This window comes from Cervus elaphus, chromosome 7 (assembly GCF_910594005.1).
Source record: "Cervus elaphus chromosome 7, mCerEla1.1, whole genome shotgun sequence".
NCBI classification, from domain to species: Eukaryota; Metazoa; Chordata; class Mammalia; order Artiodactyla; family Cervidae; genus Cervus; species Cervus elaphus.
In genome coordinates, this window is record NC_057821.1 from 11803225 (window position 1) to 11921952 (window position 118728).

Below are 118728 nucleotides of genomic sequence, written 5' to 3' on the forward strand. Positions count from 1 at the left end.
GCTGCCCAGTTTTCGCCACCCCTGGGTGCTTGCCTTGGTGTTGCCTCGCAGTTGGATGAGATTGTTTTTACCAGAAAATCCTGTTTTGTTCACTGATCAAGTTGGTTGCTAGTACTTGAGCAAAGTATGAGAGAGAAAATTGAAATACTATGTGCTGAGCACATACATGTATGGTGCTTTTCCTCATTATCAACTCTTGATGTTGGGGTTACCTCATTTACTCAAGAAGCTCAGAGAGGGAGAGTGGTCTCTCAACAGATTTGGGGCTCCCTTTGTGTGTGTATATATATATACACACATATATAAAATATATATAAGGTATATAATATATAATTACATATATATATATAATATATTTTATAGTGATCCTTCACTATCCTGAAGTGAAATCTATTTTCTGTGTTCACTATTTAAAAAAGAAGATGAAGCCTTAACTATAATATAAAAAGGAGCAGTTTATAAAATAGAATGTATTTGTGTATGTTGGGTATGACTGCCAGAAGACATAAGAAATAAGTCAGATGCTTGAACCCACTTGAAGCCATTCCATACTTGCCCTGTAAGAAGAGTGAAGGCACATGTAGAAATCAGAATGAAAGCTACAGCCAGGGAGTAATGAGACCATACTTAACTTGAACATGATAGGAGAGAGGGAGAAATAATTGAAGTGTAGGGGTAGCATGTCAAAAAAAATACAACAGGTCACTGAATTGGAGAAGTGAGATAGTACAGTATTCTCACAAATGAGTTGGGCCTTAAAACTATAGTGTCAGAAAATAAACACACAATGGGACTTTGCTGGTGGTCCAGTGGTTAAGACTCATGCTTCCACTGCAGGGGAACCCTGGTCATATCCTGCAGGCCACATGGCCAAAAAAAAATACATGGGGCAAGGCGAGTGGAATAAATAATACAGGACTGTCCCATTGAGTTATGAGGATTTAAGAATTAACACATGAAATGTGATCAACCAGTTCCTGTCACTTTTAAACATAAAGTATTAGGTAGTATATAGGGTCACAAGGAGTCGGACATGACAGTGACTGAACGACAACAATCCTTTGGTAGAAAGGGAATAACAATTAGGAAAAAGTAGTCCTGATTGCACAAGGTAAAGTACAATTCTAGTTCGGTTCAGTTGCTCAGTCATGTCCAACTCTTTGCAACCCCATGAACCGCAGCACGCCAGGCCTCCGTGTCCCTCACCAACTCCCAAAGTCCACCCAAACCCTTGTCCATTGAGTCGATGATGCCATCCAGCCATCTCATCCTCCTGCTCTTCTGCCCTCAATCTTTCCCAGCATCGGGGTCTTTTCCAATGAGTCAGCTCTTCACATCAGGTGGCCAAAGTACTGGAGTTTCAGCTTCAACATCAGTCTTTCCAATGAACACCCAGGACTGATGTCTTTCAGGATGGACTGGTTGGATCTCCTTGCAGTTCTAGACAATGTCTGTATTCCATTTAATCATTTTCTTTAATGGCTTTATGCAGACACTTAATACTTTCTACCTGTGCTTGGTTCAGACCTGTGGGCATGGGCAGTTCTTTGTATGCCAGACATGGAGTGTGTCTGTCCTCTTTCCCCTGATGTCAGTGATGCTCCCTGGCCAGTGTGACAACTATAAAAAGGAAAAGAAGAGCTTCAGTTTCCCCGGCACCCACTAGGAGGCAGTACTGCCCTGCTGAGAATACTGGGCCAAATTTGCCTGAGGTCACACACTTGTTGAGTAGAATTGTGTCTCCGTTGACTCCAAAGTGTCTTTTTCCACTAGAATAATAACAATAAAGATAGTAATAAAGACAATAGCGATAATAACTAGTATTCCTTGAGCTCTTGCCAGCATCTTGCTAAATGTTTTACATATACATATTACTAGCTCACTTAAACCTCACCACTTGAGGGCAGTTTCTCATCTTGCAGATGAAGAAATCAAGACTTAACGTCCAAGACCCATGTTAAGTGTTTCATGTAGAAGAGGTTGTACTTGAGCTAAGTATTGAAGAATGGGATTAGGATAGAAAGCTGGCTGTATAAAGAAAAAAGCCATGTGCATAAAAGCAAAGGCAGGAAACTTCAAGGTTTTATTGTGGACTGACAACTTCTTAGAGCCTGTGAATTTATTCAGGGTTTAGAATTGGAGATTAGTAAAAAGTGAGAACTACAGGAAAACTTAAGAGTTCAGGGACTGGTGGTTTTCAAACTTGAAAACTAGTCAAACCTTTTTCTGGAATGAAATTGTATATTATAACTATAAAATACACAAGAATTTAAATGATTTGTAAGTTCTGGTAGATAAATTCAGTTACAAAGATAGGAAAAAAAATGTTTTGATGAATGCAGTCTTAAATTGACCTCAGAACCAAGTTTTTCCTGTTTTGGTTGTACAGAGAAGTAAGTATTTTTTTAACAACTCATTTTGCAATTCCAGAAGTGACAGGATGGAAAGTCTACCTCACAACAACCTAGAAACAGGTTCACTTTAGCATGTTAGTAAGTTTTATGTTCTTAAAAAACTTAAACAAAATCATTAGACATACAAACATATTTAAACATGATCAAATGTCTGGGAGACTCCTGAGGCACCATGTGAGCGTTCTTATGCTGCCCACACTTTTACCCTGTGGAGCCTGAGGTAAAGGCACAGGGGAGTGAGTTGTTGAGACTCATGGAGCCCAGCTCGGGCCGTCTCTGGGTGCTCAGCCTCCTGAGTCCCGGCCCAGTTCTCCTGAGAGACTGACATCTGGTGTGGCAGCATGCCACTGCCCTGGCTGTACAACCCCTCACCTGCGAAGGCCCTGGCTGCTTGCCCATCTCCCTGGCAGATAAAGCCTCAGACGGAGGGCAAACAATACCCGGCTCCAGGAGTCAGCGCAGGTCTGATCACCCAGCGGTTTGTGCCTGTGCCACATCCCTTCCCTCTCTGTGGCCAGATCCGGACTCTTGAGCAACAGGCAGACACCTGTGAGCTTGACAAAGGTGTCGGCTCTTTTAAGGAGGGTTTTCCAGGCCACAAAGGGACTTGTCTTCCCTGTCCCCGTGGGCAGCTCAGAGCCTTGCCCCATCGACCTCAGTTCCAGTATCAGGGTGGGGCAGCGTCATGGGGTGTGGTCCGTGTTACCAGGGTGCAGACATGTTGGCGACATGGTGGCTCTGAAGCATGGGAGAATTGGTGGGCTACTGACTCCCAGGATTTCAAAAATACCATTTATCATCATTTGTCCTCTTTTTTTTTGGGAAAGCATGATAAACCACTATTAGGAGGTATTGTTTTAATCATAACATTATTCATATTAGCGTTTTTGTTTAGAGAATGCATTCTTTTGCTACTGAAGAGAAAAATACCATGAGCAAGCAATATGTTTATACAGAAACAAATGTTTTAAAAGTAAGTTCACACACTCAAACCTTTGGCTGGACACAGGCTGTTATCGAATAATAAATTAACCTGACCTTGACTCAGGCAGGTCCTCCAGAAGCAGGTTCATAGAGTATCGCTCTGCTGGGAACGGCTTCTCCGAGGCTTTGTGGTCACATCGCAGGAGAGGGAGAAGGTTCTGCTTTCTCTAGAGTTGCAGTGCTGACCTTGACCATACTGTCCTGTATTTGTGGCCCCTTGTGATAGTGAAGCTTTTGACGACTCTGGGAACTCGAGTCTCCACAGCTGAGCAGTGGGAGCCAGAACTGCTTCCCTTCCCGGCTTGTTGGGACAAAACCTGAGGTAACTCGTGTAAAGCTTCAACAACTCTGCTTGGCACAGAGGGAGCGCTGAAAGTTGCCAAGCTCAGCGTTTTTCACATGAGCTCTACTCCATCCTCTTTAATTACTCGCTTTTAATTCAAAGGTAATCCACGATATGGCAGACAGCACATAAACAAGAAAGTGACCCAATAGCTTTGGATTTTCATAAGTTTTTTTTCTGTCCTATTTTCTTTATTCTGTATGCTTGGAGTGGAAAGAGTCTTCATTTATTTGTGTTTCAGTTCAGTCGCTCAGTTGTGTCCAACTCCGTGACCCCATGGACTGCAGCACACCAGGCCTCCCTGTCCATCACTAACTCCCGGAGTTTACTCAAACTCACGTCCATCGAGTCGGTGATGCCATCCAACCTTTTCATCTCCTGTTGTCTTCTCCTCCCACCTTCAGTCTTTCCCAGCATCAGGGTCTTTTCCAATGAGTCAGTTCTTTGCATCAGGTGGCCAAAGTATTGGGACTTTCAGCTTCAACATCAGTATATCCAATGAATATTCAAGACTGAAAGCCTTTAAGATTGACTGGTTGGATCTCCTTGCAGTCCAAGGGACTCTGAAGAGTCTTCTCCAACATCATTTGTGTTTAGGGGGTGTTAGAGAGGTGATATCATGGCCCCACTTTGCAAATGAGGAAACTGAAACCAGAAAGAGGAAGTACCTTTCCCAAGGTCACGCAGACAGTAGGAAGGTTAAGCCAGGTTTGAACCCCACAGCCTGTGAGTCCAAGCCCAGTACCCGTGTCAGGACCAAGAGGGACCTCAGAGGTGACCTGCATTGAGGTGCCCACCCGTGAGTTTCAGACACCTGCCCCTGAACCCCCATGTTTACAGGGAGCCTGCACCCATAATGTATTTCCCTCATGATGACTTTGAGATACTTAAAACCATTCCCCACTGAAGATAAATTCCTGTTTTGCAGCCTGTTCAGTGCTGGAATCCTGGAAGTGGGCAGGTTGTGAGTAAACAACTCACTCAGGGTTTTTAGGTTCCTCCGTTTTGCTTTCCCAGGGATACTGGGTTGGTACTGTCCTTAGCTCTGCAAGCACATAAGTACTCTCCTGGGCTTTTCCCTCCCTCCCCCCCTTTTTTTAAATTAATTTTTTAAACCTTATAGCTGTGCAGTACAGCATGTAGGATCTTTGTTCCCTGAACAGCTATCAAACCTGCATCCCCTGCATTGAAAACATGGAGTCTTAACCCTCGCTTTTATTTTTTTTTTATTTTATTTTTTTTTAATTTTTTTTTTTTTAACCCTCGCTTTTAAAAGGGTGCTTTTTTACTCTGTGTTTGCTTTCTTCTGGTCTTTCCTGTTTGCTAGCTGTCTTGGAGTTCCCAGCAAATATTTCCATTGTTTTCTAAAAGAAACCAACTGCAGTGTTTTAATGCCTAAGGTAATACAAATATGCACTGTTTGTTTCAGTGGTTAAAATTATGCATTGAGTAGGAGGTCAAGTGGATTGTGGGCAAATTGTTCCCTAAAATCTATCTGTAATTTTGAAGAATTCCAAAAAGATAAAGACATCAGTTCAGGAACCTTAATTGTGTGGTGGTTGTAAGTGATCACATGTGAGGTAGGCCCTGCCCTGTGCTAGTCCAGGTGGCACACAGACCTATCTCCTGCGCCAACTGAGGGCAGAGACGGGATCTTCACCTCCTTGGTTTGCCGTTTGTAGGGGGGGGACAGTTGGGCAGCAGGTGGCATGTACCTCACGTGGCAGCCTGTGCCTTCCCACTGCACCTGGTAAACAAATGGCCCCCATTGTCCTTCCAGCTGGACTCAGCTCATGCCCCCGCTTCAGGCAGAGGCAGCTTTTTTTTTTGTTTTTTTCAGAGGCAGCTCTTAATCAGATCCAAGTTTGCTACACTGGGACCAAATGGTCTGCAAGGTCTTTTCCAGCACTTATATTCTAGGACTTGTCAAGTCCAAAAAAGGAATACAATTTTTTTTTTTTGGTAAGGATGGCAGGTCCAGGCAGTTGTTTTCTTGGAGGGTAAAGGAAAAATGTTAAATGTGCATACAGTGGGTGAGAATTCATCCAAGGCTGCATCAGGCTTTTAAAAAAAAATTTGTATTAATTTGGCTGCATTGGGTACACGGCGTGCAGGTCTTTGCTGCCGTGCTACAGAGCTTTGGCTCTGTAGCACTTGGGCTCTGTAGCCTGTAGCACACAGGCTTGGTTGTCCCACAGCAGGCGGATGGATTCTCAACCACTGGACCACCAGGGAAATCCTGGCATCAGGATTTTTTAACAGGAACTTTCTGTCATACAGTGGTCAGGCAGGTGTTCGTATTTGATTAAGATCGGAACAGTCTCTCAAAACAGCCCTCACACAGCTTTGTTAACAGTTGCTATTCCCACTGCACAGATGTGGACACTGAGGTTTAGAGAAGGAACATTTCCTCACTCCGGGAGGACTGGAGCCAGGACTAGAACCAAGGCCTGACTCCTTAGGCCCTGGCTCTTCCAGCACATCTCAGCTGTGTGTGTCTGCTATTAACGGACGCCACTGTGGTTCACATTGATTCAGAGACTGCGTGGATACCCACAAAACCCTGGAGGAAGCAGTTTCTCTGTCAGACAGGGCCGGTGGGTGTAAAGCAAAAGGGTGCCAGTGAGGAATGAAGACTGCCAGGGCCACAAGTGTCTGCGCAGTGGGCCCTGGGTCACCTCTTGTCACTCAGATTGGTGTCAAGAAGGTTTTGCACAATGTCTCCAGGTTGCACATTGAAGTCCTAAGGCTTTCTCGTGGGAAGACCATAGCATTCAGCACCGGGAGACCTAGATTTGGCTCCTAGTAATACTGTTATGTAAGCCTGGGCATGTTACTTGGCTCCTTGAGCCTTGGTCTTGTCATCTGTAAAATAGGATCATAGGGCTGTTATAAAGTTTAAAACAAAAAAAACCCCAATAATCATTAATGCTTAGTAGGTGCCCAGCACTGTTCACCTAATTTAATTAATTTAATCTTCACAGCAACCCTCAGAGAGTTAGGTATTATTACTTACTATCTTCAGGTTAAAAAACAGACACAGTTAAGTAACCTGCCCGGTATTACATGGCAGCATCGGGGGAAGCTGGAACTGGAACCTAGGCTGTCTGGCTTCAGGGTAAGAATTCCAGGGCTGGTGACTCCTAGACAGCACCTTTCTGAGTGTCAAAGACCATTCAAGGTAGATGGGTCCTTCCAAGGGCCTTAGTTTAAGGGCTATTTAACAGATGAGGAATCCACAGGTCAGAGGGTAAAAGACCTGCAGGGGGTCTCAGTAAGTCTGGCAGAGCTGAGGTGAGGATTCAGGCCTCTGGGCAGCCTTGCCCATGACCCACAATCCTGAGGTTATGCTCGAGGAAGCACAAATCAGTGAAAAAGTGCAGTCACTTCCATGATCACTAATACAGAGAGTCTCAGTGTAAGGCCCTTCCACTCTGGGACACGTTGTGTCTATTAACCCTCCCCCCAAACACTTTAAATAGCACTGTCAGGAAAAGGGTAATGAAAGAGTAGGGCAGTAGTAGGCAGCGCTGTGCGGTAACACACACCTACAGAACCCTGCACTTAGAATACGTACAAATAAAAGGATATACTAGAATGGCTGCCTGCGCTGCAGGGGGATGGGAGTGGCCCGCAGGGTGAAGGGAAATAACATAAAACAAGAGAGAACAAGTCAGGCATATAGTGATGACTGAGCCGTCATCTAGGGAGCAAGACTGACTCATCCCACTGCACCAGAGGGCCAAAAATAAAACTGAGTAAAATAAAGAGATGAGATGAAATCACTCCGCCTGAAACACATTGGCTCTGGGCTCAAGGAGGAGAAGGGGGGCACACCTCCTGGGCTGCTGCCTCACCAAAGGCAGAGAGGCCTGGAAGTGTCCCTCAGTGGAGTGAGCGAGGTGAGAGCCGGTCACACGGGCGTCTGTGAGCTCAAGCCTGGCACGCACTGGTCTGTGGGGCACACCCTCCCATTGCTGTGCCAGCTGACTGTGCCCTTGAAGACTGGGTGGAGGAAGAGGGCATCTTGGTTTACTCGGCTTGCCTGTCTGCAGACGGGGGACAGTTGGGTGTAGACCTCCCCTAACAGCCCACCTGATGCTGGAGCCTCCCAGGGAAGTGGGTCTCCCCGGGGCACAGAGCCCACAGTTCTGGGCTCGGGTCCCAAGGGGGCAGCACGGGGAAGAAAGCTGGTTCTCCACTCCATCCAGAGGACATCCAGATTTGCCTGCGGGCACAGAAAGAGTGGGCGACCGTGGCCCTCAGAGCAAGGGTGACTCGTTTATGAAACATGAAACGAGGCAGAAGCCTGGAGCTCCAGGGGCTGGACAAAGGGCTTTAAGGAGAGCCAGGCAGGATTTTCTAGAAAGTAGTTCTCATCCCATTAGCCATCACAGAGGTGAGTGACTGTGTGTGTGAATGTCATCACCGCTTCTGTCTGTCTGTGAATGTGTATGTCGAGTGTGTGTGTGAGACTAGTGTAATTCTGAGTGTGTGAGGGTGACTATGAGTGTGGGGATGGGGAAGAGGGAAGCAGCAGGCTCAGGTGTTGCCAAAGAGTCTAGGAGGAAACTATAAAACTGGGCGATGTCCTCTTATGAGGAAGCACTTCTCCTGGGTCCACAGGGGCAGAGTGCAAAGTTCACGCAGATAGTAGTGACTGGGAGGCATGAAGCGTGGGTGGGTGGTGGTGCAGAGGTGGCACTCTCAAGGGGTAGGAAGGGCACACACTAAAGTCCACTTAGCTCTAGACTCAGAGAATGGGCCCAGGCTCCAACCAGCCTGGCTATTCTCAAGTGGTTACAGGTGGGACAGTTAATGCTTCCGGGCTCCAGTTTCACCACCTGTAGAATGGCAGAAGTGATTTGGCCTACCTTCCTGGCTGTGTGTGAGGATTGAGAGAGAACTGTGGGACGTCCCTGGCTGCACAGTGGACACGACCACCTGCGGTGAAGGGGCTACAGGACCCCTGGTTGGGGGAGGTTTCACGTGCCTTGGAGCAGCTAAGCCCAGGCGCCACGAGTACCGAGCACCATGTGCCCCAACCAACGGAGCCCTGGTGCATGGAGTCTGTGCTCTGCAACAGGAGAGGCCAGGGCAGTGAGACGCCCTGGACACCGCAAATAGAAGCCCCTGCTCTCCGCGACTGGAGAGAGCCCGTGTACCACAACGAAGACCCACTGCAACCAAAAATAAATATAAATAAACTAATTTAAAAAAAGAGCTATGTGTGTAATGCACTGAGAAGAAGGCCTAATGTGTGGTAAGTGTGCATCTGCTGGTTGTGGAGAACACATGATCATGCTATCCAGGGAGGCCCGTGGACAGTCCGGCCCGGACATGCTGCTAGTCGAGTCAACCTCCTGTTCTCTCCCCGCCCCCAGCCTCAGAGGAGGACCTTCTGATGGCACTGTGATCCTTCTCAGGGAGTGGGGAGAGTGCCCTGTCTCTGGGCAGGGGGGGACAAGCTTGCCTGGCGGGGGCTGTTAGGCCTGCGACCTTCTAGATGCAACTCCCGCTCAGACACCACACACTCCAGGAGGTTTAGAATATCAACTGATGCAAATTCCTGCTCAAGTTTTGCCCTTGTTTTTTCTTTTCATTAAGGACTGGGTGGGGAGCGTTTGGTGTCATCAGGGATTACTTTGAAAGTACCTCCTCACTTTGGGAGCTGGCTTGAGTCAACTGGTCACCATGGAATTTCTTTTTTTAGTGCACAAACAGCCGAGTTAAGGCAGCTGTTGCCCCATCCGGGGTGGAAAGCGGGCTGTTGATGTGAAGCCGCCTGGCTCATGTTTCTCGGGCAAACAGATGCCATGTCTCTCAACTCGCCAATTAGGAAGCCTAGAAACTGTGGTTTGGAGACCACGTGTCCAGTTATGTGTAGTTATTCAGGTAATTTTACCTGGGAAGCCCTCTCTGAATGTCAAAGCCACAAGATGAGTGACATATATAGTCGCTGGTTGGTGGGGAGGGGCGCCACTTCTTAGGGCCCACCCCAGGAGGTGGTGAACATTAAGTGCCAAGTCAGTGAGGAAACTCTGTTTTGGAGCCAAAGCGTTAAAAAAAAAAAAAAATCCCGGCCACAAACCACTGAGGCTTTTACTGAGAGCTTGTTTTGTGCAGGTTCTGAGCCTGGGGAAGGCCTCTGGGCGGGAGGGGGCAGGGAGGAGGCTGGCAATTCAAAATAGCAGGAGGAATAACCCTGGATGGGGTGTGGCCTTTCAAGAGGCGGGAATGGCATGAGCAAAGGCATGGAGGTAGGAATGTATAAAATGTGTTACAGGGAAGAGTTAGGTTAGAACAGAGTTTACAACAGAAAATAAATGAACACACATTGTCTACTACGTGCTCGACCCTGTTCGAGTCAGCAGGATGAAGCTGGTGAACAAAACAAAAACCCCTCCTCTGTGGATATTGTGCATAGCCAAGATAATAATAGCTCACATTCATTGAGTGCTTGCTACATACCTTGCACTTGTTTAAGTGCTTTATATTTATTTACTCATTTAATCCTCAAAACATCCACATAGGTAGGTATGGTTATTATCTCTAGTCTGCAGATGAGGAAATGTTGGCACCAAGAGTGGAGGCAGATTCAGACTCAGAGCCCCTGCTCTGACAGTGACATTCCTCTACTCCACCCCCCTCAGTGAGAAATGGGGGGAGGTCAGGGTGCCAGGTAACATGGGCTGGTCTGGATGGTGGTGAATGCTGGGCAGGGAAAGTGGGTATCCAAGTGCCTTTGGAGGATTACTCTGGGGGCGGTGAAAGTGAGAGTTGCTCAGTCATGTCCAACTCTTTGCAACCCCATGGACTATACAGTCCATAGAATTCTCTAGACCAGAATACTGGAGTGGGTAGCCTTTTCCTTCTCCAGGGGATCTTCCCCACCCAGGGATCGAACCCAGGTCTCCCACATTGCAGGTGGAGTTTTTACCAGCCGAGCCACAGGGGAAGCTGTGGGCGTGTGTGTGGAGTCAAATGGGGAGAAGCACATGGCTGCAAGGACTTGGGGTTTGGGGGCGGGCAGTGAACCCCTCTAACCTCCTTACTGGCTGGAGGGAGAAGAGTGAAGACAGAAGAATCAGTAGATAGGGCTCGGGACATTCCTTAGGTCATAGCTTATCTGGAATTAATGAACTTGGTAGAATTATTCTCTCCTCATCAAAGAGGACTGACTGCCTTTTTATTGTGGATTATTCTTTGTATTATCAGTAACTGCATTTCACAAAGCGTGAGGGGGCCTCTCTGGTGGGTCAAGTCCTGAGCCCAAAACACGGGGGCTTGAAAGGTCTCCCAGACTTGGCCAGAAGACGTGATGATTTGTGTCAGGTCCAGCCTTGGTCTTTCTCTCCAAACTCCATTACTCAAACCCAGCGTTCGGGTAAGTTGCAGACCCGCTCCTATTCTCCCTCACCCCCTGTCCCCCACCCCTGTGCCCACCCTGCAGGCCCCTTCATATTTCTTCATCAGAAATCCTAATGGCAGCCCCTCCTGGTGGCCAGTCGGCCGGTCTCCGTGCATGGCTGGAGCCTTGCTTTTGTGCTCGGTACCACTGCTTTTGCCTCCCTGCCTGCCAACCTCTGTCATGCCTGCTTCAGACTTGCAGAAGCACAAGCCAGATCCCTGTTTCAACCTTTTCCAGTTTCCATCCATGTTTCCTGAACGGATATAAAGTCTCACTTGGGTTTAGGTAAGAGCGGCCAACTTTATTTTGGCTGCCACCGCCCGGCTGCTGCTGCCGGCGCAGCCTCCTGGAGGCCCCCTCCCTGCACCTGCACGCACGCCCTCTGGGCTGCGCGGTTTTGCCAAGCCCCGCCCCTGCTGGGTTTGCCTGTCCCCCAGAATCCCAGAAGAGCTTGGATTCTCACGCATCCATGCCTCTGCTGCGTCCTTCAGCCCTGCCCCTCTCCCTCCCACCGTAACTCTGCTCTGACCCTCCACAGCTCATGCAGGTACCCCACTCTGGGGCAGAGGGGCGTCCAGGGGTCGGGTACGCCTGTGAGTCGGCCACGATGTGAAGAGCACATTTCAAGATTGCCCTTTAAGAAGGTCCTCAGCCAGTCAGAGCCCTTGAGGGCTGGGGATTCCCGCCTGGGAATTTTTCCAACACTCTGCCAGCTGTTTCTTCTCTTTCAGTAGTTTTATTATTTTTCTTTCTGTTCTGACTCCGTTCGCCTTCAGAGTGGCAGCTCAAGCAGAATGGCGGTGGAGGGTGGGGACCTGGCATTTGCTGAGGTAGGAGCTACGACCACGGTCGGCTACGCCAAGGGAGGGGATGGGATGAAGGGGGAAACGGGAGCGGCACACAGGAAGTGAGGCCAGCAGCAGAGTGGCCTCTAGCTTTTCTGGTGATCTTCACGTCACTCGGCTCTGGGCATAGGGCCTCGACTCCTCCTGGCTCCTGTCAAAGTAGCCTCCTGGCTACTTGGAGGGTGACACATTAACCCAGTAACACCGATTCACTTGTCAGATGTGCTGGCTGTTGCCTAAGAGACCAGAGACCAAGGAGAAGGGCACAGGGAAGGATCAGTTGTGAAGGAGGGCTTGGGAAGTGTTGGGCGCAGGGAGCCCACGTTTGGGGAGGTCCCGTGACACCTCTGAGCAGGAGGGAGGTGCCAGACACCCTAGGGATTTGGGTGGGAGGGATGAACTCCTACCTAGGAGAACTTTTCCACTACAAAATTAGGCTCCAGGAGGGTGGGTTGTGTGAGTAGAGTCCCTTGGTGAGATCACTTCCCTAGGGAGATGTTAGTATCACAGCATTTGCCTGTGTTTCTGGGCCTCCACACTGGGTCCCCCTGGAAAGCTTCTTGCTGGGGACAGCCACTGGCCTCCAGCTGCAGATAAGGATTAGTAAACTCAGGTGTGTATCACAGAAAAGCAAAATAAGTGGCTCAAACCTGAGAATATTTTTCCCTCACGTTCAAATGTGGAGACAGTCTTGAGCATTTTAAAAGCAAGACTTAAAAAAAAAAAAAAAAACTTAAATAAATAAAAGCAAGACTTAAAGGAATAGAGCCCTCCAGGTACCCCCTCACCTTCTGGACTCCGCTTCCTCAGGCAGCTCAGTCTGTGCACATCGTGATAAATGTGCCCTGCACGGACTTCCTTCCCTCCCCATCTCAGAGCCCCACGTGATTCCTGGGCTCGCCTCCCAAATTCTTATCTGGGGCTCTATATCTGAGGGTCCCCCAAGCAAGATGCTAGTATCAGTGAGCATTTATTGCATTTTAGGCAAAAAACCCCATTCTAGGAATGAAGCTGTGACTTGCCCTAGGGCACCCACATTAGAGCCAAGACTAAAAAAAAAAAAAAAATCAGATCATTTTGTGATATCATCTTGGGATGGAGTCCTAGACTTCCCCAAGTCAGAGAATGCACGTTTTTGGACTTTTGATCTGTTCTGCCAAATGGCCCCTGAGTCAAGTCAAGCCTCCCGCCCCTCCCTACTGGCAGTGTAGAAGCCCACAGGCTTCTCAAGTTCTCACTGCCAAGGGCTCTTAGCTATTTTCAACTCAGCCCCTGTGAGGCCATTCCTCCAAAATATGTATTTAAAAAAAAAAAAATTCAGAAAGCATTAATACCAACTAGCCTGTTAGCCTTATACTAGCAGATGTACAATATGTGTCTGTTGAGTTGAACTGCAGAGATGGCACCAAGTGGGCACGCGCCTACCCGGGGCAGAACAGTCTTGCTGGGAGTGCAGCTTTTGCCCGTCTTTGCTCCCTGGAGCCAGGTGGGCAGAGGTACAGGCACCTGAGGGCCACAGTGTGGCCAGGCCTGGGGAGGGAACCTTTACACAACTTTGCTCTCTTCCACCACATTCCTTTTCTTTGCAGAAATGCTGCTGAGTGGGGTGTGGCTGCACCCTCAGCCCCCTATCTCTTCCCGAGACGTCTGAATATACTGAGGGTGGCAGGAATGTAGCCGGGACTCACTGGAATTCGTCTCTCACCAGCCTGTGAACTACTGTTTCAGATGTCCTCCGTGAGCAGGGAACCCTACCTGTGGCTCCCGGATGTAGGCTGTTCTGGTCTGACCACTTTGTAATAAAGCTCTCCTACAGGGCTTTATAGTATCCAAGACACTGACATCAAGGAACTCCTTTGATCCTTCTGCAACTTGTAAAGTGGGATGAGCCAGAGTATCATTATCTGCATTTTACAGATGGGGAAACTTGAGGCTCTGATTAAAATGAGGGTTCAGTGTCACATTGCTGCAAGTCAAGATTTCTGTCGCCTTATTGGGAATTCCCTGGTGGCCCAATGGTTAGAACTCAGCACTTTGACTGCTGTGGGCCCAGGTTCAATCCTTGGTCGGGGAAGAAAGATGCTGCAAGCTGTGTGACATGGCTCCACCCACCCATCCTCCAAAAAAAAAAATAAATAAATAAAAAGAATTCTGTAGCTTTGCCTACTAATTATCATACTGGATCGGAAAACTGGGGTGAGGCTTGGCAGTCTGTGGTTTAACATGCCCTCCAGGTAATTCTGATGCATTCTCAAATTTGAGAATTGCTGTCCTAATACATTCTTTCAGCTCGGTGGATTTTAATCCTGACTGCACGGTGGAATCACTTGAGAGCTGTAATGCTCAGTGCTGGGCCAGACCAGAATCTCTGACCAGCACTGAGGTGGGGCTCAGGCGTCAGTATTTTTAGAAACTTCCCATGTGTATTTCACTGCCTTTGACATGCACCAGGAAAGGAAGCCCTGGAAGGCTCCACAGTTTACCGGAAGGTTCTAAAGTAGAACAGGGCAGCCTATTCTAGAGAATCCAAGAGGGCATGAAGGAAGACTTGGAGTCTAGGAATGAGAGCCTCTGGGGACTCAACCCCTTTTTCTTGAGATGTATCCATGCAGACCCAAGAAGCCTGCAGCCCTGGTGGGGCCCTGAGCACCCTGTTTGTCTTGGCGTTATCCCAGGCAGTCAGCTGTCTGTGGAGCTGCAGCTGTTTTGTTTGTGTGGTTTAACTGTTGGCCCAGTTTTTCCAGGGCTGATTAGACATCCCTGTGAGCAGTATATCCCTCTCTCGTCCATAGGATTCCTGGAAAGGGGTTGAAGCAGCTATCTCCCCTTAGAATTCAGGCAAAGCAGGAGTTTGTGGTGCTGGCTCCTGCTGTATTACTCTGGGCCTCAGTTTCAAGGATCTGAAAAGCGTATCAGTCAGGGTCGTCAGGAGCCAGAAACCACACCAGTCATTTCAACAGAGAGAATCTAATATAAAACATGATTAAAGTACCTAAAGAATTGAAAAAGGCAAAGAGAGAATGTCGAAGTATCAGTGAGTCACAACCACAGGAAGCAGTGGGGGGCTGGAGAAACAAAGGGAAAAGCTTGCAGCTGTTAAAACTCAGAAGCTGGGAGGATGGCGGGCCTTGCAACCGAAACCCAGACCTTTGGTGAGGGGGTGTCAGCTGGGGGACCTGGTGTCCCTGAGGGCAAACCTGGAGGCTGGGTCTGTGAGTACTGGTGGAAAAAAGCAAATTGGAATTAGCTGTTACTCTTGGAATGAACTGCTACTAACAGGGGGAAAAAGCACTGCTAGGTAGGGAAATATTGAGGCAGCTAGGTTTCTGATTGTCTAACTTCTCTCTACCCTTGAAGGCCCTCCAATTCTTATCTCAGGCTCACTCTCTCCCATCTCTTCAGTTTTCTTTTTTTAGGACATTGCTGGTTCAATCAATGTCTTTACTGAACACCTATTATGCCCCAGGCCCTAGGGTTTGGGTGACATATAGTAACAGCACCCACATTCACTGGGGCATTTACCTGCCTGACCCTGCTGTAAGCATCTCACATGTGTTAACTCACTTACCATTACCCTCACTTTACAGATGCGGAAACCGAGGTACAGAGACATTTAGTAACTTGCCTAAGGTTATTATTTAGCTAGTAAGTGGCAGACTGTGAGTATGAACCCAGTCACAGTGGCTCTTCACCAAATCACCTCAGTACCTCTAGTCCTAGAGAGACGGACATATAAACAGTTGATTTCAGGACAACATAGGGAATGCTATGTGGTGAGGGCCTCACAGGTAACTCATTTCATCCCCTCATTCAGCAAATCTTTAGATGGAAGTGCAATGATGAGCAAGAACAGACTTTCTACCTACTCTTGGGAAACTTCAAGTGGAGACATAGAGATTAACAACATTTTAACACCCAAAGAAGTTAGGTCCAATACACAGGATCCCTTGGCTTTGAAAACTGTCATCACAGAGGTTTGTCATAAATGTGGGAAATGAGAAGAAAGCTGTTTCCTGGAGGAGGTGATGGTTGGGCTGGGGCAAATGAGTGAGTTAATCAAATGAAGAAGAGATTTCCAGGCAGAGGGAACGGTGTGTATAAAGGACGTGCTGAGCGTGAGCACTGGAAGTCCTGCCCTGATCTCTGGCCAGCTGACCTTGGCAGCCCTTCCAGGCATGTGGCCCACCTGTTTGGAGCACTGTGGCTAAGTCTTCCGTGACCAGGCTGGAGGCTGGCCACCCTCTGCTAGTGCAGATTCCAGCCTCCCTCAGCTCCAAGTGATAGGCTGGCCTCAGGGGCCTCCTAGGGGAGGTCTGACAAAGGCCCAAAAGTAGAAGCTGATGTAGTGGCTGATAGGGACAGTGTTGTCAGATAGGGAGCGGGGCAACCCCCAGTGATTCTTTGGAGAAATAGTGAAGGGCAGGTGGTGCTAGTGGTAAAGAACCTGCCTGACAATGCAGGAGAGGTAAGAGACGCGTTTGATCCCTGGGTGGAGAAGATCCCCTGGAGGGGGACCTGGCAACCCACTCCAGTATTCTTGCCTGGAGAATTTCATGGACAGAGGAGCCTGGACAGTCTATAGCGTTGCAAAGATGGACATAACTGAAGCAACTTAGCATACAAGCACTATATAAATGAACTTTGTAAAAAGAAGCCTCAGAGCAACTGGGGCACAAAAGGGCAGTGGTCACCAGAGCCTCAACTCAGGCCAGTTAACTCCTCCTCCTCGACTGGGTCAGAAGGCAGTGATTAAACCTATTTTACAGGACAGGAAAAGGGAAAGGCAAGGCTGGGAGGAAAGCTGCTCTTTGGGGTGACTGCTAGGCCTGATCCTTTCTGGAGGCAGCTGAGCCTCTGGAAAATGAGATTCTGAGGAGCTAGGTAGAGGTTTTGTGAGGATTCAGAGAACCTCTGGGATGAGTGGGGAAGACCCTGGCTTCCTAACAGATCAGGAAAGGGGGAGAGACAGAGAAGGCAGAAAGGGAACTGCCTCCTCCTAGGTTTCCCAGTGCCTCCTCTCTGCCCTGCTTACAGAAAACAAAGTGCTTTTGGCTGACTCTGGATGGGTTCCATTGAAGCAATTAGAGCAACCACCGTCAATGCTTCAAGGGGGGCACTCTCCTCCCCAGTCCAGCCACTGACACAGCAAGGCTGACGGCCCAGCTGGGGGCCCCCATGGTGAAATCTGTTGGGATCTGCATGTCTGAGGTCCCCAAGCCCCCACCCCTACCCCCAGAGCTTTAGGAAGCTCTGAAAATGCGCCCAAAGCCTTCCAGATTTCCATGGGCCCAGCCTAATCAAGCATTGAAGCCTGTGTCATCCTCATCACTGGAAACTTTTGATGAGGAGGGACATCACTGAATAGGCCCCTCTGATTCCCAAAGGGAAAGCAAGCCCCTCCCTTCCTGAACACCACCCCCACCCCCTACTCCACCCTATGCCTGCCTGAGACCTTTCAGCAGAACCACCCAACCAGAGGCACTGAACAAAGACAGAATTCTCTGAAGCTCCCTTTGGGAGAGGATGAGAGTGTGTGCACAAATCCCTGCTGCGCCCTGTTAGGTAGGGGGCCCTGCGGGATGCCACCGCCCACCTGCCATGCTGCCTAGGCCCTGGGGCTCCTGGGGGACAGGGGAACCATCTGATGGGATGACGTGGGCCAGGACCCAAGGCTGTGGGCAGAGACTCAGTGGCTGATGGAGGGGCAGCCACCATTGATTTATGGGGGTCCAGAGACTCTTTGCTTTAACACCCCTTGATGCCATCTTTCCCACCAACCTGCCATACTGTTTGGTGGCAGAGGGGGTTCTTTCTCTCTCCTCTCCTTAGTTCCCATCAGGTCTGGGGGTGTGCTGGAACCAGCTCAGACAGGCTTGCAAGAGCCAGTTACTAAATATTCAGGAGTTCCGTGAGCTGGTTGTTAAAAATCAAATGATATGATTCAGTGTTTCTCAACTGTTTGTTCATAGCCTCCTAAGGGCTTTTTTAGACATTTTCCCCTTAACCTCCTACCACTCTCCCTGTAAAATTTTTTTTTTTTTTTCCTGTAAAATTTTAATATCACAGATACATTGCATATCTGTTTATGCACTGGATGTATTTTTGTGCTTTATATATAAAGACAGGAAGACTGTTTTTCATCCCCTGCCAAGAACCAATTTTCACCCCTGTTGACAATACATGATATAAATTCATAATTATTTTAAAAAGTAAAATATGCTCAAAATTCATCTCTTCCTAGTTAGCTTACTACCATTTTTTTTTTTTTCCAGCTCTTGTGAGATTGTTGATATATCTGTTTTTCCCCTGGAGAGTTGGTTGTTTAATATTTACCAGCCAACACCGGGCAAATACTTTATTGGAATATAGTTGCTTTACAATATTGTGTGTTTCTGCTGTACGGCAAAGTGAATCAGCTATATGTATACACATATCTCCTCTTTTTTGGTTTTCCTTCCCGTTTAGGCCACCACAGAGCACTGACTTCCCTGTGTTACACAGTAGGTTCTCAATAGGTAATCTATTTTATATATAGTAGTGTGTATATGTCAATCCCAACATCCCAGTTCATCCCACCCCCCCTGCCTCCCACTTGGTATCTGTATGTTTGTTCTTTATGTCTCTATTTCTGCTTTGCAAATAAGTTCATCTGTATCATTTTTCTAGATTCCACATATAAGCAATATTATACAATTTTTTTTTTTCTGGCTTAGTTCACTCTGTATAACAGTTTCTAGGTCCGTTGAAGTCTCTGCAAATGGCACAGTTTTGCTCCTTTTATGGCTCAGTAATATTCTATTTTATATACACACCAAATCTTCTTTATCCATTCCTCTGTTGGTGGACATTTAGGTTGCTTCCATGTCCTGGCTGTTGTAAATAGTGCTGCAGTGAACACTGGGGTGGGTGTATCTTTTGGAATTATGGTTTTCTTCAGGTATATGCCCAGGAGTGGAATTGCTGGATCATATAGTAGTTCTATTTAGTTTTTTTAAAAAGGAATCTCAAAAAAATAAAATAAAAAGGAATCTCCATACTGTTCTCCATAGTGGCTGTATCAATTTACTTTTCCCCCAACAGTGCAAGAGGGTTCCCTTTTTTCCACATCCTCTCCAGCGTTTATTGTTTCTAGATTTTTTTGATGATGGCCATTCTGACTGGCATGAAGTGATATCTCATTGTAGTTTTGATTTGTATTTCTCTAATTTTTAGTGATGTTGAGTATATTTTCATGTGTTTGTTGACCATCTGCATGTCTTCCTTGGAGAAATGACTATTTAGGTTTTCCACACCTTTTTTTTTTTTTTGATTGGGTTGTTTGGGCAAATAAGAAAGAGAGGTTTGTCTAGCAAAATCCTCATTTGAAGATGCATGGAAGAACATGGAGAATTCCAGTGGAGGCAGGGAGAAGAGGAAAGAGGAGCCTGGAGAGGGAAAAGACCCTCTGATGCTGAGTCAGTGTTGGCTGAAGGATGTCTCTCCAATGAAAAGTCTAAAAAGGGGAAAAATTGTGTGTGTTGTCAGGGGCAGGAATGTGTGTATATGTAATACACATCCTCATGCTCTAGAAGTGTGTGTGATTAGCAATTTGCTTGCTTTTTCCTTTGATGTCGTGTATACCTTTACACACCACCACTGGAGGTCAGGGGCATAAAGCTGAGACCCCTTACCCACTGTTTCTTTTCTTCCGTGTTTCATATCTAAACACCTGAATCTCTATTCTGAATGGCATACTGGGCCCTACGCAGAGAACAGAGAAACTGCCAATGTTGTTTGGCCTTGAGTAGAGGGAGAAGAGAAGCCTTCCACGTGAAGACACACAAGGTGGAAGCATTGCATCACTCCCTCCTTTCCCGGTCCCATTTCCTCAGTGAAATGGGAAGTGTGGACTGAGTTCTCAGGAGGACCTTCCATTTCTCACTGTCCTTGTCTGGAACCATCTCCTCTTCCTCCCATCTGGACAAAGCTATGAGGTCCTGCCCAGGCACTGCCTCCTCCTTCTCTGCTGTCACTCATCTCCCGTCTGCCTGCAGGACAGCTTTTTAAAACTCCGCCCAGCGCCATCTTCTCCCACTGAAGTCTGAAGTCTAGACTATGTGAGAGCGTACAGCATGAACTCAAATGCTGTGCCATTGTCCGCTGGAGGACTCTAAGCCATTGCCAACCGCTCCCAGGACTAGCCTCCATGTCTTCAAAACAGGAATAAGGCCTCTAGTGCCCACTGTGGGGTGAAGATGCATGAGCTAATGTGCTGTGCACGTAGGTCCTTGTTATGGACTGAACAGCCCCTGCTCCAAATTCATATGCTGAAGCCCTATCCCCCAATACCTTAGAGTCCAATCTAACTGGTATCTTCATAGGAAGAGACTAGGGCACATAGATACCGGGGGGTGCATGTGCGGAGGCAGGACCATGTGAAGAGGTTGCAAGAAGACAGCCCTCTGCAAGCCAAGGAGAGAGGCCTCAGGAGAAAGCAAGTCTTCTGGCATCCTGATCTTAGACTTCCTGCCCTCAGGAGTGTGATGAAGTGAATTTCTTTGAGCTACCCCGTCTGTGATATTTTGTTACAGCACCCCTAAACAGATTAATATAGTCCTTAAGAGGCCCTGCTTCTTTCTGCCTTTAATTTGTGTCAGCTTTGCTTTACATGTGGCAAGTCTTGTTCCGCTGTTTACAAGCGACTGAAGGGAGGGATCCCGTGGGTGTATCTCTTCCTGTCCCCAGAGGACACAGTTCAATGCCAGGCACAAAGTGTACGAAGTCTGATCTCTTGCCTCACTGTCCACTTCCCGCTTGCAGACAAGGGTGGGGGGGATCCAGCTGCCATCCATCAGAGTGCTTCTCAAACTTCAAGTCAGAGTCAATTTAGTGAATCACATGAGCACTTTTCAAAAAAGGCCGACATGGAATAGCAAGAGAATTAGGAAATGCCAGACTGTACCACAGGCAGTAGGAGGAAGCATTATTTTATGAAACTTGCATTTGTTTTTACATATTTGTAAGTAGACAGAAAATAATTACCAACTATTCTAAGTGTTGTAAATTATATTTGTGCCTGGTTACTGCATCGTGGTGTAAAAATGCATTTCTTAATATGAATCACAATCCCCTAAATCTGAAAAAACACAGCCCTCAACCAGTATTGTTCAGTTTCTCTTTGAGTGAGTTTATGACTGAAAAGCCGATCAGCTGTTGAGGGGAGGCCTGAGGTAGGGTAGTGGCAAGGACCTGAGTATGAGTCGTCACTGTCTAGGCCAACAGTCATGGAGCCCTGGCCTTGGGTACTCTGCTGTGTCCTAGAGTAAGTGACATGACTTCACTGGGCCTGTTTCCCCATCTGTAAAGGAGGAGTCACAAAACCTCTCATGGGGTTCTATCAGGACTACCAGGCGGCAAGAAACCTGAAGGTACCCACTCACTGATATAAGAGACAGTTTTTATTTCATCATTTTATTTCATCATTTCATTCAGGTCTGTCTGCTCTAGTAGGTGAATTGTTTGCTTCCTCTTCCGCTGCAGGAGAAAGGAATGTGCTTGCCCCTCACCCCTCAGGAATCCCTGGCTGGAGTGGGCCAGAGTTGAAAGTGTATCCAGAAAAGCATTTTAGAGGCTAAATCCCAAAGTAGACTCCCCTGTGGATTTTATGAAGAGAAAATCAAGTGCTGGCATATTCTCAAAGCAGCTTCCCGAGAGCAGTCAAGGTCCCGAGAAGTCAGGAGGAGCAGCCTCCCATCCTTTGTCTAGGAATCAGAGGCCAGCCGCCACTCCGCTCTGGCTAGGCTCCCAGGAGCACTGCCTGCAGGCTGAGTCACTATTAGAAGCCGTCCGGGGCCCCTGGGAGAGCAGGGGTGGAACAGCTCTACCCGAGATGGTTTCCTGAACCTGGCGTTCCAGCATCCACCTCCCTTAGCCAGGCCACTTCTTTCGGCGACACACCTATCTTTCCTGGGCCAAGGACTTTCTGAAACCCATGCTGCAAACCTGTTTCCAAGCAGGGAGCTTAGACATGAGTGTATTATCTGGAATTCCTAGAGGGTCTGTAACACAGCAACTGGAACAGGTGTAGGTAGCTGACCCCTCCCCCTCCCCTGCTTCCCGCTCCTGCACTGGGCTCCCCTCTCCAGCCCCAGAGCCCTATGTGTCACCATCCTGACCACCATCCCCTGGTTCAGAACAGAGAGCACTGGATAGAAAGTCAGGACCTAGCGCTGCTTCTGAGTGACCTCACTTGTAAAATAGGTGGGCTGGTGGGGGATGGGCTGGCATTTGATTTTCTGTAGGAGTCAGATCCTTAAAATGTTCTCAAATTCTAGGAAATGAACTAGAGAAGCTAAAACTACACTGCTTTGCTCCCCAGGGAGAATCAGGAATCTGTGTTACTGGAGACGCAGGCAGAGCTTCCAAGCCATCAGACTAGTTTGTGGGGTTTGGAACCTGGTTGATGGGGAAGGGGTGGGCATCCTTTGTGCAGCCTGCACCAGCAGGGTGCAGAATTTGGATTGTCCAGGGTGTGCCAGGGTCTGGGACAGGGTAAGGAGAATGGTCACTGTCCCCCACAGGAGCTGCACTCTGCACCGGAGTGGGGAAATGGGGGGGCTTTTCCTCGGCAGTCTTCACTAGCCTCTCCCCCTTTGTCTTAACTCAAAGACCCTCTGCCTTATTTCGAAGATACCTACTGTCCAGTACTTATCAGAAGGACCCCCAAACCCCACCCACTCAGATCTGTCTCCAGATCCTTCCTGTCACCCTACTCTCCTTGCCCAACTGTTCTTTGAGTCAGGAAGCCAATGAATATTTAGCCTCTCTGGCCTAGAATTTCACTTGGTGAAATTCTCAAAGAGGCCCTCCAATGCTCTTCTCCTCTGTGAAGCCTGCCCTGACCAACACCCATGCTCCAGCACCTTTCCCCTTTCCTCCACACCAGACATTTGGGTATTTAATCGTTTATTCCCTCAATGTATATTGAATGCTGGCTGCCTACCATCTGCTCTGCTAGGAGCTAGGGTATAAGGAGAGCAAAACCACACCCAGCTCCTCCCCCTCAGAGGCTGAGGGCCCGGTGGGCTCTTCTTACACACCCCTTCCTCCGTGCTCCCTTCCCAGCCCCCACTCACTCTGAGATCAGCTCCCAAGGACAGCACCTGTGTCTTACACATATCTCTCTCAACACACAGCAACTGTCTGTCATCCAGTAGCCTTCAATATATTACAGATTATGTATGAGTGGCCAGAAAGGAAAACTGGTTTATACCTGAGGCTGGTCCTAACTTTGTTACAGGGACAACAGAAGATGGAGAAAGTAACTAAGGCTAGACACTGGGTTAAATCACATGCTGGTGCTGCTAACCTACAGAGTACAATTTGGCCCTATCAAAATTAATAAATGCATTCACTTTTTGACTCACCAGTTCCACTTCTAGGAACTTATTCCACATATGGAGGCTCACACATTTGAAATGACATACACACAATGTTAGTCACAGTAGTATTATTGGCAGCAGACTGGAAACAACTTTATTTTTTTATGTGCTATTACCTTTAACTAAGTACAAAGACTCTTCTAATCATGTTACATAGAGAGCATTTTATCCACTGCTCTGTTTGGCTGCCAGCCTCTTGTCTCTCTCCTCAGCAATGGTAAGGCGAATACCCTTTCCACGGGGAAGAGAGATCCATGGCTTGTTGCCTTTGCCAACAACGAAGATGTTGGAGAGCCGAGTGGCAAAGCTGTTGCCATTGGCATCTTTCACATGAACTACATCAAAGGAACCTGGGTGTCTCTCCCGGTTGGTGATCACGCCAATTCTTCCCAGGTTAGCACCACCAGTCACCATGCACAGGTTACCAGTGTCGAACTTGATGAAATCAGTAATCTTGCCGGTTTCCAGATCAATTTGAATGGTGTCATTCACCTTGATGAGGGGATCAGGATAACGGATGGTACGAGCATCGTGGGTCACCAGATGAGGGATTCCTTTTGTTCCCACAAAGATCTTTCTGACTTTGCACAACTTATACTTGGCCTCCTCAGGTGTAATACGATGAACAGCAAAGCGACCCTTGGTGTCATAGATCAAACGAAAATTCTCTCCAATCTTATCAATGCTGATGACATCCATAAAACCAGCAGGGTAGGTTACATCGGTGCGGACTTTGCCATCAATCTTAATGAAACGCTGCATGCAAATCTTCTTCACTTCATCTCCTGTTAGGGCATACTTAAGTCTGTTTCTCAGGAAAATGATTAGAGGGAGACATTCCCTCAGCTTGTGGGGACCGGTAGATGGACGAGGTGCAAACACGCCGGTCAGCTTATCCAGCATCCAGTGCTTTGGAGCTGCTACGCGCTTCAGGTGCTTCTTGGGACCCCGAGCCATAGCTGCACTGCGCACAAAGAGAGAGAAAATAACCTGAATATTCATTGACAGGGCCTAATTTCTACAAAATATTTTTTTTAAAACTGAGGTACAGTTGATATACAATATTATGTTAGTTTCAGGTGTACAATACAGTAGCTCACAATTTTAATTTCTATTTTATATTCTATTTTATATTCTATCTATAGCTATAAAATATTGTCTATAAAAAAATGTTGGCTATATTCTCTGTTTTTACTATACATACTTGTAGCTTATTTACATTATATACATATAGTTTGTACTCATACCCCTATCTTGCCTCTCCCCTCATGGGACCTAGTTTGATACATTATGCTATCCTACATAAAGCAGAATCCTATGTGGTATAAAAAAAAAAATGAGGAAGCTCTGTTTGAATAGGAAAAACTCTAAGATATATTGTTGAGTTTTAGAAGGTGAGTGTGCATAGTTCATTATTTTTTATATAAAAAATGGAAAGATGGGGAAAGAACATATTTAAGTACAATGTATTTTAGATATGCACAGAAGGGCGCTTCAGGAGGAGGGTCCACAAGGAACAGGTCACAGTGGGTGCTGCGGGAGGAAAAACGGCCAAATGAAAGATAAGTGGGAAAAAAACCTTTCCATAGTATCCTGATTTTTAAAATACTGTACTATATAAATGTGTTATGTATTAAAAATTAAGACAAAAATGAAGTCAATGATAAAGACTATGAGGCAACATGCAGAAATGAGATTAAGATAGGTGGGAAAAAAGAAAAAAACTGTATTCAGTAGGATCACAACTATGTAAAAAAACCCATGTTAGGGTTTCCCTGGTGATCTACTGGTTATGAATTCACCTGCCAGTGCAAGGGACATGGGTTCGATCCCTGGTCAAGAAGATCCCCACAAGCTTTGGAGCAGCTAGGCCCATGCGCCACAACTACTGAGCCCCCAAGCTGCAACTACTGAAAGCCCACACACCTAGAGCCTGTGCTCTACAATAAGAGAAGCCACCGCAATGAGGCCCGATTATTGCAGCGAAGAATAGCCCCTGTTTGTTGCAACTAGAGAAAGTCCATATACAGCAGCAAAGACCAAGTACAGCCAAAAACAAACAAGCAAAAACAAATAAATCTTTTTTAAAAACGCATGTTAAAATTTCCATACGTGGAAGGGACATTCTGGGTAATTTTTTATTTCCTTTTTTTGCTAATTTTTTCCATAAATTTCTGTAAACATACTTATTAGGAAAAAATTAGTAACAAAAACAACATATATACTAACAGAATGGAACATTCAGTACAGTTGCAATTATGAAGAAAAGGCATTGAAAAAGACTGGAAGAAGGGATTTCCCTGGTGATCCAGTGGTTAAGACTGCTTTGCCAATGCAGGCTGTGGGGAATGGATCCCTGGTTGGGGAACTAAGATCCCACATGCCATGTGGTGCAGCTGAAAAATTTTTTTTTTTTTAAGCGTCTCTTTCTGGGACTTCCCTGATGGCCCAGTGACTAAGATTCCTCACTCCCAGAGCAGGGGGCCTGGGTTCAATCCCTGGTCAGGGAACTTGATCCCACACACAGCAACTAAGAGTCCAAATACCGCAACCAAAGATACTGCAGGCTGCAATTAAGACCAAGTGCAGCCGAATAAATGAATAAATCTTAAAAAAAAGAAAGTAGGCACAGTGTTCACAGTGGTTGTCTCTGCATGTGAGATATTAGGTGATGTTTAAAATATTACAATATTTTGGATTACTTTCATGACGGATGGAAGGAAGGTAGAAAGGAAGGAAAGCTAGGGAAAGAGAATTCTTCAAAATAACAGTTGTGTTAGGGTAGTAAGGTTATGCATTATTTTTGTTGCTTTGTTCAGCTTTCCAAACATTTCATTATTTGGTTGTGTTGTTATATTAGCGGGAATAAAACTCTCACTGCAGCAGAGTAGGATTCTACTCCCTGAAGTCCTGGTCATTTGCACTGAAGAATGCTACTGGTGACACACTGCTGAGGAGAAAGGGTGAAACATCAGAGACCTGAAGTCCTTAAACTGACTTAGTTGGCAAACATTTATAAAGCCCTGACTGCTAGGTTTGCTGTTGTAGAGTAAAGCACTTTAAGCAAGTATGTATGCTTCATGCAGAGATGGAAAAAGAATCCTTAAGGAGGTCTGAGCAGAAAAGCCTCGTAAGATCAGGCCTTGTAGGCAGTGATCAACTTTGTCAATGGACAAAATTAGGCCTGTCCAAGCAGGGAGTGTAGGATTCACCCATCTAAACACCTCCATTCCAGGACTCAGTGCCCCACTCTTCCCTTGCTGGCTGCAGCCATGCATGGTCTCTCTTGTAGCTCTACCACCTTTATACCAAACCCTGGGGCTGATTATCAAAGCTATGGTTTTTCCAGTAGTCATGTATGGATGTCAGAGTTGGACTATAAAGAAAGCTGAGCACCAAAGAATCGATGCTTTTGAACTGTGGTGTTGGAGAAGACTCTTGAGAGTCCCTTGGACTGCAAGGAGATCCAACCAGTCCATCCTAAAGGAGATCAGTCCTGGGTGTTCATTGGAAGGACTGATGCTGAAGCTGAAACTCCAATACTTTGGCCACCTCATGATAAGAGTTGACTCATTGGAAAAGACCCTGATGCTGGGAGGGATTGAGGGCAGGAAAAGGGGATGACAGAGGATGAGATGGCTGGATGCCATCACCGACTCGATGGACATGAGTTTGAGTAAATTCTGGGAGTTGGTGATGGACAGGGAGGCCTGGCATGCTGCAGTCCATGGGGTCACAAAGAGTCCGACACGACTGAGCAACTGAACTGAACTGAAGGGTTGAACTCTCCCTAGTCCTCACCTATCTTGCCATGATGAGCATATGTCCACTCATGATCTTCTTGGAGGAAGGACACTGTTTAGTATTACAAAGCAAACAGCTCAAGAAAGGTTTTGTTCATCCAAACTCAGAGACCTGGGTTCTGATTCTGCTATTGACCACCTATGAGACCTTGGACAAGTAACTCCACCTTTACGAGCCTCTGTCTCATCTGTAAAATGGGGAAAATCTCAATGAATATTTGCCCTGACCACCTCCCAGAGTTTTGGTGAGGATCAGGTGATACGGTGTATATAAATAGCACTCTAGGACTTCCCTGTTGGTCTAGTGGTTAAGAATCTGCCTGCCAGTGCAGGTGACACAGGTTTGATCCCTGGTCTGGGAAGATCCCACTTGCCACAGGGCAACTAAGCCCATGCGCAACTACCGAGCCCACATGCCCTAGAGCCCATGCTCAGCAACAAGAAGCCATCGCAGTGAGAAGTCCCCATACTGCAATGAAGACCTAGTGCAGCCAAAAATAAATAATTAAAAAAAAAATCACTTTAAATGTATAAAGGATATCCAGCTGATTGATACACAAAATGTAGTATATCAAATACAATGGAATACTATTTAATCATTATGCTAAGTGAAAGAAGCCACAGGCCACATATCATATGATTCCACTTACATGAAATATCCAGAACAGGCAAATCCACAAAGACAGAAGGCAGATTAGTGGCTGCCGGTACCTGGGGGTTAGGAACAAACGGAAAGTGACTATGTAATAGGTACAGGGTTTCTTTTGAGGTGAGGAAACTCAGGAACTAGATAGTGGTGTTGGCTGCACAACATTGTTGAGTGTACTACACGCCGTTGAGTTGCATACTTTAAATGGTTAAAATGATTTTATTCTTACTACAATTCTTTACTACAATTTTTAAAACAGTATAAATGGTTCAAATCTGAGTTTATTATAATTATTTCTACAATTAATAATCAAAGGCATTAAATATTTAGAATTTCAGAATTCTTCATCTGTACTAGGGCAGAGTGACCAGAAAAAAGGAGGAAATCCCTCTCAGAAAGACGACAGAGCCCCAGGGACATGAACCCTTGGCCCAGGAGAAGTGTGACCATTGGAGAAAACCAGAATGCCAAGGCCAGGGAAGCACACTGACCTCTTCTCTTATAACCATCTGTGTGGACCCACCCTTTATTGGCTATGTGATTCCTCCAGGAACATTTAATTCCCAGCCTCTTGCTCCCAAACTCTTTCCCAGAAGACTAGAAGAGCATGTTCTGGTTCTTGCCCTGAACTTCTCAGACCTAAAGGGGCCTTAACCTGGTTTAGCTCCTGGGCGACCCCAGACCCATAAAAGCTGGGTTTCAAAGCTGAAGAAACTCTTGGATGAAGACTTCTTGATAACGATGGTATGATGTTTTGATGACAAAGTTCTGACATCATTGAGAGCAGCAATTCATTCACAGGACACTCAGATGTACAAAGACATTATTTTTCTTCCCCTCACTTAATTTGTCTCATGAGTCCATATCTCATAGAGAGGGAACTGAGAAGGAAGGGGACAACTTGTCAATTAGGCATCTTGGTCTGCCTCCATTTCAACTGCACCTAACAAATATTCAGTCACCTCATTAAAATGACCGTTTCTCTCTTCTCCTCCTCCCAGGTACCTTGGGGAAGGATCAGTTCTCAGTCTTGCAATCAACTGCTTCCCCAGTCCCTCTCCTTCTCACAACGAACCAGGGCTTCAGGGGTGGGCACATCCTCTCTGCCAAGGTTTCCTAAACTTCTTGGACAAGAGTTAACTGGGCACCGGCTTAAATAAACATCCCTTCAGAGGCTCCTACCCTTGGAGATTCCTATCCATCAAGTAATTTGGGATGTGACCCAGGAATCAGTCTTGTTCTCTCTCTCGAAATTACAGAAATACTGCTCTGTGCCATATACTAAGTTCTCTGCAGCCTGGATTATAGTAACCTCCTTAATGATCAAGTCCTCCAGGCTGACATAAAGGAGTGGGAGCTTAAAACATTCATAAAATAATTTCTTTCTCCCCATAACCTGTCTTTCAAGATCACTGCCTTACAAGGAGGCCCCCACCATCATCAAAAAAGGGAAACTTGTTAATTAAAGGAGAGCAATGACTTTTTTGTACAAAATTGTATCTGCTCCTCTTTTGACACTCCAGAAATCTATTGATTCTGGCCTGGGGAGTCTCAGGGGTCAACATGATTAATAGAGTTATGGTTTCAAAAATATATTTTAAAATCCTCATCACTAACAATAATATCTAACATTCATCAAGAACTTACTATGTACAAGGTGTTGTGCTGCATGCACTCATGGTTTATCTTCTTCAATCTTCAGAACAATCTCATACTGTAACTATCCCCAGTTTACAGATAAGGAAACTGGTGTATCGAGGTTAAACAACTTACTCAGGGTCACACTGCTAATAGTGGAAGAGACAGGATTTGAACTAATGTTTGGGTAATTCTGAGGGTTCTTTTTAATCACTAAGATACTCCTTTCCTACTTGAGTTTGAGGCCTCTTGGAAACTGGTCCAATCATCTTATTTTACATGTGTGGAGATTCAGGATGAGACAGGGAAAGTGACTTGCCCAAGGACACAGTGCTAGGCAGCAGCAAGGCTGGGAATGGACCTCAGACCTGGAACTCTTGATCCAGAGCCCCTCCCCTCAGGCTCCATGCCTCTGTGCGGGCATTGGACATGCAACACACATAGTTCAGTGATTGCCATTGTACAGTGTTGAACCACCTGAGGAGAGTGAGAGTCTTCAAGGAACTGAGATCAGCCTGACAGTTTCATAATTTCTCTATGTTCTTAAAACGAGAGGGGCCTATCCAAGAGTTCAATGCTATTGTGCCGTGCATTTTCTATTCACTGATTTCTGATGTTCACATCTATTGGTTATGTCTCCAAACCAGCTACAGTCTTTCTGTTCTTTAGATTTCCAGGAATCTGGTGATTTTTAGAAAAAGGTGTCATTGGTGGCCCCATCAGGGTAGCTTTGGACCCATAAAGGCTTGTTTCACCTTTGCAAGTTGTAAAGCCCTGAGGCAGGGAACTCCTTTGAGGTTGGGAGTAACTGGCGTGTAACTGGAGTAACTCTAGCAACTCTACTAGAGTAACTCTAGCCACAGGATCTTTGTCCAGGCACATTTCATAACCTGGAAGGGGAGCTCTGACTTCCAAGTGGAGGAAGAAAGGAGTTCACACTTAGTGAGTGGCTGCGATGAGGCCCAAGTTAAGTAATTCCCATCCTTGCCCTGCAAGGCGGTGCTATTATTCTCACTTTACAGATGAAGAAATCAAGGCTCAAAGACATTAATTTGCCTGAGGTCTCACAGCTTTTATATTAGTTGACCTAGAACTTGAACTGAGTCTGTTGTACTCTGGGGTCTCTGTGTAGGACACCATGGACCCATCTAGTGTGAAATGACACCTGCAGATGTTATCAGGGCCTGCTAGTCTCACCATCTGCTGCCAGACATTCTTCTTCTTCATCCTCCCTCATTCCTGATCCTCCTCTGGGCTGCCAGTTCCTGATTATGTACTACTCTCATCTGCCCATGCTTATACCCATCTCAGATTTCATTTTCTGGCCGGGTGTTAACAGCCTTAATGAGGAGCTGCTCTAGAGAGGTCAGTCACTACATGACTACCAACGCTTTCTGGGGGACTCCTTACCTCAAAACTGCAACTGTCTTCCCTGAGATGGACAACTGACCAAAGCTAGTTCAGGTGTAATTAATCCAGATGCTTGTCCTTTGTGGGACCTTACTTAGCAAAGAGGAGCTGTTTTAATCAGATTTTTTTTAAGAAATGGAAACTGGGCACTGAATCAGTAACAGCATTTGAATTATGAAGACTGAGATTAGAAAGGGGAGTATGAAGTGGGGAAAAGTTATGATGAACCACTTCTGAAATGAGAATATATAATGAGAAAAGAATATAGTATATGTGCAGAGAGTGGTAGAAGTTACAAACATATATCATATGTCTGTATATATAAAATCTATATTTGTTTATATATTATGTATACATATATTTTACATATGTAAAAACAGCTGCAGTTTCCATGCTGTATAGCAGTTTCTGTTCTTGCGTTCCTATAAGCCCCTGTGTCCCTTCATTAAATCCCCCTTTCCTGAAGTAAACTGAATGGATTCTTTTTTCCTTCCTTGAAACCAAAGAAGTTTTGTTTAGAGCAGGAACAAACTTAAAATAATTTACAAGGTTTGAACTTCCTCAAAATTGGCAAAGGACACCTCTGTGTTAAGAGCTCCCAAGTGGCTCCAACCAAGCCACATGGAACAACTTTTAAGCTGTGAGTAAAAGTAGCCACATAATTTTCCAGTTATATACTGCTGTGAATGATACCATCCCAAACTTAGAGCTTAAAACAATCACTCTTAAAAACAAAAAAAAACCACCAAAAAACAAAAAAACCCATCACTCTTTGGCTTATTAAATTCATAATTTGGATTATTTGCAGGATCAGCAGGGACAGCTTGTTTCTGCTCCACCTGGTCTCAACTAGGGTTTGAAGGCTAGGGCTGGACTCACCTGAAAGCTTACTTGCTCACTCACTCATTTATCCACAAGGTTGGAGATTAGTGCTGGCTGCTGAATGGAGCCTCAGCTGGGGTTCTATCAGACACCTACGTGGGGGCTTTCCCTGTCGTTTCTCCCCATCCTTGTAGCATAGTGATTAGGTTCCAAGAACAAGCACTCCGAGAGGTGGAAGCTATATCATCTTTTTTTTTTTAATATCATCTTTTTATAACCTTGGAAGTTACATAGCACCATGGGCACACTCAGATTCAAGAGGGGAAAGCCTACATGACGTCAACATTACATAGTGAGAAGAATGTGCTGGATGTACTGTACCATGGTGCTCATTTTCAGAAAATAAAATCTGTCAGATATAGCTAATGAACTATATATATTAGGAGGATGGAGAAAGCCTGTGACCCATATTCAGACAAATGCACATTAAATCAGCAACAGATTAAAAGCTTCAATAAAACTGCTGCTGCAGTGAGACAGGATTATAATAAGCAGAAAGAAGTATCAAATACAGCATGTGGAAACATTTAATATTGGTGCAAACAGCTTAGAAGACTTCAGTAACCCCTGGGAGTCTCACGACCTAAAAGCACACCAATGCTGAACTCACCAGTTAAGGGAGGGGGATGGGGTGATATACTTTGGAATGATTTATATCAGAAATCATTTAAATGTTTTGGTTTTTAAGTGGATAACTTCAGTAACAGATTTAACTTTCTTCTGGGATGTCAGATAAATATCACTACAGTATCCTATAATTATTTTATGCTTTATCTTTCAATAAGAGCAATCTACCTTATAATTCTCTTGGAGACACTCCATTATCTCCTAGGCTTTACTGCTGTGCAAGATAAGTCCGCTGTTACTCTACAGTTCCTTTTTAGGTCATCTGTTTTACTTCCCTGGTTGCATTTAGGATAGGATTTTTTGTCTTTGGTGTACTGTATTTGCTTTTACATTTATGTTTACCTGTGGAATTACAAAAATTCTGCTCAGTTAAATATTGTTCTCCAATCCGATGATACATGCTGCGTAATAAAGAATTTATCTGGCCTTTGTCCTAGGTTCTGGGGAGGGAGCTTCTGAACCCTTCCTGATTTTCCTGAGAGAGAGGGTGTCTCTGTTAACCATGGTGGGGCTCTCAGATCACACCTGAATTTATGTTAATGAGTTACTCAGGATGGGGGCTGGTTACATCAGAAAGACCAATAATGTGATTAAAGGATTGGGGATTTGAGTCACTTGATATTAGCCCAACTTCCTCCAGGAAGAGGAGGGTGGCTGGAGACTGAGTTCAGTCAATCATGCACCTATAATGAAATCCCAATAAAACTCTGGACACTCAAAAGTTTGGTTAAGTCTTCTGGCTGATGAATGTATCAGTGTCCTGTGAAGGTGACACATCCAGATTCCTCAGGGAGGGGGCCTGGAAGGGAAGGGAGGGGGTTTAGGACTCTCCCAGAGCTCCTCCTATATGTCTCTTTATTTGTGGCTGATTTTGACTTGTATCCTTTGTAACAAAACTAATCATAAAGCCTAGCACTTTCCCAAATCATCTTAGCAAATTAAGAAACCTGAAAAGGTCATGGGAACCCCTGAATTTGTAGGTCAGAAGCAAGCAGGGCCTGGGAACCCTTGAACCTGCAGCTGGTATAGGTGGAACAGGGCAGTCTTCTTAGGGACTGTACCCTTAACCTATGGAGGCTGCACTAACTCTGGGTTACTGACAGAACTGCACCATAGTATTATACACAGATTTCTTCACTCTGGAGAAATTTCAGTGTTAGACACACATGCTCAGTAAGTACTACACAGGATTATTGAAAAACCTATGATGATTCCCTATTACGTTTTGTTTCAAGAGGAGCAAACTGTGGTCCCTCTTTCTGACATCAAAGACATGCCACTAACTACAGGAGAAAAAAATGTCATACCTTTGATATCAAAATAAAACAGAGGTAGTGTGGTAGATGGCATTATTATTCCTTTAGTGTCAATTATTGGTGCTCTGTCCACATTTCCTCAAATTTATTTTCAGGTTCTGTTCCCTCTCCTGACTTCTGTATGACTTTGTTTCTAAGAGCCATGCACCCGTGACTCTTTCCGAAGGACTGGTCCAGGGCTACTGGAACTGCTTCATCCATATTCAGAAAGCAAAAAGTGCTCTTAGAGCAGTCCTTAACCGATGACTCACAGCTGTGGAAATATGAAAGTCCAGCTCTCTTGCCTTGAGTTGGGATAAACTCTGAGGTATAATTTATACCCAGAACCCCCTTTGGAGAAGGCTCAGCCCAGGACTTGGCCTGAAATTATACCCTTACTTAGCTTTGCCTCCTTCCCTGTCCTGCTCCTCCACTCCTTTTCTGGATTCTCCTAGGAACACTTCCTTAATAGAGCACTCTAATCCTTGACTCAGGGTCTGCTTCTGGGAACCTAACCTAAAACAGTTCCCAGTTATTCACTACCCAGAAGGCTGCCATGTGATTTGCAGTGCTTAGGGAGAGGGGGATTCTATTTCTTAGCCCTCCTGAGTCAAGCTTGGCCACGTGACATGCTCTGACCAATACAATGTGACGAGAAGTATGCCACATATTACTTGAATCTTAAGAATCACTGCATGGTGCTAGAGTTGTTTTTTTCTCTCTGGGGCCAAGATAGGAGCTGCTCCTTCAGCCTGGGTTCTAGAGTAAGATGTGTGAAGCAGAATCACATCTGACAAATAGGCAACATGTAAAAATGTGAGCAAGTATAAACCATCTTTATTGTAAAACACTGAAATTTGGGGGTTATTACTGCAGCATAACCTAACGTATATAATACAGACAGTGTAGTTAAAAGCATATTTTCTTCTCTTTTTTTTAAAAGGCATGTTTTCTTGAGTTAACATAGCTTGAGGTCAAAGCCAAACTCTGCCACTTACTATCTATAACCTCAGCCAAGTTACTCAGCCTAAGACTCAGTTTCTCCATCTGTAAAACAGGGATAGCAATGATGTCTATGTCATAAGGTTGCTGTGGTGATCAAATGAGTTAACACATATAACGTACTTCAAATAGTGCTGATAAATGCTTAACACTAACTAAAGTAAACTATTATGAACTGTGACAGCACATCCCCAAGTTTTCAATGTTTTCTCCCACAACCACTCAACTTGTTGGTTGCTTTCCTCAGTCTCAGTTTCTGTTTGGGGATCTATGTGGTTCTGAACTGATTTCACCTGGCCTAAGATATATCAAACCAATAGCATTCTGCTAAACTGGATCCCAGGAGGGCAAGGAGGGAAGCCAGTTTCCATGGTGTAAATATTCCCTCCATGGCCAATTTCAAGCTACCAATGGTTTAACAACTCTCTTGCAAAATCCTTCAATATTTAACAATCACCTGGAGAGCCAGCTCCGGCACACCATATGTCACTCCTCTAGCCATAATAGGTAAGTATAAGTTCCTCCAATCTGTGAAAATCACAGGGTTTCTGAAACTCAAGTCAAACGTAAATAATTCCCCTGCATTTTACAAAATATGAAAGAGCTTTCCAAGAATTTCTTGGTTGTCCAGTGGTTAGGATACCCTGCTTCCACTGCAGGCAGTGTGGGTTTGATCCCTGGTCTGGGAACTAAGATCATGCACGACACACCCCTCCCCCCAGCCGCCCCAAAAAGAAAAAAAAAGCTTTCCAAAATACATTAGGTTGAACATATGAAATTGCCAACATTTAACTAGCTTTGATCTACATAAAAGGTAATTTCATATGATTCAGTCTAATAGATCAAATACACAGGAAAATATGGCAGAAGAAAGAGGAGTAAGGAATGAAGGATTGGAGGAGGGAGAGGAAGACGCCACCGGAAGCACGTCTGAAGAATGACCACGTGGAGCTTAAAAACTGATGTTAACTCTTCACTCCACAACGGGTATTAAATATAACTTTGGACAATTATCTTCTTCATTATTTAATTGCACACCCTCTGGGAAGTATCATATTATACCATACAAGCTTATCTAATATCTCCATTCTTCCAACTTCCGTATTCATTGCACTAACCCATGATTCCCTCCCTTTCCAGCAAGTGCGAGAAATTCAGAAAGGTCTGAGGAGAGATTTCTGGTATCTTTCGACAGGTTTTGGGGGAAACTCATGCTATTCGGGGAGTTTCATTATCCCGTGGCCCTTTTTCTCGTCATAAAGTCTCTCGCGGCAAGTTGGGGAGTCAGGGGCCTGAGCCAGGATGGCTCCTTGGAGCCTGAGGTAACTCACCTGTGCGGTGGGGATTAGAAGGTCCCTCAGAGGCTGGCCGTGACGATTAAAGGAGAAAACAGACGTGCGGGACACGGCGCTCGGCAGGAGCCGGCGAGTTGGACAATACAAACTCCACGCGGCTTTCAAGGCCCAGCCCCCAGCAGGCGAGGAAAGAGACTGCTCCGCCACCGGCGCGCGCAACCGCCTCGCTCAACCGCCTCGGCCGCTTCCCCGTGGCCTGCGCGGTGGGCGTGGCCCCGCTTCCCAGAATGCCGCGCAGGCGGGTCCGGAAGTGCGGGCCCGGAAGTGTGAGTCCGACCCGGGCGAGGTCTGGCAATTCAACCCCATCCTCCTCCTCACTGCGGAGGTGGCCGCGGGGTGCCCTTGGCTTCCTGCCACCGCCTAACGCCCACCGCACACGAGCAACATCTACAGTGGACACTGCATAGCCGCCACCGATACACCTCCTCACACAACACCCTCGGGTTTCTGCCCACACAGGAATCACACCGCCATACGTGGAAGAGAACGCGGCTTCTCGGAGCATGAGCAGGGCACCATGCAATGCATCTACATAGGAACGACACGTCTGACCCCTACACCGGGTGCAGACCCGCCAGCGTACACCCAGCCTTCACTCTGCTTGCCGAAGACTTGTGTGCACCCTGTGGCACTCTAAGCGCAGCACACACAACACACACACACAGTGCACACCTCCACATGTGAAGACTGCAAACACCGTGTTTTGAGTCGTTCTCAACCCCGCGTGGAGTTCAGTTTCACACACACACAGCACAACCCAAATGACATGCATACAAGGCACACTACACCAGACACAAAATATATACTTAAACCCTGGCTGAAAAGAACACGCGTTCGTCACACACGTGCTTATATTACCCACACCAAGTTAAATATACTATAGAAGCCCTGCGCATAATTCACACATCTTACAGACACGCACACATCACATAATCACACACTCAGCAACATATACTCAACACACAAAGCCCCAAGGTACCAACAGATCCACGCTACATGTTTGTGCACAAACGTGGATAATCACACGTATCCACGCCTCAGCAGGCTGGACAGGTATACACTTCACACCAGACCCACCCAACCCCCGGTACACCTGTGGTGCCCAGTCAAATCTCCCTGTGCTTGGGACTGGTCTGATTTTAGCACAGAAAGTCCTAAGTCCCAGGAAATGCCTCGAGTGGGGGGAGGGGGGAGGGGAGGGAGGGGAGCGGGGAATCCGTGATGGTAGTCACCCCACACACTGTTCAAATGAAGCAGGCTTGGACCTTCAATTAGTACCAGTGATAAAATCAGGCTGCTTCGGGGTCAGAGATAAGGGGCCGCAGTGGCGCAGATCTAAAGAGGCTCGGGAGTGGCTCCTGTTTGCAGCCACTACTGCCCCTGGTCTACAAAAGGAATGCAGCTAAGGAGGAAATGCCCTAAAAACAAAGTTGTTATCAACACCTTCCAAAAAAAGGAAAGAGGCAGAGAGTCCTAAACACACCTAACTTGGGGGTTTTACCCTTGGCAAAACCCTTTTTACTGAGCTTACCTCCTTTGCTCCTTACACAAAACTGTGAGGTAGGTAAGGTAGGTGCTATTATGCCAAGATGCCAAAAAGCACAGGCACCTGCTTGTGGTCACGCAGCACAGGTCAGGCAGAGCAAGTTTGAAAGAAGTCCTGTCCTCCTGGTCATCCCACTCAGGCATCAGGCTCCTGCCAGTGGTCTGCACAGTCCCCCCCACCTCCACCCCCATCCTGACTAAGACACAGCAGCTAGAATCAAGAAGCCACCTGTCTTGAGCCACCACTTTCAAAAGTCTTTCATTCCATCCTTTTAGGGCAAAGTGCCCAGGCCGCCCCACCCTCAGGGTGGATTAGGCCTCCGCCTCCCAGTTGGGGTTTAAAGTACATCAAAAGAGATCCTTGTCTCAAAATATCTTTCACAGCCCTGGTCTGGGGGCTGGAAATCACACACCAAGAGACACCCCCCCTTTTAGGTAAAGGCATTGTATCTTGATGACTCCTGCTCAGAATGCCTGGGAGGGACTCCCACGCTGCAGCCTCTAGCATCTTCACTGGCATCGTCTCCCGTGTCACTGGGTACGTTGCAACAGACATTGCCTAATGCCTGCTTGTTGATGGAACTGGATCGTCTCTAGCAAGTTCTGTGGGAATGGGGCACAGGATAGCAAAAGTTTGATTGTGGCTGAGGGAGGGTATGAGAAGGGTGATGGTGACTTGGAGAGGAGAAAATAGGAAAACAGAAGTAAGGGGTGTTGAATGGGGACACACCCTTGGCAGGAACTGAGGAGGAGACCCTGAGTCTAAGAAGGAAGGCAAAGGGATTTCTAGAGATGCCAGGAAGTAGGAGGGGGTTGAGTGTATAAGGTGGGCATATGTAGGGGATAGAGAGGTTGATGGGAGAGGACTGTTTACGAGGAGCCCCCTGGGGAAGGGGCTGTTTGTGGGTGACATTCCGGTTCATTGCTGGCAGCACCCTGAGCAAGTCACTTGAGCATTCACAAATGATTGCTCTGTGGAAGCTGCAGAAGAAAATGTAAAGACGTGGGAAAATGATTGTGATGTATTGATAAGTGAGAAAAAAGGAGGTTACAAAACAGGGCATAGAGTGGGATCCCTATTTTGTAACACTGGCTGGAAAGACACCAAAATGTGAACTGTGGTTGTCTCTGTTGCATGAGGATGACTTGCATTTCTTCTTGGAGTCTTTCTGTATTTTTCAGACTTTCTACAATAGACTTGAAATATGATTTTTGTATATATCAGGAAGGGTTATTTTATAGAAAAATTCATTGACTATTTATTGAGTGTTCATTAGATTCTACAGTGTTGCACCACAGTTGATGCAGAGAAATGTAAGCCATGGCCACTGCTCTCAGATTACCCTTAAATCCGGTCATGGCATAAGGGTGCAGCTCAGGGCACAAGAATGTGGTCACTGGAACCTGACTGCCTGGGTTCAAGTCCCTCTTATGCAGCTTCGCGCTGTGTGACCTGGGCAAACGGCTTGACCTTTCTGTGTTTTGGTTGCCTCATCTGTAAAATGGGGATAATAATAGTACCTGTAAGGATTAGTTGAGCTGATACATGTGATCACTTAGAAGAACAGCAGACACAGGGTAATCAGGACCTAAGTGTTAGCTGTTATTGTTATTAGTGGTTAAGAGCTTTACCTCTGGAGCCAGCCTGTCTGGGTTCAAATCCCTGTTCTGTCCCTGTCTGTCTTGAGCAAATGAGTTAATCCCTGTCTCTGCTTTAGTTTCCCAATCTTTAAAATGGGGATGAAAAGAGTGGTGTCTCATTCATAGAGTTGTTACAAAAACGCACCAAGTGACTATGGACACAGTACTGAGGATAGCACATGGCCCATAGAAAGTGCTCAGTAAGTGTGAGCCTCTGTAATACTAATTATTACTATTACTCTTATTATCATATTATTACTATTGGGGGAGGCAGGGATTAGGGCGCCATCCATTAGAGCACCCTGTGTAGAGCCAGCAGGGGGAGGGGTCCAGGGTGCATGAGACAAGTTGCTCTGGGCACAGCAGGATGGCCCTATCCATTCTCTCTTGCCTCCCCCACATTCTCCTCCAGCCCAGGTCATTCTGGTCCTTTACGTTTTAAACTATGGCCCCAGGTGCCACTCCTTGCCAATACAGTATCTCCTCCCTGATCCTTGTTTAGCCACACAGAATGTGGGTTTATGGTAAGCTAATGAAGGCAGGTTTCCACAACTTTTATTTGCATGGGAAGGGCCCTGGCAGTACTATATTTATAGCTGTGACTTTTTTTTTTAATTATAAAAGACTTGTATCATTGCATAAACTTAAGCCCCACCTGGATCCTCCCTTGGTTTTAGGAAGGGGGTTCCTCATTCAGACTTTCAAGTTCCCATCTGCTGAAATCCAGCCCCTTTCTTTAACTGGGTCTGGTCACAGAGACTTACTTGGGTAGCATTTTCACCCATGTAAGCCTCTTTTCCTTTGTTATTGGTTCACAGTATTTTGTGTCCCCCTTTGCAGCCATATCCTCTACACATCATCATTTGGGCTGATAATATCATGAATAAATGAATGAATGAATGTAGTTGTACTGTTGTACTGTTTTAGTCTCAAGAAGAATGACTCCATCCTGGGGTGGAGCAAAGCCCTTGGCAGACAGGAGAAGCTGGAAGGCCTTTTGAACCTGTGGAATAAGAAGCTTCTGAGATCCCATGGTGGTTGGCAGTTTAGAAACACGATTACAAGTTTAGTTGGGAAATGTTTTAAATTTGAAGACTTAACCAGGATGAAATTGATGAAGGGCCACAGGTCAGGGAGAAAGGAGCCCTAATGTACCTGAATTCTTTATTAAGAGCTTGTGTTCTTACATTTAAGCTTTATTAATACTGCTGTGCTGACCCATTTTATTAAAGATTTGGGTTTTTATTTAAAAACAAGTGAAATTGACCAGAGGGGAAGCCTGCTTATCTCAATGTTTGGCAGGAACTCCCAGCGTCTCTCTGGCCTTCTGGATTATACATATATATATAACATATAACATATATATAAATAAAAACATATGTAATATATATGATTTATTTATTTACTTATGGCCTCACTGGGTCTTTGCTGCTATGCGTGGCCCATCTCCATTTGCAGAGTGTGGGGGCTACTCTCTGTTGTGGCGCGTCATCTTCTCACTTCTGTGGTTTCTCTTGTGGAGCGTGGGCTCCAGGCGTGTGGCCTTCAGTAGTTGCAGCTCATGGGCTCTAGAATGCAGGCTCAGTAGTTGTGGAGAACAGGCTCAGTTTTCCTAAAGCATGTGGGATCTTCCAGGACCAGGGATGGAACCCATGTTCACAGCATTGGCAGGCGATTCTTTACTGCTAAGCCACCAGGGAAGCCCCTTCTGGACTATATTTGAGGGGACTTTTTCATGTGGTGCTCAGAACTCCCAATTTATCCTACACAAGACACTCCATACTCTCTGGGGTTGTTTTATGTACCCCAGCTTTATCTCTTCTGTGACTGTGAGCTCTCTTTCTTTATATATATATAGAAAGAGAGAAAGAATGAGTGATTGGTTCTGTTTCTTTGGAGAACCCTGACGGTAGGTCTGAATATAAGTTGTTTTCTTGCTTGGAAAACCATTCTTAATGTGAATGACTTTCTATGATATATGTGGTTGGACAGGTACAAGAGATCTGGGAGACCTCAGCAGGTTTTGTTTTTTCTCCCTCAACTTCTGAGCAGGCTTGGGCTTAACCCTGCAGTCACAAATAAGCAGTAGGAATGAAGATCTGACTCCTCCTCTGCTCCCAGCCCCCTCCATGTAGTTAGCTACACCTAAAACTATGTGTGTTTATGACAGCAAAAGACTGGACAGAAACAGCTTAAATGTTCATCCATGTGACGGAGTATTATGCAGCAGTACAAAGGAACGGGAGGTATTTTCTGCACTGGTGTGGGACAGCGCTAACATAAAACAGCAAAAAAAAAAAAGCGAGTCCATTTGGGTGGGTGAAAAGAATATGTGCATATTTGCTGACAGGTTCACAACCCCTCATCCACAATTTCAAAATTCAAAAAACTTAGAAAACCAAGGGTTTTTTCCCTTCAGTTTGTGGCAAATTTATTGGTAGCAAAACCAGAGCTGAAAGGATGTGAGCCGTTTGTAGCTGTTTTTTATCCCAGTTAGTGTGAATATCTTATACCTCAGACCTAAGGTAACCCATCATCCTGCTTGCCTGTGACTGAGGGATTACTTGGACATTGACCTTATAATGCTAAAACTGGGACAAAGGATCATCCTATACAGAGCCTAGAGGGACCCTCAAATGGAGGCAAAGTGTCACAAATACATGGAACATGCACCTCATTACTTGCCTAAAATCCTAGAAGTTCTGCATCTTGAAACCCATTTGTCCCCAAATGTTTTGGATGAAAGATTGTGGACCTGGATGTTCATGAAAGTGAAAGTGTTTCACTCCGTGGATCCGACTCTTTGCCATCCCCTGGACTGCAGCCCACCGGGCTCCTCTGTTCATGGACTCCAGACAAGAATACTGGAGTGGGTAGCCATGCCCATCTCCAGGGGATCTTCCTGACCCAGAGATCGAACCTGGGTCTCCTGCATTACAGGCAGATTCTTTACTACCTGAGCCACCAGGGAAGTCCAGGATGTTCATAGACTATCCCTGGAAGGAGATACAAACAACCAGCCGCAGCCTTTGGAAAGGAAACGGATGGCTGGAGGGCAGGGTTAGGAGGGAATTTTCACTGCATATCATTTTGTATCTTTGGACTGTACTAACTCCTCAGAAAATAAATATAGGAATTCATGGGAAAACAAAACACTCTGCTTTTGACTAAACTACAAATAGAATTTTTAAAAATTTTGAGAAGGTAAATTACTATGCTGCTGTTATTCTTTACCATCTGAGCCACCAGGCAAGTCCAGGATGTTATTGATGCTGTCAGAGAAATATTTGTCTTCCTGATTCTGCTGATTCCAGTGTATCCTGTTCTTAGAGCTGTTTGTCTGTTGAATCCTGATTTGAGAATCAAGAGACTCGATTGTCCTTTTCTGAGCTGAGTGCTGAGAAGGTCTCTCCTGGAGCAGCAGGTGGACCCTTGCTGTAGCTTCAGGAGCACGCTCCACAGCCCCAGGCGATTTTTTTTTCCTGGTTGGTAGTTGTTATTATTATTTTGAAAGAAGAACAATCATGCAGAGCAAGTAGAAACAGGCTGGGTCAGCTGAAAATACCCACGTGCTCCCCCCTTGGGTCTCCCGGTGATATAATTAGCTGGTTTTATCCAGCGGTGAGTGGGCGGCTTGCTCCCCTGGCAGCCGGCAAGGCCAGCGGATGATGCAACAAAAGGCAAGCCCGGGCAAGGCCGAGCCGGGGCCGTGCCGGCCAAAGATGCTGATGCGATACACTGGGGTGGGGGTGGGGCGGGAATAGCCGGAGTGCTTCGGAGCTGCAGGCGTTTGGGGGACCCGACTGCCCTCGGGGGCAAAGCTGGCCTGCTCACTAAGCCTTGAGCTCTCACCCCACCTGCCCCTTCAGCCTTTCCCCCCATCCCCACTTAGTGACAGACACTATTCCCAGTTCTCTGCTTCTCAACTGAGATGGAAGTTCTGCAGAGAACTTCTAGAGGTAAGAAAGGGGCCCTTGTGCATGGATAGACTAAATCAGGGTTCCCAAAGCTGTGAGGCTGGAGGGCTGGGAGGTTTCAGCTACTGGGGAGGTTTTTCAAACCCCTGTATCCGTGTGTAGCTGGTTGACCCTCACACAATTTTAATTCAGTAGGTTCAGAAAGGGGGCCAGAAATTGGAAATAAGTTTTTAAAAGAATATTTACTTATTTATTTTTGGCTACAAGGAGGTCTTAGTTTCTGCATGTACAGGCTTTGGTAAGTGGGGTCTTAGTTCCTTACCAGAGATTGGAATCTTTGCCCTAACTTTTGAAGGTTGATTCTTAACCACTGGACCACCAGGGAAGTCCTGGAAATAGGTTTTTAATTGTGTTTAATTATTATTTTAAATAGAGTTAGCTATTAAGAATATATGATGAAGAATAAGCCTATTTTGCATTCAGGGTTGTACACAGCACAACTCCAGGGGACGCTGTCCACACAGACTCAGATGGTGCTAATGGTGCCCACGGAGGTAGGTGATGCAGCAAACCTGCCTCTCTCCCCGGAGGCAGTCACTCTCATCATTTCTTATGTCTTCGAGAGCGATTCCATGTACTTGTAGGATGTGAACATTTTTCAAAAGGGGGTTCCCTTTTCTCGCATTCCCTATGTTGAGAATCCCTGAGCTGGAGGGAGGATGGTCTGAAGGATGGAGTTCGGGTATCTGCAAAGTGATGAAGGAGGAGCAGGCCTTCCCTTAAGTCCCACCACAGCAGGCCCCCTCTCCCTACCAGGTCCAGGCTGGGTCCCCATCGCGGACTACCCACAGGGACTTCCCTGGTGGTCCAGCAGTTAAGAATTTGCCTCCCAGTGCAGCGGATGCTGGTTCGATCCCTGCTTGGGGAACAGAGATCCCACATGCCACAGGGAAACTAAGCCTGTGCACCTCAGTTAGGGAAGGCTTTCTGCTGCAGCAGAGTTCCCACGAGCCACAACCAAGACCTGATGCAGCCAAATAAATAAATGTTTTTTTAAAAACTACCTGCATTTCAGGCAGTAAAAGGCTTTTTCTCAGTAATCCTCTTAGGTCCCCCGGAGATTTTCAGATGAATTTGCTGAGTAGGGAATTTTCCTGCATTTCAATCCAGTGATTTCTCAGCAGACTTTGATGTTGTCTAGTCAAAACAAAACAAACCAAATCTGTGTACCAGAAGGGGGAAATTGGGTCCTGCTGTGTGACTTTATACAAGTCACACTGTCTCTTTGTGTCTTGGTTTCTTCCTCTGGGAAATGAGGAGCATCATGTCTACCCCCCCCAACCTTTTTTTCAACCTCTCACAAAGGTTGTAAGATCATGGATATGAAAGTACCCATTTTCGAACTTCCCTGAAGGTCCGGTGGTTGAGGCATTGAAATGCAGGGCATTTGATTCCTGGTTGGGGAACTGAGATCCCATGTGCCTCGTGGCAAGGCCAAGTTAAAAAATAAAATTTTTTAAAAAGTACACATTTTATAGGTGAAGATTTGAGGTTCAAGGTCATGTAGCTCAGAGGTGTTCCTGTTCTCCTTGTGGTCAGGTCCAGAAACTCAGCAGGAAAAAACTCTCTTGCGGGAAGGGAGTGGGAAGAGGAAGGGGTACTGATCTGCCTTGCTCCTCTGCTGTGGCAGAGATGGTTAGCAGGTCATCAGAGATCTGTGCCCTCCCCCAGGGACTGCACAGACCCTTGCATCTCAGTGGGACCACATGACAAGTTCTTACCAATGCAGTGTGGGTAGGAAACGATGGGTGATACTTCTGCACCAGGTGTGAAGAAAGGCATGTACCTTCTTCATGTTCTTCCTTCTTCCTCCAGCTTGGAAGCAGAGATCCTGATGCCCTCGGGCATGGTGGAGCTGCGGGATGGAACGGGCCTGAGTCCGTGAACCATCATCACGCCTGGAGGTCAGCTCCTTGCCAACCAGAGCACCTCAGCCGGATTCATTATGTGAGCGAGACATAAACTATTGGCTTGTCACTGGAATTTGAGAGTTCATTTATTACAATGGCTAGTGTCACCCTGGGCTTCCCTGGTAGCTCAGCTGGTAAAGAATCTGCCTGCAATACAGGAGACCCCGGTTCGATTCCTGGGTCAGGAAGATCCCCTGGAGGAGGGCATGGCAACCCACTCCAGTGTTTTGCCTGGGGAGTCCCATGGACAGAGGAGCCTGGCGGGCTACAGTCCATGGGGTTGCAGAATCTGCCGCGATTGAGCAACTAGGCACAGCACAGTACAGGGTCATCCTAACACACACTCCCACTTTTCTTCCTCAGTCCAGCACTGAGCCATTTGCTTGTACACAAAAGGAGACTTAGGTCATCATCCCTCACAGCAGGTGCAGGGTTGTTAAAAACCACTGAGGGTGGGGAGAGGGAGGCATCATCTCCCCTTAGCTCTGAACTTGGGGCCACCAGCATATAGGGATTGGGTTTGCAGCTGTTACATTCCACAGTGGCCCTGGTAGCATTTTGGCTATGTGCAACACTCAGCGCCATCCTAGGGGAGCAAAGATAAGGACAGACAGCTGATAGGAGCGGGGAGCAGAGAGGGAGGGCCCACAACCAGAGCCCTGGAATATCTGCCTGTGTCATCTCAGCCAAGCCAGCACTTCTTGGGCCCTCCATTTCCCCATCTGTAACATGAGTCTAAAGCACATATCCTGGATGGAAAGTGGGGGAAGGTGGGGATGGTGAGGGGTCAGATATTAGATCTGACTATGCAGTTGGAGGACCCAAACCCAAGTCCTCAGAACTTGGATGTGTGCTTGGGCTTTTTCTTGGGAGGGGCTTGAAAATAATTTGTTAGGAAAGAAAACACGAAAGAATGCCCAATTCCTATGTTTGGGGGATCATTCAGAAAGCTATTCTGGGCTAAAGGATCTGGAAGAGGGATGTCCTAATGGCTTTAAAGCCCACCTCTGAGCACTGAACTCAGCGTCTATGGGTAGTTCCTCTTGCCACCAAATGTTTATTGACAGGTGTCCAGTATCTGAAATTCCAGCATTAGTGCTTCATTCCTTTGGATTCCTTTTTTATTCTTCCACAAAAATGCAAGCTGTGATAATCCCAAACATGTGTTCAGTGCTTTAGACTTTTTCCAGGAATCTTGAAAGATACAGATAGGTCCAAACGCCAAATGCAGGTGCTACATTAATCATTTTTTCTCCTGACAGGAAGATTGTGGGGGCAATTCTACTCCTGGGTGTATATCCAAGAATAACTTGCACATGTGGCCCAAAGACATGGATAGGAATAATTATAGCAGCCCTATGCATAATAACACAAAATTGGAAACAACCAAAGTGCCTGTTGACAAGGAGATGGGGATCACTGGACGTGAAATAACAGTGAAAATGATTGAGCCCTGTTTTAATAACATATTGCTGAATAACAGGCCATGTTAAAACATAGTGGCAACCATAATCATTGATTTGCTCACAGTTCTACAATTTAGGCAGGGGCTCATTGGGGATGGCTTGTCTCTACTCCATGTGACTTCAACTTGGGGAGGATTAACTGAGGATGAAAAATCGATGTTTTAATTAATATTTATTTTGGCTGTACTGGGTCTTTGATACTGTGTGGGCTTTTCTGTAGTTGCAACGATCAGGGGCTCTTCTTCATTGCAGTGCGTGGGCTTCTCACTGCAGTGGCTTCTCTTGTTGCAGAGCACAGGCTCCAGGGCTTGCTGGCTTCAGTAGTTGCGACACATTGGCTCAGTAGCTGCAGCTCCCGGGCTCTGGAGCACAGGTGTACAAGCTTAGTTGCTCTGTGTTATGTGGGATCTTCCTGGACCGGGGATTTGAACCCATGTCCCTTGAATTGGCAGGCGGATTCTTGACCCCTGAGCCACCACGGAAGCCCTAAAGATCAACTTTTAAGATGGTCCACTCATGTGGTTGGCATGTGGATGCTGGCTGACAGCTAGGAGATCAGCTGGAGCTATTGTGTGTGTGGAAGTAGCCTTCTTATCTTGCATGTGGCCTCCACGTGACTTTTCTCAGCCTGGTGGTCTCAGAGTAATCAGACTTCTCAGGTGGAGTCTCAATGTCCCCAAGAAAGCAAAAGCAGAAGTTGCTGGACCTTCTTGAGGCTTAGGCCTAGAATAGGCACAGAATAACCCATTCTGCTGAAAGAGTCATAAAGTCAGATTCAACTGCAAAAGAGTGTGAATAACCAGAGCTATAGTTTGTGTGCCACAGACTTGCACAGCCACAACCACCCATAAATCATAAATCATGATGGATGGATTTATCACATGGATAAATCATAGGTATGTTATGCTGCTTCACATTTCAGTGATTCCATATAACAATGGATTGTGTCTTCCTCACATACATATCTTTAAAAATATGTATGTATTTATTTGGCTGCACTGGGTCTTAGTTGCTGCACGCGGAATCTTCATTGCGTCACGTGGGCTCTTTCATTGAGACGCAGGTACTCGCTAGTTCTGGTGCACGGGCTTAGTTGTTCCACGGCGTGTGGGATCTTAGCTCCCTGACCAGGGATCAGCCCACACCCCTTGCATGGCAAGGTGGATTCTTAACTTGGAAAGTCCAGTCACATACATATCTTACACAAGCCGGTGGAGTGCTTGGCCCCACACAGCCAGCCACTTAGGAACTTAGACTGATGGAGGATCTACCATACTGAGATGGCACCCTCTGGGACATGAGACCTCACTTTTGCCACAGCCATGGAGGACAGAAAGGTTGGAAAATTTCACTTGACCTCAGCTCTAAAGATACACATGTCACTTAGGTTCACATCTCATTGGCTAGAACTAGTCACATTACCCTGCCTAAATTACAGTTTTTCCATAGAAAAATGGAAGAGCATTACTATTCCAGTCACATGTAATAAAATTATTGAAAACAAAGGACAGTTCAACATAAAATTCAAGATAGTGTTTACTTTGGCGGGAGAGGGGTCCGCACAGGAGAGGAAGTCACAGGAAGGTATTAATAGCAATTTACAATACTCTAATCCATGAGTTGAGCAGTGAGTATTGATTATACTATTTTTAATGAATAAATGAGTAAATAGATGAATGAAATAAAAGAGAGGGCTCAGAAGCTGTAGCACTGAAGCATAACCTCAGAGGGCAGGCCAAAAATAGCTCTTCCATAAATATTCACTGCGCTGTGGTTGAGGCGGCCTGGCCTTGAGGGTACAAAGATGAATAAAATGTAGGCTCATCCCCTCTAGATTCCCAGCTCAGAGGAGGCAGTAGGCACATGAACCAGACAAACCAGCAAAGCACAGTGGAGTGGACTACTTACCAGGAACTATGGGAGCCAGAGAAAGAAAGTCTTACCCCAAGGGGTCATGTAGGTTGGGTCATGAAGGATCCATAGGAGTTCAGTAGGTGGAGAAAGAAGTGGAGGTGGGGCATACTGGTCAGGGACACTCATTCCGGGAAGAGTGAACAATATGTACAAAGGCACTTCATTCCTCAGGTGGCCTGTGTTCACAGCATTTCCTCACCACCTTCTAGTCCCTAAATGATCTGATCAACTCATTCATACTGTGCTATGCCACCCAGAACCCTCTGCAGGACTTGCACATTCAATATTCCCACCGATTTCTATGTGCCAGGCACTATGCTAAGCATTTTGCTTATATGATTTTATTTAATGATGAGCAGAACTTAATGCCAAAGAAATGAATTTCTAATGGTGAAATTTCAGACTTAGATAAGATGAAATCTTTAGCTTAGGGAAGCTGGAAGTATTTGTGTGGCATGAATTCTGTCACAAATTCCTCTGCCTCACCGTATGTTCAGTCCTGATGTTTGTACTGGCTGAGTAAAGCCCCTGGAAGGTCAGGAGGTGGGGTGGCAGGAGCTCCCAATCTTATTCTTAAAAAAAAAAAAAAAAAAAAAGCAAGTGGGACTTCTGCTCAATAATATAATAATGTCTCTGTTCTGCCTTTTCTCTGGGGTCTCACTTCTTGGGAGCCTGTGTGGAGGTGAATTCCTCTGAAAGCTCTCTGCCCCTGTTAGGGACTCCCCAGGCCTTTTCTGAGAAATAGTGACATTGTTCCTAACACTTCCCCTCCCTTCCTGGGTAGCTCCCGTGGCCACCATTGAGCTTTCCTCACATCCTCCTTCTTCGGGCTAGAGCTTTTCTAACTTTCCTTTCCATCATCACTTCCCTCCTGGATGGGGCTAATCTGGGTCCTCTCGTTCTTCAGGCTGAAGCTCTTTACATCTCTAAGCCATCTGCTTCCTTGGGAGCAGGCCTGGGCATTGGGCTGCAGGCCCGATTAGCATTCAGGCCTTCAGGAACATGTCCTGACATGTTGAGCCCTGGCACAGAAGAAGATGGTGGCTGTTTTGTCCTTGGGGCTGCCTACTTTTAGACAAGAGTGGGGTTTTAGACAAGAGGAGACCCCGAGAAACCCCGGAGAGACCTTGGTCTGCATTTCTCTGAACAGAATATGTGATTTACCACAGACCCCTTGGGACTGGTCTGGGATCTACCGTGTACCTGCATGCCTGTGTGTGTGTGTGTGTGTGTATTTTGGGACTTGGATCTTGAGTGTGGCTTTTATCTACCTGCTTCTTTGCCTCTTTAGGGCAGAAGCCCTCTCTTAAGAGCAAACCTGGCTACACATTCAAGTGAATGCTTGGAAACTTTTTTTTTTTAAAGTGCTGGACAGTACTAAACACCAGTAGGTGCTTAATAAATATTTGTTGAGTTCTGTTGTGGTGATGGTGGTGAGTTAAAAATTATAAAAAAAAAAAAATCACTTCCCAAAAAAACAACAAAAAATTATTTCATTGTGAAGCTCAGAACTCTAAAACTTTAACTAATTCAATACAAGCAGTCATTAAATTTTTTTCCCCAAAGTAAACAGATAGACAATGTCAAGTCTATTTACAATGTCTGAAAGCCAAGGGGATTCGAGACAGTAGGAGGATATGCCCGTCCTGTGCTGGACATTTGACAGCCCAGCCTTTGGGTGGTGTGGGTACGGGTGTGTTGGAGGTAGGGAGGGTGGAACTGGGAGAGGAGAGGGCTGGTCCTGGCGTTTTGGCCTGTTTGAGGTTCTTCCACCTACAATTCTGGCCTGTCTCCAATATCAGGCAGGCAAGGGGGTCTGGTAAAGGGTCCTCCCACCCCTCCCCGGGCTCCTGTCCCAGCAGTAGAGGAGAAGCAGGACTGTCCTCCCTGAGGTCAGCTGCTTTGGGGGAAGAAGACTGGGCATGTCTGGGCAGAGATTTCCAGACGCCGAACAGCCCTAGATGTCAGTAATTGGAGCTGCTTTCAGCCTGCATTCTATGTTTTAGTCGATTTCTGTTCAGATTAACACTCTGTTGTCTGCAATTTTCTTACAAGCAGAAATAAAAAATGTTTCAGATGAAGGAAGGAAGCAAAGGTGGGGTACAAGTGGGGATGGGGAGCAGCAGGGCACCTCACTTGCTTTTGCTTCTTTTGGAAGCACTGGTTGGCCTTTCTAGAATTGCCTTCATCAGTGTCACCTCAGTGTATTGCCTGGAAATGATGGGTGCTGGGCATGTCTTGCATTCTAAAGCTGCTGAAACAGGGCAATAAGCAGAGAGCTCTGGATGAGAAGCAAAAGGTCTGTGTTCTAACCATCGCCATTGATGTGCTGTATACCCTGAGTCAGGCCTCTGAGCTCTGAGCCTCCGTTTCCAGCAGTGTATGTGGTGGGTGGGGATTACCCAGGAGATAACTGGGGACTCCGACCTCGGTTCTGGGCCTGGACGGCACCGATCGGCACCCACCCAATCCTTCGCCCCTTCCCAGCCTGCAAATCCACAGCAATCACAGAGCTTTCTTCTGCTAAGGTGGGATGGGAGGTGGATATAGGCAGTGAGGAGGAGGAGGTGGGAAGCTTATCTCAGTGTCCCAGTTCCCCTGGAGACCAGGTTAGCCCTTTCTTAGCAGGGTCCCCAATTCCGTCCTTCCCTGGAGCATTTGACAAATAACTTCTCACCCCTTTAGTTCTGTGGGCTTCGGTCTTTAGTTCTGTGGGTTTCCTCTTCTGTGAAATACGGGGAATTGAATCCTCTTCTGTGAAATAAAGGAATTGAATCCGTTCTGGCCTCCAAGAATGCTTTGTTGGGGTCTCTGGGTGCCTCCCGTGATGGGGAGAGGTGGTGTAGTGAGGGACCCATGGTGGTACAGTGGGACTTTTCTGGGAATTACAAAGTGGAGTGTTCTTTTAAAAAAAAATTATTTAAGGATTTTTTTTTTTCTTTATTAATGTCACTCCTCGTGGTTTATTCAGCCGCTCGGGGTAAATCCTTGCCCAGAGCCAGTCGGTGGTGGGTCAGAGCGGGGGCTAGTCCGTCGGGTCCCAATAGCGCCGCCCTCCCATCGCAGGGCCAAGTCGCCCTCCCCACCCCCACCCCCCGCACTGGGGGAAAAAACCCAAATAGAACTGGGACTCAGTTCGTGCGGAAATATGTCAAGTGCACAAAGCCAGGCGCGGAGAGTGGGAAGGAGGGAAGTGCCCTCCTGCAGCCAGTGAGGTTGGCAGCAGAGTCTCCAGGGACCCGCCGGGGGAGAAGCGCCGCTGTGGGCGGAGCGGCCGGGCCCGCCTCCACCCGCTTTATAAGCCCGGCGCCCGGCGCCCGGCGGCGCCAGCTGAGGTGTGAGCAGCGGCTGGAGACTGTGCTTGGGAGACCCGGCGCTGCGCGCTGATTCACGGAGACGTCCTGAGACCCCCAGAAGAGGTGAGGGAGCCGGGGCGGGCCAGAGCGGATCTCGAACTGAGGCTCCCGAGCCGAGCCCAGCGAGTCCGCGTGTTTGTCCGTGCCCCTCGGGGGTGTGTGTCCCGGGGGCGCGTGTGTCCTGCCTGTGTTCACAGGTGAATGGCGCGCGGGGCCCTGCGCGCGGGTCTCGGTTTGGGGCACACCAAGGGCTGCGAATGCGCCTGTGGGCACAGGGCCCGGGATGCGTCGGAGGCTCCGGGCGCCGAGAAGGCGCCCAAGTACCAGGGATCTCCCCTGTGCGATCCCTGCCCTGGAAACTCCGGCGGGCCGAGGGTGCGCCCGGGGACCCCGGCTCGGCGCGCTCGCTGCGTGGGGACGAAGCCCGGTCCGCGCAGGGCTCCGGGAACGGCGGGGAAAGCCCAGTCGAACAGGTTCATTTGGGATTCATTCCCGAGCGGTTCTCAGATCCGATCGGTGCCGTCCCGGCCCAGAACCGAGGTCGGAGTCCCCAGTGCTGCTGAGGTCAGCGCCGGCTGTGTCCTGGGCCCTTGGGAACATGTCGGGACACGTTCCTTGAAAGAAAGCTGGGAGGTGACTCACGGTGACAAGAAGACCCCGGGGAACGAGACGGGTGACATCAGAACTCCGCCAGGACTGGGAGACTGTGGCTCCGCCACAAGTGCCTTGCCTGCCTCTCTCCACGGTCTCTGTCCCCCCACGCCGCCACCCTCAGCACAGTGACCTATTTGGCTGGCACAGAGTGTTCCCAGGGAAACCGAGACACCGGGAGGTCCAAGACCGGGTGTCCGGTCCCCGCCCCGAGGCGCGCCCTCTGGGACCCGGAGCCGCGGCCGGGCGCTGGGTGGGCTTGCGCAGCCTGTCAGTTAGGGAAGCCCCGAAGCCGAACCTACCTCTCTCCCACCGCTGCCGGGAGAACCCCGGCCCAGCCTGCCCTTGGGTCGGCCGGACGGACTCGCCGTCCGGAGCCGAGCTGTGCTCTGCGGCGCGGTGGGGGCACCCAGCCCCCGACGGGGGAGGTGGGGGAAGAGAAGGAGAGGTCCTGTGTTTGAGGGATAGGGCTTCGGGGTGCGTCGCTGCTCCGGGCCTCCGTCACCTGCTTTCGGGCGCTCCAGGCGGCCCCAATCCAGTCCGGAATTCCCTCTCCAAGGGCGACAGGGCTGAGCAGAGCAGGAGGGCGATTCGCCCTTCGGACGCCACCGTCCAGCGTGGACTGTAGTGCGTCCGCCTGGTCTGGGGCCCTCGGGGGACACTTGCTCTCCCCGTAGGGACAAGAATCGTAGAACTGGGTTTGGTGCTTTAGGGCGCCCGGGCAGCTCCCTCCCTCCTTCCCCTTCCTCCACGTTGCGTTTCGGGGAGGACTTAAGAGCGGTTTTGTTTTCGTTGCTCCCGTCTATTTTTATTTTTCAGGGATCTGACTCATCCCTTGCTTTGGGCGTGGAGATAAGGTGGAGGGACCAGATCTCGGCGCGCCTGTGCGTGCGTGCTGTGTGTGTGCGTGTGTGTGTGTGTACGCGCGTGCGCGCGTGTGTTTCACAAGAGGCGGCGCGAGAGCGCGCTGTTTCCCAATAGTGGCGGGCGTTGCGGAAGGCTGACTGGCTCAGCGTGACGTGTTCGCGGCCCCCGAGCCCCCTCCCACTCCCCCTCCCCACCCCAGGGTGACGTGCAGCGGGAGTGGAAGCGAAGTTTTGGCGGGCGGGGAGCGCTTTGCGGGAAACTGACTCATCACAGCTGGCTGCCGGCCTCCCAGGCTTTGCCCACGCAGCTCCCCCTCCTCGCGTGATTTCCTGGAGACCGGCGCCCTCTTCTGGCCATATCGCTAATCTCTAACCCGCCTTCCCGCGGAATGAGGCTTCACCGGCCTTTGCTTCCCAATGCAATCTACTCCACTACTGACGCTGAGGTCTTTGCCCACTCCTCTCTTAAAAGGAGTGCCCCCATCGGATCTGCAGTGTTTACTGAATGCTTACTGTTTATTTGGGAATGAAAATATGGCTGAAGTCCAAGGCCTGATAAAACCCTAGCAGGGTTCCTCTTCTTGCCAATGAAGCCCTGAGATCTGTAGTGTCTATTCAAGCCATTCTGTGTGTCCCCTCTTGGCTGGCACCCCAAGCGTGCCCATCTGGAGAACTGTCAGGCCCTTGAATTGAATCGATCTGGGGAAGAAGGGGCCTGTCAAATCTACATTTTGAAAAAGCTCCTCAAGTGGTTCTGATGGGTCTCTCTGGTGAAGAAACCTCAAAATTAGAGAAGGAGTAGGGTTCGATACCAGAATGCAGAACCCAGGGCATTCAAATCCTGGCTGTGCCACTGGTGAGCTGTGTGACCTTGGGAAGGTTACTTAACTTCTCTGAGCCTTGGTTACCTCTTCTGTAAAAGAGAGATATACCCATTTCTTTTGAAAATTAATATCCGTAAACTTTTTTACAACAGCCGTTGGCACATTAAAATATATAGATAAATCTCAATCCTTAGCCCTGAAGAGAGTGAGCAAAGGTTATTCGTGGGCTTTGTCCACTGGGCTATGTCACCCCTTTCTATGTGGCAGCTTGAATAGACACTATTGATCTGTTTAACCCTGTGGGTTCGGAGCAAGTCTTAAAACTCCTGCCCTTTAAACGTGGTCTGAGGTCATCTAGTGCCTCCCCTGCCCTGTCTGCTGAGACTTGGGAGTTGTGGACTGACTTGACTCACTGTGAGACGTGGAGTGGGGACAGGTAGATGTGGTGTGGATCGAGGGCTTCCTGCCCCAGGAGGACTCTCAGCAGGGTTTCACCCTCAGAGCCTGCAGATCAGGACTTGTCCCCAGGAAAACCCAGTCCCTGTTAAAGTCGTGCAGGCGCTCAGCCCTGGAGTCAAGCCAGAGCAGGGCAGGGAGGTGCCAGCACCCCGTCATGGGCAAGCTCACCCTCGGTTTTCCCTCTCTTAAAGTGGGAGGTGAGGAACCAGGTAGACCGGTGCCTTTAATTTTCTTTGCCTGCAAAACGGGTTCCTTGGATGCAGGCAGAATGGGGCAGGGGCTTCCAGATTGTCTAGACTTCAGGTCACCTGACGTGCCTGGCAGGATGTGGCTCAGCCTGGGAGAAATCATTGCTCCTCCCTGCCCTGCCTAGCTCCTCCTTACCCCCAGGCTGCCTGCCTGATGACATCCTTGGGAAAGGCCCTCAGCCCACAACACCTGTCAGCTGCTGTCTGAAGGAGGCGGTGGCCCAGGTGGAGTGATGGGGAGGAGTCAGCCAGAACTAAAGGCAGAGCGAAATAATATTTTCCAAACACTTTCTCTATACTTGGTACTGCTCTGAGGGCGTTATCTACAACCGCTTAGCTAATCCTCACATCTGTCCTCTGAGACATTCGCTATGGTTATCTCCTTCTAGAACTGACCTACAATGTAGGAGACCTGGGTTTGATCCCTGGGTCGAGAAGATCTCTTGGAGAAGGAAATGGCAACCCACTCCAGTACTCCTGCCTGGAAAATCCTATGGACAGAGGAGCCTGGTAGGCTACCGTCCATGGGGTTACAAAGAGTTGGACACGACTGAGTGACTTCACTTTCTAGAACTGACACCAAAAATAGATGTCCCTTTCATCATAGGGGACTGGAATGTAAAAGTAGGAAGTCAGGAGATACCTGGAGTTACAGGCAAGTTTGACCTTGGAGTACAAAGTGAAGCAGGGCAAAGGCTAACAGAGTTTTGCCAAGGGAATGCACTAGTCATAGCAAACACCCTCATCCAACATACACAAGAAACAGCTCTACACATGGACATCTCCATCTTATAGGTGAGGAAAACAGAACCCAGAGAAGTTAAGCTACTTGTTGAAGGTTGCCCAGCAGAGCCTGGCTTCCAACCCAAATGGCCTGGTTCCAGAGCCCTCACCTTTAACCACCAAGACACAGCCGTTCAACTCTGCTCCATCTGCCTTGCCTGGCGGGGCCCACCAATCATTTCCTTGAGCCTGCATCTGCAGCCCTGCTCTTTAGGCATGTATGCAGTCCCATTTCACAGATGAAGAAACTGAGGCCGGGGGGACTTGAAGTGATTCTTTGAAAGTTGAGGTAGGAAGTGGCAGAGCAAGGACTAGAACCCAGGTGCTTTTTAACCCCAAAGTCCAGGGTAGTTTTAACTAACTGAGGAGGATTATTCCACACGAGCATCTAGATGGATTTGAGAGGCTTGAGGAGGTGTCCATTTACTTGGGGATTGACCTCCCCGGCCAGGCCTGGAGTTAGGAAACTGCTGGACTCTGACAATTCACACATATCTGGGGCATTCACACCCACGAGGGACACCTCAGGGGGGAAAAACAAATTGGTTTTAGCTGATAACACCTGGTGGTAAACAGGACCCTGATCCCTGCTATTGCAATAAACTTGCCTTTGTTGACATAAACTTGCCCTTCAGCTGCCCACTCCCCCAGTGACCTGGGGGTGTCAGGCGCACTGACTCTGCCCCTCACTCCCTCTCTGTGGGTGGCAGTCGGGGGAGACTGTGGGAGGAAGGTGGGGGAAATCAGCCGGAAGGAACCCGAGAGTCCCTCTCGCCTCACTTGCCAGTGAGGAGGCCGCGCCTGAGGTTACGCAGTAGCCCAGAGAGGGAGCGTCCGACCTCCCGAGTGTCTCACTTACGTGCCCCGGGTCTCCCTTGTGTTCCAGCCACAGGTGCCATGTCCGAGCCGTCCAGGAACGCGCATCAAATCCCCCGCAGCAGCAAGGCCTGCCGCTGCCTCTTTGGTCCAGTGGACAGCGAGCAGCTGCGCCAGGACTGCGACGCCCTCATGGCCAGCTGCGTGCAGGAGGCCCGAGAGCGGTGGAACTTCGACTTTGTCACCGAGACGCCACTGGAAGGGGACTTCGCCTGGGAACGCGTGAGGGGCCTCGGCCTGCCCAAGCTCTACCTGCCCGTGGGGCCCCGAGATGACCTGGGAGGGGGCAAGCGGCCGAGCCCCTCGTCCGCCCTGCTGCAGGGCATGTCTCAGGAGGACCACTTGGACCTGTCGCTGTCCTGCACCCTCGTGACTCGCTCCCCTGAGCGGCCCGAGGGGACTCCCGGTGGGCCTGGCCCCTCCCAGGGCCGGAAACGGCGGCAGACCAGCATGACAGGTGAGGACTCCCAGAACTCACGGTGCAAGGGCTCACCTATCTGGCCCAGCTTACTCATCTCTCTGAGCGGGGAAACAGGCCCAGAGAGGGGAAGTGGCTTGCCTGAGGTCACATAGCAAGTCTACTACCAAGACCAATTAGCTGACATTTATTTAGAACATTGACTGTGTGCCAGGCCCTTTGATAAGTGTCTAGATTTCTTTTAGTTCTTATAGTGATCTAATACCATAGGACATTCTTGGCATCCTTTTACAGGCAAAGAAACAGGACTCAGAGAGGTAGAATGATTTGCCTAAGGTCCCACACTGAATTTGGCATGGAGAGAAAATGAATGATCATTTCCTGGCTGCCTTAACCAAACTTAACTCGCCTTCCCCTTCATATATACACACCTTCATCTGCACTTCCCAGCCTATTTTTCTCTTTTTGGCAGTTTTTAAACTATCAACAGTTACTTCCGTATTTTGATATGGTCCATCTCCCCAAATAGGATCCTATCTCCACAAGAAAGAAATCTGTATCTCTCTTGTTCATAACTGAGTCCTCAGCACCTTGGATGGTGTGTGACTCACAGCAGGTGCTTGAGGAAAATGGAATAAGTGAGGCTGGCAGTTGAACACTTAACTATGCCAGGCCTTCGGCCAATGTCTTTTTATTTTTTACTTTACAAATGTATTACTGTTATTATTTTGGCTGTACGGCTTGTGGGACCTTAATTCCCTGAGCAGGGATAGAACCCGGGCCACCTCCATTGAGAGCAAGGAGTCTTAGCCACTGGACCACCAGGGAAGTCCCAACCAAAGTCTTTCTGGAAGCATTTCATTTAATCCTCCGAGCACCGTACCAGTGTTATCCTCATTTTATAGGTGAGGAAACAGAAGCTTGGAGCAGTACAGCCAAGAATCCCACAGCAAATTTGCACCTGGGTCAAAACTAACAACAATAATAATAATAACTAACCTTTATATGGCTCAGGCATCATTCAGAACACTTTTCCTGGATCAAATAATGGAATCTCCAGAGCAGTGCTCTCTGACAGATCAGGCTCTACAAAGAAGCAGATGCCCAGTACCACTGGCCACATATCGCTGCTGAGTGCTTGTCATGAGGGACTGAATTTTTCTTTTAGTTTAATGTTAGTTAATTTAAACAGCCACCTAGGGTTAGCGGCCACTGCATTTGGGCAGCTTGGCTTAAAGCGGGCCCATGGATGGAAGGTCTGTTATTGATCACATTTGTGAAGCATGGGGGGATGTTCTGTATGTATGTAGCCCTCTGGGAGATGGTCTAGAAGTTTCCAGAGTTCTTCCCCGTACTTGGCTTGTGTCCCTCTGGCCCTGGGGAGGGTCCCTCTGCAGTTTGCAATGGGCGGGTGGCTCTGCTGGGCCCTCTTCCTCCTGGCCTGGCTGACGTCTGTTCTCTCCCCCCAGATTTCTACCACTCCAAACGCAGGCTGATCTGCTCCAAGAGGAAGCCCTAACCCCGCTGCTGGAAGCACGTCCTCGTGGAAACAAGGGGACCACTGTGGGCCTCTTCTGTACCTTTTGCCTTGGTCCTTCAGTTTGTGCGTCTTAATTATTATTTGTGTTTTAATTTAAACGCCTCCTCATGTACATACCCTGCTTACTGTTACCCTTCCCACGCCCCCAGCCTCTGGCATTAGAATTATTTAAAAAAAAAAATTAGCAGAAAAAATAGGCTTATTAGAGTGCTAGGTATTTTTATTATATAAACCATTATTTAAACCCTCTTCATCCTTTGCTTTCCTCGTCCTTGCTCCTCTGAGGCTGACGTGACCCCCATTCTCTGGGTGGCACTCTCTGGAGGGGCCTGGCTCTCTCCCTGGCTGCCATCTGATGGGTGTTATGAAGTCCCGCCCCCCACCCCCCCAGCCTTTCCTGCATTCTCAGTCCTGAATTCCTTATAATCTGAGAAGTAAATAGATAGCACTTTGAAGGGGGCCCAACAGAGTTGGAGGCATCATCAAAACTTTGGGTTCCCCTTGCCCTCTCTAAGGTTGGGCAGGGTGATCCTGAAGTGGGCACAGCCTGGAAATGGGGCTGGGGGATTGGACACGCTCCTGGCCCTTGATTCCCACCTCTGTCTTGTGAAGGCATGGGGAAGGTAGGGGCCCGTAGCAAACCACCCCCACCTCCCCACTCCCCCCACCCCTGTCTTCAGGGCAGCCAGTCTCATATTTGGCTTCCCTGTTCCCTGCATTTTTCCAGGAGCCCCAGAGGCCCCTCTTCCCCAGCTGGGCTCTCAGCCCCTCTCTGCTCCTCTCCCTTCCTCCATGCCCTTTCCGTTTAGTATCTTCTCAGCCCTGGGTGGCAGCTCTGGGGGGGGCCCTAACCCCCAGCTCAGTGGACTGGAAGGGGAAGGGACATGCTAGGCATAGGGTTCCCCAATTCTACCTCAAGCAGCGACCGCCCCCTCCTCTTAGCTCTTGGGGTAGGGGTCCTGGGTGGTCAGACAGGCCTCCTTGAATGGGGATCTCTCTGTGTTAGGGGTAGGTGGGTGAGGAGCAGATTTTTCCAGGAGGGACAGTGTGACACCAGCCCCTGGAACTCATCCAAGGACTTTTTCCATTGGCCCCACCCCTTCCCCCATTTCATTGCACTTTGAATAACAGCTGAAGGAGTCAGATGGTGGGAGCAGAGGCTGTGGATAGGATGTGCTAAGTGGGCAAATGTGGGTCTGGGAGCTGTGAGTCATCGTCTTTCCTGGCACTGAGCCACGTGGTGGGTCTGACCCCAGACACCTTCCAGCTCCTGTAACATCCTGGCCTGGACTGTTTTCTCCTGGTTCCCAGATGTCCTGTCTCTTCTGTCTCCACCTCGACTGTAAACCTCTCAAGGGGAGGGAATACGTCCTATACTGCTCTGTGCCCTTCAGAGCCCCTCCCACAGTGCTGAGTATACAGCAGGTGCTCAATAAATATTTCTGATGACTTGTAATATTAGTGTTGTGGTCAATATACCTTATTATTTATAAGAACAAGTTGGTGGAGGTTTTTTTAATTAAATAAGCACTTAAAAAAAAAAAAAGCAAAACAGTTTAGCAAAAGAAAGACCAAGACCACAAACCAAAAAGCAGACAATAACAAAACAATAAGTCATCACACCTCTGCAGATTGCCATGGTCAGTATTTTGGGTTCTTGTGTGTGGTTTTTTTTAAAAGTAAAGAATATATTGTGACTCATCAGAAAAAATGCAAATTAAAATCACAATAAGATACCAGTACACGTCTACCAAAATGACTAACATGAAAAAGACTGACAATGCCAAGTGTTTTGAGGATACAGAGCAACTGGAACTCATAGCTCCCGGTGGAAGTGTGAACTATTTCATCTCCTTTGGAATAACTCTTTGGCAATATCTTCTCAAGATGCCTCCCCTCGAGCCTACCTGATGACTAGGAATTCCATTCTTAGGTTTGTTCTCAAGAGAAATAAATACACATTTGTGCCAAAAGATATTTTCATAGCAGTATTATTCATAACAGAGCCTAACCAGAAACAACCTAAATGTCCAGAAGAACAGATATATAAACTGTGGTATCTGTATATAGTGGAATCCTATATGACATTAAAAAGAACAAATACTCTTACATGAATCTTCTGGTTATTTATATTTATCAACCCTAAGCCTCAGTAGCTTAAAACAATAATCATTTCTTTGTTCTGGATCCTGCAGTTTAGCCAAGAACTACTTTTCACATGCTGAATAATCCTCTGTTATATGGACCATGGCTTTGCTCCAGAACCCTAAGGGTCTGAGAGAAGGCTCTGCCCTTGGGGCTTTTGGAGACTTTACACTGTTTGCTTATCTCCCATGGATATTTCTAGTATTATAGGATATGCTGGGTCACACGTCCCAAGTGTTTTCCCCATAGTGAGGACCTATTGCAGAGCCTCTTTAGCTCTGGACTCCACTTAAACAATAAAGTCATCCAATACATGAGCTGGAGCAGTAATCAGTATACTGCCTCCAAAGTCCCTATGGGCCACCAGCACTATGCCTCTTCTTAGTGGTAGGATGTCCACGGTATGATAATTTGTCCTTTAACCATGTAGGGCGCCTAGACAGTGTATTAAAAAGCAGAGACATCACTTGGCCGACAAAGGTCAGTCTAGTCAAAGCTGTTTTTTCCAGTAGTCATGCACAGATGTGAGAGTTGGACCATAAAGAAAGCTGAGCGCCAGAGAACTGATGCTCTTGAATCATGTTGGAGAAGACTCTTGAGAGTCCCTTGGACAGCAAGGAGATCAAACCAGTCAATCCTAAAGAAAATCAATCCTGAATATCCATTCAGAAGGACTGATGTTGAAGCTGAAGCTCCAATCCTTTGGCCACCTGATGTGAAGAACTGACTCACTGAAAAACACTTGATGCTGGGAAAGATTGAAAGCAGGAGGAGAAGGGGATGACAGAGGATGCGATGGTTGGATGGCATCACCGACTCAATGGACATGAGTATGAGCAAACTCCGGGAGATAGTGTAGGACAGGGAAGCTGGCATGCTGCAGTTTATGGGGTCAGAGATTCGGAGATGACTTAGTGACTAAATGACAACCATAGAGGGAATGTCCCGGCATGCCTCAGCTCAGCTGGCATTTAAATCTTAACTAATACGATAGGTTCCTGAATTTCTGTGGGGAACGTGGTCATGACTTTTGATCTGCTTTCCTGGCATGGATTGGAAAGAATGCATTGGCCATGTTATTACCTTCTTACAATCAGAGCTATGGAGACTATTCTAGTAAACATACCATACTTTATGATATAATGGCTGCAACTAGGGCTGTCATGTGACCATTATCAATCACTGTGCTTCGTTTGTTTTTTTGTAGGAGCAGGTGGGGGTGGATTGGGAAGCACTGTGTCCTTTAAGTTTCTGAGGGTAGGATTAACCTTTGCAATTCTACCAGGGATGTGGTACTGCTTCTGACATCTTGACCAGTGGGATAACTGAAGAGACTTCTACTCAGTCCTTTCCCTAATGGCTTTTGTTTCACCAGTTTCACCAATCTGAGTGTTCTGCTACTTGCTGAGTACATCCATCCCAATTTGCATTCAGGGGCTGGGAAGTCGCCACAGACTCATTTGAACCCATTGGACTCCAAGAGGGAACAGCGCCTCATGACTTACGGGAGCTTAGTTCCCCAACCAGAAATCGGACCTGGGCCCCGGGCTGTGAGAGTACAGAGCCCTAACCACCAGACCATCAGGGACTTCCCCGGGATGTTTAATCTTGAGTCAAGAGAGGGTACAATAAACACTTTGGCTGCCTTGTATTCCTCCTCTCCCGCAGTCCCAGCCCCACACCCCCGAGGTCTCCTCCCATGTGTTTGCCCTGTTCCTACCAATACATATCAGTCAGACCTGTGGCATTCTGGCAAGTTATTTCCTCCAGTAGCAGTAACTCTATACTTTTTCTACTCAGGCAATGCTGAGACCTGACCCAATTATTGGTCTAAGAGACGAGGCTGGCAAACCCTAGCTCCAGGGACCAGCTGCCCATTTTTGTATAGAGTTTTACTTCAATATAGACACACCCATTTGCTTGTTGTCTATGGCTGTTGTTGTACTTTAAGTAGCACAAAAGCAGAAATGAGTAGTTGCGACAGACACCACGTAGCCCACAAACCTAAAATATTTGCTCTCTTGCCCTTAAAGCATTTGCTGACTCTTGTCTACAGGCAGAGAGAGGAGGTGGGGTGGATCTTAAAGTGATGGGTGACTGTTCTCCTCTAGCAGGGGAGGGGCATTCTGCAGGCCTGGAGGGCTCAGGGAAGCAGGGAGTGTAGGATTCACCCATCTAAACACCTCCATTCCAGGACTCAGAGCCCCAATCTCTCCTTACTGGCTGCAGCCATGCATGGTCTCTCTTGTAGCTCTACCACCTTTATACCAAACCCTGGGGCTGATTATCAAAGCTATGGTTATTAGCTATGATTATTAGTCAAAGCTATGGTTTTTCCAGTAGTCATGTATGGATGTGAGAGTTGGACTATAAAGAAAGCTGAGCACCAAAGATTTGATGCTTTTGAACTGTGGTGTTGGAGAAGACTCTGGAGAGTCCCTTGGACTTCAAGGCGATCCAACCAGTCCATCCTAAAGGGGATCAGTCCTGAGTATTCACTGGAAGGACTGATGCCGAAGCTGAAACTCCAAGACTTTGGCCACCTCAGGCGAAGAGTTGACTCATTTGAAAAGACCCTGATGCTGGGAAAGATTGAAGGTGGGAGGAGAAGGGGACAACAGAGGATGAGATTGTTGGATGGCATCACTGGCTCAATGGACATGAGTCTGAGTAGGCTCTAGGAGTTGGTGATGGACAGGGAGGCCTGGCGTGCTGCAGTCCATGGGGTCGCAAAGAGTCGGACACAACAGAGCGACTGAATTGAACTGAACTGAGGCTGATTATCAGCATAGTCTGCCCTTGGGCCCCAAGAGATGAGGACCATTTCAAATGCTTTGATGGGGGGTCTCTTGTCTCCCATGGCCTGCCCTGAGTCGAGCCTGTGATTCTCTTTCTTCAAAACTTCCAGGGAAGTGAACAGAAGTCAGTCAGCGCCAAATCCTCATCGTTATCATCTGCGTGTGCTTAGTCATTCAGTCGTGTCCGACTCTTTGCGACCCCATGGACTGCAGTCTGCCAGGCTCCTCTGTCCATGGAATTCTCCAGGCAAGAGTACTGGAGAGGGTTGCCATGCCTTCCTCCAGGGGATCTTCCCAACCCAGGGATCGAACCCAGTTCTTCCACATTGCAGGTGGATTCTTTACTGACTGAGCCATCAGGGATAGCCCTGTATTTTTCTGTACCTCTCCCAGGTCTACCTCCTACATCTGGATCTTGGTCAGCAGGAGGCTGCAGCCTACAGGGAACTCATCATCTCCCTAGTCACTGCCAGTGTCAGGCCCCATAGTCATCTCACTGGTGAGGGAGCCATTTTCAGAAGCCTTTCTGCCATTTCTGGTGCCAACTTTCTTAGTTTTTTTTTTCCCCCAAAAGCAACCTGAGACATGGGTGTGTATGTAAGTGGTTTACTTGGGAGGTGGTTCTGGAAGCATGGATAGTGGGGAATGAGGGAAAGGAAAAGAAAGGAAAAAGCCGGTGGAGGGGGAAATTTCCCGGTGGTCCAGTGGCCAAGACTTGGCACTTCCAATGCTGAGAGCCTGGGTTTGAGCCCTGGTCAGAGAACTAGATCTCGCATGCCCCAACTAAGCACTGCAGCTTTGCCTTTCCCACTGAGCCTACCGAAACACAAGCACCATGAGGGTAGGTCTTTGCTCCTTGTATTCACTGCAGTCTCCCGGCACCTTGAAAGTTCCCAGCACATCATAGGTCCTGGACAAGTATTTGTTAAAATTCACTGGGGCTTGAATTTCCTTGACCTGAGCATTCGCCCCAATCCTCAACTTCACCCCCACCCCTTCCCAGCTCCCACGTCACTGCCCCACATCCCTTGACAATCAGTCTGGCGTGTGAACCAGGCCACCGGCCAGTTGCTAGGATGGAGAAGTTGGCAGTTCTGTAACTCGGTCTCACTTTATCAACCACAAAAGTAGCAACAGCTGACATTGATTATCGTCTGCCAAACACAGTTCCAAATGCTTTACAAGGTTTATAGCATCAAATCTTTACGACACACCTCCAAGGTGGGCACTATTATTGCCTCTATTTCACAGATAAGAAACTGAGGCGACGAACCTTTACGTCACATGCTTGAGGTCACACCCTTAGGAAGTGGTGGGGCGCCAGGATATTCACGCCGATGACCCAGGTCATATTGCTTGCTCGATAACCCAGAAAGGGGAAGTGCCTCGCCCAGGGCTATAGCCACGTGACAGCTCTTCAGAGGAGGCTAGGGCACCTGTTTCCTTCTGTGTCCCTCCTCGGTCTTTGTTGTTGCTTAGATTTTCTCAGTCTTAGGTAAAACATGCTATATAAATGCAACTTCAAAACCAGTTCCCTGACTTTCCTTTCCCCTGAGATCACCAGCTCATCTAAGTTCATTCTAGAAATAATTTGGAGCTGGGAGCTGGACACAGGGGACCCAGGTCTCCCAGTTTGACCACCAGTTCTCACCACTGAACCCCAGAACAGAGAGTATCTTGCTTCACAGTTTACCAAATTGTGACGTGAATTCAAGCATCTTTGAAAGTGTTAGTAACACAGTCGTGTCTGACTCTGCAACCCCATGGACTGTACCCTGTCAGGCTCCTCTGTCCATGGACTTCTCCAGGCAAGAATACTGGAGTGGGTTGCCATTCCCTTCTCCAGGGGATCTTCCTGACCCAGGGATTGGACCCAGATCTCCCACACTGAAAGCAGATTCTTTACCGTCTGGGCCACCAAGGAAGCCCTTTAGGGAATTGAAAATTAGGGACCCTCTCCCTTCCCTGTTCACTTGAAACTATCACAGCATTGTTAATCAGCTATACCCTGATACAAAATAAAAAGTTTTTAAGAAAAGAAAAAGAAAATTAGGGACTCCCTGGAGGTCCAGTGCTTAAGACTCTGGTTGGAGGACTAAGATCCTGCATGCTGCACAGCTAAGAAAATATACATAAAAATCAATCAATCAATAAACTGTCTTATCTCATAAACAATTTTTTAAAGGAAAATTAGTGAGCGTGGAACTTTCCCATTCACAAAACCATCTCATTGTCTTTGATCCTTGTTCCTTCATTCAGTTTTCGTAAAATTTAGTTTCTGAGCTTAGTCCAGTGACATTGTATTTTAAAGTTAGCTCTACTGTGTCCCAAAAGGCCTGCATCTAATTTCCCCCCTAGCATCAGGCTATGTCTTTCTGCCAGCTGTCTCATGGGCAGGTTCCTCCCCTGGGGGTGGTGTGAAGGGGAGGCCAGGCCAAGCTCTCACCACCTACAGATTCGACTCTGTGACACAGGCTCCATCAGAGAGGTCTGGGACCTCCACCTGCTGTCTCTGTGCCCCTTCGTTTCCATTGCTGTGAGGTGGGGGGAAATGGACTTGGGATGCCTTGAGATCCTGGGGACTTGATCTTAAAAATCCAAACTCACTCTACTCTCAGAGAAGTGCGGATAGTCCCTTGCTGGCAAAAAAAGGTCCCAGATCTCCTGTGATTGCCCAAATACAGAAGCAAGCATGGCTGGCCATCCTTCCAGAATATATCCGGAGTCCGGTCGCCCCCCTGGTCCCAGCCATCACTTGTCTGGATTATTGTAGCAGCCTCCTCACTAGTCTCCCTCTTCGTTCTGCCTTTGTCTAACACAGTTTATTCTCCACATTGAAAGCAGCCACAAGAATCCTTTTAAAACCCACACAGGATCTTGTCATCCTCCAAGTGGCTTCTGTCTCACTTACAGTAAAAAACCGTGTCCTTGCAGGGTCTACAGTTTGTACCTCTGGCCTCATCTCACTCTGCCCTCCGCTACCTGCTTCAACCACAATGGTTTCCTCACTGCTTCTCGTGTACACAAAGCAAGTTCTTGCCTCAGGGCGCTTGCACTCACTGTTTCCTCTCTCTGAACATGCTTCTTCCAAAACTTCTTTCTCACATGCTCTATCCCAGTATCAGCTCCTGGGACAGACTTCTGACCGCCACCCTGCCACGCCATCTAAAATATACCTCCCACCATTCAATCCCTTTGCTCCGCTTTACTTTCCTTCATAACACTTATTGCTATCAGTTATTACATTACATATGGCTTTTTCCTATTTTTTTCACTTTTGTATCCTCAGTGCTGGCTCATATTAGACACTCAATAAATATTTGTTGATACAGGTCATAATAGTCATCATCAAAAAAATCTACAAACAGTAAATGCTGGAGAGAGTGTGGAGAAAAGGGAACCCTCCTCACTATTGGTAGGAATGTTAATTGGTCCAGCCATTGCAGAGAACAGTATGAAGGGTCCTTAAAAAACTAGAACCACCATATGACCCAACAATCCCACTCCTCAGCACTGCTCAGAGAAAACCATAAATCAAAAAGATACATGCACCCCAATGTTCACCGCAGCACTATTTAAAGTAGCGAGAACATGGGAGCAGAGGAATGGATAAAGATATGGTACATATATGTAATGGAATATTACTCAGCCATAAAAAACGAAGTATTGCCATCTGCAGCAACATGGATGAGCCTACAGATTGTCATACTGAGTGCGGTAAGTCAGACCCAGATAAACAAATATCATGATACTGCATAATATGTGGAATCCAAAAAAAAAATGAGTACAAAAGAACTTACTTACAAAATAGAAGTAGGGTCATAGATACAGAAAGAAAACATGGTTACCAGGGGTCGGGGTGGAATAAATTGGGAGATTGGGATTGACATATACACAGTACTACATATGAAATTACTAGTAGTAAGAACCTGTTGTATAGTGTAGGGAACTCAATACTTTGTAATAGCCTATATGGGAAAAAAATCTAAAAAAAAAATACTCAATACTTTGTAATAGCCTATATGGGAAAAAAATCTTAAAAAAAAATAGAGAGAGGATATGCATATCTGTATAACTGAATCACTTCGCTATACACCTGAAACTAACACAGCATTGTAAATCAACTATATACCAATAAAAATTACAAGAATAACATTGTGAACAAATTTTTGTTGTATTAAAAATGAATTTTTGTTTAGCTCAATAATGCTATAGAAACTCTGAGTACTAATTTTTCAGCATTAAGAAGGAAGTGAAAATGATGGTTGGTTGTGAGAGTATGTATTTTTTTAGAAATTAAGTTTATTCATCTTGGAAACTTTTGTTTTGAAATCATTTCAGACATACAGAAAAGCTGCAAAAATAGTAGAATCATTCCCATAAATCCTTCACCAACAGTCCCTAAATGTTAACATTTTACCACATTTCCTTCATCACTTTCTCTCTGAATATGTACAAATGATTCTTAAATTTATTTTTGAATGGATATTGTCTAAAGATGGTACAAAATAAACAGGGAAACATAAATCTCCCTGTTTGTCCATCACAGTACTTCTTTCCAGCCTACCTGCTACCAGCTTCTTGTCTTTTCTGTTAGAAATATCCTGTTCGTTTACAAACATGTGCAACTGCGTGTGCATTTATATAGCATAAATGTCATCCACACACATGCACTTCTTCATGCAAAACATACTATACGCAGTGTTCTGCAATTCACTTTTTTCATGCAGCAATATCTTCTGAAGGTCATTCCATATCTTCTGAAAGTGTGCCTGGATCTTTCTATTTTCCATCATATGCCTGTATCAGAACTTATTAAGTATTAATAGTTTCCTGTTGGTGGAAATTTAGGTTGTTTCCAATCTTCTGCTATGACAGACAGTGCTGTAATGAATATCCTTTTATATCATCATTTTGTAATATCACCTGTAGGACAAATGACTAGAAGTGAAATTGCTGAATAAAGAGTTTTTTGCATTTTAAATGTTGATAGATATTATCACATTACTTTTCATGAAAGATGTACCAGTATATATCCTTACAACTTATGAAAATGTTTTTCTATACCCTTAATAACACATCAAAAACTTTTTTGTTTTGTTTTATCAACTGGTTAACTTAAAATGATATCTCATTATAGCTTTATTTTTCATTTCTTTTATCATAATTGAAGATAAACATTCTTCATGTATTTAAAAGCCATTTTATTTCTCACAAGTTGTCTATTCATAAATGACACCAATTTCTCACATGTATTACCAGTTTTTCATTGATCTATAGGAACTCATGATATATTAATGAAAAGGAAATTAGTTTATTTTCTATGCTATGTGAATATTTTTTCATAGTTTTTTACCTTTTGATTTATCAATGGTGACTTTTTTTTTTTTTTGCCATTCAGTTGTTTTATTTTTTTCTTTAAAAAAATGTCTATCTACTGGACTATCTCAATCTTTTCTTTTGTGGCTTCTAACGCTTTGTGATATGACTGGAAAGGCCTTGAATGCTCCAAGGTTATTTTTTAAATTACCCAATAATTTCTTTTGGCATTTGTTCAAACATACACAAAAGTAGAGAGGAAAAAGGAACCAGCGGTACTCTCAACAACTTCAACAGCAATCAGAACAAGGTAGAGTGGGTTCCCTCGTGGCTCAGAAGGTAGAGAATCCGCCTGCAGTGCAGGAGAACTGGGTTTGATCCCTGGTTTGGGAAGATCCCCTGAAGGAGGGCATGCAACCACTCCAGTATTCTTGCCTGGAAAATCCCATGGACAGAGGAGCCTGGTGGGCTACAGTCCATGGGGTCCCTAAGAATCAGACACGACTGAGCGACTAACACGTTCACCTTCAGTCTCATTTCAGCTATGCCCCAACCATTGCTCCATCCTTTGACTATTTTGAAGCAAATTGCAAACAACATATAGTTGTATGAATTTTTTTATGTTTAAAATTTAAAAAATATAAATGGTATATTTGTCAGTTCAGTTCAGTCGCTCAGTCGTGTCCGACTCATTGCGAGAGGTGCAAAATATAACAGTGGTGAAATTCCAGATATTTTTGATTTCCCACTCGCTTTCAGTATATTAAACAATTACCTGATCAGTTCTTTTTTTCTATTTAAACGTTTTTATTGGAGTATAGTTGATTTACAATGCTGTGTAAGTTTCAGATGTACAGCAAAATGATTTATACATACACATATATTCACTCTTTATTTAGATTCTTTTCCCATATAAGCCATTACAGAGTAATGAGTAGAGTTTCCTGTGCTCCACAACAATTTCTTATTAGTTATCTATTCTACCTTTTAAAAAATAATTAAAAAAATAATTTTATTTATTTATTTGGCTGTGCTGGGTCTTCATTGCTTTGAGGACTTTTCTCTAGTTGCAGCAAGTGGGGGTTACTCTCTAGTTGCGATGCATGGGCTTCTCATTGCAGTGGCTTCTTTTTTGGAGCACAGGCTCTAGAGCATTTGGGCTTCAGTAGTTGCGGTCCATGGGCTCAGTAGTTTAGGTTCCTGGACTTTAGAGCACAAGATCAGTAGTTGTGGCTCACACACTTGGTTGCTCCAAGGAACGTGGGATCTTCCCAGACCAGGGATTGAACCTGTTTCTCCTGCATTGACAGGCGAATTCTTTACCACTGAGCCAGCAGGGAAGGCCCTAGTATAAAGTAGTATGTATATGTCAACCCCAGTCTCCCAATTTATCCCTTCCCACCTCATCTATTGGTAACCGTAAGTTTGTTTCTACATCCCTGTGACTCTACTTCTGTTTTGTAAAAAAAGTTCATTTGTACCCTTTAAAAAAAAAAGATTTCCACATATAAGAAATATCATATGTTATTTGTCTTTCTGTATTAAACAGCATGGAACACGTCATCAATTTGCATGTCATCCTTGTGCAAGGGCCATGCTAATCTTCTCCGTATCGTTCCAACTTTAGTATATGTATTGCTGAAGTGAGCACTTAAATGCTTACATTTTTTTTTAAAGCCAGAATGCTTTATTTATTTATTTTTGGCTGGCCTGGGTCTTCGTTGCTTTGTTCGAGCTTTCTCTAGTTGTGGTGAGCTGGGGCTACTCTTTGCTGTGGTTCGAGGGTTTCTCTTTGCAGTGGCTTCTCTTGTTGCAGGGCACGGGCTTCAGTAGTTGTAGCACACGGGCTTAGTTGCTCTGCACATGTGGAATCTTCTACACCAGTGATCAAACCTGTGTCCTCTGCATTAACAGGCAGATTTTTAAGCACTTAGCCACCAGGGAAGTCCATGCCTGAACTTTTGATCTGGAATTCTTTTATTTTTATTTTTTTTGGAATTCTTTTAGAGTTAGAGCTCCAACTTTGTTTTTGGCAGATACTTAGGCCATTCTTCTCACAGTTTATTGACTAAACCATCTTTTCTCTACTAATTTGAAATGCCATCTTTTTTATACAATAAATTCCCATATAAAGTGAGTCTATTCCATTCTATTCTTTATTTGTCCCCATAAGTTCATCCATTTATATTCATGCTCCAGTACTGCACAATTGCACTCATCTCACATGCTAGTAAAATAATGCTCAAAATTCTCCAAGCCAGGCTTCAGCAATATGTGAACCGTGAACTTCCAGATGTTCAGGCTGGTTTTAGAAAAGGCAGAGGAACCAGAGATCAAATTGCCAACATCTGCTGGATCATCGAAAAAGCAAGAGAGTTTCAGGAAAACATCTATTTCTGCTTTATTGACTATGCCAAAGCCTTTGACTGTGTGGATCACAATAAACTGTGGAAAATTCTGAAAGAGATGGGAATACCAGACCACCTGACCTGCCTCTTGAGAAACCTGTATGCAGGTCAGGAAGCAACAGTTAGAATTGGACATGGAACAACAGACTGGTTCCAAATAGGAAAAGAAATACATCAAGGCTGTATATTGTCACCCTGCTTATTAACCTGCATGCAGAGTGCATCATGAGAAATGCTGGGCTGGAAGAAACACAAGCTGGAATCAAGATTGCCGGGAAAAATATCAATAACCTCAGATATGCAGATGATACCACCCTTATGGCAGATAGTGAAGATGAACTAAAGAGCCTCTTGATGAAAGTGAAAGAGGAGACTGAAAAAGTTGGCTTAAAGCACAACGTTCAGAAAACCATGATCATGGCATCCAGTCCTATAACTTCATGGGAAATAGATGGGGAGACAGTGGAAACAGTGGCTGACTTAATTTTTTGGGCTTCAAAATCACTGCAGATGGTGATTGCTGCCATGAAATTAAAAGACGCTTATTCCTTGGAAGGAAAGTTATGACCAACCTAGACAGCATATTAAAGAGCAGAGACATTACTTTGCCAACAAAGGTCCGTCTAGTCAAGGCTATGGTTTTTCCAGTGGTCATGTATGGACGTCAGAGTTGGACTATAAAGAAAGCTGAGCGCCAAAGAATTGATGCTTTTGAACTGTGGTGTTGGAGAAGACTCTTGAGAGTCCCTTGGACTGCAAGGAGATCCAACCAGTCCACCCTAAAGGAGATCAGTCCTGGGTGTTCATTGGAAGGACTGATGCTGAAGCTGAAACTCCAGTACTTTGGCCACCTGATGCGAAGAGCTGACTCATTTGAAAAGACCCTGATGCTGGGAAAGATTGAGGGTAGGAGGAGAAGGGGACAACAGAGGATGAGATGGTTGGATGGCATCACCGACTCAATGGACATGAGTCTGGGTGAACTCCAGGAGTTGGTGATGGACAGGGAGGCCTGGCATGCTGCGGTTCATGGGGTCGCAAAGAGTTGGACACGACTGAGCGACTGAACTGAACTGAACCATGCAGTTCTAATGGATGCAGTTCAACAGTATATTCTGGTATTAGGTTAGACTATTTTCTAAAGGATACTTTGGGTGTGGGCCTCTCCTGGATTTCCAAGACATGGTCTGAGGGTGAGGATCTGAGGTAAGGCATGGTGTATACACTTGGCTTTAGCCGTAACTGTGCTCTTGAACACTCTGGTTGGGATAAGTTGAGGCATCCTTCTGGCAACCAGAGGCTCAGGTCCAAGTTCTGACTTTGCCATTGAGAACTGGGTGACCTTACTTTTCTGAGCCTCTGATTACAGGGGTCTCTCCACCAGCTCCAGCTTTCTTCACTTCCAAGATTTGAGGACTAGGGTGCCTCAGGAGTACCAAGCAAGATTGTGAAAGGATAACCAGTTGGTCACTGCGACAGGAAGTCCCATAGATTAGCACAGGAGATTGGCTCGCCAGGGAACGGAAAGAGTGGTTAAGCAAGAAGCAAGACTGTTAACAGTTCCAGAGCTCGCGGTCTCCTGGGGGCAGTTTTTGCCTCATTACCGGGCCCAGGAGGTACGGGGCTGCGTGCATGACTGGAAGCCTCTGAGAGGTGGGAGCTACCCCGGAGTGGCAATGCTTCTTTTCTTTGGTGGTGTGAGGTTGGGGGAGGGAGCTGTGGTCCCCACCCAGCTTCTGGAACAAGGTGCAAAGGGCTGAGCCTTTTCTCATGAATCTGGAGCTCTCTGCAGCGAGTGGAAGGCATTTGGGCAGGAGACTTGGATAGATTATCTACCCTTAAATGGTCATGTGACCCTGGACGAGTCACCTGGCTTCTCAGAGCCTTGGTTTCTCTTTGAGGTTAGTGGGGGCAAGAGAGAGGATAAATATACTAGGGGGTCTCTTGGATCTGCTGACTTGGACAACTTGAGTTCTGTGACTATCGCTGTTACTTGTAGTTACTGAAGGAGGTGGAGTGAAGCGCAGACCCAGGTCCTCACCCCTTTGAAGAGAGGACGATGGAACTGGCGGAGGCCCTGAGGCGCCCACAGGTGCCCTGTTGCAATTCTGCCCCAGTCCCCACAGCACCCTCTTACGAGGCTCTCCACTTCCTGAGGGAAAGCCTGTGGTCTCTGCTCCCTGAACCGAATCCTACAACGGGGAGCTGCCTTCTGGGAGGATTCATTAGCCCTCAGGTCTAGCCTCAAACTTTATTCGGTTTCTCGGGTGAGGTGGGGAGAGGGCGCAGTGCTGGGTGTGTGTGTGTGCACGCGCATGTGCTCCTGGGCAGGATGGTGTTTCCCACGGTTACAGGTGTGAGGCCGTGATTACCAGCGAGGGGAATGTGGGGATTTCCCTGGTGGTCCAGTGGTTAGGACTCTGCGCTTCCTCTGTTGGGGGGCCTGGGTTCCATTCCCGGTCAAGGAACTAAGATCCCACGGGCCCTGCAGTGCAGCCGAAAGAAAAAGAAAAGAAGGGGGGATGTGGCGGAGGAGGGGGCGCTGATGGAGGGGTGCCCCTGCCGGCTGACTCTCAGGGTTTTGCTCCGAGTGACTCTGAGTGGGCAAGGACCTTTATGCACACCAGAGGTTGTGACAGGGTCGTGTCTGACTGTGAGGGAGGTGTGTGTGTGCATGCATATGCCTGTGTGTACGCACAGGTACACACGTCTGAGAACTGACTGAAGGATGTCCCCATTGTTTCTGAGTGGCCATCCCTGGCCTAGCTGGGGAGCAGACTGTTTTTTGGGCACTGTTCTCAGCTGTGAGGGGGATCTCCCTGTCCCATACTGATGGTGACAGGTACGTTGAGGTGGTGCTGGCCCCAGGGCGCCTGCTGCCTTTCAGCCCCGGGACTCCTGACAGGCAGCGAGGGGGCCGCTGAGTGCCGTCTGGGGAGAGAAGACTCGATGGGCTCAGAGGGTTGACGCTGAGGTCTGAGGCATAGTGGGGACTGGTGAGGTGTCCAGTAGGCACCACTTTCTTATGCAGTGTCAGGGGACTGATGGGAATGGGGTGCAGCTTGACTAGGAACCCCGCCCCAGCCCCCAGAGGGTGCCAAGAGCATCCCACGTCCTGCGATGTGGCCACAGGAACTCCATTTCAGGATTGTGGCTCCCTTCACTTGTGGGAGCCTGACATCCTCAGTGACGTGGCACCCACATCACAGCAGACTCTCCTCCCCAGGGCTTCAGTTCTAGAAGCTTCCACAGCAAGTATCTTATCTTTCTGCCTTATGTGTGTTATCTCCATCAACGGAAGTACACATGGAACTTGAGTTTCTAAGTCTGACAGCCAGAGCAAAGCCTCCCCCTCTGCCCTGTTTCAAAGCCCTGGCTCATCACGGCTTCTCCGTCTGACATCTGTGATCCACAGAAGCATCTCCTGCCCACCAAGGAGGTGCTTCTCCAAGAAGTGGTCTTGGGGCAAGTCTGTCCTGTGACAAACCCAGAGAGTGGTATCTGGTACCAGATTTGCTTCTGATGTCATGGCTTGGGCTGATGGTCTCTGCCTTTCGGAGCCTCCCTCTCTTAGTTTTCTCATCTGTTGAGTGGGTATAAAATCATATCTGTACAATATCTGACTTTTATGAGACTCAAATGGAATTTCACCCGCATCCATGCTATCACCACCAATGTCATGGGCTACTTTTATCCAGTGGTTATCCAGCTATGCCGTATTCAGGACATAGCTCTGAGTGTTTTACATTGATTATATATTCAACAAATATTTGCTGAGTGCTGACTGTATGCGAGGCACTGTTCTAGGCATTTGAGATAGAGCAGAGAACAAAAGAGTCTTCTATTCAGTAAGAGGAGGTGCAAATTTTACAAAATAAATGAATCAAAGACTATTCTGGGAAGGTGACAAACGCTGAGAGAAAGTAAAGCTGGGGAAATTCCCTGGTGGTCCAGAAGTTAAGAATCCAAGGTTCCACTGCAGGGGACATGGGTTCAATCCCTGGCTAGGGAACTAAGATCCTGCAAGCCATGTAGTGAGGCCAAAATAAGTTAATTTAAAAAAACAATAAAGTAAAGCCGAAACAGGAGCTGGGCTCTGCTAGGAATAGGAAGTGGTGTTTCCAGTTCAATTGTCTTATTTCATCTTCACGGCAACCCTGTGTGGTAGATACTAGTCTAATGCCCCAGTGAGGAGAATAAGGCACAGAGATGTTATGTGACTTTCCCGCGGCCACATAGCTTGTGAGTGGCAGGGCTCAAAGAGGCAGAGTCTGCCTGACTCTAGAGCAGTGGGACTGGAAATAACTGCCTCTCTTGGCCTCTTTTTCCACATTTATGGGTCAAGAGAGGGGGATGGACCCTCTTCTGGTACTGATGCTCAGTGAGTGTTTCTTTGATTACAACACACAAGGCCCAAGGCCCAGCCCATTGGAAGGTCGTCGGGTCATGGAGGAAGGAGACCCCCTCTTAGGGGGACGGTGAGTGAGGATGGATGGTGACTTCCAGGTGTGGACAGATGCAGCCCAAGGAGGGGTGTGTATCTCGTCATTGTCTCCAGGGAGAGCTTGGAGGGTGATGTGGCTGTGGAGATACTGATACTAGCGGAAAGACAGTTGGATTTGCGGATGAAAATGTAGATGAAATTCTTTATTCTAACTCCTGGAATCTCATTCTTGGTTTGGTTTTTCCTTCTCTGGTTTTTATTTTTATTTTTTTGCCCTGCCCTTCAGCTTGAGAGATTTCAGATCTTCAACCAGAGACTGAATCTGGGCTTTCAACAGGGAAAGTGCAAAGTCCTAACCACTGGTTGTTGTCCATTCGCTCATTTGTGTCTAACTCTTTGCAGTCCTAAGGACTTCCCTGTCCTTCACTATCTTCTGGAGTTTACTCAAATTCGTGTCCATTGAGTCGATGATGTTAGCCAACCATCTCATCCTCCGTCATTCACTTCTCTTCATGCCCTCAATTTTCCCCAGCATCAGGGTCTTTCCAATGGGTTAGCTCTTCACATCAAGTAGCCAAAGTGTTGGAGCTTCAACTTCAGCAGCAGTCCTTCCAATGAATACTCAGGGTTGATTTCATTTAGGATTGACTGGTTTGATTTCCTTGAAGTCCAAGGAACTCTCAAGTGTCTTCTCCAGCATCACAATTCAAAAGCTAGCCTCTGGACAACAGGCAATTCCCATCTCTCTTGCTGTTTATTAAGAAAACTTTCAAATCTACGAAAGTTGAACAAATAGTACAATGAAAGCTATTGGACAGATGGCTCACAATTTGCCCCGTTTACTCTCTCCCCCCACCCACACACACTTGTTTCCTTTTAATTTGCTTATGTATTTAGGCAGAGCCATTTGAAAGTGAAATGCAGACATTATATATACTTCAGCATGGATTCCTTAAAGACAGAGATTCTTCTACATGATCACACCTAAGAAATTTCACATTGCTCAGTGAATATCTGATATAAAGTCCATATTCAAATTTCCCCGGTTGCCTGCAAAATATCCTTTATTTGTACTGTTTTTTTTTTTGAAGGAGAATCCAATTAACAATCACATTCTATATTTAGGTGTCATTTATTTTTATTCTCTTTCTCTCTGTTTTCTTTTTGGCTGCTCCGTATGGCTTGTGGGATCTTAGTTCCCTGACCAGAGATCGAACCTAGGCCCTTGGAAATGAGAATGCAGAGTCCTAACCACTGGATTGCCAGTGAATTCCCTATTTTTATTCTCTTGGATATAGAACAGTCCCCCTGTCTTGTTTTTTGTTTTACAGTATCAGTATTATTTGAGCCTACTAGTTGTCTGGTAGAACATCCCACATTCTGAGGGACAGTGTGAATCAGAAGAGGAAACAGTGAGTAACTGAGGGCCCAATGCATGCCCAGAACAAGGCTGGGCAGCATGAGGGGATCCAGGGTTAAGTCTGATCTCTTCTGTCCTGGAACTCACTGCTAAATTATGTCACCTCCCCCAGGAAGTCCTCCCTGATAGACACTGCTGAGGGAGTTGCTCCTTTTGCAGTGCTCTTGGCACTTGCACAGCACTTTGCAGCTCTTGGCACTTTGCAGCTCTTGGCGCACAGGTTTGCTGCCCCTTCCACACCGTGCTGTAATTAATCTTGTGTCTTCTTCTGCATGAAGCTGTGTGAGTACCTCCAAGGGAGACCAGGAGTTAGTCCATGCCTATATACGTAAAGGGCCAGGGGCTCCACTTGGGTATGTAGGTTGTGTCCTGCACAAAGGTGCCTGATCAAAGCTGGGGGAGAGGTGACTAGACTCCAGCCAACAGTCCACTTGCCAGCCCTTGGGCCCTGGCCCTGGGCTGCATCTGCCGGGAGGAAGGAACCCTTTTCCTAATTTGCCTAATGGAGCCACACACACCACGGCAGGCTCGCTTCCCACTCTGCCTGCATTCAGTTGGTGCTCAGTAAACAGTGGTCACTGAAATGCATGCTAGATCTGGGAAGAGATGTGCTGGTGACTGTTCTATGGGGGAGGAAACTCTGATTTGTAACTTTTGCTGATTCCCATGGTAGAAATACTCCCACAGCAGCTGATCTCAAGCTGCTGAGTTGGGAAGAGAGACTCACAACTGGTTTTCTGCAAGTCCCTAAGATGTGACTCCAGTGTACCACTGCAGTTTGACATCTGTAATCTTTTTTATAAAAAAACAATTTGTTTATTATTTATTTATTTAATGTTTGGTTGTGCTGAGTCTTTCCTTGCTGCCTGCAGACTTTCTCTAGTTGCGGTGAGCGGGGGCTCCTCTCTAGTTTCGGTGCTCAGCCTTCTTTTTGCGGTAGCTTCTCTTGCTGTGGAGCACGGGCTCTAGGGCACGAGCTTCAGTAGTTGTGGTGTGTGGGCTCTGTTGCTCCGTGACATGTAGGATCGTGCTGGACCAGGGATCGAACCTGTGTCCTCTGCGTTGGCAGGTGAATTCCTATTCAACGTACCACCAGGGAAGTCCCTTACATCTGTAATCTCAAAACGGCATCTGCAGCAGACTTTGAAGTCCCTGTGAAAGAGAGAGAGACAGACAGACAGACAGAAACAGAGAGAAATGGAGAGAAACCAGGTGGAGAGAAAGGGAAGAGAAAAGGGGAAGAGAGAAAGGTGATAACTGATGGGGAGCCAGTGAGAGGCAGAGACTCGACTTCACTTAAAAGTTTGGGGCCTCCTCAAGAGTGAGCAATTGCTCCATTCAGCTCCTGTGCAACCTATGTGAAGGAACTTGCTTAAGGGGAACCTAGACCAGCGGCCCCAGACTCCTGCCGTGAGCCACTTACTCCTGAGGCAGAGCCTCCAGATCCTTCTATTCAGCTTGTCTGTGACCTTTGACCCCAACAAAGAGCCCAGAGTGGGTGTGGGGTTCCACTGCCCTGGTCCCTTCACACATGCTGTTCAATTGCTGCCCCTTTAGAGCTTGACTCTAAAGTCAAGCTTGACTTTAGAGCTTGACTAAATCCTACCAGCCCCCTTTAGAGCTTGACTCAAGTTTCACCGCCTGCACGAAGCTGCCTATGTCCACGTCAATCCCCTCCCCTCAATACAGCTTTATGTGCCAGTGACTTACTCCCCCACAGGCCCCCTCCCTCCCACCAGCATAGGACCTGACTCTTCTCCTTCCAGACTCCAGCCTCCTTCTCTCCTACCTTGAGGCCTCACCTGGACAAATCCTTATCCATCAAAATCCTTATCAACTGACTTACCTGACCTTCAGTGACAGATGAAAGTACCCCAATGAATGAATTGGACAACACTTACTTGAGCATCTACTACTTACTAGGGAGGGACTTCTCAGGTGGTGCTAGCGGTAAAGAGCCTGTCTGCCAATGCAGGAGACCTAAGAGACCCAGGTTTGATCCCTGGGGGAAGATCCCCTGGAGGAGGGCATGGCTACCCACTCGGACTTGACTGAAGCGACTTAGCACTGATGAATATGCTGGGGAGCTAGGAGCAGTGTGGACAGAGGCATAGAGTAACTTAACATTCATATGCGTGAGCCCAGAACATCATCAGGTCACATAAAGTATGTGTTTGAAGTATGGAGGGGGGCTTCAGGGAGGATCTCAGAGGAGGTAGCCTCTAAGGTGAGGGAGGAAGAGGTATCAGCTAGGCAAGGGGGTGGGGGAATCGGGGAGGTCTGCGGCAAAAGAAGGAAGCATGGGGGAGAATCTAGAATTCCAGGAACGGTGGGTAGTTCAGAAAGGTTGACATGGACCATGATGGGATGTGGAAGTGAGGGGGCGAAGGATGGGCACATCTTGAAAGGCCATAAGAGCCATGTGGGGAGCTACTGATTCCTTGGTGCATATGTCAAAGGGATGGAGAGATGTTGTTGAGGAGGAGAAAGAGGCTGGGGGCCAGCTGAGGCTGGGAGAGTGGGGAGAGGAGGGTGGAGGAGTCCCTCCAGGAAGGTGAGAGATGAGGAGAGGAGCTGGAGGAGCAGGAGGAGGGATGGCTCAGCTGCTCCTGGTCCTTCAGACAGCGAGATCCTGGACCGCCCTGTGTAACCGCCCCCAAATCAAAAAATAGAACCTAGAAAGGCTGCAGAAGACTTCTCACTCAACTTGAGTAGAGAATTGAAGGAGAAGAGGGTGTGTGGATAGCTCCGGGAAGGGCATTCCAGCCCGAGGGACCAGGAGGGGCAAAGGCCCTGAGTGGGATGTGTTGGAGGCCGCAGGTCGGGGGTGTGGATTCTGAGGTCCGAGAGGCCAGCACAGATCAGATCAGGCCGGGATCCTCCATCGGCCACAGTGGATTTTCTCCAGGGGTGATGGGGAGTCGTGGGAGAGTTTGGAGCAGGGAGTGAGCATGTTCAGCAGCCCAGTGTCCCCTCACCGCTCTGTCCCCAAGGCCAAAGCACCATGGAGAGTGGACTCAGAGTGACCCGGAAAGGACGGAAGCTAGGCTCCAGCCGCCGGCGGCAGATGCGAGAGCCAGCTGATGGCCAGGATGCGCCGGTGGCCCCCGAGCCAGAGTCCTGGTCCTCCCAGTCCGCTGAAGAACTGCAGAGCTTCTTCCAGGACTGTGGAGCTGAGGAGAGGGGCTTTGTCACTCGAGAGGATCTGGCGGTGAGTCCGAGGCCCCATCCCATCCCCTGAATCCCTTTGCTTCTGCCTTCTGAGACTCCCCTTCCCAAGAAGGCAGACCTTTCCTGCTCTTTTCCCTTTCTCTCATCTCAAATTTGCTTTTAGGAAAGGCTAGGGATTTATTTATACTAAGGTGGGAATGACTGATAAGGTCTTCTGTGTTACCCTCTTCCAGAAACACTTGCATTTTAATAAAGGAAAGGTTTTAAGTTAAATAAAGAAATTATAGATGGTATAATTTTAAGCCCATTGAGTAGGGAAGTTTATCTTGGGGAGCAGTCAGGGCCCTGGGAATAAAACCCTGTTAATGTCTGCAAACTTCAGTGAAACAGATCAGCCAATGTTGTACATGCCAATAAGGGATCTTGGGCTGTGGCCTAGACTGAGATTGGCTGATTTTTTTGTTTGTTTTTTCTTCATTTTCTACAAAGGGTCCTATGTGAGTTGATGGCATCTCACTGGACCTGCTGTCTCCTCCTGATTTTGCTCCATGTTCTTCCATGCTGCTCATGTTCTTTCTCCATCAAAACTGACCCTTCCTATCTATATTCTACCCTCAGAGCCACAAAAAAGTACAAATGGCTGATGTTAAAATATAATTTTCAAAATGGTAAAGAAAAAAGACTTTTGAGTAAATATAAAATCAATACTTATCAAAGATCTAGCTAATTCATTATCATTATTATTATCAATCAGTGAGGGACTCAGTATGATGTTACGACAGGCTCAAGGAGCATTTGAGAAGCTGCAAGTATTTATAGGCAATTTGGGCTTCCCTTGTAGCTCAGTCGGTAAAGAATCTGCCTGCAATGCAGGAGACCTGGGTTCGATTTCTGGGTTGGGAAATTCCCCTGGAGAAGGAAATGGCAACCCACTCCAGTGTTCTTGCCTGGGGAATCCTCATGGACAGAGGAGCCTGGCAGTCCATGGGGTCACAAGAGTTGGACATGACTTAGGGACTAAACCACCACCATCATAGGCAATTTGACAGAAGAGTGTTAGGATAAGTTTGCTGAGTTCATTTTTGAAAATGACTAATGTCCAACAGGCCACAAATCCTTGGGGTTGTCTGTACTACTAGACAAAACTTATTTTCAACTCTCCTGGACAAAATCTACAAGTTAACAAGTAACTTCAATATGTTGGACTTCTCAGGAAAGGTAAACAATGAGATGAACTAAGTGCATTCCTCTTGTCTAGACAAGGCTTGGGTAGTCTTTACTCCCATATAATATTGAAAGGATGTGCTGTGTACCTTTTCACCTTATTTCCAAGTGTCCAGTAATTTCCTGTGATCATAAATAATCTCCAAGGTTTACTCTTGGCATAAAAAAGGCTGATCTCATTCGGTTTGGCTTGATCACTTCTGTAGGTGTAGTGAGGGTGCAAATAAAGCAGGTGGGTCTCCTTGATTGGGCTCTGCAAGTCTGAAATTTTGAAGTATTGAGCCATTTTTAGCTTCTCTCCAGAAGTTTTCATATGGAAGCTTAAGTTGAAATTTTAAAACCTCTGAAATTGACTTTTCTATCTAGAGTGACCTTCTGTCCCAGTTTGCCTGCACTGGAGGGTTACCTGGGATGTGGGACTTTCAGTGTTAAAACTGGGAAAGTCTTGGGCAAACTTAAACCAGCTGGCTTCCTTACTTCTATGGAAACCAAGCATAAGACTCTCTCCACTAGTTTTCACCTACACATGTGAGGGACTTCTCTTTTGAGGTTCTCAATTTTTCTAAGGGCCCTCTCCTACCCCAAAGTAACCATTCGCATTACCTGTTTTCAGGCCAGTTTTGCAGGCATTGTGTTCATGAACGCTCCTTACAGTGGACTTGTCACACCTGATTAAATGAGAATCAACCTTTAAATCAACATCTGGTTAAACAGTTGATCTATCCAACTGTATCCCAGTAAAAGGAAGGACAGATTCTTACGGAACCTGTGTAAATAACTATATTGCCAGAGAAAGGAAGGAGATTCAGGGAAAGTATTGGTTTCTGAATCAGGAAGGGATCAGTGAGATACAGATACCACTTAAAATATTAAATTTCAGTTTGAAAGTGAAGTGAAAGTATCTGACTCTTTGCGACGCCATGGACTATAGCCTGCCAGGCTCCTCTGTCCACGGGGATTCTCCATGCAAGAATTCCCTTCTCCAGGGGATCTTCCTGACCCAGGAATCGAACCCAGGTCTCCTGCGTTGCAGGCAGATTCTTTAATATCTAAGTCACCAGGGAAGCCCAAATTTCAGTTTACAAAAGCATAATCTCCTAAACTGAAAATTAGAGATAGCTCAAGAAGCCAGAGAGAGGACTTTCTCATAATAGCCATAAAAGTAAAACAATAAATACTACTACTGGGACTTTCTTGGTGGTCCGGTGGTTAAGAATCCACCTTGCAATGCAGGGGATGCAGGTTCGATCCCTGGTTGGGGAATTAGATCCCACATGCCAAAGGGCAACTAAGCCAGAGTGTCGCAACTTCTGAGCCTGTATAGCATAACCTGAGAGTCCATGTGCCGCAATAAAAGATCCCGCACGCCGTAACTAAGATCCGACCCAGCCAAATGAACAAAATAATAATAATAATCATACCAACTGTATTCCCAACAAATAACCGTAACTCAATTTTCTTCAACCATTGATTTAGTTCCATGTGATTAATTCTTGATCCACTGGATCTTGGGTAAGCTGGCTGCTTCTGGACTGAAAAGAGTTCTAGCAACTGTAATCCACTGGCTCAGTCTGAAGGTCAGCTATTGTCAGCTTAGAACCCTATCTCCAAGCGAAGCAGCAGTAGTTAATAGAACCTGGTACATACAGGCTGTTTAAGGCTTTGACGCTGCACTTTGTGGAAGACACGAATTGAGCTGGTTTGTAACCAAGCCTTCAGGGTAGTTTGGAAAGGGAAGGAAAGCAGAAATGTGTTTAGTAATGAGACTGAAAGCCTGTGGCTTGTGTTTTTTTTTTTTTGTGTGTGTGTGTGTGTGTGCATTTTTTTATTGGCGTAGAGTTGCTTTACCTTGTTATATTAGTTTCTGCTATACAACATCGTGAATCAGTCAATGTATACATACATCCCCTCCCTTTTGGGCTTCCCTCCCACCCCCCATTCCACCCCTCTAGGACATCACAGAGCACCAAGTTGGGCTCCCTGTGCTACATAGCAGCTTCCCGCTAGCTTTTTACAGTAACGTAATAGTGTCAGAATGGAAGACAGTAACATGTTCTGTTGGCATACAGTATATAACTATTTCATGAAGTTTGATCAGTATTTCCCCTAAAGAACATAGTCTGCATAGCAAAGACATTGAGAAATCTCTAGGGCCTTTCCCTAAAGCATACAATTTATGAAATATTTATATAAAGGCTTTTTACCTATGTAAACTTAGCCTAGGAAAGGCTGGATATCTCTTCTGATCTAACAGTTCTTCCCATGATGCTCTTATAATAGTGATGAGGTATTTAACAAATAAAGAGAATGATATCTTGACATTTCTACTTTTTCTTCTAAATTTAGAATCTGATATTGGAAAGGCAAACCCAAAGAAATATCAGAGAAGGTAGGGCACTAGATTAAGATACAATCGTGAGATCCTGAGAAATAGTACTTGGTTTCCTATTTAATCAGTGACAATAAAGCATTTTGAGATAAACAGAAGAAGGCAACACTTCTGCTGTTTAGTCTCTAAGTTGTATCTGACTATTTGTGACCCCCTGGACTGCAGCCCGCCAGATTCCTCTGTCCATGGGATTTCCCAGCCGAGAATACTGGCGTGGGCTGCCGTATCTTTCTGCAGGGCATCTCCTACATTGGCAGGAGGATTCTTTACAGCTGGGCCACAAGGGAAGTCCAACTCTATAAGAAGGCAATACTATTGAAAGGTTATTTAGCTCTTTTATATGGGACGTGGCTTTGCTTTCTGTTTTTATGAAAATTAGAACACAATTGAGCCAAAACAAAGCAGAGAAAATTATTCTGCTGAGACATGGAAGCAGTTATCTGGGCAATGTACACAGAAGACTAGTAATAACCCTCTTTTAACCCTTGCCTGGAGCTCTAAGACCAGTTTATCATTTTAATAGAGATGGAGTCAAATTCTAGTTTTGCATGAATATAACATGTGGCAGTCAAAGTTTCACAAGTTTTATTTCTTTATGTATAAACCCATCAAAACTGAGCCAAATTTGTCAAAATGTTAGCATAAACTTTATAGCCTATTTTCAGACTCAGGTATTATAAAATCAAGGCAAATAAGATTCCCTCTCAACAAACCCTCTACAATCCCCCATATCCATTCAGATTTTGCCAGATACTTTAAACAGAACCACTTCCTTTATCTCCTGGAGAGCAAAAACATATCCCATTTTCCTTGCAGACACAGTTGTTTTTCTGTCACTCCTGTTTCTAGTATCAAGTAAAACACTGTAGTGATTATAACTTTTAACAAAGTAATCAGCTTTTATTTCCCAGAAAAAAAATTGATGGGCAAATAATTGAGAACTGTCTTGGACAGAACTTTAGTAAACTAGCAAAGCTCACAAAAACACATAACACAACTTTCTATAGTCACACATATGCCTTGCACAACTTTAAAAAGTTGTGACAGAATATATATAACATAAAATTTGCCATAGAATGTATCCTTGTATTATATTAATATAAGTTGGGGGAAACACAGACTGCTATTATTTATCTTTTGTAAACCAAAATTATTAAACCAATCTAATTGATCAAAGATTCACCTTAATTATCTGAATCTGGCTCCTTTAAAGTTTTTTGAGTTAGCTAGTTCTCATAAGAGGAAATTTTTTTTTTAAGTCCAGCACATTTAAAGCCTTAGAAGTTTGGTTTCTTTATTTTCTGTGACTTTGGGGGCCATTAGATTTATATAGACACTTATTTGTCTCTACAAACAAGTCCACCCAGAGCCCCTGTAAGGGACGTAGTACTCTAAGTCATTAATACCCAGGTATAGAAAAATGCTCACACTCACAATGAGAGTTAAGGGCCTTTCTGAATTATAGACAGTCTGGCTTCTTTTCTACAACTCCAACCACAGTTCAAAAGTAAACACAGAAACACAAAAGCTCTCCAGTTCAGATTTCAAAGAGCTATTCTCCTCCCCAGTGGGCACAAAATTCTTAACCGATTTGAGGTCATTCACAGAAAAACAAACACACCACCACCAACAACAAAAGATTAGCAAACCAGATTTTCCACTGTGTCTCAACCGACAGACACTGGGTCTCCATCATGTATTCCATGGAGATCTCCAAATGGTCAGCCCGTAAGACAGAATTCCCCATCGTGGCTACCGCTAAAACCAAAAGCAGAAAATCTGTAACATCAAAAACATAAAAACTGGAGAAACAGAATCAGCAAACAAAGTTCTATCACACTTGGGATTCCCTTCAAGAGCCAAGGAAAGCAGTGCCCAGGACTTCCCTGATGGTCCAGGGGTTAAGATTCCGTGTTCCCAGTGCAGGGGGCCTGGGTTCCATTCCTGGTCAGGGAACTAGATCCCACATGCCACAACTAAGACCCAGCACAGCCAAACAAATAAGTAAATAAATAAATATAAATATATAAATATATATAAAAGAAGTGCCTCTGTTCACAGAGCCCGTTTAGGGCTCTTTTCTAGCAATGCAGCTTACTGGGTTCTGAAGGCCGAGTCCACTGTGGCATCTCCATGGAACCTCCAAAACCGCTAAAGCAGAATTTCCAAGAAGATAAAATCATGACTCTCAGACAAAAATAAAATGAATCTATACCAGAGATTTTATTTAGCTCATTTATTAATGGGAGATGTTCTGAATGGTTGAAAGAGCATTTTGAAAAGCGGGATAACTTAACAGGGAAATGTTAGAATCAGGTTGCTGAGGTAGATTACTTAAAGCTGGTTAATGTACAACAGGTCATAAATCTTTGGGATTATCTTGTTCCATCAGGCAAAAGTTATTTACACTCCTCTTGAACAGAATCTACAAGTTAACATGTGACTTCAGTTAGTCTGGGATCTCTAATCAGTATCATGAGACAAAGTACATTCATAGAATCTAGAAGATGCTTGGGTGGCCTTGGCCCCTGTAGAATACTGAAAGGGTGTGCTGTCCATTTCGGGGACTTACTTTCCAGTTTTAGGTCATTTTTGAATAGTGATAAACATGTTGTGGGGAGGATTGGCTACTGTCCTTTTTTAGAGTCCTAACAGGATGAGACTCAGAAGAGGTAGGTTTTGACGCTGGATGGAGGAAGAGAAAAACTGGATGAAGTTCAAGGCTCTGCTAGGGTCCAAGAGACTCAAGGGCCGGTCTTGAAGGTTGAGGGTTGGACTCTGAAAATGGGGAGAGGGGAGGTGGGGGTGGCTGAAGATAAACACCTCTCCTTTTCTGAGAGTGGTCCAGAGCCTTCCCTGGTAGGATCAGCAGCCAACTTACCTCTATCCTTGCAGGCGGCCAAGTTCAGCTTCCTGAGCAGCGAGGATGAGCTGGAGATGATCTTCGACTGGGTGGACGTGGAGCGGAAGGGACGCCTCTCCCTTGAAGAGTTCAGCTCCGGGCTCAGTATGTCTGTCCTGGGGGGGCCTCCCGGGGGGTGTGCCGAGCACAAGGTGAGGCTGAGCAGACAGGAGAGGACGCAGTGATGACCCATCTCAGGACCTTCACGACACCCCCGAGGGCACTTCTGGGTGTGGATGACATATGGATGACTGTAGAGATGAGAACACTAAGCCTGAATGGGAAGCCACCTGGTTCGAGGCAGAGCTGAGACTTAAGACTATAGCCCAGGAGACCTCACTTCCTTTCCAACAACAAGAGCACATCATTGCTGGGAGGGGTCGGGGGGGCCTTGAGCATTCCTCTTCTCCAGAGAGGCCTCTGGGATTGCTTTCTGGTGCCTCCCTTGTCTTCTCCCCAGTAAAAGCTTTCCCTTGAGCAGGAGGTTAGACACCCCCTGTTCTTGAGACCACAGGCCTTGTTTCTGCCTGGAGAAGGTCATATTTTGGCTTTGGTTAAAGGAATATGAGGCCCCAGGGAGTAGCAGAGGGTGATATTTAGTGGGTGGAGGCTCCCCAGACCCTTAGCTCCTGCTAGGCAGGGCAACTCCAACACTGGCTTCTTAAGACGGGCCTAGAAGGACCTAGAGACATCAAAGCTGGAAATGCACAATATTCCGGCTGAGCTTGATGGGGAAGACCTTTGGTCCAGGGAATGGAAGGAGTAGTGTCCTTGTAGAGACCCTGAAAAGGAATGTCAGCCTTTAACGTAGCCAAAGCCACCCCTAGTTCTTGGGTCTGCTGAGTCTCCAAAAGTTTGGGAGACAACAGAAAGGGGAGGCCAGGAGTCTGCATTTATAGGTTGGGCCCTCCCAAGAGACGGTTGCTCTGGCTCTGGTGATTGAGAAGCTGGGAGTAGGGAGGGGAAATTAGGGCCTGGAATCAGGGGTGCAGCAGACGGAACACTGTTGTCCATGTAGCCCCGAGGGGCCATCTTCACATCTGTGTCCAGCCGTGTCCACTATCCAGGGGACTTCCCAATGCCTACAAAAGAAATTCAACTCCCTTCCCAGGGCCTACAGGCCAGCACTGCTGAGACCCTTCCAACCTCTTAGGCTCACTCAATACCACTCACCTCCTCCAGCCTGCCAATCTAGCTCCTACCTCAGGGCCTTTGCATGTGCTGTTCTTGCAACCTGGAATATGCTTCCCGAGAAACCCACAACACTTGCTCCTTCCTTTTAGTCACATCTCAGTTCCAGGGTCACTTCCTCAGGACCCTCCTGACCACCCTCTCTAAAGTAGACCCTGTCTAGTCTCTCAATGGAAATTACCCTGTTCCTTCCTTTAGCTCACTTGGAAAATTTATTTATTTATTAAATGTGTCCTTTTCAGTGTTCATAGAATGTCGGCTCCACCAGGGCAGATATTTTGGCCAATTTTGTCCCCAGCACATAATCGATGCTCAGTGAATATCCCCTGACCAAGTGAAAAGAATGTATTGGCCACCCTGGAGCAGCGGTGTGACTTCTAACAAGTCTCTTGGCCTCTCTGGGCCTCAGACGCTCATGTGTAGAATGGGCACAGGGTCTACCGTGAGTAGACTCCCAAGGTTGACGTGAGGAATGTATGACCCTGGCCCTGTATAAATGTGACTGACGTAGATAGAACCATTTCCCCAAAGGCCGGTGCAGGGCAAGGTGGGAAGTCAAGAGATGGAGCCCAACCCCACTCTGCTCCTTCCTGTCCCCCTTTGTCCCACAGAGAACATTTTTGGCTTCAGCTCGAGCAGCCACAGGCTCCACAGAAAGAGGCCACTGCTCTCCAAGCGAGGATCTGTAGCCACCAGCTTCCCCGTGGTGGAGGAGGCCAACAGTGAGGAGAAGGAGGCATTTTTTGCCTTCATGGAGCAACTGGGAGCCAGCAACTCACTTCCTGAGTAAGGCCAGCAGGGTTGGAGGTGCGGGGGAAGGCACCGCCTGTCAGAGGGGGCGAGAACTGGCCCAGACATGGGATCAAATGGGAGCTGCCAGGCAGTGTTGGGCGGATATCCTGGTTTGGCCACTTGTTAGCTGTGCGGCTGCAGGCAAGTAGCCAAACCCCTGACCTGCGTTTCCCTGGCTGCGGGGTGAGCAGAAGAACTGCTGTGGGATTAAACGAAGCCCCGGGTGGGAAAGCCTACCCGCTGGGAGTCCATCCCGCTCAAGCCCTCCCTTCCTGTCCTGCCCTACAAGGTCACTCCCCAGAAAGATTAGTAAGTTGAAGGATCAGCTCCCTAAAGGGACCCCACAATCTTTTTTCTTTTTTTTGACCACTTCGCGTGGCATATGGGATCTTGGTTCCCCAAGGATCGAACCTGCCTCTCCTCCATTGGAAGTGCAGAGTCTTAACCACTGGACTTCCAGGGAAGTCCCAGGACCCACATTCGCAAAGATACAAACCTCCCAAGGGTGCCTTTTCCCCAAAAAGAGGGTCCCCCAGTGGAGTGATTTCAGGTGTGGTGATGCTCTGATTTGGGCAGGCTTGGAGACAGGAGGGCTTGGAGACAGTCTTGGGCTCTGGGATTTTGGGGTTCACTCATGCTAAGAGAAAGGGACCCTGCCTGAAAATACCCCTGGCACACCCCTCCAGGTCCCACTGGCTCTGTTAGAACTAGCAAGGGAATCACCCTCGCCCATCTGCCCAGGTTTTCCCAGGTTCCCCTGCCCCACAGGGCTCTGTGAGGACAAGCTCTCAGAGGGTGGGGCAGGCGCTGTGGGCAGGCAGGGTGGGACTGGGGTACAGGCTGGCAGGGCAGCTGTGGTGGCAAGTGATTTACCTACTTGGCAGCTTGGCCTGGGCTCAGCCCTCAGGCATCTGTCTTCACGACTTAATTAAATCCACGTGAAGCAGCATTTATTGAATGCCAACTCAGTGCCAGACCCCAGGCTGGTGCTCTCCACTGGGTGAGCCTCATTCTCCAGTGGCCATTTTACAAATAAGTTCAGAGAAGTCGTGGAACTTGCTAAAGGTCACGCAGCCACAGAATGGGAGAAGAGGGAAGGCAGATGGAAGCTCTGGCCCATCAGACTCCCAGATCCCCCCTGCCCCACAATGAATCACCAAACCGTAGAGAGACAAAGGGATGTGGGGGTTCACGAAGGGATAAGGGCAGAATTGGGAGAGGTTCCTGGAGGAGGCGGCACTTGAACTGCAGCTTGCAGAATGTAAGGAGATTTTTGTGACCCAGCTGCCCGAGTCTCTTGGAGCTTGGCCATTAGAACCTAGGAGTGGGCTTCCCTCTGCCTCCTGGTCCCGCTCAAGGGTGATCTCTGGCCGTCCTCCCCTTCCAGGCAGGCGGAAATCTGGCAGCTATGGAGAACGCTGCGGCAGGAGGAGCCCCAGCTGGCAGGCAACCTGGAGGGCTTTCTGGCCAAGATGAACAGTCGCCTGCAGGAGGCACAGGCCGACAAGGAGGTTCTGGAGCTGACTCTGAGGAAGTGAGTTGGGGCCGGCTTGGCACGCAGTGGATGCTCTCTACATTAGCTGAATCTTTTTTTATTTTTGGCTGTGCTAATGGCCGCATGTGGGATCTTAGTTCCCTGACCAGGGATTGAACCCACACCCCCTGCAGTGGAAACTCAGAGTCTTAACCACTGGACTACCAGGGAAATCCCTTAGTTGAAGCTTAAGTGAATTTTCTTAGCTCCAGAAGAATGGATTCCAGGGGTCCACAGCAGAGCCTGGGAGCTGGATCAGCAGAGCTGAGCTGGAAGAAGGGGTAACTAAGGAAATCTATTGGGAAGGACAGAGTGAGGCCTTTAGCCAAAGAGGGGATGGGCCAGTGTGTCCTGGTGCAGGGCCAGTGGGGCACCTAACTTCAGGGCACCACTCACGTAGATTGCCATGCATGTGGTGATCCTGGGGTTGGCATGGGCTCAGTCCTGCCAGGGAGTCTGTGCTTGGGGGTGGGAGTGGATAGGAGGATGGTGACAGCGGGAAGTGGGAACAGAGTGATGGGGTGATTGGGGACTGTGAGACAGGAGCCAACATCTTGATGATGGTTACGGGGTCAGTAGGATGGGCTCAAATGATCCATATCAAGGGCCTATGTCAAGGTCAGGAGCTGTTACTGGGGTGACAGTTCCCAGGGTGACAGGGGTCAGTGACCACTGGCAGAGTGAGCTGAGCAGTAGGGTAGGCTCTAAATGCGGGCCCAGACCGCCCCTGCCAGCAGCAGGGTGGCAGGATGCTGCCTGGCCCCCCCACCCCTTCCAGGAGGGACACTGACCACCACCGCGAGGTCCAGCAGCTCTACGAGGAGATGGAGCAGCAGATACAGCGGGAGAAGCAGCAGCTGCAGGCCGAGGTGAGACCCCCAGCCCCAGCCAGCCTCTCTCCGAGCCCTGGACCCCTCTGCTGCCCGCGCAGTGAGCCAAGGTCTGGCCAGCGTGGGGCAGCGGGAGGCCGCTGAGAGCGGATCGCTTTGTCGGAGAGACAGTTTGCTCAGACAGACGGGATGGGGGGTACTCACTGCTGCAAGCTCTTGGGAGTCCCCCGGGGCCACTCCTCCCACTCTCTGGGCCTCTGTCTCCTTGTTGCCTGGGCCTGTGAAGTTGTCCTGAGACCCCCATCCTTGTGGACCCATCCTGAACCATGCGCCCCAGGCCTGCGTGGAGGTGGCACGCGGGGAGGGCTGACCCAGCCCGGCTGAGTCTTGAACTCGGCCACACAGGGGGAGCTGAGACCTCTCTGCTCCCCAGAGCGACTCCCGGGGCCTGGCCCTCAGCTCCCAGATGCAGGAGGTGCTGGAGGCCAAGGAGCGTGAGGTGCAGCGGCTGACCGAGGGCCAGAAGGAGGTGAGTGACAAGGGCTCCCCTGGAAGCCCAGTTTCTGAGGATTCGTGTATCCTGACACCCACCTCTGGAGGGTTCACTGGGCTGCTGGGCTCCTGCATCAGAGCTGGCTCCCTTGGGAAAGCAATGTCTCTGGCCAGGTAAGGGCAGTGGCAGCCCTGGGGCATGAATCAGAAGGTCCAAGCTCAAATTCTTGCTGTTCCAGTTAAGAGCCACGCAAATCTTGGGAAAGAGCTTTGCTTGTCTTGGTCTTAGTTTCTCCATCTGTAAAATGGGAATAGCTGCATATACTGCAGCTCCCCGGCTAGTTGTGTCAAAAGAGGTAATAAATGGGAAAGCCCTTCGAAGCCAGGAAGCACTGGGCAAAAATGAAGTCTCAACATTGGAGAGGCTTGGTGATAAGCTGGGGCTCAACTCTCATCTCCACTGTCAGCTGAGTGACCTTGGGCAGGATTTTAACCTCTCTGAGCCTTGGTTTCCTCATCAGAGAAATGGAGATCAGAACTTTTGCCTTAGGAGGCTGCCGTGATGATTAGAGATACTGTATTTGAGGGCCTAAGGTGGTGCCTGGCCTGTAATAGATGCTTTATATTGACTTGGCCAAAAAGTGTGTTTGGGTTTTTTTCTTAACATCTTGTGGTAAAACCTGAACAAACTTTTTAGCCAGTCCAATACATCATAGTCGCTACTATCTCTGGACCTGACCTAGCTTCCTGGTTAGAATACCTGCTACCCCAACACCCCAGGTCTCATAACCTGTAATCACTTCCAGTTGGCATTACGGCTAAGCCTTTGGGTCTGAGACCCAGCCCCATTGTCCCTTCCTTCCTCAAACTTGCAGGCCACTGACCTTAGTAAAATCACCATGTGTTGTAACCAGGACAACCAGCATCCCTTCATCACTGGGCCAGGTTCCCATAACCTTCCCCACTGTTTTTCTAGCTGGTCCTATTACCTGGTCTCACCCTCCTGACACAGGTTGATCTCCCAGGAGCCTCTCTAGTAGCTGCCCATCGGAGACTGAAAGTGAAGTGAAGTGAAGTGAAAGTCTCTCAATCGTGTCTGACTCTTTGTGATCCCGTGGACTCTACAGTCCATGGAATTCTCCAGGCCAGAATACTGGAGTGGGTAGCCTTTCCCTTCTCCAGGGGATCTTCCCAACTCAGGCATCGAACCCAGGTCTCCCGCATTGTAGTCGGATTCTTTACCAGCTGAGCCCCCAGGGAAGCCCTTGTGGATTTGGAGCCTTGGAGGCTGAGGAGGGCCCCTTTTGGTGATAGAGGAGGTTGGACTTTCAACACAGCACCATTCTGTCCTGTCCCCTGTGGATGTGAAGCCTCTCTCCCAGGGCCATTCATTCCTCCATCCAACCGCTATTTATGGCCACTCTGTGCCAGGCATCGTGCTAGCTTCCAGGGAACATAACAAACACATATCTCTTGCCTGTGGAGTTATTGCCTAGTCGGGGAGATGGATGATAAATTAAATAAGCAGGTAAAGTCTATAACATATTAGATAGTGAAAGTGCTAAGGAGAATAAAGTAAAACAGGGCAGGAGGATAGGAGGGTTTTGAGAGGAGGGGTCAAGGAAGTCTCACTTAAGATGATGACTTTGGAGTAAAGGCCTGAAGGAGGTGAGGAGTGGGCCCTGTGGTATCCGAGGGAAGAGCAGTCCAGGCAGAGGGCACAGCAAGTGCAAAGGCCCTGAGGTGGGCGTGATCCGCTGTGAATGTTCAAGGACCAGTAAAGGGACCTGGGGGCTGCAACAGACTGAGGGGGCAGGGAGCAGGGTAGTGGGAGAGGCGGTCAGAGATGTAATGGGGGTGGGGTGGGGGGAGACTATGTGTCCTGGAGGTTATTGTAAGGGCCTTGCCTTCCATTCGGCATGGTCAAGCAGCTCTCCCTCTTCTGGTCTTGTTACCGGCCGTTGGACCAGGAGCTCCTTACCGACCACATGGGCTCAGAGATGAGCAGCCATCGAAGAGCGCTGAGCAGAGGAGGGTGTGGTCCCGGTGCTGCCGGCCGTCTGTGCTTCTTACGCAGTTCCCCCCTCCCCTCCCCATCCCGACAGTTCCGATGTCTCTCCCGGGTGGGAGGTAATGGACCTAATTAGGCCAATGAGGGGGTAACACCCGATCCTATGTTTTAAGCTGCGTCTCCAGGAGCCTGGAGTCGGTGCCCCACCATGGTCTTGGGAGGCTGTTTAGTTCCCCTGAAGGGCAACTGGGATACTCTCCCCCTCACCCACCACCTCCTGCAGCTGGAGGCCCAGCTCCACCGTCTCAGCAGCACACACCAGGAGGCCAGCTCGGAGAACCGGCAGCTTCGGGAGGCTGAGCGGGACCTGGCTGGGCGGCTGGAAGAGGTGCGGGGGCAGCTGCAGGTGACCAGGGGACAGCTGGATGCCGCCAGGGGCCGCGTGTCCTGGCAGATGGAGGAGGAACTCAGGCAAGTAGCTGCCACCCCTGGGCTGGGCTGCGGACGGAGGGTTTCCTGCAAGAGGGGAGAAAGGCTTTGAGCTCTCAGAGACTGCTCAGCCTCAGAGCTCACGGTGCAAGTGAAAAGTGAATGTTGGTTGCTCAGTCATGTCCGACTTTCTCTGTGACCCCATTGACTGTAGTCCGCCAGGCTCCTCTGTCCGTGAGATTCTCTGGGCAAGAATACTTGGAGTAGGTAGCCATTTCCTTCTCCAGGGGATCTTCCCAACCCAGGGATCGAACCAGGGTCTCCTGCATTGCAGGCAGACTCTTTACTGTCTGAGCCACCAGGGAAGTCCCACACAGATTCCCTCCTTAAACCTCACAACAACCCCACTGGGCTGGGATTGTTGTGCCCGTTTCTTAGACAAGGGGGCAGAGCGGGGAAAATCATGTGCCTGGACACACATGACACATGACTGGGATTCACGCACACACACATACACACACACACACGCGCACACGCATAGAGGCTAGAACAGTGCTGGATCCTTGGCAGAGTGGGATGGGCTGGAATGGCAGGAAGGCTTCCTGGAGGAGGTGAGGCTCCACATGGGCCTTGAAGGATGAGCAGGATTGGATGAGGGGAGGGGTGGGGAGTGAGTGCCAGGTGAGAAGCCCTGCTGAAGGGAAGACTGAAGGGAGGGCTAGCTGTGAGGTGTGTGCCCAACATGAAGGATGCACACAGGATGGGTGTGACATCTACCTGCCCCTCCCCTGACCCTAGCTTCCCTCACCCTTCCTAGTGTCCCCAGAGCAGGTGAGGAGAAGGCTCCAGACGCTCAGGCAGTCTCCTGGGAGGAGGCTCCCCTGCCTGGACTCTTTGGGGACAACGATGACTGGGACCAGCTCCTCAGCGGCATCGGCAGCACGCCCCTCAGTGCCCTGCAGCTCTGCTGGAGCCCGCCCCCAACCCCGAAAGCCTCCCCAGGCCCCCCGACGCCCCGAGTGGTGAGGCAGATCTCCATCTCGGAGCCACACGCTCCTCCGTTTGCTCAGGAGCCCTCTTCAGTTCCAGGGGGCTCTGTAAGGAGCCCCCCTAGGGCACCTTCTGGGACCGAGGAAGAGGAAGGAGCGAACCCAGATGGGCCAGACACGAGCCCCCCAGAGCAGACTGGAGAGCCCCCCAGCCCAGAACCTAGGGAGGAGTCAGGGCTTGGCCCCGGGGTCCACTTCCCCTGGGGTCTCCTGGGGGTCCCAGCTGGGGAGTCAGGGAGCCTGGTGGCAGCTGCCCTCGAGGTGCTTGTTCCTTTGGAGGATGGGGCCCCTCCTGAAGTGACCTCGCCCCCTCCCCAGGCTTCAGCTGGGCCCAAGGCATGGTTCCAGACCTCACACTTGGAGACACATGTTCCTCTGTTTGCTCAGGAGCCCTCCTCAGATCCAGGGGGCTCTCCAAGGAGCCCCCCTAGGGCACCTTCAGGGACCGAGGAAGAGGAAGGAGCGAACCCAGATGGGCCAGACACGAGCCCCCCAGAGCAGATTGGACAGCCCCCCAGCCCGGAGCCTAGGGAGGAGTCACAGCTTGGCCCGGGGGTCCACATCCCCTGGGGTCTCCCGGGGGTCCCAGCTGGGGAGTCAGGGAGCCTGGTGGCAGCTGCCCTCGAGGTGCTTGTTCCTTTGGAGGATGGGGCCCCTCCTGAAGTGACCTCGCCCCCTCCCCAGGCCTCAGCTGGGCCCAAGGCATGGTTCCAGACCTCACACTTGGAGACACATGTTCCTCTCTTTGTTCAGGAGCCCTCTTCAGATCCAGGGGGCTCTCCAAGGAGTCCCCCTGGGGCACCTTCAGGGACCGAGGAAGAGGAAGGAGCGAACACAGACGGGCTGGATACAAGTCCCCCAGAGCAGACTGGAGAGCCCCCCAGCCCGGAACCTAGGGAGGAGTCAGGGCTTGGCCCGGGGGTCCACATCCCCTGGGGTCTCCCGGGGGTCCCAGCTGGGGAGTCAGGGAGCCTGGTGGCAGCTGCCCTCGAGGTGCTTGTTCCTTTGGAGGATGGGCCCCCTCCTGAAGTGACCTCGCCCCCTCCCCAGGCCTCAGCTGGGCCCAAGGCATGGTTCCAGACCTCACACTTGGAGACACATGTTCCTCTGTTTGCTCAGGAGCCCTCTTCAGATCCAGGGGGCTCTCCAAGGAGCCCCCCTGGGGCACCTTCAGGGACTGAGGAAGAGGAAGGAGCGAACACAGATGGGCTGGATACAAGTCCCCCAGAGCAGACGGGAGAGCCCCCCAGCCCGGAGCCTAGGGAGGAGTCACATCTTGGCCCGGGGGTCCACATCCCCTGGGGTCTCCCGGGGGTCCCAGCTGGGGAGTCAGGGAGCCTGGTGGCAGCTGCCGTCGAGGTGCTTGTTCCTTTGGAGGATGTGCCCCCTCCTGAAGTGACCTCGCCCCCTCCCCAGGCTTCAGCTGGGCCCAAGGCATGGTTCCAGACCTCACACTTAGAGACACATGCTCCTCTCTTTGCTCAGGAGCCCTCTTCAGATCCAGGGGGCTCTCCAAGGAGCCCCCCTGGGGCACCTTCAGGGACTGAGGAAGAGGAAGGAGTGAATCCAGATGGGCTGGACTCGAGCCCCCCAGAGCAGACTGGAGAGCCCCCCAGCCCAGAATCTAGGGAACAGTCAGGGCTTGGCCCCGGGGTCCACTTCCCCTGGGGTCTCCCGGCGGTCCCAGCTGGGGAGTCAGGGAACCTGGTGGCAGCTGCCGTCGAGGTGCTTGTTCCTTTGGAGGATGGGGCCCCTCCTGAAGTGACCTCGCCCCCTCCCCAGGCCTCAGCTGGGCCCAAGGCATGGTTCCAGACCTCACACTTGGAGCCACATGTTCCTCTGTTTGCTCAGGAGTCCTCTTCAGATCCAGGGGGCTCTCCAAGGATCCCCCCTGGGGCACCTTCAGGGACTGAGGAAGAGGAAGGAGTGAATCCAGATGGGCTGGACTCGAGCCCCCCAGAGCAGACTGGAGAGCCCCCCAGCCCAGAATCTAGGGAACAGTCAGGGCTTGGCCCCGGGGTCCACTTCCCCTGGGGTCTCCCGGGGGTCCCAGCTGGGGAGTCAGGGAACCTGGTGGCAGCTGCCGTCGAGGTGCTTGTTCCTTTGGAGGATGGGGCCCCTCCTGAAGTGACCTCGCCCCCTCCCCAGGCCTCAGCTGGGCCCAAGGCATGGTTCCAGACCTCACACTTGGAGCCACATGTTCCTCTGTTTGCTCAGGAGTCCTCTTCAGATCCAGGGGGCTCTCCAAGGAGCCCCCCTGGGGCACCTTCAGGGACCGAGGAAGAGGAAGGAGGGAACACAGACGGGCTGGATACAAGTCCCCCAGAGCAGACTGGAGAGCCCCCCAGCCCGGAGCCTAGGGAGGAGTCACAGCTTGGCCCGGGGGTTCACATCTCCTGGGGTCTCCCGGGGGTCCCAGCTGGGGAGTCAGGGAGCCTGGTGGCAGCTGCCCTCGAGGTGCTTGCTCCTTTGGAGGATGGGCCCCCTCCTGAAGTGACCTCGCCCCCTCCCCAGGCCTCAGCTGGGCCCAAGGCATGGTTCCAGACCTCACACTTGGAGACACATGCTCCTCTGTTTGCTCAGGAGCCCTCTTCAGATCCAGGGGGCTCTCCAAGGAGTCCCCCTGGGGCACCTTCAGGGACTGAGGAAGAGGAAGGAGCGAACACAGACGGGCTGGATACAAGTCCCCCAGAGCAGACGGGAGAGCCCCCCAGCCCGGAGCCTAGGGAGGAGTCACAGCTTGGCCCGGGGGTCCACTTCCCCTGGGGTCTCCCGGGGGTCCCAGCTGGGGAGTCAGGGAGCCTGGTGGCAGCTGCTCTCGAGGTGCTTGTTCCTTTGGAGGATGTGCCCCCTCCTGAAGTGACCTCACCCCCTCCCCAGGCCTCAGATGGGCCCAAGGCATGGTTCCAGACCTCACACTTGGAGACACATGTTCCTCTATTTGCTCAGAAGCCCTCTTCAGATCCAGGGGGCTCTCCAAGGAGCCCCCCTGGGGCACCTTCAGGGACCGAGGAAGAGGAAGGAGCGAACCCAGATGGGCCAGACACGAGCCCCCCAGAGCAGACTGGAGAGCCCCCCAGCCCGGAGCCTAGGGAGGAGTCACAGCTTGGCCCGGGGGTCCACATCCCCTGGGGTCTCCCGGGGGTCCCAGCTGGGGAGTCAGGGAGCCTGGTGGCAGCTGCCCTCGAGGTGCTTGCTCCTTTGGAGGATGGGGCCCCTCCTGAAGTGACCTCGCCCCCTCCCCAGGCCTCAGCTGGGCCCAAGGCATGGTTCCAGAACTCACACTTGGAGACACATGCTCCTCTGTTTGCTCAGGAGCCCTCTTCAGATCCAGGGGGCTCTCCAAGGAGCCCCCCTGGGGCACCTTTAGGGACCAAGGAAGAGGAAGGAGAGAACCCAGATGGGCCAGACACGAGCCCCCCAGAGCAGACTGGACAGCCCCCCAGCCCAGAACCTAGGGAGGAGTCAGGGCTTGGCCCGGGGGTCCACATTCCCTGGGGTCTCCCGGGGGTCCCAGCTGGGGAGTCAGGGAGCCTGGTGGCAGCTGCCCTCGAGGTGCTTGTTCCTTTGGAGGATGGGCCCCCTCCTGAAGTGACCTCGCCCCCTCCCCAGGCCTCAGCTGGGCCCAAGGCATGGTTCCAGACCTCACACTTGGAGACACATGCTCCTCTGTTTGCTCAGGAGCCCTCTTCAGATCCAGGGGGCTCTCCAAGGAGCCCCCCTGGGGCACCTTCAGGGACCGAGGAAGAGGAAGGAGCGAACACAGACGGGCTGGATACAAGTCCCCCAGAGCAGACTGGAGAGCCCCCCAGCCCGGAGCCTAGGGAGGAGTCACAGCTTGGCCCGGGGGTCCACTTCCCCTGGGGTCTCCGGGGGGTCCCAGCTGGGGAGTCAGGGAGCCTGGTGGCAGCTGCCCTCGAGGTGCTTGTTCCTTTGGAGGATGGGCCCCCTCCTGAAGTGACCTCGCCCCCTCCCCAGGCCTCAGCTGGGCCCAAGGCATGGTTCCAGACCTCACACTTGGAGACACATGTTCCTCTGTTTGCTCAGGAGCCCTCTTCAGATCCAGGGGGCTCTCCAAGGAGCCCCCCTGGGGCACCTTCAGGGACCGAGGAAGAGGAAGCAGAGAACCCAGATGGGCCAGACACGAGCCCCCCAGAGCAGACTGGACAGCCCCCCAGCCCAGAACCTAGGGAGGAGTCAGGGCTTGGCCCGGGGGTCCACATTCCCTGGGGTCTCCCGGGGGTCCCAGCTGGGGAGTCAGGGAGCCTGGTGGCAGCTGCCCTCGAGGTGCTTGCTCCTTTGGAGGATGGGGCCCCTCCTGAAGTGACCTCGCCCCCTCCCCAGGCCTCAGCTGGGCCCAAGGCATGGTTCCAGACCTCACACTTGGAGACACATGTTCCTCTGTTTGCTCAGGAGCCCTCTTCAGATCCAGGGGGCTCTCCAAGGAGTCCCCCTGGGCACCTTCAGGGACCGAGGAAGAGGAAGGAGCGAACACAGACGGGCTGGATACAAGTCCCCCAGAGCAGACTGGAGAGCCCCCCAGCCCGGAACCTAGGGAGGAGTCAGGGCTTGGCCCGGGGGTCCACATCCCCTGGGGTCTCCCGGGGGTCCCAGCTGGGGAGTCAGGGAGCCTGGTGGCAGCTGCCGTCGAGGTGCTTGTTCCTTTGGAGGATGTGCCCCCTCCTGAAGTGACCTCGCCCCCTCCCCAGGCTTCAGCTGGGCCCAAGGCATGGTTCCAGACCTCATACTTGGAACCACATGTTCCTCTGTTTGCTCAGGAGCCCTCTTCAGATCCAGGGGGCTCTCCAAGGAGCCCCCCTAGGGCATCTTCAGGGACTGAGGAAGAGGAAGGAGCGAACACAGACGGGCTGGATACAAGTCCCCCAGAGCAGACGGGAGAGCCCCCCAGCCTGGAGCCTAGGGAGGAGTCACAGCTTGGCCCGGGGGTCCACATCCCCTGGGGTCTCCCGGGGGTCCCAGCTGGGGAGTCAGGGAGCCTGGTGGCAGCTGCCCTCGAGGTGCTTGTTCCTTTGGAGGATGGGGCCCCTCCTCAAGTGACTTCGCCCCCTCCCCAGGCCTCAGCTGGGCCCAGCGCACAGTTCCAGACCTCACACCCAGATGACGAGGGCCCTGACCCTGGGCCGATCCCACCCAAGCCGCCCCGGCAGAGAGAGGCCCTCCTTTGGGACCCCCATTCTGCTGGCTCTGAGCCAAGGCCGGGGTCTTCAGGAGCCGGAGCCCTCCCGGTGGGGCTGGGTGAGCCCTCCCACGGCCTGGTGCCTGGGGGTCCGGCTCCCATGGATGGATGGGAGCAGGGCAAGCGGAGCCCAGACGCACAAGAGGGCCATTCAGGGGAGCTGCAGGAGGCTCATGGCCGGGTCCCTGGGCTGCCCGCTTTCCACCCCTGGAGCCTGGAAGAGGAGCCCGGGGCTGAGGAGAGGAAAGCAGGGGACCGGGGAGACCAGCAGTTCAGGTCAGAGCTGACCATTGAGGTTTGCGGCCTGAAACCCGAGCACTCGGAACTCCCCCAGCTTGATTCCCAACCCACGCCTGGCCCACCTGACAGAATGCAGGCTGAGGCTGAAGCAGAAGCCCCGGCTCCCAGGAAACCATCCAGGGGCTTTGCCCGCATGGGGCCTCAGCCTGGGGATGGAGCAGGGCCCCCAGAGCCCACACAAACCCTTCCCACCAGGGCTGAGCTGGAAGCCCAACCCAGGCCCCGGCCTACAACTACCCATGCAGAAGGAGAACAAGCCCCCTCTAAGTCCAGGGAGCCAAGGGCAGAGAACAGGCCTGAAGATCCAAGAACGGACTCTGGAGGCCCGGGGTTGACCCCGTCCCCTGGGGACCACGCGGCCAGTGAACCTTTGGCCAACCCTGATTATGCCTTCCACGTCATCTTCCTGGGAGACGCGAATGTGGGCAAAACCTCCTTCCTGCACCTGTTGCACCAGAACAGCTTTGCCACTGGGCTGACAGCAACTGTGGGTAAGAGCCGCCTGGGGAGGATGGCAGGGGAGGGAGGGGAGAGCCGGGGGACCAGGCTGGCGAGCTGGAGCAGGCCCGGAGCGAACCATCTCCGAGCAAGCTGTCGGTTCTGCCCTCGCCACAGGCCCTGCTTTAGATGTTATTTTATACGGGCATAACCTGGCTATTCTACTAATCATCTCTAATTATAGGTAATTTGCTTTCTCTGCATTGATCTGATTAGCTAATAATGTGCCACGTTAACAAAGCACCTACAATTTAGGTGGCAGCACTGGCTGATGGTGAAAACAAGCTGGTCTCCACTCACATGGCCCCTGGGCAGGTCATCTCAGGGACCCCGCTGCTTGAATTTGCCCAAGACCAGCCCTAGGCCAGCCAGCCAGGCTCTGGCAGGAAGCTACCTCGGACAAGTTGAATATTTTACACAGAAAGTTTTTGTAGAGTGGGGTAAGTTAGGAACACCGGTGCCTGAGTTCAGAACCCAGCTCTGCCACTTACTAGTGGTATGAACTTGAGCAAATTATTCAAGCCCTCTAAGCATAACAGGGGCAACAGTAGTGCTGACCTCTGAAAGGGCTGTAAGAATTAGTTAATACATATCAAGGTCTTTGCATACTATCTGGCACATATTAACTGCTCAGTTAATATTAGCTATTTTTATGGTGGTTATTATTATAAGTACATTTTTGATAATGTCTAGTCCAGTGGCTTTTGCAAATGAAATGTCCTAAAGCACAAAGCCTCCTCTCCCTAAGAATATAGGGGTATGTGGCCACTTGTATAAAGCCACAGAAAAGAGCTCATGGGAAATGTTTGGCTTGGGGTAAAAACGGAGGGATCCACGTCTTTGTGTCTGTCTAGGTGCACGCTAACTGGGTACCAGTGCAAGACCAGTGGGTAAAGTTCTCAAACTTTACCTAAGAGAGTCCCTCACCCCCTCACCCAGGACAGGTTCTTGAACTTTTCTCTGCCTGAGAAGCCTCACCTGGGGAGCCAGTTAAAAATGCAGTGTTGTCAGGAATAGGGGACCCTCATAGGAGGTCTGTTCTGGTGTTGAACAGGGTTACAAGGTCTGCAAAGCTACCATCATTAATCATGCAAGCCAGGGGTCCCCAACCTCCAGGATCTAATGTCTGATGATCTAAGGTGTTGATGTAATAACAGTAGAAATAAAATGCACTATAAATATAATGCACTTGAATCACCCTGAAACCACCACTCGCCCCCACCACCCTAGTCCATGGAAACATTGTTTTCCAAGAAACCAGTCCCCGGTCTCAAAAAGTTTGAGGACTGCTGACCTAAGCTACTGGTTACCGACCACCTACAATGCACCAGGCACACTTGCCTTATTCCATACGAGAGCCCTCTCATACCTATGAGCCTCTCCCATTATCATGTGGTGAGAAGTTTCCACGAAATTCAATAGAGAAAATACAGGTTGTGTAATTGTAAAAAGACAAGGCAAGCCTGTGTGCACTAGTCAGATGGGAGGAGTGTGTGTGTGAAAGTTGCTCAGTGGTGTCCAACTCTTTGCGACCCCATGAACTATACAGTCCATGGAATTCTCCAAGCCAGAATACTGGAGTAGGGAGCCGTTCCCTCCTCCAGGGGATTTTCCCAACCCAGGGATCGAACCCAGGTCTCCTACATTGCAGGCCAATTCTTTACCAGCTGAGCCACAAGGGAAGCCCTGATATCCAAATCCGTCCCACACTTAGCTGTGGTTTGGTGCTCCTGGTGGCTGCCATCCATTGGGCTTACCTGTCACTGGGGATGATTCCAGCTTCCTCAGTCATAATCTCCCCACTCAGCATTACCCTCCTCCGTTCCCACCCTGCTTTCTCACCTGTCTGCCCTGGAGAACAGGGCTGGTGGAGGACCAGAGCCAGAGCCAATTGAATTATAGCTGACTGCGCATTTTTTGAGGTCTCTGCAGTTATCCCCATTTTACACATGAGGAAAACAGAACTGAAGTCCTGGTTAACTTTTTGGCCCTATCTGGGCACCAAAATTCACACCTGGGGCCACCTGCTTTCAAAGCACAGGCCCTCACCCCAGAGGCTCTACGCTTTTACGCGCTCAGCGCAGCCCGCTCCCTGGGGTTGTTCATGTAAAATAGCAGATTTCTTAGGAAGCAGAAGACATTATATTTCTGACAGTTTATGTGGTTTGAGTTGTAACATGTGGAGATACGTGGGTAGACTGAGGGTGGGCGATGGGCAGGGAGGCGGAAAGTGGGAGTAATGGAAGTTAGTAAATGCAAAGAATAATCATGAGGGTCGCTCTGTAGATCATGCCATGGATGTTTACGCAGAGGCTGGATGTCATCACAGGGGGTGGGACTGGGTAACCGCAGTAGTTTCTGCAGACCCTGGGCTTCCTTAGACCTTCAGGAAAGGGGGCAGTAAAGAGAAATGCATGCTGCAGACAGACTTCTGCTGAGGTCAGGGCTTCCCGGCTGCTGCTTCTCCTAGTCTCCTCTGGGGAGCACGGATGGGGGCATCTGTGGCTTGTCACCACTGGGGGCAGAAGTAAGAGCTTGTGGGGGTCACTGTGTCACCTTGAGGAAGGTCTCTACCGGCTCAGGGATCATGTGAGGAGCTGCCTCTTCCCTGAGCTGGTCTGAGCCCCATGGTGGGCTCAGCAGGGACAAAACAGCCTCTCTCCATCACCCCCATCCCACTCGGTGTCCCTGGGAACTGGGGGTTGGCAGGAAGTTGCTCCCCAAAGATTCCAAACCTCCCCGGGGATTTCACTAGTACTTCCACATTTCCAGGGACAGGAGAGGTCTAGAACCATGACCCAGGGAAGGGTTGGTCTGTGAAATTTTGAGGAGGTGGAGGTTCAGAAAGATGAGAGTTCATAGTAGATAATAAAAATGACCACTTCCCAAGCAGCCCCTAGACATTGGACCAGACCTTGAACATAAGTCATTTAATCCTGCCAATGACCCAGTGACATGGGTCTTTTTAAACTGCCACCTTGCAGATGAGGAAGGAAGGCTCAGAGAGGTGAAGTGATTCACGCAGGCAGCAGAGCAGCAGAAGGCGGACAACTCACAGCCCAACCGGTCCTCCTTGAAGCCAGCACTCCCTTCAGCCTCCCAGGTTGCCTGTCTGCCCTGCTGTATAGAGAAGAAAGATGCATGCCATAATTAGGAATGAAACAAGAAGTATTATTAAAAAAATAAATGAATGAAACTGATTTTCCAGAGTAGCCTGAGGAATAAACATTGCCATGTAGTTGAGAAGACAGGTATTTTCGTAGAGGTAAATACAAGGCAGGGTGCCTCATGTCAGCCAGCTGTCAGGGTGGGAGTGCAGTGGGAGCTAGGTAGGCAGAGCAGGCTTCTCGGAAGATATGGACCCTCAGTGTGGATGGGCTTTGCAGAGCAGAAGGGAAGCCCGGCTGCCAAAACTTCCCACCGCCCTCCCATGGCTGGTACTGGGAGCAGGTGCATATTCAGGCAGGTGTCAGCTCCAAGTCCTGGATGGTAACTTGAAAGTAGGCTTGACTCTCATCTCTGTGTCCTAGGAGTGGATTTTCGAGTCAAAAACCTGCTGGTGGACAACAAACGCTTTGCACTGCAGCTCTGGGACACAGCTGGCCAGGAGAGGTAATGGACACTGTCGACATTGGTGGCCGACAGACTAATCGCACTGCAGAGCAGTGGAGCCCAGCCCCGACCCAGAGTCCTACCAAGTGCAAATGCAACTTGTACCTGATGAGGATTCAGGAGGTGGGGGATGGAGAGATGAGTCCAGGCCCAGGGCAGGAGACAGGAGCGCACACCCAGAGGCCCCCTCAGCCTGGCGGGGCAACTGTGAGGGCCGTCCCAACATGGCCTGCAGAGCACATCTACCCAATCGTTTTTTTTGTCCACGCCTTGTGGCATGCGGGATCTTAGTTCCCCAACCAGGAATCGAACCCACTGAAGTGGAGTGGAGGCTTGGACTCCCAGCCACTGGTCCTCCAGGGAAGTCCTCTCACCTATCCTTTGAAAATATTAGCTTTTGACTTTTCAGTTAAGCAGTAGTGATCAAAACTGAAAAGGGACATCATCTATGACCCAGAAGTTCTACTTCTAGAAATTCATTCTACTGACAAACTCATACTATATTATCAAAAGGACCAAGACTGTTCACAGCAATAATGTTTATATTATGAAACATTGGAAGCCTCCTAAGCACTATCAGTAGTGGGCCAATTAAATAAATTAGAGTCTCTTCACACAATAGAATATAATGAAGCCAGAGAAAAGATGGAGGATCCTCTTTATATATCTTTGTGACCCCCATGGACTGTAGCCCTCCAGGCTCCTCTGTCCATGGAATCCTCCAGGCAAGAATATCGGAGTGGGTAGCCATTCCCTTCTCCAGAGGATCTTCCTAAGCCAGGGATCGAACCTGGATCTCCTGCCTTGCAGGCAGGTTCTTTACCATCTGAGCCACCAGGAAAGTCACCCTTTATGTACCAATAGGGAAATATCTCTAAGACATTTTATTACCTGCAGAAAGCAAAGAACAGAGTATTGAACATTAATGAGTATAGTGTTTTACACTGTATTTGTTTAAACAGTGTGTGTATGGGGGAAGTGTGTGTGTATGAGTATATATATGCATTTATGTATATGCATGAAATATCCCTGGGAGACTATTTAAATAATGGGTAACTCTGGTTGCCTCTGGGGAGGGGGACTGGATGGCTGCAGGATGAAGGTAGAGTCGCCTGAGAGAGACTTTTCATTAGATGCCCTTTGGTACCTTTTGAAATCTGAGCCATCTGTTAGCCTATTCAACAATAAGCACACAGTAAGAAGGAAAAAGCACGCACACCCTCTTTGGGAAGCAGCTAGAAGCTGATGTGGCAGCTGAGGCCTAGAGAGGGTGCCTGGCATCACCCGGCGCGGACTCTCTGGGCAGGTACCACAGCGTGACTCGGCAGCTGCTGCGCAAGGCGGACGGCGTGGTGCTCATGTACGACATCACCTCCCAGGAGAGCTTCGTCCACGTGCGCTACTGGCTGGACTGTCTCCAGGTGAGCTGCCGGCGGCTGGGGCTGGCCCCAGTGTGCAGTCAAGAGGCAGCTCGTGTCTCTCCCACTCCTTTTTTCTCCCAGGATTACAAAGGACACAACCGACATGTGGGTGACCATCTGCTGAGGGCGTGTGGCTGGATGGGCTGGGAGCATGGTAGTACAAAGAAACCACAGCCACACAGTGTGGTCTCCAAGACAAACTCTTTCCTGTATCCTTCCTGTGACCATTTCTTTCGTATACACCAAAGCTCTGTGATGTGTTCTTAACGCCTGGGGATGATGCAAGTTTAGTGTCCCTCTGGATGAGCATTCCTTTGTCCATATATCTCTAGTCCTTTCCCCCACATGTGTATTTGATGTATGTATGAATGAAATTCATATGCTGAAATTCTACAGTACGTGCTAGCACAGAAGAGGGATATGAAGAAAGACATGTTGTCTTCTCTCTAGAAGTTTCTGGTCCAGTTGTAGAGATGCAAAGGAAGCAGAATAAAGTAATATTTGAGGGAAACGTGGTTCTGAGTTCTGATGAGATCTGGGTTTGAATCCCAACTACCCCATCCTAACTCTGTAACCTCGGACAAGTGACTTAAACTCTCTGAATTCAATTGTCCAACTTTTCTCATAGAGGAGTTGTGAGGATTAACTGCTATAACTGTTTTCAGCACAGCGCCTGGTATATAGTAAAGTCTCTGTTAACGGAAGCTATTATTATTATCATCCATGAAACAGTTAGGATATGAGTCAAGGCAACCTGTGTAATCTAACACTAGGCTATTCAGCACAGGCAGGAAAAGAGAGGCATGGGCAGGAGCAACCCAGGAAGGCTCCCTAGGGGAGGTGACTTTGAGGTTGGCCTTGGAGAGTGGGTGACACGTTTGCAGGCGGAGAGGAGGGGTAGGTTTGCTGCAGGTGGAAGGGAACATGTCAGAGGTGGGAAGAGCATGGAGTGGGTGTGATATAGAAAGTGGGCTCTGTGTGTAGGGGAGGAAGTGGCACAGGGTCAGCTTTTCCTAGAGGGCAGGGTCAGATCCACCCAGGGCCTGGCTCCCAGCAGGTGCCGGACAGGTGTGGCTGAGGGAATATTTCTGTGTACAGGATGCAGAGTCTGACAATGTGGTCATCCTTCTCTTGGGAAACAAGACGGACTGTGAAGAGGATCGGCAAGTGTCCACTGAGGCCGGGCAGCAACTGGCCCAGGTGAGCAACTGGGCATCAGTCCCTCTCCCAGCCTGGACTGGGCAGACCCCTCCCTGCTGGGTAGCGAATAGATTACCCTGGCCTGGGCCACAGAGAACAATCCGCTCCTGCCTCTGCTCAATCAGAGACTAACAGCCTTCCACCCACCCGGGCCCAAGACTCAGACAGGAGATGGTAACTGTGGGCAGGACATTTAACCTTACTGTTGCATTAGCAAATCCCCACAGTGTCCTGACCTACGTAAAAATTACCTTCAGACTAAAAAGCTTTTCAAGCTTCACTTAAAATTCCCAATCAAATCTTCATCTTATCTCTGGTCTCTAATTAACATAACATTCCTTCTAATTTATTCTATCTTAAGACCCAAATTCTTCCCTGGGAAGATTGCATCAAAAGCCCCACCACCACCAGACAGGGGAGTGTGGATACAATTTATTTTTGAGTAGAATTGAACTACATTCCAGAAAATCTGGAGAATAATTAAGATGGAAATAGTCTCATTCCCGGCCCTACCTCTGACACCACCCCTCTTGACATTTCCATGTCGTGTTTCCTTCCCATTTCTTCTCTCATTTCTCCTAACCATGAGGTCATCATTGTGGCTCATGGTTGGTGGGAATTTTTTCCTCTTAAACGTAGTAGCTCACCGCCTTGACAGGAACTCCTTCTCCAGCAATTTATCCAAAGGAAAGAGTTAGAAATAATAATTCCTAAGAGAAGAACGTAATAGATCCTGTGTATAATTGAAAATGTTTGTATGAGAATGTTCTTTATGAGAACAAACACTTGGCAACATTTGGTGGTTAATTTGTGGAGCTTCATGCAAAAAGCTAGCATTCGCCATTAAGAATCCTATTCTGAAAAATATTTAAGGTTGTGGAGGAAATATTTACAATATAATGTGAAGTCAGAAAAATAGCCATGTCTCTGGGGACAGGTTAGGTTGAATCATATGAGACTGCTGATATTTGACTGTTTGGCATCTATCAGAGCAGCAATTTCATACAGTTGAACCTAACAGTATAATGATATTTAGCCCACACTCCACACCCCCAATAAAAGGGTCATATAAAACAGAATGGAAATATTGGATTGGCCAAAAAGTTTGTTCTGTTCTGTTTCTAAAGAATTTTTTGGTCAACTCAATATATATTCAAACACTAACAGAAGTGGTTTATAATTTGCACTTACATTTTTCACTAAAAAAATTTATTTACTTATTTATTTATTTTTGGCTGTGCTGGGTCTTCATTGCTGAGTGGGCTTTCTCTAGTTGCAGCAAGTGGGGGCTACACTCCAGTTGCGGAAGGCTGGCTTCTCATTGCAGTGGTTTGTCTTGTTGCAAACCACGTGCTCTAGGGCGCCTGAGTTCAGTAGCTGTGGCTCCCGGACTCTAGAGCACAAGGTCTATAGTTGCGGCGTACAGGCTTAATTGTACAGCTTGTGGGATCTTCCCAGATCTTGCGTGGAACCTGTGTCTTCTGCCTTAGTAGGCAGATTCTTTTCCACTGAGCTGCCAGGGAAGCCCTGTACTTACACATTTTTATGCTACATTTCCCAATATTTCCCCCAATTCAATACTTTTGAAATTAAAAAATAATATATATATATATATATATATGTGTGTGTGTGTGTGTGTGTGTGTGTGTGTATACACACACAACGAATGACTTTAAAGAGCTTCTCAGGTGGCACAGTGGTAAAGAATCTACCTGCAATGCAGGAGGCGCAAGAGACACAGGTTCGATCTCTGGGTCAGGAAGATCCTCTGGAGGAGGAAACAGCACCCCGTCCCAGTATTCTTGCCTGGAAAATTCCATAGAAAGAAGAGCCTGGTGGGCTGCAGTCCATGGGGTCCACAAAGAGTCAGACACGACTGAGCGGACACAGACAACAACTTAAAAATGTCCCCAAGGACATTTCTCCTAAATGGAATACGGGCTTCCCACCATCACTCTGAAGGCTGTGGGGTGTTTCTGGGTGGCGTCTTTGACACCTTGGCCAGCCAAAATGGAGAGACAGTGGGCAGAGGGGCAAGGCTGGGGACCATGGAGACGGGGAGACAGAGACAGGCTGCCTCGCCCGTTGGGGTTGGCTTGGGGATGTACTGGATGGGACTCTGTCTGATGGTCGGGTCTTTGGTGGTGGGGGCTGCCGCCTGGACTCTCGGGGATCTCCCCCACAGCATCTGTACCCCCATCTATCTGGCTGCAGGAGCTGGGGGTCTCCTTTGGAGAGTGCAGCGCTGCGCTGGGTCACAACATCCTGGAGCCCGTGGTGCACCTGGCCCGGTGAGTGCTGCCCTACTCCTCCCCGCCCAGAATCTTCTGGACAGCCTTTAGCTGACTCATATGGGAGGGGAGGCCCCGCTGAGGAAGTGCCTTAGAAAGCACACGGCTCAGAAGCCTGGGGAAGGAGTGAGAACCCTCGAGGAGTCTCCTGAGTCCAGTTCTACCAGTCCTGTCAGCGACCCCACCTCCAGGAAGTCTCCCCTCCCCTCTCTGCGCCTCCGTGCCCTCCCAAGCTTCCAGTGACTTCCACTGCACTTAGAATAAAATTCAGATGCCTCCTAATGGCCCGGATTGGCTCCTGTGCCAACTCCCTGCCCCCCACCCGACCCCCTGTCATAAGCTTCAGCCACTCAGAGGAACCCTCCCTGACCACACCTGCTCCCACCACTATTCTGAATCTCTTTCTCTGTGTCCCTCAAAGCCCTTCTTCTTCTTCTTCTTTTTTTTTTTTTTCAGCTGCAAAGAGCAGCTTGAGGGCTCTTAATTCCCTGACCAGGGATCGAATCCAGGCCCTTAGAGTGAGAGCTCAGAGTCCTAACCACTGGACTGCCCGGAAGTCCCACAAAGCCTTTCCCGGAAAGCTGTCGTTACAGAGTTTGTCTGTTTTCTTGATGCTGACTGTCTTCCCCACCAGGCTGGAGCTCTAGCAGGGCCAGGTCTTTTTGGTTCAGCTCCTCCCCGTTCCATCCCTGGCTTGGGAAGATCCCCCAGAGAAGGAAATGGCAACCCACTCCAGTATTCTTGCCTGGAGAATTTCATGGACGGAAGAGTGTGGTGGCCTGCAGTCCACAGGGTCCCAGAGTCGGACACGACTGAGTGACTAACACTTCCTCCCCCTGGAGCCTGGCACATGTCGGTGTTCAATTAATGAATGAAATGAGTGAGGTGGGAGGGGTTTTAGATGACATGATCTCTAGGCCCCTTCTCTGACAAAGCAACTTTCAGAATCAGCTTGCTGAACCACAAACCTGATCCCGTCTTCTCTGGGACAGGAAACTGCTTAATGACTTCCCTTTGCTTTAGAAGAAAAGCCCTACTTGTGGCTTCCTGGTCAGCAGAGCCCTGAATCCTTGCTGCCTCCAGGGCTTCTTTCTGGCCATTCAGTCCTTAGGGTCAGTGATTTAGGACAGTGCCAGGCACACAGGAAATATACTGTGAATAAACAAATTAACGAAGAGGCTTTACTTCACTGATCCCCCAGCTCTCTCTTGACCCTAAGCCTTTGCCCTCTGCCTAGAACTCACCCTTCCCTCTGTTCTGCAAGTGGACTCTTGTCCAGTGCTCGGTCTTGGCTCCAGCAATGCTTCCTTGCACCCTAAGTCCCTCCCGGATCTGGTGTGAAGTCCCTCTGTGTGCCGCCCCATTCCTGGGTCCTGATGGCCCCTTCCCGTCTCCGTCTCCCACACTACGCAAGGCAAGACCTGCTGGCTTCATGGTCAGAATCAGAGTCTCTTGCCCCCGGCACACAGTAGGCTGCAGAGAATGCTAGGGAAGAGACAGAAAGGTGTTTCATGCCATGTGGAATGCAGGGCAGGGGCAGAGAGGAAGCCCCCAGCTGCACCCTTGGGTCCCTCCCAGCTGCCTTTGGCAGGTGAGAGAGAGGACTGATGCCTGGGCATCTTCACGCAGGTCTCTCAAGATGCAAGAGGAGCGCCTGAAGGGCTCGCTGGTGGAGGTGGCCCCCGAAAAGCCTCCAAAGAGAGCTGGCTGCTGCTCCTGAGGCCCTGGCCTGGCTGGGGTCGGCTGGTCACCTCCCTGGGTTTCCTGTGCCTTGGCTCCTGTCCCACCTGCCTGGACACAGCAATGACAGAGACGACTAGCTCAGAAGTTCTGGAAAACCCTCCTCGGGTCAGGGACTCAGACCCCAGAGCAGAGGCTACACTAACGCTGGCCTTTGCACCCAGAAAGGGACTTTTCTGAGTAATAAGGTTGGTGGGGATGGGGAGGGCCAGTCAAAACTCTTTAAAGAAAGGAAAAGCCCAGAAAAATGACTTAAGGAAAATACACCACAGTATTGGCAAAACATCTCTGGGTGATAAAATTATAGGGTAAAGGTGTGGGGGTGTTTTCCTTTTTACATGTATTTGTATTGTCAGGTCTTCTACGATGACTGGGTATTCCTTCTGTAGTCAGAAATAAGAATAAATCTTGAGGGGTGGGAGGGAAACTTTTCAAAGAGCTTGCTTCAGTGCTGATTCCTAATTGAAATGGCCTGTTGATTGCAAAGTCCTCTGTTTATTAAAGCATTCCCACTGTTCCACGCCTGGCAAAGCTGGTGAACCTCGTCATTCTCAATCTGTTGATTTGCAAACAACAGGGGGTTTCTTTCAAGCAGAATCTAATTCCTGGGGAAGAGCTGATGGCCCCTGGTATGTTCCATCCCCACCCCCATCTCCCTGAGCCCCAACCTCACTCTCTTTTCCCAAGGTCTGCCTCTAAGGGCTCACATTTGGGGACCTCACCCCTTGCTCCAAGCCATGGCGCCTCTGATGCCAACCTCAGCCTTGAGGATACACTTGTCAATCTCTGAACACACTCAAAGCGCAGCTGGGGTGCGGCTGGGGGATCCTGGGGAGCAGCAGGAAACTGGATTCAGATTATTCACAGGCTCCTCTTTGGAGTTTTTGTGAGAGTTCCCAGAATTACACAACATTGGCCTCCTGAAAGGTGGCTGTACGTTATAACCCGGGGCTGGGGATTTCAGGGCCCTCGGGGAGCATGCTTTGAAAGTCTTAGATGCCCGGGGTGTTGTGCTATCTCCTGTCATCAGTGTTTGCTGTAAATGTTGACTGTCACATCTTACTGTTAACCACAGAAATGCTTACCAAGTACTGTGGTCCAGAGTGGGAAGGTCGCTGAATCTGGTACTTGGTAATCATTCGGGTACTGGCAACTTCCTCCTCTGAATCAGAGGAAACCTCAGTTTCGTAGACAGACAAGCAAATTCAGTTCCAGAGACAGAGGTACAGAGAGAGAGAGACTGAAGGAGAAAGAGGAGGGCAAGAGACAGAGGAAAGAGAGAGCAGAAATAGAGACACTGATGTAGAGAACAAATATATGGATACCAAGGGGGAAGGGTGGTGGTGGGAGGAATTGAGAGATTGGGACTGACACCCATGTGCACTATTGATACTACATATCAAATAGATAACTAATGAAAGCTTACTGTATTGCACAGGGAACTCTACTAAATGCACGGCAGTGACCTGAATAGGAAGGAAGTCCAGAAGGGAGGGGACATAGGATTACGTATAGCTGATTCATTGTGCTGTGAAGTAGAAACTAATGCAACACTGTCAAGCAACTGTACTCCAGTAAAAATTAATTATATGTATTAAAGAAGTTTCCGCTCTTGATCCTTACCCCTTCTCTGTCACTAGAAGCAAACAAGCAGAAGCCAGGGAACACTTGGCAAAGAGGTGAGGTGGAGAAGATTCATGTATCAGAAGGCACCAGAGGTTACATTAGATTCCTTTAGTGGATCCCATTCAATCTCTAGTCAGTGCAGAACGATTCCTGTGATCCACCCAGTTCTCTTACTGGTCTGACTCACTGATCCTTTCTCAGCCTCCATGTCTTCTCCCTCCCTGGGTCCTGGGAGCCCACAGCCCTCCTCCTGTTCTGAGCAGGTTTTAGGCCCTAGTATGCTCAGAGAAATATGGCCAGAGACAGATGGAGACAGGAAGATGCGGGCCGGCGTAGTTGATGCCCGGCCCTGGCTAAGAGTGGGGGGCTGGTCCTGCTGTGGCTCATGGCCTTCTCTCTTGGGCCTGGGGATCTGGCAGGCACCAGCATCTCTGTCCTGTGGGCCAGCGAGTTAATGAGGCAGGTCGGCAGGGTGTGATTCCTGGGGGAGTGGTAGAGCGGATAGTGCCCCTGTCCTTTGGGGGAATCTGGTACAGAAGTGGCCCCTCTGCCCGCCCCTCCCATCTCAGCCCTGTCCCTGCCCTGGGCAGCTAGCTCCTTGGAGGTGGGGTGCTAGAAGGAACAGCACGTCTGCCCAGAACCTTCTCTTAGCTTTCTCTGGCTGGACCCAGCTTCAGGGCAGAGCACAGCTGTGGAGGGGTCACCAATCTGCCCTGGTGTCAAAGGACCCCAAGTCAGTAAGCAGAGCCCAGCAACTTCCGAGCAGCACAAGGCAGGTGAGGAGGCAGCAGGAGGGACTCAGGATAGACCTCAGAGTGAACTTTCAGGCAAGGGTGGGTTCTCAGGGCATGTCCGTCAAGGGGGCTCTGGTCACAGCTTAGCTTGAAGCTGATGAAGAAACAGAGGGTGGGATTAGGTTGATGGGTCTCAGCGTTTGGAGTGAGAAGGGGAAGGCAGGGGGATAAAATGGAGCCTGGGCAGGGGTGGCAGAAAAGAGAGATTTTTTTGGAACTGAAGGTGGGCAGGATCAGAACACTAGCCATCATTTACCAAGTGCTTGCTACGCTAGGCACTCTTCTGAGCACGTAACTCATATTACCTCATTTAATCCTCACATCAGCCCCATGAGATGGGGTCTGTTATTATCCCCATTTTACAGATGAGGAAAGTTACGCAGAGAAGGTCCAGTAGATGGTAGATGGATTCCCCGGTGGCTCAGTGATAAAAAAAAAGAATCTGTCTGCAATGCAGGAGACGTAGGTCGGATCTCTGGGTCGGGAAGATGCCCTGGAGGAGGGCATGGCAACCCACTCCGGCACCCTTGCCTGGAGAATCGCATGGACAGAGGAGCCTGGTGGGCTACAGTCCATGGGATCACAAAGGTTTGGAAACGAGTGAAACGACAAGCTCGTGCACACACGTAGCTGAGCAAGTGGTTGAGGGAGGCTTTAAACTCAGGCTCTAGTGCCTATAAGCTTAACCCTGAAGTTAGACCTTTCTATAGACTACAGATAGGGCAGCAGCAAGGTCCTTTGAGCCTTTTCTTTTCCCCATCCCTTCGCCCTTTCCCTCCCCTCCTCTCCAATCATATTTCATATCATTAGCAGGCAAGCCTGGCCAGATGGAAGAAACAAAAAAGCATTGACAAATGCTTGGAGAGTGGCATTCATCCGGGGCAGTTAGGGTATTAGGGGGTCCCTCAGTTTCTCCTTCCCCTGCAGCCCCTGGAACCAGAGTCTGAGACCTGGGGTGTTGGCAGCAGAATCCATAGAGACCTCCCCACCTGCTGTCTCTTCTCAGGCAAGCGGCTGCCATGGCGCCCTGAAAACAAGCAAAGCCTCTGCAGGAGGGACTCAGGGGACCCCTGGCTCTGAGCCAGCGGCAGAGGGCCTTTCCAGCCCCCACTCCCTGTGCAGGAGACAAGGGGATGGAAACAAGAATCAGGATCCCACTGAACCATCCTTTTTGCTGCTTGTTGGCCCAGTACCTGGCTCGGGATAAATGCTCAGGAAATATTTGTTTAGTTTCTGAGTGAAGGGGTAAGCTGCCTCTTTTTACTAATGCTCTGGGGTCCTGGCCTGTCTGTGACATGCAAGACGAAGACATCAGCCCCTGAGCCAGCTCTGGGGTGACTTGACCCCATCTCTCAGCCTGCGTGCTCTCACTCTGGGACTCCCCATGTCGTCAGCAGAGGTGATGGACCAGGTGCAGCACAGCGGTTTCCCCACCCTGCCAGGTAAGCAGCCCAGCATGACCACTGAAGGCAGTGGTTCCCAAGCCGCTCTTTCAAAACTGCCAAAGCCCGAACCAATCAAGTTGGGTCTTTAGAGTGTGACCCATGAATTAAGATTTTTTTGGCTGCACCAAGTGGCATGAGGTATCTTAAATTCCCTGACCAGAGATGGAAACTGTGCCCCCTGCAGTGGAAGTGCAGAGTCTTAACCACTGACCATGGGGAAGTCCCAGGATTAGTGTTTTGTTTTTTTTTTTTTTTTTAAACTCCTCAGCTGATCCCAATGTGCAAACATGCCTGGGAACCACTGATTGGGGCTGTATAGCTTCTCAAAGTCCTTGCATGTTCACTTTCCCACTTGACCTTCAAATTAAAACTTGTTCACTTCACAGGCAGGGTGAGGTTTTCTTTAAAAACATGTATGAAAGAAAGTGAAGTCGCTCAGTCGTGTCTGACTCTTTGCGATCCCATGGACTGTAGTCTACCATGCTTCTCTGTCCATGGGATTTTCCAGGCAAGAGTACTGGAGTGGGTTGCCATTTCTTTCTCCAGGGGATCTTCCTGACCCAGGGATTGAACCCAGGTCTCCTGCATTGCAGGCAGACACTTTACCCTCTGAGCCACCAGGGAAGCCCAAAAACATGTATAGTGCATATATATATTTATATACTAAGTAAATATATATACTATACTAAATATTAATAATATATATGCTATACTAAATATATGAGATGGCTGGATGGCATCACTGACTCGATGGACATGAGTTTGAGTAAACTCTGGGAGTTGGTGATGCACAGGGAGGCCTGGCGTGCTGTGATTCATGGGGTCACAGAGTCGGACATGACTGAGCGACTGAACTGAACTGAACTGATACTAAATATGTATACTATACTACATATATATATATACTATACTAAGTATAGTATACTGGTATATATACTACACTAGTGTATATATATGTATATACACACACTACACATATGTAGTATACATGCTACATATATGTAGTATACTAAGCATATAATATATACTATAATATATGCTATATTACTATAATATATAGCAATATATAATATAATATACATTAATATATAATATATTGTAATATATATTACTATGATATATAGTATAGATATATATCATAGTAATATATATTACTACTAATATTATATATAATATTACTATATATAGTATAATACTATATTATATATAATATAATATATTAGTAGTAATATAGTATGTATAATATAGTATATATATTATATATATACTATAATAAACATATATAATAATATATAAATATTTATTTATCAGATTCAATTTGTACTCCCTGCAACATTTTAGAAATACAGCAGTTATGACGAAAATGAAAATTACCTCAATCTCGTCCTTGAGTGCCGGTTACTGATGACAGCCGTTTTACCTCCTTTATTTCCTCGATTCCTTACAGTTGAGGTTGAGAACTACAAGTCACAGGAGCTCCACACCAGACCGTGGCGCCCCCAAGTAGCAGAGTCGGGATTTGAACCCAGGGCACTGACAGAGCCCATCCCACCAGGTTGCTGAGAGGTCTAGAGGGGCTGCGGCAGGCCCAGGGCACCGACCGCGTGCAGGGGTCTGCGAAAGAAGGGCGCTCAGCAGGGAAAGAGGGAGGCGGCCCGCGGTCTGGTTTCTACGCCGTCCTCGTGTGTCTGGAGCGGGAGAATGGAGGCCAACGCCACGTCCACCGCCGGGCTCACAGCCACAGCCGAGCGACCGCTCCGACTCGTCTTTGCGGGGGTCTGTGGCCTCATCCTGCTGGTGGGGTTGCTGGCCAACGGGCTGATGCTGCTGGTGGTGGGCCGGGGCCCGGGTGCGCGCCGCCCGCTCCTCTCCTTGACCAACAGCCTCATGGTGAACGTCACGCTGTCCGACCTGCTCTTCCTGGCCTGCGTGGTGCCGGCGCTCCTGCTGAGCTTCCTGCGGCTGGACTGGTGGCTGGGCCCCACCGTCTGCACCACCAGCCAGGCCGCCAACAGCGCCACCATGTTCTGCACCTTCTACAGCATGGTGGCCACGGCGCTCCTCCGCCACGTGGCCGTGGCCCGGCCCGACCTGGCCCTCCCGTCCGGCCCGGGCGCCCGCGGGCTGCTCTGTGGGGCCATGTGGGCCCTGGGCCTCACGGCCTCGCTGCCTACCTGGCTGTTCCAGCGAGCGGTCGTGGAGGAGGGGGCCTGGGCCTGCCTCTTGCTTCTGAACCCTGCCCAGACCTCCTGCTACTTCACGCTGCTGGGAGCCCTGGCCTTCCTGCCTTGCGTGCTGGGGCTGGGCTGCTCTTTCGGCCACATGGGCTGGCTCCTGTGGACGCAGCCCCGGGGCCCTGAGGGGGAGAGCGCCCGGGAGCACCAGGAGAACACCAGGCTCATCCTTGTAGTGCTCGTGGTCTTCATGCTGATGTGGGGGCCCTGCTCCGTGCTGGGCTACGTGGCGGCTGTGGGGGACCTGCCTGCCACGCCCGTGGCTTACACGGCCTCCAGTCTCTGCACTCTCCTGGCCTACTCCAGTTGTGCCGTCAGCCCCATCCTCTGCTTCTACCTCTCTCGCCCCTTCCGGGCCAGGCTCAGGGACCTCTTTCGCAGGCCACTGGCAGCCAGGCATCCCAGGGCTGCGGGCGGGGCTGGGGTGGTGATGGAGAGCGTCCAGCCTGGATGTGACGGGGCCCCGGGAAGCCTCTGGGGCCTGGTGGGGGTCTGAGAGGTTAGGCTGATGGGAAGGCTGAAATTCAAGACAGATGGGAAGACCCCTGGCGACATTAAATCCCACCCCCTCCATTTTGCCAGCGGGGAGACGAAGATCAAGAGACAGAAGGTAGCCCAGCAAAGGTGACACAGAAGTTAAATGGCAACTAGATCAACTAGGCACCCATTTCACCCCGGGGCTCAGAGGGATACCTATAGGCTCCATGACTTTCTAGTTGTATGATCTGAAAAGTCCCTTAACCTCTCTATGCCTGGAAAGTAGAATCCTGATAGTACCCTTTTCACAAGTTGTTATGAAGATAAACTTCCTGAATATACAGTGCTTGAAAGAATGCCTGGTGGTTAGTAAATGAGTATGGGTCATTACTATCATTAGCATCATCTTATTTTTGTTAAGTCAGGGGCATTTGAAATGAGAGTGGGAAAGGGGCTTCTAACGGCTGAGAAGTGAGGAGCAGAATGATCTGGGGGCTGATGGCCTGGGGTCCTCAGTCCTGGAGGCCTGGGGATTGAATGGGCAGGCTGAGTCGGGGCTCACAGTCCGGGGAGGGGGGCCCTTCAGTCTCCTCTCCCTTCTCCTCCTGCCCTCCCCCGCAGCTCTGCCACACACACGCTTCTCAGCACAATACAGGATCCCCATGAAGTCAAGTCAAAGTGGAGCCATGAGTCTGTGAATTCCTCAACGCCCTCCTTTCTTTGTGGTTTCTCCTCCTGATGTGGCCGTGGCAGGGACGCCTTTTGAGGCCCCTTCCTTCTCTCCAGGACCAAA

At 48.7% G+C, this 118728-nt stretch overlaps 4 protein-coding genes, 2 long non-coding RNA genes and 1 other non-coding gene across 10 annotated transcripts; 5 read left to right on the forward strand and 2 right to left on the reverse strand.

Moving 5' to 3' along the window:
• Nucleotides 1-11297: 11297 nt before the first annotated feature.
• LOC122697731 lies at nt 11298-14140 on the forward strand. Its single transcript, XR_006342158.1, has 3 exons — nt 11298-11699; nt 11929-11982; nt 13587-14140. It is a non-coding gene; the product is annotated as an uncharacterized LOC122697731 (long non-coding RNA).
• A 9343-nt stretch (nt 14141-23483) lies between these two features.
• Nucleotides 23484-36292, reverse strand: LOC122697004 (40S ribosomal protein S4, X isoform-like). Of its 4 annotated transcripts, none has more exons than XM_043907312.1 (3): nt 36055-36292; nt 27871-27931; nt 23484-24376 (listed from the first exon to the last, which is right to left on the reverse strand). In XM_043907312.1, the coding sequence occupies exon 3, from the start codon at nt 24372-24374 to the stop codon at nt 23583-23585; it is 792 nt and encodes a 263-aa protein (XP_043763247.1). In that variant the 5' UTR covers nt 24375-24376; nt 27871-27931; nt 36055-36292; the 3' UTR covers nt 23484-23582. The 4 variants fall into 4 exon arrangements, with proteins under 4 accessions (XP_043763247.1, XP_043763246.1, XP_043763248.1 ...); XM_043907311.1 differs by having other exon boundaries at nt 23484-24381; XM_043907313.1 differs by lacking the exon at nt 27871-27931.
• Nucleotides 36293-42891: 6599 nt separating this feature from the next.
• LOC122697732 lies at nt 42892-45224 on the forward strand. The gene is made up of 2 exons (XR_006342159.1): nt 42892-43223; nt 45057-45224. It is a non-coding gene; the product is annotated as an uncharacterized LOC122697732 (long non-coding RNA).
• A 6582-nt stretch (nt 45225-51806) lies between these two features.
• Nucleotides 51807-60008, forward strand: CDKN1A (cyclin dependent kinase inhibitor 1A). The gene is made up of 3 exons (XM_043907314.1): nt 51807-51950; nt 56605-57051; nt 58482-60008. The coding sequence occupies exons 2-3, from the start codon at nt 56616-56618 to the stop codon at nt 58529-58531; spliced, it is 486 nt and encodes a 161-aa protein (XP_043763249.1). The 5' UTR covers nt 51807-51950; nt 56605-56615; the 3' UTR covers nt 58532-60008.
• A 10350-nt stretch (nt 60009-70358) lies between these two features.
• On the reverse strand, nt 70359-70465 carry LOC122697871. The gene has a single exon (XR_006342203.1). It is a non-coding gene; the product is annotated as a U6 spliceosomal RNA (small nuclear RNA).
• A 2311-nt stretch (nt 70466-72776) lies between these two features.
• On the forward strand, nt 72777-111890 carry RAB44 (RAB44, member RAS oncogene family). The gene is given in 16 exon segments (XM_043907315.1): nt 72777-72838; nt 80080-80297; nt 86766-86877; nt 88575-88749; nt 90143-90289; nt 91068-91158; nt 91553-91648; nt 93906-94093; nt 94869-95103; nt 98392-99555; nt 99558-101088; nt 104626-104707; nt 106014-106128; nt 107227-107328; nt 109543-109619; nt 111249-111890. Coding segments are annotated over 15 exon segments (4413 nt in total). The 5' UTR covers nt 72777-72838; nt 80080-80090; the 3' UTR covers nt 111340-111890.
• A 5035-nt stretch (nt 111891-116925) lies between these two features.
• On the forward strand, nt 116926-117954 carry LOC122697711 (neuropeptides B/W receptor type 1-like). Its single transcript, XM_043908705.1, has one exon. The coding sequence runs from the start codon at nt 116926-116928 to the stop codon at nt 117952-117954; it is 1029 nt and encodes a 342-aa protein (XP_043764640.1).
• The last annotated feature ends 774 nt before the right edge of the window (nt 117955-118728 follow it).

What these genes read in the sequence shown, in the direction of transcription:
- LOC122697004 (XM_043907313.1), bottom strand. Translation starts at nt 24,374, where the DNA reads ATGGCTCGGGGTCCCAAGAAGCACCTGAAGCGCGTAGCAGCTCCAAAG.
- CDKN1A (XM_043907314.1), top strand. Translation starts at nt 56,616, where the DNA reads ATGTCCGAGCCGTCCAGGAACGCGCATCAAATCCCCCGCAGCAGCAAG. An exon ending in GCGGCAGACCAGCATGACAG is followed by an intron (nt 57,052 to 58,481) that starts GTGAGGACTCCC and finishes CTCTCCCCCCAG; the next exon opens with ATTTCTACCACTCCAAACGC.
- LOC122697711 (XM_043908705.1), top strand. Translation starts at nt 116,926, where the DNA reads ATGGAGGCCAACGCCACGTCCACCGCCGGGCTCACAGCCACAGCCGAG.